The sequence below is a fragment of the Pseudorasbora parva genome, chromosome 3, assembly GCF_024679245.1.
Source record: "Pseudorasbora parva isolate DD20220531a chromosome 3, ASM2467924v1, whole genome shotgun sequence".
Lineage (NCBI taxonomy): Eukaryota > Metazoa > Chordata > Actinopteri > Cypriniformes > Gobionidae > Pseudorasbora > Pseudorasbora parva.
The window spans coordinates 18,272,947-18,417,125 of NC_090174.1; the positions used below are offsets into that span (position 1 = coordinate 18,272,947).

General features: G+C 40.4%; 3 protein-coding genes across 9 annotated transcripts in view; 2 read left to right on the plus strand and 1 right to left on the minus strand.

The window, feature by feature from the left end:
- The first annotated feature begins 10,716 nt into the window (after nucleotides 1-10,716).
- On the plus strand, nucleotides 10,717-114,070 carry aspa (aspartoacylase). 6 transcript variants are annotated; one of them, XR_010904305.1, is made up of 8 exons: nucleotides 10,717-11,387; nucleotides 34,698-34,893; nucleotides 49,691-49,784; nucleotides 50,591-50,698; nucleotides 83,973-84,082; nucleotides 93,434-93,509; nucleotides 102,919-103,080; nucleotides 113,632-113,742. XR_010904305.1 is itself a non-coding variant. In XM_067437966.1 (8 exons), the coding sequence occupies exons 1-8, from the start codon at nucleotides 11,146-11,148 to the stop codon at nucleotides 113,641-113,643; spliced, it is 903 nt and encodes a 300-aa protein (XP_067294067.1). In that variant the 5' UTR covers nucleotides 10,717-11,145; the 3' UTR covers nucleotides 113,644-113,885. The 6 variants fall into 6 exon arrangements, 5 of the variants coding, with proteins under 5 accessions (XP_067294067.1, XP_067294064.1, XP_067294065.1 ...); XM_067437966.1 differs by lacking the exon at nucleotides 102,919-103,080 and adding an exon at nucleotides 112,940-113,004 and having other exon boundaries at nucleotides 113,632-113,885; XM_067437963.1 differs by lacking the exon at nucleotides 102,919-103,080 and having other exon boundaries at nucleotides 113,632-114,070.
- On the minus strand, nucleotides 52,059-64,725 carry LOC137070651 (piggyBac transposable element-derived protein 4-like). The gene is made up of 2 exons (XM_067437962.1): nucleotides 62,457-64,725; nucleotides 52,059-61,773 (listed from the first exon to the last, which is right to left on the minus strand). Exons 1-2 carry the CDS (start codon nucleotides 63,113-63,115, stop codon nucleotides 60,648-60,650), a joined length of 1,785 nt encoding a protein of 594 aa, XP_067294063.1. The 5' UTR covers nucleotides 63,116-64,725; the 3' UTR covers nucleotides 52,059-60,647.
- A 5,507-nt stretch (nucleotides 114,071-119,577) lies between the features above and the next one.
- Nucleotides 119,578-144,179, plus strand: part of abr (ABR activator of RhoGEF and GTPase) — a 373,871-nt gene continuing 349,269 nt past the window's right edge. For both annotated transcript variants that reach the window (XM_067437974.1, XM_067437975.1), the window contains exon 1: nucleotides 119,578-120,355. In XM_067437974.1, coding sequence (XP_067294075.1) covers nucleotides 119,692-120,355 — 664 coding nt within the window. In that variant the 5' untranslated portion in view covers nucleotides 119,578-119,691. The remainder of the gene's footprint in view (nucleotides 120,356-144,179) is intronic.

Here is a 144,179-nt window from a genome sequence, read left to right on the forward strand (position 1 = left end):
AAAAAAAAATCTGACAGAAAAATACACAAAGATAAAAGCTATGTCGAATAGCATTGCATTATAAACATGATCTATTATGAAAACACCCAACATGGCACAAAGATCACAGACAAACCATATATTGTCTCGATTGTGTTTATTGTCTTCAAACGTGTCTCTCTGCATGTTATAACGATCTCTGGAACGTTTGTTTGTCAGGGAGTTCCTGGAATGTCACATGGTTTCTTCTTCTGCATGTTCCATATATGGACTGAATGTGCACTAGTACAGCTTGCCAGCGCCCCACAGCTGCCAGTATGAACTGAAAACACAGCACATCACAGTATAGAGGGAATGCATCGACGTCACTTTCCCGCCGGAAAATGCCTCCTCAGCCGGGCCTGAGTGGCAGAAGAGGAAAACGCGAGTATAGAAAACAATTGTAAGTTTAAACTAAAGGTTGGGCTCGATATAGTGGTCCTTACAACTATCACAGATTCAGTGATCCATGGATAATGACATGCAGCCAGGAATCGTGTTTTCCTGACATTTTTATGAGCCTGATTTCGACATGATTATTTATAACTGATCAGTCATCAAATTGTTCGAATGAATCCCGCTTGTATATGTGGATGGGTCAGTGTATTGAAGCATATATGGTAGCTTGTCACGAATGGAAAACAATTTTTTTCAAATTCTGAATATAAGACATATTAATAAAAAATAAATTATAATTACATTGCCCAGTCAGCATGCAAGTGCTCCCTTTATAATCACTAAAAGCTGTCACTCATTCAGTCGCAATCTCACAGATTTCCGCAGTGAAGCTGGTATACAATGAATCTCTTATTTTCCCAATGTCTGCACTTACTGCATGTTAACTGAACTCAGCACCCGGACAAACAAACACTCGAGCGATGAGTGGATTCCAAGTTCAACACCTGTGATTGGCCAACTGCGTTGTAGATAACAAACATGTCTGCGATTGGCTACATTACTCACCGAGGCGAAAACATGTTGGAAATATAATCATTTCACGAGTGCAAATACAGATACACACTGGATCATTTGCTAGCTCCTTTTCGCTAATAATATGCTTTTATTACGAATTCTTACGAAGGATTACATATCCTAGACAAGCAGTTATGGGCAGCGTTTCCCTCTTAAAGCAAAAGCAGAAGCAGCAGCAGGTTGGTGGTTGAGTGTGAAAATTGCACACTATTATCAAGTCCGTCTCAAGCTCGGAACAGCGATGTCCATTGGGTCCGCGGACAACCCTCCGCCTACCCCCCCTTCAGGCGCCGGGACTGGTTTTGTGTGTTTTTGTTGCATTCATGCTGTAAACCAATGCTGCCTCTCAGTCTTTCTGCCACTCAGCGGGGCGTAATCACAGTTGCTCCAGCTGACAGTGACGTCATCGATGTGTTCCTTACAACTTACCAAAGATTCAATGATCCATGGATAATGACATGTAGCCAGGAATCGTGTTTTCCTGACATTTTTATATACCTGATTTCGACATGATTATTTATAACTGATCAGTCATCATTTTTCAGGTGAATCCTGCATGTGGATGGGTTAATGTATGTTAATGTAATGTATGTTAAAGCGTATGTGGCTGCTTGTCACGAATGGAAAACAAAAGTTTTATTCAAATTCTGAATATATTATAGACCTATTAATAAAAAATTATCAATAATTATATTGCCCAGACAGTGCGCAAAGAGTGCTCCCTTTATAATTACTAAAAGCCACGGACCCAATGGACATAGCTGAGACGGACTTGATAATAGCGATGACATGCAATTTTCACACTCAAACCACTGCCACCTGTTGCTGCTTCTGCTTTTAGAGGGAAATGCTGCCCATAAATGCTTGTCTAAGATCTGTTATCCTCTGTAAGAATTTGTTATAATAGCATATTATTAACGAAAGGGAGCTAGCAAACGATCCAGTGTGTATCTGTATTTTTGCACTCGTCAAATAATTACATTTCCAATGTGTTTTTGCTTCGGTGAATAATGTAGCCAATCACAGACATGTTTGTAGATTTCTACAACGCAGTTGGCCAATCACAGGTATTGAATTTGGAATCCACTCACCGCTCGAGTGTTGAGTTCAGTTAACACGCGAGTTCAAAAAAAAAGTTCAGTTAAAAAAAAAAAATAGATTAATAAAATAAAAATCTTATTTCATTAGACTGAAAAAAAATAGATTAATAAAATAAAAATCTTATTTCATTAGACTGAAAAAAAAATAGATTAATAAAATAAAAATCTTATTTCATTAGACTGAGCAATAGTTTCTGTAGAACCCTGCAAAGATTGCCATTGCTGTATAGTCCGCCTATTATATGAAATAAAAAGCTGTCCCGTATCTTCCCAGTCTTTCACGTTGGAAAATAATAATAATAATAATATAATAGTAAAAAGAAAGATTAAACAAAAATTCTAGAATACATTCAACAACGGCCTAGCTGCAGAGTTCAGCACGTCCCTGTTCCACAGGGGTGCCAGGGCGAGAGGAAATTTGGGAGAGAATTTGTAACTGCAGGCATTGGGAAAATAAGATTAATTGTATACCAGCTTCACTTATTAATATAACTTTATTTGTACTTTCGGACTTTTCACAATTTTTCAATAAATTGTGCTTGCAGTCGTATCTGCCTGTTATCCTGTTTTTTATAATACACAAATGGGTAGGTTTAGGGAAGAGTTTGAGTTACGCGTTCAAAATGTGTCTGAATATGTGTGTGTGTGTGTGTGTGTGTGTGTGTGTGTGTGTGTGTGTGTGTGTGTGTGTGTCCACAAGGTAAATGGATTTATAAACATACTAAATTATGTTTTTTTGAAAATGTAAAAATGCATTTTCACATGCATTTTTGCCTGCAGTTACAGAGACTGTAAATGCCTGCAGCCACAGAATGCCTGCTACAGAGGCTACAGAATGCCTGCAGTTACAGAGACGCGCGTGTTAACTGAACTCAACACTTGAGCGGTAAGTGGAACCCCCCCGAGAAGCTATTGTTTAGGGCTAGTAGTTGGCGGGTTTCGTTGTAAAAACTTGGCAACCCTGTCTGCACGCACGCTGAAATCAGGCTGGAATACACGATCTTTGCCGGTGTTGCAAAAAAATAAAATAATTTAATGATACACACTATACACAAGAGTACTTACCCAAGATGATCATCATTTCTGAGAGAAATTGTGAAGGTGAATGCATATACAAACAAGATCTCCAGTTAGGATTTGAAAAAATATAATCCAAGTCCCTTTGATGACGTGCATGATTACGTTACTGTTGATCATCTGTCCATCATCGGCTAAAGCCCGCCCTGATGATTTCATTGGTCCGAACAGTTTCTGTTCGGGGATAATTACTCCTCTATGGACCTCTGCCCGACCTTAAAATGTTGTGGGCAGGGCTAAGTTCAGCTGGCATCCAGGCTACCTAGGGACAATTTATAGGGTTGTAACTTACCTGTAAAACTGTATCTGGACAATTTTTACCCTGAAATAAGCCCCATACCCTCTATATAGATATCAGAAAACAATTTAACATATTGTTTCAAATCATTCTAGGGCACCTTTAATGCAAATTCCCATTGTGAACTCATGTTTATATTTGAAATAGTTTGTGCATCTTGCCTGGGTATTTAAAGAAATGTTACAAAGAGCTCAGGGCTCGATTCTGTAGTCAGGTAAGCCTGCCATGCTGGATGTTTCAAGATAGCCAGCATTATGTAATTTTCAGAAGTCAGGTATACATTTCATTCTTTACTTCAGAGTATTTGATGTTATATGGATTAGGCTACCTTTGAATTGATTATGTAATTGGCATTATACATTTACCTGACTGTTAATAAATGGTTACACTTTGATTGATTCTGACTTGCTCTGGAATTATTCAGGTTACGAACGGGCACAATTTCAACAAAGGGTTAAACGGAATAATTAAATGTGTAGTTAAACTATTACATATAAATGACCAAATAACCAATTGGCATTCTAACCTAAATTCTAAATTATGATTAAATGGAGTCAGATAATAAAGAATTGGAATAAAATTCCTTTTCCCAGCTGAAAAGACAGAACGCGCAGCAACCGTCACCCACAAATCGTTAGCCTTCATTGGGACGATTTGGGCGGCCTTACACAGCTATTCAAAACCAACTTTAAATACTGATCAATCTAGCTTATATTGTTGTGTTACTTTTGACACCTGTGTGTTACGTTCGTCATTGTTGGCCCATTTAGAGGCGCTATATCTCAGGGGGCTTTATGGGTGCGTTCAAAATTGAACTGGGGCATTATACCCAGTGTGCTTGCCTGTCACCATGCAAAATTCCAGACATTTTTGCTGTAGCATTTTGAAGTTATGGATCCATGAATTTGACAAATATGACAATACAGTTAAAATGGCTATTGCATTGTTGGCCCATTTGGAGGCGCTATATCTCAGCTGCGTTTATTGGTGCGTTCACAGTTGCACTGGGAAATTATACCCAGTGCTTGACTGTCACCATGCAGAATTCCAGACATTTTTCCTGTAGCATTTTGAAGTTATGGATACATGAATTTGACATGTGACAATACAGTTACAATGGCTTTTGCATTGTTGGCCCATTTGGAGGCGCTATATCTGAGGGGGCTTTATGGGTGTGTTCACAGTTGTACTGGAGCATTATACCCAGCGATCTTGATTGTCACCATGCAAAATTCCAGACATTTTTACTGTAGCATTTTGAAGTTATGGATCCATGAATTTAACATATATGACAACACAGTTAAAATGGCTATTGCATTGTTGGCCCATTTGGAGGCGCTATATCTCAGGGGGCTTTATGGGTGCATTCAAAGTTGCACTGGGACATTATACCCAGAGTGGCTGACTGTCACCATGCAAAATTCCAGACATTTTTACTGTAGCATTTTGAAGTTATGGATCCATGAATTGGACATATGATAGTACAGTTAGAAGAGCTATTGGATTGTTGGCCCATTTGGAGGCGCTATATCTGGGATGCCTTTATGGGTGCGTTCAAAGTTCAACTGGGGCATTATACCCAGTGTGCTTGATTGTCACCATGCAAAATTCCAGACATTTTTACTGTAGCATTTTGAAGTTATGGATCCATGAATTTGACATATATGATAATACAGTTAGAATGGCTATTGCATTGTTGGCCCATTTGGAGGCGCTATATCTCAGGGGGCAAAAAATGTTTTGCATGGTGACAGGCAAGCACACTGGGTATAAAGTGCAACTGTGAACGCACCCATAAAGCCCCCTGAGATATAGCGACTCCAAATGGGCCAACAATGCAATAGCCATTCTAACTGTGTTGTCATATATGTCAAATTCATGGATCCATAACTTCAAAATGATACAGTAAAAATGTCTGGATTTTTGCATGGTGTCAGTCAAGCACACTGGGTATAATGCCTCAGTTCAACTGTGAACGCACCCATAAAGCCCCCTGAGATATAGCGCCTCCAAATGGGCCAACAATGCAATAGCCATTCTAACTGTTGTCATATATGTCAAATTCATGGATCCATAACTTCAAAAAACTACAGTAAAATGTCTGGAATTTTGCATGGTGACAGTCAAGCACACTGGGTATAATGCCCCAGTTCAACTTTGAACGCACCCATAAAGACCCCAGAGATATAGCGCCTCCAAATGGGCCAACAATGCAATAGCTATTCTTACTATATTGTCATATGTCTAATTCATGGATAAATAACTTCCAAATGCTACAGTAATAATGTCTGGAATTCTGCATGGTGACAGTCAGGCACACTGGGTATAATGCCCCAGTGCAACTTTGAATGCACCCATAAAGGCAGCCGAGATATAGCGCCTCCAAATGGGCCACGGGTGCTGTTGTTTCAGAAGGTTACAGTAAAAAACATTTGAAATTTTTAATGAAGATATTCAATCACGATGGGTATAAAGCACCAGTGAAATTTTTTACTTCCCCAAATGGGTCCACAATGATGGCTCTTCTAACTGCATTGTCAGATTAGGTTCAAAACATCAAAATGGTACAGTAACCATAATGCAATGGCTCTTTCAAGTCAATTTAATTAATCAATTAAATCAGAAAGTACAGTTGTAAGATTACAAATTATAGTATTAACATTTTACCATATATCCATTTAAGCAAATTTAGTTAGCATTTTAAAGCAATGATAACATGATTATACATTTTGTATTTCATCTATATTTGATGTTCTAGACTAGAGCTTGCAGGGGTTGGTGTCATCTGGTGTTGGTTCATCTGAAGTCTTCGGAGGCTGGATCCAAGCTGGAGCTGGCATTAATCTTTAGTTACCTTACCTATTATTGATTTATTAATGTATTCAAAGCATTCGAGTGCAATAACTGAAATGTAATTATTGTATGAACATTTATATTTTTTACAATCATTTTCACTGATATATCTGTGTTAATTACCTTTTTAAATGGTTTATTATTATTTTCTGAAAATAGACACAATAGTATCAAGGTCCCTAAAAGTAAATAAGAGAAAAACCACATGCATGATCCCTAAATTGAGCTAATGGCAAGTACAATAATAAAAGAATAGGCATACTCAAATTAGCTATATCCTCCTGGGACCCAGAAAAAAAAAGTTTTTTGAATTTTGTATTTTTTCATGTCATTAGATTGTTTAGAGCACAAGAAACAAAGTGACAGATTATTTTTTGGGAAAATTATATTTTATTCATATTTTATGATATGTCCTCTGTAGTTGACACCAGGACTCAGTTGTTAAAAAAATGTAATGAAATGAAATTGCATGTGTAGGCAAAAACAATGGGATTTATTTTTAATTCACGAATACATTTTTAAGTTTCAGGTTTTTTTTAAAACAAACTTTTTTAAAAGATGATTCTGAGCTATGTTATAAAATATATAACTGAATGCTTTGATATACCATCTTACTTTATGCAATATGTGGGTAAAATGGCCATAGTTGGATTTTCCCATTCAATACAATGTATCGGTATATTGCATCTAATTTGCATATTATTGTGTTCTTGGTGCAACATGTAATGAAAAAAAGAAGTGTAATAAGGGGAGTAATAATTGGCAACATTTTCATAATAATATGTAATATTTCATAGGAATATTGATATGTAATTTATTTTTCTATTTACTTGTTGTGTCTCCAAAATACCTGATAAACTTGATTTATGTCCCGATGTCCTCTACAGTGAACATTTAAGAAATCAATGCCCTGTTTTGTAACAAAGAGTCATATTTTGATTAGAAACCCCATAGCATTTTCCTGAGATGTTGATTTCTAACAAACAATAAGAAAATTAATCAGATTTAAATTATAATTCAAAAATATTATCATATTTCCATAAGGGTGCTAAACATTAATGTCAGCCATTTTTAAAGACCAAGAAGTTGTTGTTGTCCTGGTGAAACCTCCAAACATTTGGTATCTGTGCAAAGCCCTGAATGTGCTCTATAAAGGACATCCTGACTCTAAACTGTGACGTGTGTGATGTCACAGAAACTCACTAAAATATAATGTCCACTACAGTGGACAAAAGTCTATTACTGGGTCCCAGGAATATTGTATGTGTTGTAATATGTTTACAGTCAATCTTCGCTAATATATTATTCTTTTATTCTCATAATAGACACAAAAGCAACACAATCCCGTAAAAAGCGAGAAAAAGAGAAAAACCGCACGGTACCTAAAATGAGCGTGAATAAGAAACCAAAGACGCGGAAGCGTCGCGTCTTTTAAGGTGGACCGGATAGCGTCAATAAGAAGCTGCGAATAAGAAGCTGGATTCAGCCTCGTTCGTCACGACTGATGGGGTCAAAAAGTAACAATCTGCAACTTTTGTTCAAAGTGAAAATATACTGTAGTTGTTCTCAGGGCCGGCGCGTGCCTATAGGCGAACTAGGCAGCCGCCTAGGGCGGCGGCTCAGCCAGGGTGCCAAGAGAGAGAATTAAAAAAAATATGTATTTGTTAGTTTTACATTAGGTAGGTTACAATTATGGCACTTATATCAACAACATTTTTTCCCACTCCATTAGTATAAATTTAAAAATAAAAATTTCCGCCCGGCCGCGCCCCCACCTCACTTAGAGCGGCATCGATTAGTATATGCGTGCAAAATACGCTCGACTGTGCCATCCGTTCCGTGGAAGAGCGCTTTTCGCTGCTTCGAGACCATGGGCGCGTATTTGGGTTTTTATATGACATCACATCTCTCAAAGAAAAGGAGAATAGCCTACAATAGTTCTTCAGGATTGCTTAAGACTGGAAAAGGCCCTGACTCATGGAGACTCACGGGATGTTGATAGGCATAAATAGTTTGAAGAGCTGACTGCTTTGGGTAGACGCCTGGTTGCTGGATCTAAACCACTGGATGCGCTTAAATTCATCTGTGAAAAAGGGATGGAATACATTTTTCTGAGCCCGATCTCACGAAAATGCATAGCCTATAAATAGTTTGCAATCTCGTGGAATGTATACGCCAAAATGAGTTTTGGCATGCATATGGTAGGCTACGTGGTTTTTCGCGTGCATATGATACGCACTTTATGGCGTATTATATGAACCGTATTATTAGGGTTATGGCGTATTATACATACGCATAAAGTGCGTATCATATGCACGCAAAAAAGATTTTACACTCTTAGTATTTATACGCATGACCATAAGATTGTGTTGATTTTTCCCAATGTTTTTATAGCATTGAGAGTGCTTCTCACTCTCCCCGTCACTGTGAGCTCAGTTTCTCAAAGCTTAAACTGATTAAAAATTATCTCCGACGTACAATGACACAAGACAGACTCAATGGACTAGCAACAATTGCAATTGAGCACGAACTAGCTGAAAAAGTTAAACTCGAGGACGCAATCAAAGCCCTTTGCCGCTGCGAAAGCCCGACGAGCACGCTTCTGAAATGTAGGCTATTATGTGAATGTGTGTTTGTGTGTATCAGTCAAGAAAAAAATCGAAACCTCCAATGAGATAAATATATGTTTGCATATTGCATATGTTTAGAGATGTTCTGCTGGTGGAAACAACAGGAGACCATAATAGCTAACGCGACTGTCAAGATATGGCTCGCACAGTGTTCAGAGCATAAGTTCAGAGTCCGCGTCAGCAGCAGCAGCGCGCGTTTCTTGTAAGCGTGGCGTTTATGTTGCGTGTCATCCGTGGGGCGTCTGCTGATATTAATGTACAGGGAAGCCCTATACTTCATGTTAAATATAAATATATTGGCTATTGATACAGCAAAGACAACGACGGCAGTATAGCCGGCCCATACCATATCCATGGTATTGACTGCAAAAGGCTACAGAATATTTCGTTTTGTATTGGTTTAATATTTCAAAATCGATAATTATATTGTTTTTTATTATTACAATTCGGCCTATATCTGCATTTATGTACAGACTTTCAAACATGAAAATGTCATTTTTATTAATATGTATTCGTGTCAAAATGGCATATACACATCTTTTCCTATTATATTTCGCCTGGAAACGCTTCCAACACGCTCGCGTGTCGCGTGAAAATAGGCGTATCTTCTATTTGAAGCATGCACGCGTTTTCCGCGCGGCTCGGACCGACGTAGGCAGTATGCAAGCTCTAACCGTTTAACATGGGAGCCGAAATAAAAACGGACACGCCACGCAGCCGAGATGCTCACGACACGCTTGCAGTGTGTCCCCGGCGTTATGGCCTTTTCACAACTGGTTCCTTCATTCGTTATTTATAACAGGTATTTATCTGATTGCGAAATGACTAAATTATTGTGCGCTTAGGTCGCGCTCTCTCTTATGTGGTCTTTGAATTTGAAATGAGCTGCTGAATAAATGCATCTAATCTTATGCTTTCGTTGCTGTAAACTCCGTTAAATGAGCATATACAACGGGAATTGAAGATCGGATTTATATTCATTTTGCGTAGGTGTAAGGTAGGCTATAAGACAACCTGCATGTTCTTTTTTTATTTTTATTTGTTTAGCTCCGTTTGCGAGAGCCGCGAGCAGAATCAGCCTGCCTCAGCTCGTCAAAATGCCTTTTACTGTGGTGGTAATAGTAGGCGAAATTAACTAACATTGTGATGCTTGAAGTGTTTTATATCTATGGATTTTATTATAGGCAAGACAAGCCAAGAGTTGATTTGAGAGACTAAATCGATTAAATATGCGGTTAACTCACTGTCGGCCGCTGGCCGCTTGGTCACTTAAAAAAAATAAAACTTTAATTTAACAAACAAAAAAATGCTCTAAACATTTTTCTAAATTAACTTAATAAAGAAACGAAACGAAATATATCTACTTTGACATTAAATACAAAACAGAACTATTTTAATGGCTGCAACAATGTCAAAAAAAAAAAAAAAAAAAAAAAAAAACCCGGCCTCCAGTCTCGGGCCGAGAATTTTAATAAGCCTAGATTTGAGGCCCGTGCAGGGCTCTAGTTTTATTCTGTACACTGTCTATTATAAAACAGAAATGATATGCAGCTGTAGCACTGTGTACTTTTTTCACGTTGCAGAATGAAAAATAAAATCTGAAAACATGCCTGCACGTTTTTATTTTAGTGTCATTTCATAGATAAAGAACATATTAATTCGTATGTACATGCATCTTAAGGATACCTAATTGTGAGTGTGAGGTGGGGGGCGGCACGATCGTGCTCTGCCTAGAGCGGCATTTGAGCTAGCGCCGGCCCTGGTTGTTCTGCATTTTCACAAAATACCACCTGCTATTGATAGACCACACTTGTGAGTTATTGACCAGAGTAAATATATAGCCTATCGCTGTCTAAAACAATTTTCTTTAAAATTACGTTTTTCTTAAAAATGGGACTATGCCATCTGCAAGTGTTTATTATTTCTCCGCGTATAATCCCATGACAATGGCGAACATCATGATCGCTCCATAAACCAACCTGCGAATGTGTTGAAAAACCTAACATTTATTGTAGATGACACACATTAATGTAGATGACACACGGACGCACTTATGCTTGGGATTTAGGCTTACCCTTCAAATAACCATTATATAAACAGCAGTCACATCGCACCGGCGGTTAGAGGAAACAGCAGTTGGTGGAAACTTTGCTCTCGTCTTCTTTCGTGAACCGCACACGTCTGTGCAGCTCTCGCTATGAGTTCGCGTACAAATATTTCTTGTTTACAAGAAGCCAAACGAGTGGCTATTTTTGGAGGAACACATGGAAATGAGATGTCCGGAATTATGCTAGTAAATATGTGGATACAGAATACAGCCGAGATAGAAAGAAAAAGACTGGTGACGAAGCCGTTCATAAGCAACCCCAGAGCAGTGGAGAAATGTACCAGGTATATCGACACGGATTTGAACAGAGCATTTACGCCCGAGAACCTCAGGTAAATATAGTGTGATGCGTTCTTTTCTGTAGGCTACAAGTCCGGCGCATTATAGCATTTAATAAAACAGAGAACAGTCTTGTGTTATAAGAACAATGGTATATAAACTGTAGCACAACTTTGAAGCTTGTGTGTGTTTGAAGTAAATTATTACGATTGTGTGATTGTGTTGTTTACCATAGCCTACATGCGTCAGCTCGACGTCGTTAGCCGCTGTGTTGCACTCAATGATATAGATCAGTGGTTGCCCCTGTATTTTTTTCATCTCGCGCTGTTTTTAAGGAAAAAAACATTGCAGGAGCATTAAATTCTTTTCTATTGCGTTGAGGTCAGTCGAGCTATTTTCAAACGCGCTCTGTGTAAATGGCTCATTTACATGAAAACACCAGTCAGCTGACCCGAGCCGCTCATGTCCTGAATGTCGAGAAACGTGAGTGAAGCGTGATCTGGGTCATGAAGAGCCTTATTGCATCATAGACAACACGCAACATGCTGAAATCCATGACAGCGGAGTGCACTTATTTTATAATTGTTATTATTTTAATGGCCAAATTTCATATCCACAAATGTAAATAGCATTTAAAAATTAAGTGAAATATTATCTATATTACTCTCGAAGAAACAAAAAGCTATTAGAATTTTGCAAGCATGTACACTTTTTAATGTAGTCCTATAATTTAAAAAAAAAGAAAAAAAATCCATGACAGCGGAGTGACTTTTTGAGGAGCTTTGCAGAGCTTGAATGAACCTATTTTAAATATGTGTTTGTTGGATTTAATTTTAAAAAGCAAGTTGAGTAAGTTTACATCATTGTATATTACTATGGGTTAATGAAAAAACTGTTTGGGGTTAAAGCAGCATTAGGTAACTTTTGCCCTCATGGTCCCCCCTACCGGGGTCCCAGTAGTGCAGCCGTACTAAATGAATCCACAACACAACGAAATTGCCACAACACAACGGAAACAAGGCACAAACACAACAAAGTTGCCACAACATAAACGGAAAGAAGGCACAACACAATGAAATAGCCACAACACAACGGAATCAACACAACACAACGGAATCACCACAACACAACGGAAATGCTCCCGACCACGAGGGGCTCTCGGAGTGCAATAAAGTTAGTTTCCCTTGCCATTGCTCTATAGATTGGCCCATCTTACAAAGATTTAAACGCTATAATCATTTTTATGTGTGTAACTATTGTAAATCTCGCCTGGATGCCAGCCGAACTTATCCCCGCCCACAAAATTTTTAGGCCAGGCAGTTTGGTCTGGCCTCGCTCCATAGAGGAGTAATAAAAACTGTATTTTGGCAAGGTTGCCTGCTAAAATTCACACTCATGGGTCTATATATCACATAAATAGTTGCTTCAACCTGTGGATAGAGAAAACAATCTGCAGGGAAAAAACGCGGACTTGGCAACACAGTGCAGTTGAGCTCTGTTGACGTCGCTTCGTTGCTCTGATTGGTTGTAGGTCTATCCAATTGTGGTCTTTCCTGGTTCAGTTGAAACGCGCCCCATAATCACAGCCCAATGGAGCTGTTTCAGACTCATATTCTGACTAGAATTGAGTATGCCCACGGCAGGCTATTGTAAATCGACATATCAAATCAAAATCATCTACAGGCATTATAGCTGCATATTCGTACTCGAAAACGCTTTTACACGCTGCCATGGCGCTTGATACAAAAAAGGAACGTCTGCCAATTCCACCATGCAGTTGAAACATAATTTGTATGACTTAAAAGTACTTTTAACATTTAAAAACAGACATGTTAAATGTCATTTTAATTAATAAAATTATACGTTTCAATTGCATGGTGGAATTGGCAGACGTTCCCTTGGGCATTAGCGCCTCATGTTACTGTTACGTCTTCCCTTAATCTAGGGGAAAATAGGGAACGACGAAAAGAAAAAAAAAAAAAAGATGGAGAGACTCTCCAGACCCAGAGTAACAAATAATCAAACAACTTTTCAATTCTGAAATGTCGTTTCCGCCTTTTATTGTTACCAAGCAGTGATCACAAATTTAAATATAAATTTCCTTTGAAATAAAGCCCATTCATAAATAAATAGAAAAAATAAACAAAAAGAACAAACTTTACCTCAGGAGGAGGGCCTAAACAAAAGAAAACAAAAATACCTCTACCTAAAAGGAATTAAGTATTAAATTTCCTACATTAAAGAAAAACAAACAGAACAACATATACTTCCCTCACTTCCTAACTAACCATTAAACAGGAGAAAAGATATTAGGTATCCTTCACCCTACTTTACCCATAACATCTTAAAGGGGGGGTGAAACACTTAGTTTCAGTCAATCTCATGTCAATCTTGAGTACCTATAGAGTAGTATTGCATCCTTCATATCTCCGAAAAGTCTTTAGTTTTATCATATTTATAAAAGAAATATGGGCTGTACCGAGTCTTTCCGGAAAAAACCGAGCGCCTGGAGGCGTATCGTGTGGGCGGAGCTAAAGAATGACGAGCGCACAAAGCGGTGACGTCCTCAAGCGTGGAGAAACCCATCTATCTCAGCTAATACAGATAATGATCCACAATCAAATCTAAGGCTGAAATAAATTGAACAGGAGAAACGGCAACATCAGGATGTCCGTCTCTGTGGTATGTACTGTATTTAGGGGCCTTTGTGTGTCTTTACGCGCAGTTTATGAGGACATGATTCGGTTTATGGACTATTGTATGTGACTAGACCTTAGAGGTAGCAAGCAAAACGGTTTTGCACGTCAGAGTCAGACTAGTGTTATACAGAACAACAATGGAGTAACCGTTAGCGCATTTGAATGACGAAGCACGCGATCGTATCGTTTACTGATGTTTACTCATGCGACGGTAGCCAATAGCAGAGACATTTGAAGTTGATTTAACGTTACTCACCGGCTGCTTCCAAAGCAGGACCGAATCTTAATCGCTGGGACCGCTCTGTCAAAAACACACTTCTTTGGTATGATTTGTCCTGTGACAGCAGTGACCGTGGACATCCACTTTGCGACGCGACTGAAGCGATGCCTTGAAGCTTCCCGTCATTTCTGCATTCAAATCGGTTCAAATGCAGTGTTGCCTTCCCGGAATGCTGTGCTGAAGCGTTGAAGTCGCTCGATGTCACCCATAAGAATAAAGTGGAGCGCGGCGCGTCATAAGTGTTCACGGACGACTGGATCTGCACCTGAGAGACTGTTTACGGCGTGCATTTCCTCTCTCTCCCTCTAGTTACGCGCGCGCACCCTTCCGGGAGAAGAGCCCGTACAGCCCATACAAGGACCTTCCGATCTATTTAACGTCAAGTAGACCCATACTCAAAAAAAATGCGCCGAAACTTGTGAGAAACCGGAAGGAGTATTTTTAACACAGAAATACTCCATCAAACGTCCAACATTAGTTTTTGAAACTTTGTCTATGTTTAGGATGGGAATCCAAGTCTTTAAAGGTGTAAAAAGCTCAGTATGTGTGGGTTAGTTTATGTGTTAAAAATACTCCTTCCGGTTTCTCACAAGTTTCGGAGAGTTTTTTTCGAGTATGGGTCGACTTGACGTTAATAGACCGGAAGGTCCTTGTATGGGCCGTACGGGCTCTTCTCCCGGTAGGGTGCGCGCGCGTGACTTCATTGCTGTTCTATGTATAACGTTACACTAGTCTGACGTGCAAAACCGTTTTGCTTGCTACTAAGGTTTGGTCGCCATGTCCTCATAAACTGAGAGTAAAGACAAATGTTGACAGGCCACTAAATACAGTACATACCACAGAGACGGACGTCCTGCTGTTGCTGTTTCTATTTCAGCCTCCGAATTAGATTCTGGATCATATCTATTAGCTGAGATCGATAGCAAGGGTTTCTCCACGCTTGAGGACGTCACCGCTTTGTGCGCACTCGTCATTCTTTAGCTCCGCCCACACGATACGCCTCCAGGCGCTCGTTTTTTTCCGGAAAGCCTCGGTACAGCCCATATTTCTTTTACAAATATAATAAAACTAAACACTTTTCAGAGATATGAAGGATGCAATACTACTCTATAGGTACTCAAGATTGACCTGAGATTGACTGAAACTGAGTGTTTCACCCCCCCTTTAAAAGTACGATTAAAAACTATACAGACCCCATCAAGATATGGCAGACATGTCATTCAACCTATTGTAAGTCGATGTATCATCACAAGAGTCTTGAAAATATATTATGAAGGTTGAAAAGTTACCTAGTGCTGCTTTAAAACACAATGATTTCGTTGTGTTGTGGTGATGTCGTTGTGTTGTGATGATGTCGTTGGGTTGTGGTTTAATTTAGTGCGGATGCACTACTGGGCCACCGACACTTAATTAAGGAAGGGCTACCGAGTTTGTGCTTGTGGTTTAAAAATCATTTGAAACAGCCCTATTGGCAGCTCCAGTAGAAAGATGAAAAGATTGATCTTGAACTCTGTCATGGAAACTAGCATATATAAACCTTAAATAAATTAAACAATTAAGCTCTAGCCTACGTTCTTGTTGCCAACTTTGATAGCTGCTGTTGACTTATTGTACTGGATTTTTTGGAAAGTTATTACTGTCTGAAAGCAAAACGTTCACAATGTCAGATATATCTCAATGGAGTTATCTTGTTTAGAATGGTGACTAAGAAGCTGATGGTCATTGTCACAGGTTAACCTGTTGACCATATAAAGTTGGACTTGCAAACATTCACCCATTTCACTTGTACTATGCATTGCCGGCAATATTTACATCTGTGTACACATTAGGAAGGTGTTATGGAGTTTTTGTTTTGTTCAGTCTAAAATTTGTTTCTGCTGTGTTTTGTTCTAGTTTTCAATTTGTATAGTTTCTTAAGTTTTTCATTATGCATCTACATAACAAAATGCCAGAACACAATAACTCATGTTATAATTACCTTTTATTTACCCTACAATATTTTTACAAACCTTGTTGCAGTTAAACTTCCCGGCTCACCAATACACTCTGTACAATCAAACCTTTTGTTTAGGTCAAACTGTCTTTTAAAGCTGCAGCCACATCACTTCCTGTGGAAGCTACCATTTTGGTGTGATGTCAGAGGGGTAGGATTTGGGAATAGATGTTTTGCCCTTTAATTGGATGTTAAACTCCTTAATGGCTGCTGTATAAGGGTTAGTATTTAATTGTACTGTTACAAACATTTAAATTTGTTTCTATTACTTGGTATGCCCTGTAGGTGGGGCTTCAGCCTATAAATAGGCTTGCTGATTGAGAGGATTTCAGTTCTGATTATGGACTCAGTGGAAGCACATACTGAGCAATGGTGCAAACTTGGGCCTTTTGGTGTAGCCAGATTAGCACATTGTTGCTGTTTTGTTTTCTTTTTGTACAGTTTTTATTTATTCTTGTTTTCTCCTGCACTGTAAATATTTTTGCACCTTCCAATAAAACACCCTTTTTGAATTTCGCAACTTTTTGTACAGCAAGTAATTTCCTTTTCCACTCCAACTGGTTGGCCTCCCTACAGTCATGCTCCATGATCTCATATGGTGATGGGAGAAAGTAAACAATAATATAAATAATAATATATATTAAAAATAATACAAATTACAGTTTCTCTAAATTGCTAAACACTATTTTTGAAACCTTGCTCCATTTTCTGAAAACATTCAACACAAAAGCTCATCTTCAAGCACTATTTACAAAACCTCTGAATCCTCATGCAAAATTAAACTTTCACCTCAAAACGGTTTTACCACTGTCAAAATCAAACACTTATCTCAAATCATAAAGTGATCAAAATGATATACACTATTAAGCAGTCAGTAAACAATACACCAAAAAAATAGAAAACTGATTGTTCAAAACAGTTCTCAGAGAGAAGTGCATATTTCATCTAAAACAAATTTCATATTTTTCTGTCTTTTGATCAATAAAAACATGTTCTATCATAGTAGCTCAAAATGTCAGAAATAACTACTCTGCTTTGTGTTGCAATTTTTTGTTCTTCCTCCTCCTTGTACCTGTATTTTTACCAACTCGTTTTCATGAAATGCGTATGTATAGCACAAATTGTATTTAGCGTGCGATTTATACAGCAAAAGTAGTTTTTACGTGCATATGATATGCATCATCACCCCATTAATTGGTTTAGTGGTATGGAATGTGGATATGTTAATATAACACGCAAAAATTGTATTCATTGTGTGATTTATAAGCCACGTGCATATGATTTGCATTGTCACCCCATTTGGTAGATTTAGTTGTGTGGAGTGTGTGCACAAAACGTTATAAAGTGCGTATTATATGCACGTGAAACCTGCGTAACATATGCACATAACTTATTTTGGCATGTTGAAAATCTTTTTATGGAATCTTTTTTTTTCTTCTCAAAACTGCTTGTTCAAATTGCTTAATTAAAGGGGGGGGGGTGAAACACTTAGTTTCAGTCAATCTCATTTCAATCTTGAGTACCTATAGAATATTGCATCCTTCATATCTCCGAAAAGTCTTTAGTTTTATTATATTTATAAAAGAAATATAGGCTGTACCGAGTCTTTCCGTAAAAAAACGAGCGCCTGGAGAAACCCATGGCTATCCATCAGATTCAGCTAATACAAATATGATCCAGAATCAGATTCGGAGGCTGAAATAAATTGAACAGGAGAAGCAGAAACAGCAGGACGTCCGTCTCTATGGTATGTACTGTATTTAGTGGCCTGTCAACATTTGTGTGTGTTTACTTGCAGTTTATGAGGACATGATTCGGTTTATGGACTATTGAATGCGACTAAACCTTAACAGTAGCAAGCAAAACGGTTTTGCACGTCAGATTAGTGTAACGTTATACATAGAACAACAATGGAGTAACCGTTAGCGCATTTGAATGATGAAGCACGCGATCGTGTCGTTTACTGATGTTTACTCACGCGACGATAGCCAACAGCATAGACATTTGAAGCAGTTTTACTGCAGTTTCACTGCCTGCTTCCAAAGCAGGACCGAACCTTTATCGCTGGGACCGCTCCGTCAAAAACACACTTTGGTATGATTTGGTGAAGTCCTGTGACAGCAGTGACCGTCGAGATCCACTTTGCGACGCGACTGAAGCAATGTTGTGAAGCTTCCCGTCATTTGCATTCAAATTGGTTCAAATGCAGCGCTGCCTTCCCGGAATGCTGTGCTGAAGCGTTGAAGTCACTTGATGTCACCCATAGGAATAAAGTGGAGCACGGCGCGGACTTTAACGACATAAGTGTTCATGGACAAGTGGATCTGCAGCTGAGAGAGTGTTTATGGGCGTGCATTTCCTTTCTCGCTCTAGTCACGTGCGCGCACCCTACCGGGAGAAGAGCCCGTACGGCACATACATGGACCTTCCATTCTATTGACGTCAAGCCGACCCATACTCGAAAAAAAACTCTCAGAAACTTGTGAGAAACCAGAAGGAGTATTTTTTTACATAGAAATACTCCATCAAACGTCCAACATTAGTCTATAGCCCCGTTTTCACCAAAATTACCCGGAACAATTTGTACCAGGAACTTTTTTACAGGAACTTTTCTCCCCCCCCAAACCTGCAACTGTCTGCGTTTCCACTGCAGAAGATTAGGCAAATTAGTCCGGTGATGTAGGACTGCGCGCGACTGCTCCTCCAAGTCAGTGACGGACAGTAATCATTTTTTTTGTGTACCGATTGAAAGATTTAGTGGACTGTTTACATGAGACGTTATTTAAACCGATCTGGTGTTTACATGTGATGACTTTCAATCGCAATCTTTTGTCACATGCAGTTTGTCTGCCGCATCAAAAATGTCCACGCAGTTTTCTCCAGCAGCTGGAATGTGTTAACTGTATATAGCAACTCTTAACGGCCACCGGGACTAATACAGTATTATATAAGCAGTTTATTTATTGCAAAGTGTAATAATCATCTCAGAAGAAAAAAAATGTCTGTCAGGCGTTAAAGTAAAAACTGCCTGGGGCAATATACGTGTCATTATTCCAACATTATCTTCATAACTTAAGAGATAAAAAGTTTACCCCTCAGAAAAATGAACTTTCCTCTCTTGTCAACATGAGCGCGGCGCACGCTGTCACGTCATGTAAGGACGCACACTTAAATGTAATCGGTCAGTTCATTTATGGTGAAAAATGTAGACTGTAAAAAAATTAATAACGAGTATGGAAGAGATTCAAGCTGTGCTGCTTTTGCTGGTTATGTATAGATTTACTAAGAGGTAATTAACAACGACAGAAAAGAGCACTAATATGCAGATTCAGCGGCATGCAGCATATTCAGAAAGCTTGTAAAGCTAGATTTAAAATGAAAATGTATATATTTATCAGCTATTACTGACATTGCACATGAGATGGCTGAGCCGAACGCGCGCCATCAGACAGAGAGCAAGACTGATATTTACTGAACGTAGACCGAACCTCGCAAAAGACTTTTAAAAATGCTGGTTGAAATAAAATGCTAAACCAATCAGCATATTCAGCGCCCAAGTCCCGACCCTCGAAAGTTGAAAATGTACTACTCGCGAGCAGGGTCGTTTGGAGGGGGAAATATTTACCCGGAACTTCATTTAGACCCTGGTTCCTACGGTCTAAACACACCGAGTACCACCCAAAGTTCCTGGTTCCTGGGTAAAGTTCCTGTGGTGGAAACGGGGCTTATGTTTAGGATGGGAATCCAAGTCTTTAACAGTGTTGATTATTTACATTATTTACATTATTTACTTACAGTTAATTATTGTACAGGCACTTCCATAAACCTTAAAACAGATATTTCCGTAGATTTACCTGAGTTTTTCTTTACCATTTATGGACACTTCCATCAAACCTAAAATGTAATATTCCGTATTATTAAAGTACTCAATCCGTACCATTTACAGACACTTCAGTCATCCTAAAATGATTAATTTCGTACAGTTCTCTATACCGTTTATCATCAATATAGCACAAATGTAGAATCACAACAATCAGCTGCCAGTGCTTTAAAGTGATTGCACTTTTTGTGGTGAATGAATTGCAATATTTACATTACAACCATTAAAACATTCAGCCTTTAGCCAACTACTCACAGAGTACATTTTAACTCCCTAAGTGTTAAAATGTGCTCTTGTGAGTAATGTACATATTTCACACTTTAAAAAGTGTTATTTTAACTCCCAAACAGAGGGAGTCATATATACATTTTATGAGTGTTAAATTTGACTCGAATTGAGTATTATATTGATTATAATTGAGTAACAATCTGTTCATTGTAAAGTTGAAAAATTAAGGGAGGCAAAGAGTTGTTTTAACAAACTAGTTCTTTATTAACAAGCAAGACCCTTTACATCACTGAAGGTTAACTTTTAAAATAAATGAATAAGGCACAGTAGGCATTTCTGTCATCAGAATTATATTAAAGCTACTTATCAAGTGGTGTGTAATACTTCAAGTCCTGCATGTCAGTGAATATATTTCACTGGGGGGGGAGATCGAGGCGCAAGATCTTCAGTCTCTGAGAGGGATACTGCTTGCCTGGAACACTTCCAGTAAGGTCAATATACACACTCGATATACCAGCCAGAGCGTGGATACTGACCTTATCGGAAGTGAAGCGTGTATATATCCAGAGTATGGATATTGACCTTACCGGACATGAAGCTCGTTCCAGGCTGTTGGATATAGTGTTGTATATGAAGTTGAAAAATTATATAAATACGACTCTATTTTTCACACAAACTGATCGTTTTGTGTCTCAAGTTATCAATGTCGTCATGAGCCACAGGGCTCTTTGTACATGTTTTCTAAGCATGTTTTTTTTTTTGCTCTCATAGAATTGTTACTCATTCACATGATTATATGACCTACACACAGCAACGGTTGAGTTAAAAATCCCTTTAAAAGTGAAGGCATATCCAAACATTGACCAAAAGTTTGAATGATAAATACATTTTGCATAAATATTTAATATGAATTACTTACCCATTCTAAAAGTATTAGTCCTCCAAATAAGGAAATTGTGGAGTTGTTCTTCTGTTTTTCAGTCATATGGTAGGTGTGCTGGCAAACAAGAGTTAAAAATAGTTTGAGGATGAAGAAATACTTTAAGTAGTCTTAAAGAATACATTTTTCATTAGTTTTAAACAGACCCCATTCATAATGAATCAATTATATTAAAATTCTTACCCATGTACTTTAATTATTTCAACAACAACTAGGATAAAGGGATAGTTCACCCGCAAGTGAAAATTATCCTATGATTTACTCAGCCTAAAGTCATTCTTTCTCCCAAATTGTTGAACTCTGTCATCTTTTACTCACATTGACTTGCACAGTATTTTTTCTATTCTTTTATGATCATTTTCTAACTACCATCCTGTCCTGACTATAACCTGTCAATAAGTAATTTGAATTGGTATGCACAGAGGTCATAGTTGTGCTTTATTGTAAATAAGTATTATTGGTCAATATCTATCCTTCAATAATCTTCCAAGACAAGCACCACACGTTTTGTCTATACCATATACATACCTTTTTTAATGCAGAACAGAAAGAATGGTCATCAGTGGAGCCTTGGTTTCATTCTAGGGGATTGTCAAAAATCAGTGTTGATGCAGCTGTTGAACTTGATGCTTCTGAAGACAGAGACATCAGACAGGTCACATTTTCTGCGCAAAACAAATGAGGTCAACATTTTCAGAAAAAAAAAAAAAAACGTTCATTAACAATCCTGCCTAGAACTTGTCACTGATTTGTTAGTCATTTCATCTGCATCTTTGAATCTGGATTTATAATACAAATCAGACACAAAGATTAAGTAGTGCAATAAGATTAGAGTTTGATGAATGAACAATATTAACCTCTTAACCGTCACGAGGACGAGGACGCACTGAACTGCTTTTTTTTACACGAGTGCAATGTTAATTGGAATGAAAGTGAAAGCGTTAACGTTACTCCGTCTGATGCTAGTTTCTTCAGGGAGGCCACTGTGCATGGCTCGTCTTTATAAAACTCGTAAGCAGCCTTTCAAGCAGCATAGCTACTGAATGCGTTTTCCAAGACATAAATACATAATGATACATTAAAGATACAGATTAATAGAGGTGTTGGACACTTACTGTTTCGGTGTTTTCTCTGTTTCGGTATTTTCTCTGTTCTCTGTGATGCGGTGCACACGGAGTTTGCACCGCATCACAGAGAACAGAGAAAATACCGCCACAAGCCTCAGCCTAGTTTGAGAGAAAGGTTTAGGCGCGTTATTAAAGTGTCAAGTTATATATCGTTATAAAACAATATGTCCTAAAAAACGTGTTGCAAATTAGACTAAAACACTTACTTTCGGTGTTTCCTATGGGTGATTCCCTTATACAAGTAACCCTCCACGTCGTCTGCTCAGTAGCTATCGCGAGTCAAAATGCAGCATGTGAGAAAAGTTGTCTCGTTTAAGCACGCAGAGCATTCAGACATCGCTTTAAATCAATATGTTATAAAATACATATTGTAAATGAGGCAAACACTTACTTAAGGTGTTTCCCTGTTAAAAAGCAACCGCCTCAGGTCTGCTCCGAATCACACGTCAACAAAAATGCATCTATGAGAGCTGTTTAGCCAGCACAGCACATACATAGTTATAAAACACTATGATGTAATAAAATACATATGTAAATACGATGAAACCGCATAAAACACGCAATATCAGCATCATCCCTCCTTGTGTGGTCTACATCGCAAGTATAAAAAAAAATGGCGTCTGTGAAAAAAGTTTCAGCCAAATGTTTCAGCTTGTGTCGCCGAAATGCCCCGGTAATTTTATTCTTTCTTTCAGTGTTGAGATTTAACTCTACATATGTTCACCAGCCAGAGAGTGCGGTTTACACTGGAGCAGTTCAATAAATCTGGCTGGGGGAGAAAATTCTACCCATTTTGCCTTGCGCAACAGCAAACTTTCCGTATTTCGCAAAACGGAGCGAATCCGTAGCAAATCTACGGTAAAGGGACCCCTAAATTTACGGATTTTTTTAACAGTGTATGGCTAAATCAAGAGAGAGTCAATTTTGACCTCAATGAACTAATGTACATTGAAGAAAAACATATGGATTCCCATATAAGCTAAATTAATTTTTCTTATTTTTTACCCAAAAGTTTCATTCATACTGGAAGCCAGAGGGTGCCCTCGAGCAGAAACTCACATTTGCCTTAGCTTTGGCGAAATCCCTAGCCTGGATGGCAGCAGAATTTAGCCCCGCCCACAATATTTTTAGGTCAGGAAGTTCGGTCTTGACTCGATCCGTAGAGGAGTTATGCCCGAACAGAAACTGTTCAGACCAGTCACATTGTCAGGGCGATGATTGACAGATTATCACCAGAAACGTAATCAGCCACGTCATCAAAGGCACTTGAGTTGAATTAATTTACAACAATGATGGCTGTTGTTGAAGAACTGATGGAGAAAAATAAACCTTGGGAGAAACCACGCAAGAGATGGGTTCATTTTTTTACGATGGCGTGTCGATTATACAAGAATATGAATACTTGAAAGAGCGGAGTTATTGTGCCGGAGACGGGTTTATTGAGGGCGACGTGCCGTTGAGGCAAATTCAGCTTTATCTGAATTAAATTGCAGGAAATTACTATTCATCCAATTTTTTTCTATCAGCTATGCATTCCGTTAATCTTTTGAATTGGTAAGTCTGGTCAGGGCGTGAAGAAATATAGAGCTGAGTATTGTCAGCATAACAATGAAAACTAACGCCATGCTTCCTAATGATATCTCCCGGTGGTAGCATATACAGGGTGAAAAGCAACGGTCCTAACACTGCGGTACTCCATTCTGAACTTGTGATTGGTGTGACATCTCTTCATTTACTGCTACAAACTGATAACGGTTAGATAAGTACGATTTAAACCATGCCAATGCAATTCCACTAATGCCAACATAATTTTTTGATTCTATTCAGAAGAATATTGTGATCGATAGTATCGAATGCAGCGCTAAGATCGAGTAACACTAATAGAGAGATAAAACCACGATCAGATGATAAGAGTAAATCATTTGTAACTCTAATGAGAGCAGTCTTAGTAGTATGATACAGTCTAAATCCTGACTGGAAATCCTCACATATACCATTTCTTTCTAAAAAAGGAACATCACTGTGAAGACACAGCCTTTTGTAGTATTTTTGATAGAAACGGTAGATACGAGTACAAGTAAAGAAGTTCATAAAGTCATTACTGCTGTGTTGTTTACAAAAGTCAGAAGTTGAAGCTTTATTTTTTGTTAATTTAGACACTGTATCGAATAAATACCTAGGGTTGTGTTTGTTTTCTTCTAAAAGAGTTGAGAAATAAGCAGATTTAGCTGTTTATATGGCCTTTCTGTATGCACTCATGCTCTTTTTTCACAAATTGCGAAAAACGTCTCAGGTTACGTATGTAACCCTAGTTCCCTGAGGGAACGAGACGCTGCGTCGAAACGCTGTGAGAACGCCTCTGCGTTAATGCGTCGTGAAGCGCCTGTAGAACCATTCCATCGGAAAAAAGATCGATCGTCGGCGTGATGACGTCATAGACCGGAAGCTATAAAGCGTCCATGAAAACAAACAGGAACTAACTTCTGATAAAGCCTGAAGTAAGTGATCACGGACACGCCGGGAGTATGGCAGAGCGACGCAGCGTCTCGTTCCCTCAGGGAACTAGGGTTACATACGTAACCTGAGACGTTCCCTTTCGGGGAACTCGAGCTGCGTCGAAACGCTGTGAGAACGCTTATATCCACATCGCCATAGGACCAAGTGTCTCGTATGTGTGAAGCCGAAGCGCACACGGTTACGAGAGAACCTGCGCCCCAACAGTAGATGCCAGGTCTAGTTCATAGAACCTGACGAAGGTTAACGGAGACGACCATCCGGCCGCGTTACAAATATCGTGGAGGGAAGCCCCCGACAAGAGTGCTTTAGAAGCAGCCATACCCCTGGTTGAATGCGCCCAGACAGCCAGAGGAGACGGCTGTCCGGCAGCTTCATAAGCAAGTGAGATGGCCTCGACCACCCACTTGCTCATCCTCTGCTTGGATACTGGAGCCCCCTTCTTAGGGGGTCCGAAACAGACAAATAATTGGTCAGATTTTCTCCACAGGGCAGCTCTGTGGACGTATGTATCCAGTGCCCTCACAGGACACAGCAGATTTAACCTTTCCTGGTCTGACGTCTTAAACGGAGGAGGACAGAAGGCTTGTAGAGTGATGGGGCCCCGTGGGCTCGTAGGAACCTTGGGGACATAACCCGGCCTGGGATGCAGAAATGCTTTCACCATCCCCGGCGCAAACTCTAAACATGAGGGCCCTACCGACAGGGACTGAATATCTCCTATTCTTTTGAGAGACGATATGGCCAAAAGAAAGATGGTTTTTAGGGTGAGGAACTTGTCCGAAACCTCCTCCAGAGGTTCGAACGGTGGTCCGGACAAGCCCCTCAGAACAATGGCCAAGTCCCATGCTGGGACCCTCGAGTGCATAGCCGGCCTCAACCTTAAAGTGCCACGAAGGAAGCGTGTAATTAGAGGGTGTCTTCCCAAAGACACTCCACCGAAAGGGACGTGGAAGGCACCCAAGGCCGCCACGTACACCTTTATTGTGGAGGGGGTCAACCCTGCCGAGAACCTTGCCTGCAGGAACTCCAGCACTGTACCAACCGGGCAGTTAACTGGGTCCCACTGGCGTTCTCTGCACCATGCTGAGAAAAGTCTCCATTTCAAAGCGTACAGCTTCCTTGTGGACGGAGCTCTGGAGTGCAGGATGGTCTCTACGACCTCGGCCGAGAGACCTTCCTCTATGAGCCTAGCCCCCTCAGAGGCCAGGCCCACAGTTTCCACATCTCCGGGCGTGGGTGCAGGAATCTCCCGCCCGCCTGAGAGAGTAGATCCCTCCTGGTCGGAATCTCCATCGGAGAGCCTTCCAGGAGAGATATCAGGTCCGAAAACCATACTCGGGTCGGCCAGTACGGAGCCACTAGAAGTACCTGGGCCCCGTCCCGGCGTACCCTCTCCAGAACTCCTGGAAGCAAGACAATCGGGGGGAAGGCGTACAGAGGCAGCCTCGGCCACTCCTGTACCATGGCATCCAGCCCCAGCGGGGCCGGATGGGTCAGAGAAAACCACTGCGGGCAGTGGGAATTCTCCGCCGAAGCAAATAGGTCTATTTCCGCTTTCCCATAAACCTTCCACAGAAGCTCCACCACCTCTGGGTGGAGTCTCCATTCCCCGGGCCTCGGCCCCTGTCTCGACAGGCTGTCTGCTTCCTGATTCAGGGCCCCCGGGATATACACTGCCCTGATTGACAGCAATTTCCCTTGGGCCCACAGGAGGATCCGATGTGCCAATTTGTCCAACGGACGAGACCTCAGACCCCCCTGGTGATTTATATAGGCGACCACCGACGTGTTGTCTGTCCTGACTAGCACGTGGTGGCCCCTGAGGTCGGGCAGGAACTGTTTCAATGCAAGAAACACTGCGAGCATCTCTAGCCGATTTATGTGCCAGTGCCGCTGATGTTCCTGCCATAGACCCTGGGATGAGCGACCACTCATGGTCACCCCCCAGCCCGTGAGAGAGGCATCTGTTGTTAGCGTTACGCGACGAACATGAGCCCCCAACACGGGACCCTGAGATAAAAACCCCGGGTTTTTCCACATGACCAGAGCACGTAGGCATCGCCGCGTGACTTTGATCGTGCGGAGCGGATTTCCCCTCGGGGAGAACCCTTTTGTTTTGAGCCACCACTGCAGTGGCCTCATGTACAGTAGGCCAAAAGGTATCACGTTGGACGCTGCTGCCATGAGACCTAACAGTTTCTGGAACTGTTTCACAGTGACGGCCCGGCCTAGCTTCTGTTCTTTGACGGCTGCCAGGATCGATGCTATGCGTGTTGGCGATAATTGCGCCCGCATAATTACCGAATCCCAGTTCACACCTAGAAAAGTGGTTCTCTGAGCCGGAGAAAGCACACTCTTCTTGGCGTTCAGCCTCAACCCCAGCTTCGACATATGGGCGAGAACAGCATCTCGATGCTGAACCGCCATCTGCTCTGTATTCGCTAGAATCAGCCAGTCGTCGATATAGTTCAGAATGCGGATGCCCTGCAGACGCAGAGGCGCCAGAGCTGCATCCACACACTTGGTGAACGTGCGGGGTGACAGTGCTAGACCGAAGGGAAGTACCCGATATTGGTATGCCTCTCCCCCGAAGGCAAACCTCAGGAACTTCCTGTGATGTGGAAGGATGGAGACATGAAAATGCGCATCTTTGAGGTCTATGGTGACAAACCAATCCTCCGACTTGATCTGCGATACAATCTGTCTGAGTGTAAGCATCTTGAATTTGAGCTTGGCCACCGAGCGATTCAATAGCCGCAGATCTAATATCGGGCGTAAGCCCCCATCCTTCCTCGGCACGATGAAGTAACGGCTGTAAAAGCCAGACTCCCTGCTGGGAGGGGGAACCCTCTCTATAGCCCCTTTTTGCAGGAGTGTCTCTACTTCCTGTGCCATTACCAGAGCCTGCTCCGGGCCCACCTCTGTAGGTAGGACACCGCAGAAAGGAGGTGGCCGACTTCTGAATTGAATGGCGTACCCCTTTTCTATTATCTGCAGGACCCAATGAGATATATTTGATAGACGTTTCCACTCGTCTAGAAAATCTACTAAGGGAACCAGCCTCTCGAGGCTGGCCTCTGGTGTATTTTGAGCAACAAGCACAGTGCCCTGAAGCGGCGGACCGGCAGGGAACGACTGACTTGAATGCTCGGGGGCCCCCCGGAGGGGGTGCGGACCACCCTCGGGTGGCCCGCGGAGACCGACTGCGCCCCGGCATTGCGGCAGGGTTGGCAGCGCGGCCCCCCGAGGGTGCCGTAGCGAAACGGGTACCGTTGGTAGGGGTAAACACCGTTTCCCTACGGGGGGAACCACCCTCAGCGTCCTGACGCTTCTGGCGTCAGGAACGCTTCGACGAGGCCTTCTTAGCGATCAGGACTGTCCGCAGATCAGCCCTGCCCCTTGAAGGCCTCGTCTGAGAGCGCCGCCCCTCGTCCTCGCGCTGAGGGGGAGCTCGGGCAGCGACGCTCTGTTTTTGTTGAGCCCTATGTGAGGAGCTCGTACTCGGTTTGGGCTGCTTGATGGTATCAGCAGCAGCCCTCAGGGACCTGGACCCGGAGAGGGAGGAACTGCTTGAGCGCCGCAGCTTGCTTTTTCGACTCCTGGAACCTCTCGGTGACAGTGTGGACTGCGTCACCGAAGAGGCCTCCAGGAGAAAGCGGCGCATCAAGCATGAAAGCTTTCTCCCTCTCCTTGATGTCTGTGGGGTTCAACCATAGGTGTCTCTCCGTGGCCACCAATGCTGCCATGGAGTGGCCAACACATCCGGCCGTCTCCTTGGTGGCCCGGAGAGCTAAATCAGCTGATGTTCTTAATTCAGTGACAATATCTCCCCCCAAAACATCACTACCATCCAGATCCCTCAGCAGGTCAGCCTAATATGCCTGCACGATAGCCATCGTGTGCAGGCATGCAGCCGCCTGACCCGCTGCCGAGTACGCTTTACCCACCAGCGCCGACGTTGTCTTTAGAGGTCTGGTGGGTAAAGTCGGGGCCTTAAGGGACGATGCCGAGGAAGGCGAGAGATGGCTCGCAAGCGTCTCTTCAACCTTTGGCATCGCCCCATAACCATATTGTTTCAGCCCGGCGATGTTACTGTAGACCGAGGTCTGCGGGCTGAACACTCTATATGATGCCGGTCTCCTCCATGATCTTGCCACCTCAGTGTGCAAGTCATGGAAGAACGGCAGGCCCCGCCGCTGAGGCTCTGAAGCGCGAGACGGCAGGAATCGTTCGTCTAATTTGCTGTGACGCTTTCTTCCTGCCTCAGTTCTCTCAGTGGGCCAGTCGATGTTTAATCTGGCCACTGCTCGCGTCAGAACCTCAACTAGCTCCTCACTAGCAGGGGACTGAAGTGGCGAGTCTTCAGTCTCGATGCTTTCAACGTCCACCTCCTCAGAGCTGGACAGATGAAGCACCGGCGACTCTCTCGGGGGGGAAGAAACCGCCATGCGTGCTTCCATGCCCCGAGAAGAGCCGCTGGATGGAGCAGGTGAGGGCAGAGATAAGGCAGCGCCCGTCTCTAACCCCTCTGCAACATCCAATTGTGATCCCCACGACTGCAGCCTTCGCTCCGCCTCGGCGGCAGCGGGACCAGAGCCGCGGGGAACACGAGCCGAGGCACCCTCCTCGAAGAGTGCCCGGCGGGAGCGCAGCGTTCTTAGTGGTAATCGCTCACAATGCTCGCAAGCAGCCCCCTCGAGGGCTGCCTGGGCATGCTGCGCTCCCAAGCATGCAACACAGAGAAGGTGTGTGTCCCCGCCTGTGATGTAGCGTGGGCAGGGAGGAACACACTTCCTGAAATTACAGCTCTCACTCGCCATCTCTATCTATTTTATTTTCTCTTTATTTTTGTTAAACTACTGATATTTAACAAAAAGGGTGGAAAATCTCTGAATATAGACAGACAAAAACACCAAATAGACAGACAGGTTCACACAGATCGCTTGCTGAAGGCTCAGAAGCTAGTTCCTGTTTGTTTTCACGGACGCTTTTTAGCTTCCGGTCAATGACGTCATCACGCCGACGATCGATCTTTTTTCCGATGGAATGGTTCTACAGGCGCTTCACGACGCATTAACGCAGAGGCGTTCTCACAGCGTTTCGACGCAGCTCGAGTTCCCCGAAAGGGAACATCCAGTTATGTTTTCTTCCAGCTGCGCTCCATTTTTCTGGCTGCTGTTTTAAGGGCCCGAGTGTGCTCGTAATCTTCTTTAAGCGCCGGGGAGTAACTATGTCTAAAGTGCTAGTAAAGAAAGAGTCAATAGTTTCTGTTGCAACATCAAGATCCTCTTGGCTATCTGTAATGCTGAGGAGATGGAACTGATGAGGAAGGTTATGTACAATGCAATCTTTAGTCGCAACGGTTATAGTCCTGCCATATTTGAAGCGAGGGGATGGCTTTGCAGCCTTAGCTAAATTAGGTATACATGATATTAGGTAATGATCTGAGATGTCATCGCTCTGCTGCAGAATTTCAACAGTAACAACATTTATTCCATGTGACATTATTAGATCTAAAGTATGATTAAGGTAATGAGTGGGTCCTGATACGTGTTGTCTAGCTCCAATAGAGTTTAGAATGTCTCTAAATGCCAATCCCAATGCATCTTTTTCATTTTCAACATGGATATTAAAATCACCAACAATTAGTACTTTATCTGCAGCCAGTACTAACTCTGATAGAAAACCAGCAAATTCTTTGATAAAGTCTGTGCCCTGGTGGCCTGTATACAGTAGCCAACACAAATGTGAAACGGGATTTATCATTTACACTACACAGCATTACATAAAGCACCAAAACTTCAAAGGAATTATATATGAAACTAGACTTCTGAGTAATACTGAAGATATTATTATAAATTACAGCAACAAAATAAATTTACATTTTAGACGTGGCTCGTGTTTATAACAATAATCTCAGTCATTTAAAGTTATGTAGTCGTCAGGTTTTAGCCAGATTTCTGTCAAACACAGCACATCTAGGTTATGGTTATGATCTACTACGGCTACTCACAAATCAGGTAACCAATTAGACCTCGTCTACACATGCAACTGCTCCACAGACAACACTTTAGTTACTCCATTACACACCTCAGACCACTTTCTCATCATTCTTAACCTCATACTGACTCCTGATACAACACGCACCCCTACACAGATTAGCTTTCGGCGTAATCTACGCTCACTCTCTCCCTCTCGCCTATCCACAATGTTTTCCTCTTCACTCCCTCCACCTGCTCAGTTCTCAGCATTGGACACTAACAGTGCTACTGACACTCTTTGCTCCACTCTAACATCCTCCTTAGACAGTTTTTGCCCCCTTTCATCCAGACCAGCCCGCCCTACCCCATCTGCCCCCTGGCTGTCTGATGTTCTCCGTGAACATCGCTCTGGACTCAGGGCGGCAGAGAGGAAATGGCGGAAATCTAAAAACTATACTGACCTTACCTTGTATCAGTCTCTTCTCTCTTCTTTCTCTACAAATGTCACCACTGCTAAAACAACATACTACCACAACAAAATCAACAATTGCTCTGACTCTCGCACACTCTTTAAAACATTCTCCTCTCTCCATTGTCCTCCTCCTCCCCCTCCTTCATTAACTCTTACAGTTGATGAATTTGCATCATTTTTCACAAACAACACATCTCTCATCAGCAACCAGTTCTCCTCACCACAAACTGACACGCACATCTCAACAACTAACATGAACACGCTTCCACCCTTCTCTCCGCTCTCCAAGGCAGATATTTCTAAACTCATCCTTTCCAATCACCCTACTACCTGTCCACTTGATCCTATACCCACTCACCTCCTTCAGGCCATTTCTTCTTCAATCACTCCTGCACTCACTCACATTGTCAACACTTCTCTTCACACGGGAACCTTTACCACAGCATTTAAGTAGGCTCGGGTAACCCCACTGCTTATGAAACCCTCTCTGAATCCAGCACTTATAGAAAACTACAGACCAGTTTCCCTTCTGCCTTTCATTGCAAAGACACTTGAGCGAGTTGTGTTCAATCAACTCTCTGTGTTTCTTGAACAGAACAACCTCCTGGACAACAACCAATCCGGCTTCAAAAGCGGCCATTCGACTGAGACTGCCTTGCTAGCGGTAACTGAGGCACTGAGACTGGCAAAAGCAGCTTCCAAATCCTCAGTGCTCATCCTGCTGGATCTGTCTGCTGCTTTTGACACAGTTAACCACCAGATCCTCCTGTCAACACTTAAGATGACGGGGATCTCAGGAACTGCTCTGCAGTGGTTCAGGTCTTACCTCTCTGGTAGGTCCTACAGGGTGTCATGGAGAGGTGAAGTGTCTAAGTCACATCATCTAGCTACTGGGGTTCCCCAGGGCTCAGTGCTTGGACCACTTCTCTTCTCCATCTACATGTCATCATTAGGCTCTGTCATTCAGAAACACAGCTTCTCCTATCACTGCTATGCTGATGACACTCAACTCTACTTCTCATTTCAACCAGATGATCCTACAGTCAGTGTTCGTATCGCTGCCTGTCTGACAGACATTTCTGACTGGATGAAGGAACATCACCTTCAACTCAATCTTGCAGAATTACAGATTTACTTGTTTTCTCAACCAACCCAGCACTTCATCAAAATTTCTCCATTCAGCTTGGTTCATCAACCATAACTGCATCCAGGAAAGCCAGGAACCTTGGAGTTGTGATTGATGACCAGTTAAACTTCACTGACCACATTACTGCAACAGCCCGGTCCTGCAGATTTGCTCTATACAACATTAGAAAGATTAGACCCTTTCTATCAGTACAGGTTGCACAACTCCTGGTTCAAACTCTTGTTCTCTCCAGACTGGACTATTGTAATGCTCTTCTAGCTGGGCTTTCAGCATGCACTATCAAACCCTTGCAGCTGATCCAGAATGCAGCGGCGAGAGTGGTCTTTAATGAGCCGAAGAGAGCTCATGTTACGCCTCTCTTCATCAGACTGCACTGGTTGCCAATGGCTGCTCGCATCAAATTCAAGGCACTAGTTCTCGCCTAAAAAACAACCACTGGCTCTGCACCAATATACCTAAAACCGCTTGCTCAGACTTACACACCCTCCAGAAGCTTGCGTTCTGCGAGTGAGTGACGCCTCATGGTTCCATCCCAAAAAGGCATGAAATCACTCTCACAGACATTTTCCTGGACCGTTCCCACCTGGTGGAATGAACTCAATTCTCAATCGATCCGATCTCAATTCGTGCTGCCGAGTCTGTAGCCATTTTTAAAAAACATATTAAGACACATCTCTTCCAATTGCACCTGACCAATAAAGATTAGCACTTAACTATCCATAAATTTTTGTTTGTTTATCCCAAAAAAATAAAATAAATTGTGAACTGTGCTAATTAACTGAGACTTCTTACATCTCTTACAGGTTGTTGGCCTTGTTTGTTTAGTAGCTTCTATTGCTCTCCCCTTTTTTGTAAGTCGCTTTGGATAAAAGCGTCTGCTAAATGATTAAATGTAAATATAAATGTAATGATCTATAATCTTACAATTAACAATAAGCGCTTTTGGCAAAAGGGATAGAATATTCGGCAACCAGAGCTTTATCAATTGTTCATCTGTATTGTATCTTTTGTTTATTTGTTGGACATCAATTCAATTTTTACTGTTGAATGGTTTTGATGTTTTTTTTGTATTTACTAATTCAAGGAACAGACACAGTCTCTATGTGATACTATCTAGGTGAAAGAGTCTCTATGTGCTGGGATTTAGCTGACTCTGGTGACGTGAGACAGCTAGCAGACGGTTGGTTTAGCCAGTCTGCGAGTTAACTCGAGTCGAAATTGCAAATCTGCAAAGACGAATAAATCCGTCACGTGACATAAAGTGGACTTTTACTACTGAAATTATGAGAGTATTAAGCATGCTTGGAGCAACAAGAAAGGAATATTATACATCACAATCAGGTTCAAGGAAGTGAGACAACAGCCATCATATAGGTAGGCCATCGCAACTTGTTTATTGACTTTTTAAGATCAGTTTATTGTGGAATATGAGACAATCGGGTTCAGTTGGGTCCGTGTCTTCCCGCCGGGTTCTGTTCCAGCTTTCAAATAATATTTTGCATTTAGTTTACACTCATCTTCTACTAGTTCCAGGCAGCATGTGTGCAGTTGACTTCTGTTGACAGAGATACGTTGCTCAACATACATCACTTACTCTGTAGCTCTGATTGGTTGTAGGTCTATCCAATTGAGGTCTTTCCTGTGTCAGTTGAAATAAACCCCCATAATAAAAGCCCAGTGGAGCAGTATCAGACTCATATTCTGACTAGAATTGAGTATGACCACATCAGGCTAGGAAATCCCTAGTATTGAAGCTAGCGCTGTAGGAAGATAGAAACGCTTTGACTGATGAAACGAAAACAATAAACATGACTGCATCGAGATATGGTGTATTTGAGTTCTTCAAGCCTTCTCAGGTGTTTTCATAATAGTAGTGAATGCAGTGCTGATTGACATAGACTGCATCACTGTATAGAATAGAATACTATAAAATTATTTATCGTCTGCCTCATTCTGTGATGAAAAGCCACATCAGCTCACAAACACTCAACTGACCGTTTTAAGTGAATTAAAACGTGTTATTAAACATATTTTGTTCATAAATTGTGTTTTGTTCATTATTATTGTTTTAATTAATATTGATGACACTCCATCCACAGCGCTTCCGATGTTGAAGGGCTGCCATATGAAGTCCAGAGGGCAAAGGAAATCAATCAGATGTTCGGACCCAAAGGAAGCTCGAATGCATATGATGTCATCTTTGACCTTCACAACACAACCGCAAACATGGGCTCCACCCTTATTCTGGAAAGCTCAACAGACCTCTTCAACCTTCAGATGGTGCATTATATTAAAGTAAGCAACTAGATCCAATTATACTGTAAATATATATATATATATATATATATATATATATATATATATATATATATATATATATATATATATATATATATATATATATATATATATATATATATATATATATATATATATATATATATATATATATATAATGTGTGTGTGTGTGTTATACACTCTTATGTGTGTTATGTATGTACGTGTATGTGAATAAAAATGTGTGTGTGTGTGTGTATGTGTGTATGATACAAACATTTTAGTTTTTTGTTTTGTTTGTTTAAGAAAAATAAAAGAAGTTAAGAGTTTTATTTATCAAGGGCACATTAAGTTGACTGATCAAAAGCAGCCAAGTCATTTACAAACCCGATTCCCAAAAAGTTGGGACATTGTACAAATTGTGAATAAAAACAGATTGCAATGATGTGGAAGTTTCAAATTTCAATATTTTATTCAGAATACAACATAGATGACATATCAAATGTTTAAACTGAGAAAATGTATCGTTTTAAGGGGAATTGTATGGCATCAACACATCTCAAAAAAGTTGGGACAAGGCCATGTTTATTACCACTGTGTGGCATCCCCTCTTCTTTATATAAGTTTGCAAACGTCTGGGGACGGAGGAGACGAGTTGATCAAGCTTAGGAAAAGGAATGCTGTCCCATTCTTGTCTAATACAGGCTTCTAGTTGCTCAACTGTCTTAGGTCTTCTTTGTCGCATCTTCCTCTTTATGATGCACCAAATGTTTTCTATGGGTAAAAAGATCTGAACTGCAGGCTGGCCATTTCAGTACCTGGATCCTTCTACACAGACATGTTGTTGTAATTGATGCAGTATGTGGTCTGGCATTGTCATGTTGGAAAATGCAAGTTCTTCCCTGAAAGAGACAACGTCTGGATGGGAGCATATATTGTTCTAGAACTTGGATATACATTTCAGCATTCATGGTTCCTTTCCAGATGTGTAAGCTGCCCATGCTACAAGTACTCAAGCAACCCCATACCATCAGCGATGCAGGCTTCTGAACTGAGAGCTGATAACAGCTTGGGTTGTCCTTGTCCTATTTAGTCCGAATGACACGGTGTCCCAGTTTTTCAAAAAGAACTTAAAATTATGATTCGTCTGACCACAGAAACGTTTTCCACATTGCCACAGTCCATTTTAAATGAGCCTTGTCCCAGAGAAAACGCCTGTGTATGAAAGTGAATTAATGCCATAAAGAATTGCATGCGCAGGTTAAGATTTGTGATGACGTCATCGACCGGAAGCTATAAAGCGTCCGTGAAAACAAACAGGAACTAGCTCATGTGCCTTCAGCAAGCGATCTGTGTGAACCTGTCTGTCTATTTGGTGTTTTTGTCTGTCTATTTAGAAGAATTTTCCACCCTTTTGTTAAATATTCCCTATATTAACAAAAAAAGAGAAAATAAATAGATCGAAATGGCGAGTGATAGCAGCAGTCAGTTTAAGAGGTGTGTTCATCCCTGCCCTCGCTACATCACGGGTGGGAATACACACTCTCTTTGTGTTGCCTGCTTGGGAGCGCAGCATGCCCAGGCAGCCCTCGAGGGGGCTGCTTGCGAGCATTGTGAAAGACTACCGCTGAGAACGCTGCGCTCCCGCCGGGCACTCTTTGAGGAGGGTGCCTCAGCTCGTGTTCCCCGCGGCTCTGGTCCCGCTGCTGCCGAGGCAGAGCGGAGACTGCAGTCGTGGGGTTCACAATTGGATGTTGCAGCGGGATTAGAGACGGGCGCTGCCTTATCACTGCCCTCACCTGCACCGTCCAGCGGCTCTTCTCGGGGCTTGGAAGCACGCATGGTGGTTTCTTCCCCCCCGAGAGAGTCGCCGGTGCTCCAACTATCCAGCTCTGAGGAGGTGGACGTTGAGAGCATCGCGACTGAAGATTCGCCACTTCAGTCCCCTGCGAGTGAGGAGCTCGTTGAGGTTTTGACGCGAGCAGTGGCCAGTTTAAACATCGACTGCCCGACCGCCTCATAAGCAAGTGAGATGGCCTCGACCACCCACTTGCTCATTCTCTGCTTAGTTACTGGAGCCCCCTTTTTCTGGGCTCCGAAACAGACGAACAGTTGATCGGTCTTTCTCCACAGGGCAGCTCTGTGGACATATGTATCTAACGCCCTGACAGGGCACAGCAGATTTAATCTTTCCTGGTCCGACGTCAAAAAAGGAGGAGGACAGAAGGCTTGTAGAGTGATAGGGCCCCGTGGGCTCGTAGGAACCTTGGGGATGTAACCTGGTCTGGGATGCAGAAAAGCCTTTACCATACCAGGTGGAAACTCTAGGCATGAGGGCCCTACTGACAGGGACTGAATATCTCCTATTCTCTTTAGAGACCAAATGGCCAAAAGTAAGATGGTCTTTAGGGTGAGGAACTTCTCTGAAACCTCCTCTAAGGGTTCAAACGGAGGCTCAGATAAGCCCCGCAAAACAATGGCCAAGTCCCATGCCGGGACCCTCGAGTGCATAACCGGCCTCAACCTTAAGGTACCACGGAGGAAACGTGTAATTAGAGGGTGTCTTCCCAAAGACACTCCACCCAAAGGGACGTGGAAGGCAGCCAGGGCCGCCACGTACACCTTTATTGTGGAGGGGGTCAACCCTGCCGAGAACCTTGCCTGCAGAAACTCCAGCACTGTACCAACCGGGCAGTTAACTGGGTCCCACTGGCGTTCTCTGCACCATGCTGAGAAAAGTTTCCATTTCAAAGCGTACAGCTTCCTCGTGGACGGAGCTCTGGAGTGAAGGATAGTCTCTACGACCTCGGCCGAGAGACCCTCCTCTATGAGCCTGGCCCCCTCAGAGGCCAGGCCCACAGTTTCCACAACTCTGGGCGTGGGTGCAGGAATCTCCCGCCCGCCTGAGAGAGCAGATCCCTCCTGGTCGGAATCTCCATAGGAGAGCCTTCCAGGAGAGATATCAGGTCCGAAAACCATATTCTGGTCGGCCAGAACGGAGCCACTAGAAGTACCTGGGCCCCGTCCCGGCGTACCCTCTCCAGAACTCCTGGAAGCAGGACAATCGGGGGAAAGGCGTACAGAGGCAGCCTCGGCCACTCCTGTACCATGGCATCCAACCCCAGCGGGGCTGGATGTGACAGAGAGAACCACTGAGGACAGGGAGAATTCTCTGCCGAAGCAAACAGGCCTATCTCTGCTTTCCCATACTTTTGCCATAGGAGCTCCACCACCTCAGGGGGGAGTCTCCATTCCCCGGGCCTCGGCCCCTGCCTCGACAGGATGTCCGCTTCCTGATTTAGGACATCTGGGATATAGACTGCTCTGATGGACAGCAATTTCCCCAGGGCCCACTCCCTCGGGGAGAACCCTTTTGTTCTGAGCCTCCACTGTAGCCACCACTGTAGCGGCCTCATGTTCAATAGGCCAAAAGGTATCACATTGGACGCTGCTGCCATGAGACCTAACAGTTTCTGGAACTGCTTCACAGTGACGGCCCGGTCTAGCTTCGGTTCTTTGACTGCTGCCAGGATCGATGTTATGCGAGTTGGCAATAATTGCGCCCGCATAATTACCGAATCCCAGTTCACACCTAGAAAAGTGGTTCTCTGAGCTGGAGAAAGCACACTTTTCTTGGCGTTCAGCCTCAACCCCAATTTCGACATGTGTCACTTTTAAATAACCATAACTTGCTCAAATTTCAACCGATTTTCAAACTGTTTCGTTTGTTATAAACGTCAGAGATGTAGTTATGTCATATTCATACTTATGAATAATTATAACCATGGACTTCAATATGAAAGTAACATTAAACTGAACAGATAGGTGCAATGAATATGCACACACACAAGGTATTTATTTTAAATCAATATATAGGCTACTAAAACTGTGCAAATATATATATATATATATATATATATATATATATATATATATATATATATATATATATATATATATATATATATATATAATACATACACATACATACACACACACATATGCAGCTCTGATTTTTTTTTCAGAGCTAGCTATAATATATATATATATATATATATATATATATATATATATATATATATATATATATATATATATATATATATATATATATTACACTTTATAAGAATATCACTATTATAATAAAATAATTTGTATTTAAAACAAAAAACAAAAAAACAAACAAACATGTAAACTAAGTTTATTTTAACTTCAAAAACGCAATTTACTAAGATACCCCCCCCCCCCCCCATTTCACTGTGCCTACTTCAGAGATCACTTTTCCCACCTAATTTTGCCTACCATCAAATGCCTTACCTCTTTATCAATCAATCAACTTTATTTATATAGCGCTTTTACAATCACGATTGTTTCAAAGCAGCTTCACAGTGTCAAACAGGATAATATTGCAACAAAATTAGATTTGGCTGTACAGTCATTCTGGAGAAAACAGTGATGTTATCAGCTTATTTTAATTTATCATATAGCGACAATGTTGGCAGATCAGTATTATAGTTTATAGAATTAAATAAGACCTAATTCATACATTTTATTTGTACAATAATTTGAATAACTTTAATCATATTTTTAGTGTCCCCTTTAGAAAGCTGAGACCCTGTAGTTTCTTAGGAAACAAGTATTGGCACAGAGTTATAGCGGCTAGAATGTTGTTATTTTTTACACAAGCTGTTAAAGCATCCAGATTTGTATTGATTTGATTGAGTAGGACACTCCAAATGCAACCTTCAAATGCACCCTTCTTTCACAGGAATTCGGAGTTTGCATGAGGTGTGTCCTTCACAGCTGGAAATAACCCACAAATCTTTGCGTCGCCGTTAACAACCGTCATATTTTTTTATATTATATGAAAAAACAGCACCACCGCCAGATATACATGCAAGCGTAGGTGTGGTGTTTAAATTAAGTAGTTCAAGCTTTTTTATTTTTTTTAAGCTCTATTATCTCAAACAGATAGTTGTGGTAAACAGGATTACAACTGTTTAGTGCATTTTAAACGTTTAGAACAGTACATTGCTGTCAAGACAAGAAACATTTCATTCATTTTCAAGTTATAAATCATTTTCATTCATATAACTGGTGTGAAAGCGCAACGAAGCTGAACGTGTTGGCATAGCAACGTGATACTTCCTGCCTGTGTGTCCTACGAAGGACGTCTCGTTTAATTCTGATTGAGGACACTCCATATACTGCACAGGATGTGTCCTCCGGAGGACGCAGCCTTCGAAATTTAACGAAATCAGACACAGCCATGGAGAAGCTTTCTCAGAAGACTGTCTTGTGTTTTTACTATTGCTGCGTTCCACTCCACTATTAGACACGCACTTGCGAACTTTTGGGTTTGGTCAGACATTTAATGTGGGCGTGGTTAATGCGGAGAAATGCAGATGATCGGCACCTGCTTTTCTCGTGAAGTATGGAATGTACTGGCCAGAACAAACTTTGTTCTTGTTCTTGCAACCTCGAGAAAACAAACAAATTTCTTTGTTCTTGCAAAGCTTTGGTAGCCCAAGGTGTTACTATAAAAGACTGGCATTTTTGGTGGTTCATTTGCATAAGGACAATAATATGTGGTGTTTTCAAATATGACTCATTGAAACGTAGAAGTCTCTGTTCCCTTAATTGTTTATGTAGCAACCAAAGTGCTTTTAAAGACCTATGTTACATAAAATATGGCGCTTGAACAGGGACTTGAACCCTGGACCTTCAGATCTGATTTATCTGAAGTCTCTTGTCCCTATATTTTATGTAACATCGGTCTTTAAAAGCACTTTGGTTGCTAAATGAACAATAAGAGGCTCTTTTTATGCCCAATAATTTTGCCAATTGACCTAATAAGTTGCAAATTGGTCATCTAGCTGTTCCTTATATGTACATAAAAAGGTTGGGTAAGTATTATTTCAAAACCGTTTTAGAAAAAGGACTCGGGCTGATTGGAATAACAAACTTGTAGCCAATCTGCAGGTAAGGGGCGTGTCTATGGTGAGAAGAGAGGCTCAGTGCACAAAATTATTCAAAACACACAGGATGGACATTAGCCAAGAAAGAACTAATACATGCTGGCTTTTGCTTGAATATTCGCTTGTTTGTCCATTTGCTATCATACTGTCGCTCACTTCAGCAATGATAAAGACCCGTTCATTTCCACACCGTATGCAGCATCTAAATCCTCTCAGTGTTTCAAGGTTTCAAGCGTCAGCTCACAAAATGTGTCCGACAGGTAAGATACTATACTTCTAATATATGTTTGTTTCCTCTTTTCATCTATATAACCCATCATATTTGTAATATGTCGCTGGACTATCGATCTTATATAGGCCTACTAACGTTATCAAGTTGTTTATGAGAACTGTTTGTGTTTTGTGATTGCTAAAACTTGTCATAATTATAATATGTTGTTAGCTGGACTGTAGGCTCGTGTTATATCAAGTTGTTCATGAGAACGGTTTATGTTTTTGTGATGAAAGGGGTGACTTTTTCATTGAATATTCGACTTAGGATTAGTTACACACAGATTCTGCCATAATTGTTGCCTGGGTTACGTATTTGTGGGGCGGAGCTATCAAAATAGGGGCGAGACCCCTTTTGGGGGCAGGGGCTTGTTTGTTTTGGTGATTTGAAATATCAACCACGGTTACCAGATAGCACTTACCCCACCTTAACTTTTCTGGCCTCTAAATGCTACCTGTCCCAACTTTTTTGGAATGTGTAACTTTCATGAAATACAAAATGAGCAAATTTCTGGCATGACATTTCAAAATGTCCCCCTTTCAACATTTGGTAATCAAGTTATATCAATATTAAGTTTGAGATATTTAAATTATTGCATTCCTTTTTTATTCACAATTTATACAGTGTCCCAACTTTTTTGGAATCGGGTTTGTATATTCTTATAAAATAATATTATATTTAAATGCTGTCTTTTTGAAACTTTCTATTCATCAAATCTTCCTGAAAATTCAGTTTTTGCCATCATAGTGATACATTACATTTAAAAAATATATATTATAATGTAAATAAAAGTTATTTTAAATTGTATTATTTAGCAATATTTTAGATCCCTTTCAGTCGGTCACGTTCGACGTACGTCAGAACTGAACCGACGAATGGGATCTTACTTTAGAGATCAATCCTACTTCGAGTGTTTAAAAACGAGCCAATTAAATTTGGCATGCGATCCACGCATTCCACGCTCCGCCCCGCAGCGCGGGTATAAAACGGGAAGTGGAATGGTAGATCAGCGCTTTCTACTTCGGAGCCGAACAGATATTGCTGTTTCTATGAAGAGTGTTGACTATGAGTCTTCTAATAGTGATCTGAGAACTGCCAGTGCAGGTGATACGGCGCTTCAGCGAGAGACCGAGCAAAAGTGAAACTAAAAGAGCTTGTTGGTTCGGTGGGCGGTTTCCCATTCAAAAACCTGTTGGTTCGCTGGGTGTTTACACACACTGAGAGCTCACGCAGGCTTGCAGATCGTACTGAGTGGAGCCGCGGTCATCTCCCTGAGTGCTTCAGCACATTAAAAGAGCAGTTTCCATTCACAAAAGAGCAACACGGTTTGACCCTGCGTCTTTTTCAAGATGTCATTCAAACCATGTATTCCTTGTATGCAACTGTTTCCTGTCCTCCTTGACGGCCACGAGCGCATGTGAGATTGCGATCGTGGGTGACTCATGTTCTCGAAAAAAGAACATGGTCACGTCGGTGCGTTGTTCGTCTCCCCCTTCTCATAAAGGGCTTGAGTGTTCAGTGCACCGTGCCGTCGAGCGGCCGGCTGACAGCGGTGGTTGCCACTCTAGATGCGCGGTCGAGACTATGAAACCTCAGATGGGGTCGAGTCCCTTCGCCTATCCCCCGATATAGTTCATTTCTAGTGTTACTGGAAAAGGGCTACTTTGGCTGATAAGCGCTGGTGGCCTGAGGATTACAGTGGGGATTCCCCACCAGGTAAATCCCTTCGGGCCCCCACTCCTCTATCGCATCAAAAGCGTGCTGAGACTCTATTCGTAGGTGGTACGGATTCTCTAATGAGAACACGACAACGTCAGGGCATTGTTCGCCTTGCCTTCTTCATAGAGCCTTGATTGCTCAGTGCGCTGTGTGCCATTCTGACGGCCACATTCACTGTCTCGCATGCCTGCTGGTAGTTGAAGATGGAATCGCTGGTCCTAAAGAGAAAAGGTCTTAGCGTTTCATTTTTGGCTCTGGCAGAGGACAGATGTCTATTGCTGCATCGGAGAGAGGGGAATATGGAGCGCCATGAGGGCAATAAAAAAAAAAATTTTTTTTTTTGTTTTCCCCCTCTCACTGCCCTCTGTCCTGCACGCACGGGGGTAGTCCTAGCCCAGGGGTTGTGCAGGAACTGCGTGCGGTGTTGGACCTCGCCCTATGGGCGATGGAAATCACTGCACGCTCCCTGGGTCAGGCGATGTCCACACTAGTGGTCCAGGAACAGGGGGCTAACCTGGCAGATATGCACAAGAAAAGCCTGTCTGTCAGGCTGGCCTCCTCTGCGATGCCATCGAGAACTTTGCCCAGCAGTTCTTGGTGGCCCAGAAGCAGACGGAGGCGTTGCACCAGGGTGCCGACGACCAGCTGCTTGGTCGTCGGTCGCAGCGCCTCTGCCGGCGTGTCGCCGAGGGCATCCCCTCCTGCGTCCTCCACCCTGCTAGAGCCGAGCAGCAGCCTCCACTGGAGGAGCAGGGTGCCAGACGCGAGGGAGGCGCCCAACCCGTCCAGGGCCCGCTAACCGGCAGGCAAGCGCAAGGGGATTCGGCCCTGAGACGGGCCGGCTAGGGAGAACAGGAGCTGCTCGGGGGAGACGATGTTCGCATCCCTCCCCCACCCCCCCGGAGGAGGACCGGGGGGCCCTGACTGGTTACGGTTCTGCCACTGGCTCTCCGGAGTCCAGCGGTACCCACATTTTTAAGAGCAGTTTCCTCTCTCTCTGGGCCCCAAGAGGGCCAGGTTGGTAGTGTGCGACGCCCCTTGCTGCTTCTTTCCTCCCCTCCCCTCGCCAGGGGGCAGTAGTGTGGGAACTGAGACCGCCTCCGGGCCTTCTCACCCGCACTCTGCCCCAACCTGGAATACTCAGACAACACTCTGGGCCGCCTTTGGGCCTCCCAAGTCGGGTCTGAGTGCTCCACCTCCCTGCCTCTGGGCAGCAGGCAGCAGAATGGGCACCGAGGACGCCTCCGGGCCTTCTCACCCACACGCTGCCTCACACTGGAGTACTCAGTCAACACTCCGGGCCGCCCCCGGGCCTCCCGAGTCGGGGTTGAGTACTCCACCTCCCTGCCTTCGGGCAGTGGACAGCAGAGTAGGCTTCGAGGATGCCTCCAGGCCTTCTCACCTACCCTCTGTCCAAACCAGGAGTGTTCAGGCAACACTTGGGGCCGCCTCCGGGCCTCCCGAGTCGGGCCAGAGCACTCGGCTTTCGCTGCCCCACCCGGGCATGTCTGTGGTGCCATTGGTCGTGCTTGCACGGTCTCTGGGGGCCTGGCTAGGTCTTCCCAGGCCGTCTCGCTGGATCATCCGTACCATCAGACTCGGCTACGCGATTCAGTTCGCGCGCTGGTCGTCCAAGTACAGGTGCATCCTCTTCACCTCTGTGCGAAGCAGCGATGCGATCTAGCCGGTTCCTCCAGCCGATATGAAGACGGGGTTCTACAGCCCCTACTTCATTGTGCCCAAGAAAGGGGGTGGGTTACGACCGATCCTGGACCTGCATGTCCTGAACCGGGCCCTGCAAGAAAAAGCAGGCTCCCTGCTTTTTGCTAACGCAGAAACGCATTTTTCAATGCATCCGTCCCCAGGATTTGGTTGCAGCGATCGACCTGAAGGACGCGTACTTCCATGTGTCTTTCTCCCTCGACACAGACCGTTCCTACGTTTGGCGTTCGAGGGGAAAAAATATCAGTACAAGGTCCTGCCCTTCGGGCTGTCCCTGTCGCCCCGCGTCTTTACGAAGGTCGCGGAGGCAGCCATTGTTCCGCTCAGAGAACACGGCGTTCGGATTCTCAACTACCTCGGCGATTGGCTGATTCTAGCCCAGTCGAAGGACCAGTTGTGCGAACACAGGGACCTGGTGCTCAGTCACCTCAGCCAGTTGGGCCTTCGGGTCAACCGAGAGAAGAGCAAACTCTGTCCTACACAGAGGATCTCTTATCTCGGCATGGAGTTGGACTCGGTCAACCGGACTGCGCGCCTCACAGAGGAGCGAGTCCAGTCGGTGTTGAACTGCTTGAATATGTTTAAGAGCAGGACAGCGGTCCCACTGAAATTCTTTCAGAGGCTCCTGGGGCATATGGCATCTGCAGCCGCGGTCACGCCGCTCGGATTGCTTCATATGAGACCGCTTCAACGCTGGCTCAATGGCCGAGTCCCGAGGTGGGCGGGGCAGAGCGATCAGTACCGGGTCCCAGTGACTCCTTACTGCCGCCAAACCTTCAGCCCGTGGTCCAACACTTCGTTTCTCCGGGCCGGGGTGCCCCTAGAACAAGTGTCCAGGCATGCTGTGCTGTTCACGGATGCCTCCACCACCGGCTGGGGGGCCACGTACAACGGGCATGCAGTTGCTGGTCTGTGGACGGGGCCGCAATTGCATTGGCACATCAATTGCCTCAAGTTACTGGCAGTACATTTGGCACTCCGCCGCCTCAAGGGGCTGCTGCGTGGCAAGCATGTACTGGTCCGTACGGATAGCACCACGGCCGTTGCATACATCAACCGTCAGGGTGGTCTACGCTCCCGTCGTCTGCTCCAACTCGCCCGCCACCTCCTCCTGTGGAGTCAGAAGCAGCTGAGGTCGCTTCAGGCCATTCATGTCCCTGGTGCGCTGAACCAGACAGCCAACGAGCTCTCTCGTCAGCCGACACCTCTGGGAGAGTGGCGACTCCACCCCCAGGCAGTCCAGCTGATATGGGACCAGTTCGGAGCCGCACAGGTAGACCTGTTGCCTCTCCGGACTCGACCCATTGCCAGTGGTACTATTCCCTTACCGGGGGTACCCTCGGCACAGATGCACTGGCACACAGCTGGCCCCGGGACCTACGCAAGTATGCGTTCCCCCAGTGAGCCTTCTTGCACAGTCTCTGTGCAAAGTCAGGGAGGACGAGGAGCAGGTCATGTTAGTTGCGCCGTATTGGCCCAACCGGACCTGGTTCCCAGAACTTACACTCCTCGCGACAGCCCCTCCTTGGCCGATTCCCCTGAGGAAGGACCTTCTTTCTCAGGGACGGGGCACTCGATGGCACCCGCGTCCAGACCTCTGGAATCTTCATGTCTGGTCCCTGGACGGGACGCGGAGGTTCTAGATGGACTACCACAAGCTGTCGTAGATACCATCGCTTCAGCTAGAGCCCCCTCTACGAGGCGCCTCTATGCTCTGAAGCGGAACCTGTTCGTTGAGTGGTGCGCTTCCCACTGGGAAGACCCCCGAAGGTGTACGATTAGTGTCATGCTTTCCTTTCTGCAAGACGGGTTGGAGCAAAGGCTGTCTCCCTCCACCCTCAAGGTATTTGCCGCCGCAATAGCGGCATACCATGATGTAGTAGAAGGTAAGTCCGTGGGACTAAATCCTCCTCGTCCTACCTCGATACCCTCTTGGGACTTGGCTCTAGTGCTCAGAGCACTCCAGAGCCCCCCATTCGAGCCTTTGGGGTCTTGTGAGCTTAAAATTTTGTCAATGAAGACAGTGCTCCTGACGGCATTGGCCTCTATCAGGAGGGGAGGGGACCTGCATGCACTTTCGGTCAACGAATCGTGCCTAGAATTCGGGCCCAGTAACTCTCACGTTGTCCTGAGACCCCGGCCCGGATATGTGCCCAAGGTTCCTACCACTCCATTTCGAGGTCAGGTAGTGAACCTGCAAGCACTGCCTTCGGAGGAGGCAGACCCAGCCCTGGCTTTGTTGTGTCCGGTCCGCGCTCTACGCGCTTACGTTGACCGGACCCAAAGCCTTCGGACCTCAGAGCAACTCTTTGTCTGTTATGGAGGCCAGCAGAAGGGAAAGGCTGTCTCCAAGCAGAGGTTAGCCCACTGGATAGTGGATGCTATAGACTTGGCTTACCAGTCCCAAGACGTGCCTTGCCCGTTCGGTGTAAGAGCACACTCCACTAGGAGTGTTGCTTCTTCCTGGGCGCTGGCTCAAGGCGCCTCGCTGACAGACATATGTAGAGCTGCGGGCTGGGCGACACCTAACACGTTCGCTAGATTCTATAGCCTACGTGTAGAGCCGGTATCTTCCCGCATCCTCGTCCCCAGTGGCCAGGAGTGTTAAGTGCCCGTTCTAAGTGTCGGCTTGCAAACGTCACTCCCGCCCTCTGGGCCGGATACGTGCGTCTATTGTCTCCAGTTGAGTTCCCCGGGAAAACCAACTAACCCTGTTGAGCTCCTCCGTCACCCCTTCGGTGTCAGATGTTGCGGACCGTCTGACGCCAGGCCTGCACCCGTATGCTCGTGAAACGTGGCTGTAGGCTGGGTTCCATATGTAGCGGTTCCCTCACGGCAACCCCATATGTGTATTCTTCCACGGTATCAGCTACCCTCCAGGCTAGCCCTGTGTCTTTCCCTCGACAGAGCCCGCTCTGTCGTCTCTGGGCGTGTTCTTTCCCCCCTTCAATCAGGCTGGAACCACCCCAGAGACTGCCATATGTTGCACTACCCTGCCAGGTTAGTCCTTATGTGTATTCCGCCACCTCTCCTTCCCTGAAGGACGTGGCCCCGCAGCGTACCTTCTTCCGAGGTAGGCACGTTTCCCAGCGTTATCCAATAGTCATTCTGAGTGGGTCTTGCAGAAACAGCAGTGACTGTACTCCCTGCTTGGAGCCCTGACTTCCGTACCATACTAGACGGTGCAGTGTGCTCAAGCAGGACGCTGGAAGGGCCAGCATCCTGGCGTTTTCCATAGGGATCCCATTCGTTCAGTTCTGACGTACGTCGAACGTGATCCACTGAAAGGGAACGTCTCCCTGAAGGACCGGACTTCCGCTGGGAGTCCGGTCACCAGTCGGCTCCTCAGCAGGAAAAGCGCTGATCTACCATTCCACTTCCTGTTTTATACCCGCGCTGCGGGGCGGAGCGTGGAATGCGTGGATCGCATGCCAAATTTCATTGGCTCGTTTTTAAACACTCGAAGTAGGATAGGTCTCTAAAGTAAGATCCCATTCGTCGGTTCAGTTCTGACGTACGTCTCCGTTCCCTCCTTCAGGGAACGAGGGTTACATACATAACCGAGACGTTTTTTACTGTACGTTTGATCAAATCAATGCAACCTTGGTGAGAATAAGTAACTGTTTACCAAAACATTTAACTCTTACCGACCCTAAAATTGAGAAAAACATTGTTGCATGTATCATACTGAGCATTAAAGGGTTAGTTCACCCAAAAATGAAATTTATGTTATTAATGACTCACCCTAATGTCGTTCCACACCTGTAAGACCTTCGTTCATCTTCGGAATACAGTTTAAAATATTTTATATTTAGTCCGACAGCATATATATGTGTAGGCACACTATATTGTCCATGTCCAGAGAGGGAATAAAAACATCATCAAAGTAGTCAATATGTGACATCAGTTAGTTTAGAATCTCTTGAAGCATCGAAAATATATTTTGATCCGAAAATAACAAAAACAAGACTTTATAACAACGACAGCATTGTCTTCTCTTCCGCGTTTGTTTTCAAACCTCAAATAAAGATTCAAACGGTCATGAATCAGCATATTGATTCATAATTCGCATTGCCAATGTCACGTGATTTCAGCAGTTTGGCAGTTTGACACGCGATCCAAATCATAAATCAATACAGGGGGGATTCCCCTGAGGGGAAGTGCTTAGGGAAGTTCGCAAGTGCGTGTCTAATAGTGGAGTGGAACGCAGCAATAGTACAAACACAAGACAGTCTTCTGAGAAAGCTTCTCCATAGCTGTCTTATTTCGTTCACGTTTTAATTTTATTTGAGGTTTGAGAACAAATGCGGAAGAGAAGACAATGCTGAATTAAGTCATAGTTTTTGTTATTTTTGGACCAAAATGTATTTTCGATGCTTCAAGAGATTCTGATTAACTAACTGATGTCACACATGGACTACTTTGATTATGTTTTTATTCCCTTTCTGGACATGGACAGTATAGTGTGCCTACACTTAGATATGCTGTCGGACATATAAAATATCTTAAAATATATAAAATATCTTAAACTGTGTTCCGAAGATGAACAGAGGTCTTACTGGTGTGGAACGACATTAGTGTGGGTCATTAATGACAAAAATTTAATTTTTGGGTGAACTAACCCTTTAAAGGAAGTGTATGTAAGATTGTGGCCAAAACTGGTACTGCAATTACTATCCCCTCTCCACCTCCACCCTGACTCGAGGTTGCCAGGAACGTTTGCAGATCTGCAGCTGTGGTGACTAGAGCGGATTTGGCAACCTGGATGCCAAAACACTACTGACTCGTGATTGGTTGATAGGTGGAGGGTGGAGCTTCAGACACATGTCAACATCAACATCAGTTGAGGGCTGCAACAACAACTTTTAAATGACAATATCCTGGCCAATACTGTTGTCAGCGATTAAGTATTTGAAATAAACATGATTTCTTAATGCCTAGTTACATATCAGGGCCATTTGATGTATTTATTAATTGAAATACATTTCTTACATACAGTTCCTTTCAAATTCTTTGCCAAAACATGCCAATACAAAGATTTTACTAAATGTCATAAAATAAGGGCTTAAGAAAAAAAAGAAGAAGAAATCTTTACACAGACGCCTTTGCTCTACTCCCCTTACAGAAAGCTATGGCCCCCCACACCTGTTCATTACTGTTAAACGAACACCCACAGCTGAAGTATTCAACCACACGCTCTGTGGCCAAACACCCAGTTGGTGAGTACAAAGTCCTGGAACATTCAGCAGCCCTAACCTGTTTAAAATATGGATAGTTTAATATTACGTCTAATACAATAATTTGATATTACCTCTCAAAGTAAACCAGCCAGGGACAATTCTGGATATAATGAAAGCACTTAGAGCTCCACATATAATTCTGTAAATCGCTAGAGATTATCCGGTTTTGTTTTATGAGACACTTTTCCCCCTGAATTAACATCATACTCAAGAGGCCTTAAGTAGAAACCAAACATAGCAGGGTCAGAAATCAGTTTTTCCATTATATCTACCTTATTAAATGTATCTCTCTTTTGTTTTGTCAAACACAATACTTAACAATACTTTTGTCAAACACAATACTTACCACTTACCAATAATTTCAAACAGAAAACTGGAATTTTACTTAATTACCTAATGATTTATTAAAGCAGACAACTGGAAGTTAACATGCATGGCTTGGATTCATTGTAGTAATTAACATTAATTTACACTTAGTTAATACTTTATCTATTCATCAGATAAGACTCATTATTAGTTACTGATGCAGTAGTCATTAATGAGTGGTTTATTTCTTCATGAGCCATACATTAACTCATAATTATCTGTCTAGTAGTTAAGCATGAATTAATGCATATTAGTGCACCCATATTATAAAGTGTTGCCGCAACAGTTGCACCTTTTTTAACATGGTTGTACACTGCTGTCTGTGACCCTATTAGAATAAACCTGTGACCGTTTGTTGGATTATGACCCACCAGTTATGATATATGTATGACACTTATATAGATGTGTTTCTATTGCAGGTCTTGAGGTGGGCCCTCAACCACAGGGGGTTTTGAGGAGCAATGTATTTGAAGCCATGAGGACGATACTGAAGCATGCTCTGGACTTCATTGAGCTTTTCAATAGTGGTGAGGTCATTAGAAGTTAAGCAGAGATCAGAATACTTACTGCATTGAACCTGGAATGTGTTGCTATAAAGGGATTTCAAAGGCAACCCGGGGCAGCTATAGTAGGATTATTTTCCTATATTTCTTAGACAGTAGTCAGGGGTGCATATAAGTGGTGCACATGCACAACCAAAATAAAAAATGCGCTGGATGAATAAGTTCAGACCACTTGTGTGCATACCGACATGGTTGACAACTGTTAATGCACAATCATTGTTTTAGAGCAAAACACAAAGCAGTGACATTCGGCAGTGCTAAAACTGACAGTAAATATACTTATGCTGCTTTCCAGGCAGGTTTTTGAGCCAGCAAGTTACTACTTCAAACCACAACTCACGACTTTGTAGGTTTCCAGGAAAAGTCACACCAAACTGCCTGAGCGCAAGGAATTGTGGTAGCTGGATGTAAACAAAGCATGGCAGACCGTACGTGGCTTATGCTCATTTTCAATCATATCTTTTGCCAAAGGTTCTTACTCCTTGCTTATTTGAGGGAAATGGAGGAGAAAAAACGGAGGAGGAGAAAAAAAGTGCATATGGCAAGAAAAGCTGTTATACCTTTTATTTTACATTATTTGTATATTTGCAAATGTATTTTGTATTAATTAGGGGTTCAAGCCTATAAGGGCTGAAACCCTGTTGTTATTGTTAATAACAATATGGTTTCATGATGCATCATTGACAATCCCATGATGTATAATTCTCAATTATTTAATCTAAAACTGATTGGGCAGAACAAACCGTAATTCGTAGAGACTTTCAGGGCTGGTAGTACTCACACGACTGCAAACTTCATGATCGGCAGGGTGGTAACTTTCAGGAAACTTTCAGGGCTGGTAGTACTTACACCAACTACAAATGTCACCAACACTTCTTGTGTCAAATGTCACTCTCTTGAGAGAGAAGATCAATAATTATGAAACAAAAATCCCAATTTCGATTCATGGTCACTAAGGGGAACCAAAATGTCTGATGTGACCAGGGCCACTTTTACTAAAATGGCTATAACTTATGAATGTAACAAGATATTTTCGCTAAACCCAGTACACGTGTATAATCTCAATCTGAGGTCACAACGATTGGCCACTTTGTAAAAAACATTAAAATGTCTATAACCACACCCAACCATTAGTGCAATAGTTACAAGACTAACCTCCTTACACTTCTGAATCCTAGCCAAGTCCAACGTCACCAAACATGCCAGGTTTAGTCTTATGATTTGTTCAACAGTGAAATTTAACACTTAACATATGCTGGCAATTGTGAGTAGGTGTACCTTTGGACTCGGCAAGGATTCAGTGGTATGAGGAGGTTAATCTCGGGACTATTGAACTAATGGTTGCGTTTGGAAATAGATATTTTCCTGTTTTTTTTCCTGATTATAGCGGCAATGGGGACAGTCGTGGCCTAATGTCAAGTCAAGTCAACTTTATTTATAAAGCGCTTTTACAATGACGATTGTTTCAAAGCGGCTTCACAGTGTTAAACAGGACAATATTGTAACATAATTTGATTTGGCTTTCTGGAGAAAACCGTGATGTTATCTGCTCATTTCAGCGTTCATTTTAATTTATCATATAGTGATAATGTGGGCAGATCAGTAATATAGTTTATAAAATTAATTAAGACCTAATAAATACATTGCATCAACATTTTTGTGTCCCCAACTAAGCAAGCCTAGCCAAAGGCAACAGTGGCAAAACTCCATCAGGGCATGATGGAGAAAATTAAACCTTGGGAGAAACCAGGCTCAGTCGGGGTGTCAGTTCTCCTCTGGCCTAGTAACAATCAGTATATGATTATTATTCTGGCAACCCTACAGGTCAGAAATCATATTAGATCAGAATATTAACAAATTCTGGGTATCGCGCAAGAGACAGGTTTATTGAAAAGGAAGTGTTGATTACACAAAATTATGAATATTTTGAGGATCGGGGTCATCACGCTGGAGATGTGTTTATTGAGCATGAAGTGCCGGTCAGACAAATTCAGAGGAGACACCAATTGAAAAAGGCTCAACAGACACTCCAGGATGAGCTGGTCATGTCTGGGCGCATGTCCACCATCCTTTTCCATAACATTCAGAAAAGAGGTGTGTTTTGAGCATGGATTTGAATTCAGAGATAGTGTTAACAAAATGGAGTGATCGGGGTAGAGAGTTCCACATTTTGGGTGCAATAACACTGAATGATCTGCCCCCCATTGAAGCAAGGCGATGCCGAGGGACAACGAGAAAGTTGGAATCAGCAGATCGTAAAGAGCGAGCAGGGGTGAAGGGGAGAAGCAAGTTACAGAGGTAGGGGGGAGCAAGGCCGTGCAGAGACTTAAAAGTGAGAAGAAGAATTTTGAATTTAATACGGTAAGACACAGGAAGCCAGTGAAGATCATGCAGAATTGGGGAAAAATGAGCAGAACGTTTGGTGTGGGTGAGTAGTCTGGCAGCAGAGTTTTGAATATATTGTAATTTGGAAATGGAGCTAGCTGGTAGGCCAATGAAAAGTGCATTGCAGTAATCAAGACGTGATGTGACAAACGCATGGATGACAGTTTCAGCATCAGAGATACTGATAAAGGGACAGAGCTGAGCGATACGACGTAGATGAAAGAATGCTAATTTAGTGACAGAATTTATGTGAGAGTGGAAAGATAAAGAGGAATCAAAAATTACACCAAGATTTTTCACAGCAGTAGATGGTTTGATAAGAGAGCCAGCAGTCTGACAGGTGAAGTTGGTAGGAATTTTATTAATGAGTGACGAAGGTCCAGTGAAAATAATCTCAGTTTTGTCCATGTTAAGTTTTAGAAAATTTGCATGAAGCCAATCTTTTATTTCATGTACACTAGCAGAGATTTTGTCAGTTGTGAAAGATAAAGTTGGTGTACAGGTAGTATATAATTTAATGTCGTCAGCGTAAAAATGATAATTAAAATCATGATGGCATGATGAAGTGAGAGATAGGTGCAGAAATAACTGAATGGCAACGTTTCAGTAGAGTAGTAGGAGTAGGGTCAAGATGTCAAGATGAAGGATTGGATTTCAAGATTAACTCAGAGACAGAAGAGGGAGTAGACAGAGAAAAAAGAGGCAGGGATTGACCAGGTTGATTCGACAGATAACTAGTGTTAGTGGCATCATTAAAGAGGCACTGGTTTACGGCATCCTTCTTTTCAAGCATGTGAGCTAAGAATGAAGTGCAGAGTACATCAGAAGCTAGAGCGGCATGAGACAGAGGTTTGATAAGTTTATTTATTGAGTTGAATAATGCTTTTGGCCTGTTGATTGATTTATTAATTGTAGCAGATACAAAATTGGAATGAGCCAAATTCAGGGCCGATTTATAATTTTTAAGATATGACAGTTGTAGAACAATTTTTATGGATAGGCAGGCTGAAGCTAAAATCGAGAAACTTATGATCAGAAATACCAGTGTCAGTAGAGGTGATAGAAGCGATATTAGCCCTTGATGTACAAATCAAATCTAGAGTATGACCACGGGTATGAGTTGGAAAATTAACATGCTGAGTTAGATTAAAGCATTCAAGAATAGAAAGTAACTGGTTGGTTTTAGAGCAAACAGCATCAACATGAATATTAAAGTCACCAAGCAGTAGAATGGGAAATGACAATGAGCAGGCAATGGTCAACAGTTCACTGAGTTCAGAAAAGAAGTTAGACAAGACTTTAGGAGGTCGATAGAGCAAAATAATTATGAGAGAGTCAGCCTTCAAAACCATGTACTCAAATGTGTTGGTGTTGTGAAAGTCAAGTTGCTTGATACGAAGGTTGTCACGATGAATGATAGCGAGACCACCCCCTTTACCATGGGGTCTCGGTCGCGACAGATAATTATATACATCTGGCGTAAGTCGATTTAACTGCAAAAAAATCTCCAGGAACTTGCCAAGTTTCAGTCAGAAGAAAAATGTCAAGGTTATTGTCAGTGATCATTTAGTTGAGATAAGACGCTTTGTCCGAAATTGATCGACAGTTCAAAAAGGCAAAGTGATGATGTGATGGATTCAAAATAGGTGTATGTTGCTGATCGCTATCAGTGAGATAGATCAGAGAACGCTGAATGGAGGGACAGGCTGGCAGTTGTCTTGGCATGGAAGATAGCCTATTGTTGGTCCAGATGCAAGAAGGAGAGTCAGGCTTTGAACAATGGGAACTTAAGAGTGTGCGCCGCGAACGGTGTGTGTATCTTGGGCGACGGAGAATCCCTAGTCTCTGACAGTATTCGTACGTCACCGAATCAAGACGCGGGGAGCAGTTAAAGGCCCTCAGTTGAGATGTATAATATTCAATATCCATCACAGATGTAAGAACAACAAAAATAAGGCAGAGGAAAAAAGAAAAAGTGTTTTTGCACAAGGCATGCTGATACTGAGAAATGGAAAGCCCAACCACAAGCAAAACCACGTTAGCTAAACCTGAACGTCACTTCACCAAAACAGCAGACTAAATAGGAGGCAACGCACCCAGATAGTAAGCAGTAAACAAACGGCGCAACCGATAGAGAGAGCGGTAACTCACCCATCAGAAGAGCCGAGTGTGGTAGAGATGTAACATGGAAGAAAGCTCGCAGCAGCCCGATGGCAGACTTATCAACAGTTCAGTTCAGAGTTTAAACAGTGGGAAAAGCATTAATCCAACTAGGTGCAAACAGCTGCACAGTATTCACAGCGTTTTGCAGACAGTAGTGGTGGTCAGTGCAGTTACAACAGTCCAGGTCAGGTGCAGTGACAACAGTCCAGGTAAGGGAAACGGAGTAATCAACACAGAGTTCCGATGAAAAAAGAAAAGAAAAGAAAATAGATAAATAGAATATAAATAAATATATCCGAACCAGACAAACAGTACAAACAATCCAGGATACGAAGCGGCAGCACAAACACGCACAGCGTACTCAACCCGGAACCGGAAGTGTTAAAATTCTTCCGGTCGACCCGGAACCGGAAGTTAGAAATGTTCCATGTGTATGACATAGTAAAGAGATGTGTTTTTAGTCTAGATTTAAACCGACAGAGTGTGTCTGCTTCCCAACAATGCTGGAAGGCTGTTCAAGAGTTTAGGTGCTAAATAGGAAAAGGATCAACCGCCTGCAGTTGATTTTGATATTCTAGGTATTATCAACTCGCTAGAGTTTTGAGACCACAACAGACGTGATGGAGTATAATGTTTTAAGAGCTTGCTTAAGTACTGGGGAGCTAAATCATTTAGTGCTTTTTAAGTAAAAAGTATGATTTCAAAAGCCAGTGCATTGTTGATAGAACTGGGCTAATATGATCATTCTTCCTGGTTCTAGTAAGAACTTAAGCTGTTGTGTTTTGGACCAGCTGGAGTTTGTTTATTAAGTGAGCAGGGCAACCACCCAGTAGAGCATTACAATAATCTAGCCTTGAGCTCATGAACACTAACTGTTCAGCATTTTGCATTGAAAGCATGTGCCGTAATTTATATATATTTTTAAGATGGTAGAATGCAGTTTTACAGATTCTAGAAATGTGGCTTTCAAATGAAAGATTGGTGTCAAAGAGCACACCCAGGTTTCTTACTGGCGATGATAGAGCAGTCATCAAGTGAGTTGTACTCTAGGTTACTACTTGTGGAGTTTTTTTTTGTCCAATAATTAAAAATTCAGTTTTTTCTAAATTAAGTTCCAGGAAATGACTATTCATCCAATTTTTTTTCTATCAACTATGCATTCCATTAATCTTGTGAATTAATAAGTTTCATCAGGGTGGGAAGAAATATAGAGCGGAGTATTATCAGGCATAACAATGAAAACGTCTCATTTACGTATTTAACCCTCGTTCCCTGAAGGAGGGAACGGAGATGTACGTCAGAACTGACCGACAAATTGGGATCCAACTTCAGAGACAGATAGCCCACCTAGAAACCTCAGCGTCCCGTCCAAGGACCAGACATGGAGATTCCAGTGGTCTGGACACGGGTGCCATAGAGTGCCCCGTCCCTGAGAAAGATGGTCCTTCCTCCGGGGAATGGGCCAAGGTGGGTCTGTCGTGAGGAGAGTTAGTTCTGGGAACCAGGTCTGGTTGGGCCAATAGGGCGCAACTAACAAGACCTGCTCCTCCCTGACTTTGCACAGGGCCTGTGCAAGAAGGCTCACTGGGGGAAACGCATACTTGCGTAGGTCCAGGGGCCAGCTGTGCGCCAGTGCATCTGTGCCGAGGGTACCCCCGGTCAGAAAATAGTACCACTGGTAATGGGTCGAGTCCGGAGAGGCAAACAGGTCTACCTGTGTGGTTCCGAAGAGGTACCATATCAGCTGGACTGCCTGGGGATGGAGTCGCCACACTCCCGAGGTGTCAGCTGCCGTGAGAGCTCGTCGGCTGTCTGGTTGAGCGCACCTGGGAAGTGAATGGCCCACAGCGACCTCAGCTGCTTCTGACTCCAAAGGAGGAGGTGGCGGGCGAGTTGGAACATGCAACAGGAGCGTAGACCCCCCTGACGGTTGATGTACACAATGGCCGCAGTTCTGTCCGTACGGACCAGTACATGCTTGCCACGTAGCGACCCCTTGAGGCAGCACAGTGCCATGTGTACTGCCAGCAACTCGAGGCAATTGATATGCAAATGCAATTGAGGTCCCGTGCACAGACCTGAAACTGCATGCCCGTTATACGTGGCCCCCCAGCCCGTGGCAGAGGCATCCGTGAAAAGCACAGCATGCCTGGACACTTGTTCTAAGAGCACACAAAGAAACAAAGCGTTGGACCACAAGCTGAAAGTTTGGCTGCAGTAAGGAGTCACTGGGACCCAGTACTGACCGCTCTGCCACGCCCACCTCGGGACTCGGCCATGGAGCCAGTGTTGAAGCAATCTCATATGAAGCAATCTGAGCGGCGTTACCATGGCTGCAGATGCCATATGCCCAAGGAGCCTCTGAAAAACTTTCAGTGGGACCGCTGTCCTGCCTTTGAATGAATTTATGCAGTTCAACACAGACTGGACTCGCTCCTCTGTGAGGCACGCAGTCCGACTGACCGAATCCAACTCCATAGCGAGGTAAGAGATCCTGTGTGTGGGACAGAGTTTGCTCTTCTCTCGGTTGACCTGAAGGCCCAACAGGCTGAGGTGTGACTCTGCGACTTTCATAACAGGCACAGGCCGAAGGGCAGGACTTTGTACTGATATGCCGGAGGATATATATGAAGGATAGAGACATTAAAGTACGCGTCTTTCAGGTCGATCGCTGCGAACCAATCTTGGGGACGGAAGCATTCGAAAATGCGTTTCTGCGTTAACATCTAGAACAGGAGCTTGTGCAAGGCCCGATTCAGGACGCACAGTTCCAAGATTGGTCATAACCCACCCCCCTTTTTGGGTACAATGAAGTAGGGGCTGTAGAACCCTGACTTCATATCGGCTGAAGGAACCAACTCGACCGCGTCCTTCGCCAGTAGGACCTCGATTTTTGATCGCAAGACCTGAGCCTCGCAGCTTCGCACGGAGGTGAAGAGGATGCCCTTGTACTTGGGCGGCCGGCAGGCAAACTGAATCGCATAGCCGAGTCTGATGGTACAGATGAGCCAGTGAGACAGTCTGGGGAGCTGTAACCAGGCTCCCAGAGACCGAACAAGCAGGATCAACGGCACCACAGCTGTACCCTAGGTGGGGCAGCAAGTTCGGGAGACTCGGGAGGCGGCCCAAAGTGTTGCGCGAGCACTCCTGGTTTGGGCAGAGTGTGGGTGAGAAGGCCCGGAGGCGTCCTCGAAGCCCACTCTGCTGCCCGGAGGCAGGGAGGTGGAGCACTCAGACCCAACTCGGGAGGCCCGAAGGCGGCCTGGAGTGTTGTCTGAGTATTCCAGTTTGGGGCAGAGTGCGGATGACAAGGCCGGGAGGCGTCCTCGGTGCCCACTCTGCTGCCTGCTGCCTGGAGTTAGAAAGGTGGAGCACTCAGACCCGACTCGGGAGGCCCGAAGGCGGCCCGGAGTATTGTCTGAGTATTCCAGGTTGGGGCAGAGTGCGGATGACAAGGCCGGGAGGCGTCCTCGGTGCCCACTCTGCTACCTGCTGCCCGGAGGTAGGAAGGTGGAGCACTCAGACCCGACTCGGGAGGCCCGAAGGCGGCCCGGAGTGTTGTCTGAGTATTCCAGTTTGGGGCAGAGTGCGGGTGAGAAGGCCCAGAGGCAGTCTCGGTGCCCACAATGCTGCCCCCTGGCGAGGGGAGGAAAGAAGTGGCAAGGCCCTGGGGCATCGCACACTTACAACCTTGCCCTCTTGTGGCCCAGAGAGAGAGGAAACTGCTCTTTTATTGAAAATGTTGGTACCGCTGGACTCCGGAAAGCCAGTAGCAGAAAGGTTAAACCATTGACATCTGTCCTCCGCCAGAGCCTAAAACAGAACGCTATGTCCCCTTTGTTTTTTTTTGTTTTTTTAGGAACAGCAATTCCATCTTTAACGTGGCCGTCAGAGTGCTCAACCTCTATGAAAAAAGGCAAGGCAAACATGATAGAACCTGAACCACCCAACGAACAAAGTCTCAGCATGCTTTTGATGTGATAGAGGAATGGGGGCCTGAGGCAATGTACCCGGCAGGGAAGTCCCGCTTAACAGCCAAAGTAGCCTTTTTCCGTTATCACCAGAAAATGAACTAGATCGGGGGATAAACGAAGGGACTCAACCCCATTTGAGGTTTCATAGTCTCGGTCGCGCATCTAGAGCTGACTGACGCGTGCTGGTTGCCGTGACAACCACCGCTGTCAGTCGGCTGCTCAACGGCGTGCTGAGCGTTCAAGCCTTTACGAGAAGGGTGAGACAGACAACGTGCCGATTTGACCACATTCTCCTGAGAGAACATGAATCCCCCACGATTGTAATCTCACATGTCTACATGCGAGAGCGATTATGGCCGTCAACGAGGACAGGAAACAATTGCATCCAGGAATACACGGTTTGAATGACATCTTGAAAAAGACGCATGGTCAAACCATGTTGCTCTTTTAGAATGGAAAACTGCTCTTTTAGCATGCTGAAGCACTCAGAGAGATGACCGCGGCTTCACACAGTCCGATGGTGCAAGCCTGTATGAGCTATCATTAAGGGAAACACCCAGCGAACCAAAAAGTTATTTTATGAATGAAAGAAGCGATCACTCGCTGACGCACCATAAAAAGTTTACACATCTCTTAATAACTGACAGACCTCTTATATCTTATATCTGACGTGCCGTTAAAAGTTTACACATCTCTTAATAACTGACAAACCTCTATCTATATATATATATAGATCTATCTATATTTTCTAACTTTTAATTTTTTCCTCTACCTGGTCAATTCATAGTTTATCACAGTGGTTGCACCACTTCATTTTAACCCATTTACTCCTAAAACGCCTGCTAAAAACGCCTATAAAAACCTATGTTATTCTAGGATAAATATCCTTATCTCCTGAGGGTTTTCTGAAAAAATACTAGGAATTGTCAACGTCTACCAAAACCTTAATATCTCAGCCTCTGTAGCACTTAGAAACATGAAATAAAATACATTTTAAAGGTAAGAATCACAGGTTTTATTAAAACATGCTCCCTTAGCACTAACATAACAACACATTTTTTCTAAAAATTCCCAAAATCATATGGGGAAGAAAAAATATATAATTCAAATATATAAAATATAATACATAAAATGTTAAACATGCCAACACTGAATAAGGCATCTTGTTATGAGAGAGAGGTGGGGAAAGTCCTGAGGTGGAACTGGGAACAGTCTCAGTCTCTGAGCTCCATGGCTCAGATCTCTCCTCTTTGAATTTTGAACAGCATTATCCTCTCACACACACACACACACACACACACACACACACACACACACACACACACACACACACACACATACATACACACACACAGACAGAAAGACAGACAAACACACGCACACAGATCAAATCATTTGTGGCGAACGACGTGGTACATGAAGCACTCGCGGTGCAGAGGAAGGTTACACTGCCTGCACCCCATCAGAGTTGACCCAGGACGCACGTCGGTGCCGCAATGCTTCAGAGAACACTCCCTGCAGGTCTTCCTCTTGTTGTTGATCTGGACCAGGTCATGCTCAGCAGAAGCTCCAGTTGGGCTGGTGGGGAGCACATTAGGAGCACTTCTTGCAGTAACGGGGACGATCAGCTCCTGGGTCAGATCCTCCAGCCAGTCCTTGTAGCCGCCCCTCCTGTACTTCCACTTGGCTCCTCCTGCAGACTTGGCAGCCACAAAGGCATTGTTGCACGCCACCGTAACAAAATAAAAGAACAGCCTTCTCCACCACTTCGTAGACCGATGATGGATCTGGTAGTAGCCCACCATCTGGTCCAGAAGATCGACTTCTTTCATATGTTGCTGATAATCAGCAAGGCATGCTGGCACCCGAACCTCCGTCTGGCGTTGACCATTGGCCTTCCTCCTCACTAACCCATGAGCTGTCGGGTCATGATAGTTGGAGAGGACCATCACAGCCTTGGTGTCTTGCCAGACACAAAAGGTCAACTCATCCCGCTGGGCCACATTGAACTCGTGCTTGTTCAACCCAGCCTTCTTTGTGAGCTGCTTATTCTTGGGGAGGTCCTTTCGGTTGGCACGCACCGTTCCACAAGCTTGCACCCCTCTGACCTTGAGGTCCACCATCAACTTCACACTGGTGTAAAAGTTGTCCATGTATACAGACAGGTTGGACCCGTAATAAGGGGTCACCAGGTCTGACACTATCCGGTGAGCCAGGTCTTTCTCTGTCTTACCCTGAATGGCACCCGTGTACACCTGAAAATTGGTGACGTAGCCTGTTTTGCTCTCCGCCATGACCCACACCTTTATTCCCCACTTCACCGGCTTCATGGGGAGGTACTGCCGGAAGCCCAGGCGGCCCTTGTACTTCACCATGGACTCATCCACGGTCACAAAGCCATTGACCTCATAGAGCGCCTTGAAACTATCCAGGAGGAGGTCCATCCACTGCCGGATCTTCCAGAGCTTGTCTGACTTGTCCACGGCAGTGTCCATGTTATCTTGGAGATGGAGATATCTGAAAATGCATACGATAAGATTAATTTATAACATAACATTTATTGCCATCATTGTATTTATTTATATATGTATTATGTTATTTGTGTGTATATTTATTTGTATTGTTATTTATTCATTATGCCATAATTATGACTATTTATTCATTATGCCATTATTGTATTCAGATTTATTTAGCCATTTATTCATTATGCTGGTATTGTATTTATATATTAACATTATTGTATTTGTTATTATCATTATCAACCATAATCACCATAATTATATCATTTATAATGCTATTTATTCATTATGCCATTATTGTATTACTATTTATTCATTATGCCAGTATTGTATTTATATTTTAACATTATTGTATTTATTAATATCATTAGCAACCATCATCAAAATTTTATTATGCTATTTATTCATTATGCCAGTATTGTATTTATATATTAACAGTATTGTATTTATTATCATTATCAACCATCATCACAATTTTATTATTTATTATGCTATTTATTCATTATGTCAGTATTGTATTCATATATTATTGTATTTATTATTATCATTAACAACCATCACCACATAATTATATTATTATTTATCATGCTATTTATTCATTATGCCATTATTGTATTACTATTTATTATGCTAGTTATTAATAGTAAATAACTAAAAAGAGAACAAAACACAAATCATTACCTCCAGATCATGTCGAAGCGGTCCCTTGCCATGGCCTTGGGGACGTTGGTCTGGTACAACCATTTTGTCTGCCTCCAGAAATCCCTGCGTGCTGGCAGCTTCAAAATACCGAAGGCGAGACACAGACCGACAAATGTCTTCATCTCCGTTTTGGAGACAGTGTTCCACTTCGAGTTGGTGGGAGTCTGACCACGCGTCTGTTCGGCGTACCGATTAGTTTCCGTCACCAACATGTCCCAAAGCTCATCGGTAAAAATACGCGAAAAGACATTCAGGGGGCTAGCATCCACGGGGATCGGCTGTTTCACCCCCGGTTTGCGGGTGAACTCTTTCGCCTTGCGCGGCTGGTAACCCTCAGTTCTCCAGTCTACCTGGAATCCGTAAAAGCCATCCTCCTCCTCCTCCTCTCCTTCTGTGTCCCACAAATTCCACTCCTGTGCTCTATCCAAAGGATCATCCGGCATATTTTCATCATAATCCTCCTCTACCACCTCTTCCCTCTCAAACTCCTCACTATCTTCCAACTCAATGTCACTCCCCTCGCTGTCAAAATCCTCCTCTGTCGTTGCCATTTTCAAGCTCGCGTCTCCGAAAAATCCAAAACAAATGCACGTGTATGTCTGATTGATTGACATGATTTTCAGCGAACCACAGTACATTTGGGTGGTCACATGGTCTTTAGAAAATCAACAAGACCCACCTCATGTTTATTTGAACCAATGACAGTGCATTCTATGCTGCACGCGCCAAGAAATGAATGACGATTTCAAAATGCTGCGCCACGCAGCAGCCGGCAGGAGGTTCAGAGTTGTGCAACGCAGTAACCGTCGGTAGATGTAATGTTTCGGCGCGCAGCATCCGACGCAAATGGGTTAAACAGATAAATACGCAGAATGACTATTAGAATTAAAGGGCTGATCGAGCAGCATAGGTAGAGGGTGAGATGACACCAGGCTAAAGAATCCTTAGCAAAACTCTGTCTCGAAACAAAGGAAAACTCGTGTGAGGACTCGAGTGCAGATAAAGGAAGATTTATTTATAAAAATAAACAAATACAAAACAAAAACCCATGAGGAAAAAAAAACACAACAACAACAACAACAATCAGAATATTAAAATACAAACCAGAGATCACGGGTGTAAGAATATGTATATTCCAGCAGCGAGTCAACACAACAAAGCATTCCAGAGACCCCTTTTCCGAACCCTGAACCGGTCGTAAAACTAATCAAGGATGCCCAAACATTTCTGAGACAACATTTCTCCCCCTTTACCTGCGTTATCTCAACCAGCACAAGGACAAGATGAGTCACGTGACGTGTTTCCTCTTTGTTCTACAAGCGTAACAGCAGGTATAACCTCATAAAGAAGGGACTCATTTATAACCAACAAACATAAATTTAAAACATTATCGGACACAGAGTCGCTAAAAGCTTTTCGAGGGCCCAAAATCAACCCAGACATTAGACTGACACCACTTTTTCCAGCTCCTTCCTAGACCCGGACATTCCAAAGGCTCTTTGAACATCACTCAAAGAGCTCATATAGTGAGGAAAATAAGTATTTTAACACCCTGCTATTTTGCAAGTTGTGTGATTTTTTTCATGTGATTTCATAGGCTGACACGTCAGACCCACATCAAGATGTTTGGTCTGGAAACTCACCAGTCAGCAAAACTCTGAACACAGCTTCCCTTTTTAAGAATGACTTCAGTGCCGTTCTTTGTTCTTTTTTCAGAGAAAAGCTTAACTCCAAGTCCTCCAGAGTCGCGGTCAAAGCTGATTCGAAAGACTGCCGTTCGACAGTTTCTGTGTTTACTAGAAGCACACAAACGCAACTCGGCCGTCGTCATTATGGCCCCGCCCACCGACTCTATACACAATGTGATTGTCCCGACAAGAGTTAGGCGAATACAGCTCAGAAGGGTATTGAGAGTTGCTAGATGACACTCGCGGGCAGATTAAATTTGCTGCCGCTAGGGTGCGTCTAGATTTCTATGTGAAACCAATGTGAATACATCAAGATTTAAATTCAGAGACAAAAAATAATCTATGCATGACCTGTCATTTCATTTGCATCTAAATATAAGGAGGGCGCTCTCATAGAAAGTCCAAAAGCGGATTCGTAGAAGTAATACCCTGTCACGCTGGAGCTACAGCTGAAGGAAAACAATCATTATGAGATGAAAAGTGATGACGACAATCAGACGATTGTGACAATATATTATTTATGTGTGTTTTTCAAGCCATCTCAATGTAGCCTATTTATTGACAATAAAGTATCATATGAATAATGCAGCTTTTTTAATGTTTAGTATTCTGCTCACCATGGCTGCATTTATTTAATCAAAAATAGTTCAACAGTAGTATTGTGAAATATTATTACAAATTAAAACAGCTTTTTTTTTTTTTGTGAATATATAGTAATTTATTCCTGTGATCAAAGCTGAATTTATCATCATTACTCCAGTCTTCAATGATCCTTCACTGATCATTCTCATATGATGATTTTATAATCAAGAAACATTTATGATTATTATCTGTGTTGAAAACAGTTGTGCTGCTTAAAAATGTTGAAGAAACCACGATACATTTTATTTTTCAGGATTCTTTGATGAATAGAAAGTTCAATTGACAGCTTTTATTTGCATTTATTAAATAAATTATTATCTTTTATAATATTAAAAATATCATTTGTGATCAATTGAATGCATAGCTGATCAATAAAAGTATTAATTTCTCTCTTTTTTTAATTGTACCACAAATGTTTAGATGGTTTCCACAAATATTAAGCAGCCCCATGAGCAGCACAACTGATAATAATCATAAATGTGTGTTGATCATCAAATCCTCATATGAGAATGATTAGTGAAGGATCATGTGACACTGAAGACTGGAGTAATGATGATAAATTCAGCTTTAATCACAGAAATAAATCACACTTTACTATATATTCACATATAGAGAACAGCTGGTTTACATCAGAATATTATTTTATTTTTTTACTTTGCATAAAATCTATGGAGATTTTATGCAAAGTACACTTTAATGTACAAGTGTTTGTAATAAACCAATCATAAAATTGGCATAAAATATAGGAGAAAAATATTATAGATATTAGAGGTTATTGTTCAGCAGTGTATTTGATGTCTTACCAAATTAAAAGCAAGAGATGTGATAAATTATATCGGTCGGGAAAAAAAAATTGGTATTACGGCATTTCTGGCCCCCTCACTCCTGAAAAGATGGCTACGCCCCTGATGTTTACATTATGACTGCTAACAGGTGTAGCGATTAGCTCCATATAAAATGATAAATATAACTTGTTTTAACATCATCATATGAATGAAATCCCAAATATATTGTGACAGGAAACTAATACAAACACTCGATGGTGGTCTTGAGTGACATAAAGAATGAAGTCTAATTTTAATATTTTAAATTGTGTTATGTAGCTTAATTCTAACTCAAGCTGTGATTGGGCTGTTCTCCTTTGCCAGACATTAGACAAAAGAATGCAGACGTGTCTTCAGGCCAACAAACTTATTTGATAAAAGCATTTATAAAAAAAATCCAGACATGGTCTTAGAAAATGTTCTAGAAAATGGTCTTAGAAAAAGTAATACAATTCATAGTTTTGGACATAACAGCCTCAGATTGTAAATAAACCATGATCACAATTGTGCCACACAAATAATTGTAGATATAAGTCATTATACTACATTCACATAATATTTTTATGCATAAAGGAAAAATGTTTAAATATTTACATTTTTTATTTTTATGTTTTAGCCTATATATCTCTATATTAAGAACTGGCTGAGTAATTCTGAGTAATTAGCTGTAAACTCTCAACTGTTGGCTTTCTAAATATATATTGGTTATGTGTATATTCAGAATAACGTATGAGCAGCTGTCTTTTTACTATGAGTATGTCCAAATGCTCCTGTCTTTTTACTATGAGTATGTCTAAATGCTCCATTTGCCAAATCGGGGGGTGACAGGCAAGTGGTTAAGGTCGTTAGCTGCATAAAGACACCTGAAAGACACCCCATACAATCAATAAGAATCCAACTACTAACATGGCCAAGACCAAAGAGCTGTCCAAAGACACTAGAGACAAAATTGTACAGCTCCACAAGGCTGGAAAGGGCTATGGGGAAATTACCAAGCAGTTTGGTGAAAAAAGGTCCATTGTTGGAGCAATTATTAGAAAATGGAAGAAGCTAAACATGACTGTCAATCTCGCTCGGACTGGGATTGCATTCAAGATCCCTCCTTGTGGGGTCTCAATGATCCTAAGAAAGGTGACAAATCAGCCCAGAACTACATGAGAGGAGCTGGTCAATGACCTGAAAAGAGCTGGGACCACTGTTTCAAAGGTTACTGTTGGTAATACACTAAGACGTCATGGTTTGAAATCATGCATGGCACGAAAGGTTCCCCTGCTTAAACCAGCACATGTCCAGGCCCGTCTTAAGTTTGCCAATGACTATTTGGATGATCCAGAGGAGTCATGGGAGAAAGTCATGTGGTCAGATGAGACCAAAAAATAACTTTTTGGTCATAATTGTATTAAGGAGAGGATGAGCGGGGCCATGTATTGCGAGATTTTGGGGCCAACCTCCTTCCCTTAGTCAGAGCATTGCAGATGGGTTGAGACTGGGTATTCCAACATAAGAATGACCTGAAGCACACAGCCAGGATAACCAAGGAGTTCTGGTGTGGCCTAGCCAGCAAATAGAGAATAGCCCAATAGAGAATCTTTGGAGGGAGCTTAAACTCAGTGGTTCTCAGTGACAGGCCAGAAACCTGACTGATCTAGAGAAGATCTGTGTGGAGGAGTGGGCCAAAATCCCCCCTGCAGTGTGTGCAAACCTGGTGAAAAAGTATAGGAAACGTTTGACCTCTGCAATTGCAAACAAAGGCTACTGTACCAAATATTAACATTGATTTTCTCAGGTGTTCACATACTTATTTGCAGCTGTATCATACAAATAAATAGCACAAAAAATCATACATTGTGATCCCCCCCCCCCCCCCCCCCTTAAAATAATCCAGAAATCACAATGTTTGATTTTAACAGACTTGGTATGATTTTAACAATGTATGATTTTAACAGACTCTTTAACAGACTTGGATTCCCATCCTAAACATAGACAAAGTTTCAAAAACTAAGTTGGACGTTTGAAGGAGTATTTCTGTGTCAAAAATACTCCTTCCGGTTTCTCACAAGTTTTGTATAGTTTTTTTCGAGTATGGGTCCGCTTGACATCGATAGAGCGGAATATCCTTGTATGGGCCATACGGGCTCTTCTCCCGGAAGGGTGCGCGTGCGCGTGACTAGAGGCACGCCGCCCATAAACACTGCTCTCAGGTGCAGCAGATCCACTCGTCCGTGCAACACGTCTGTCGCGCCGCGCTCCACTTATCCACGTAAATTTGCTGCTTAAAAAATCTATGTTGTTTTCTAGGGCTGGGCGATATGACGAAATATATCGTCTGGACGATAGAAAATGTCTATCGTTTTATATAAGGCTCTATCGCTTACGCCACGATAAGGCGTTTACGGCAGAATTTTACGTCAAGATGCACCTCACGCCACGGCATGCCCATGCACGCTGCAATACATAAGCAAACATGGAGGAAGACGGTAGTAGACGCGGTTCAGACCATGATATGATTCTCAGAGTAATTATGCCAGAGTGGTGGCATAAGCGCTCAAAACAAACTTCAGACACAGATGCTGCAACGGGCTTTTACACATGGCACACCTTATAGCCATATATTGAAATATTTTAATGGCAGGTGTAGGGATGGTGAAAACTAAACATTTTCTTGACCGACCGCCGAGCCTCATTAGCCGGTTGAAACCGGTTAACCGATTAGTTTAAAATATGCTGCGCTATTTGAAATAACAGCCGCACTCCCGCTCTCTCTCTCACACACACGCACACACACACTGTCCTAGCGCTGCCGCCTCCCTTCCACTCACGTCACTTTTTTAAAATCCCCCACAGTGCGAAACACGAGTCCCACAAACGTACCGCCGAGGAGCTTGTTTGTAATCTGAGGACAATGGCTCCTTAGTTTCGAAATGGTTTGGGTACAAGGTGATCGCGTTGAAAATAAAGGTGTTTGTCTAGCATTAGAAGCTCATTTGAAACATTGCTGCGGCTCATTTAAGAAAATGACAGCTCCGAAGAGACGCCGCTTTAGTTCGAGGTACGTTAGTGCTAACAATAATAAAGAAAGACGATCAACACCTTATGTGTTACCACTGAAATGTAGATGTAATATATTTACAAATGTATATTTCCAAAACCTCGAGTGTTTTAGCTTGTTTAAACAGGCTAAAACACTCGAGGTTAGAGTCAGGGCAGACGACAGTATGAAGCGTGCATTTCGCTTAAGATGGGCTTACATTTGGAAATATATTTCCAAATATAAACCTTGTGAGCGCGCAATCCCAAACGCTGTGACCTCGCACCAAATGTTTTTATTGGTTTATTAAGTACAAACAGGCGAGTTATTAAAAATTGAGTGCGAGGGATATGTTCACTTCACACAAAAAGATTTTGGAATGAGATGGCCAATTGTAGTAGCGTTTAGTCCACTGTATAATAGCCTAATTTAGAGATCTTATTTATTTTTTTTAACCGACAACTTTGATCTGTTAATATCGCCCAGCCCTATTGTTGGCTATCGTCGCGTAAGTAAACATCAGTAAACAACACGATCGTGTATAACGTTAGTTAATTTATCAATGGAGCATGCGATCTATGGTGTGTGTTTAAATACATTTGTTTAGCTGACCAATATAGGTGTCAGTTTGTTTTTTATAAAACCACACATACATAAACCTAGCGTTCTCACAAAGCGTGCTTCTTCATTCAAATAAGCTAACGGTTACTCCATTGTTGTTCTATGTATAACGTTACACTAGTCTGACGTGCAAACCTGTTTTGCTTGCTACTGCTAAGGTTTAGTCGCATACAATAGTCCATAAACCGAATCATGACCCCATAAACTGCGAGTAAACACACACAAATGTTGACAGGTCACTAAATACAGTACATACCACAAAACGGACGTCCTGCTGTTGTTGCCTCTCCTGTTCAATTTATTTCAGCCTTTGGATCTGATTCTGGATCATATATGTATTAGTTGAGCCATGGTTTATTTAGGGTAGCGTTTTCTTCTCCACGCTTGAGGACGTCACCTCTTTGTGTGTGCTCGTCATTCTTTAGCTCCGCGCCAGAGGTGGACAGTAACTAAGTACATTTACTTGAGTACTGTACTTATGTACACTTTTTGAGTATCTGTACTTTACTGGAGTATTATTTTTTCTGGAAACTTATGACTTTTACTTCACTACATTTGAAAGACAAATATCATACTTTTTACTTCTCTACATTTCTATCTAGGTTGAAAGTCGTTTTCTGTAGCAGCTCTGAAAGTCCGAGGATGATTTTTCCATCTTTAAAAGGTTTTTGGTGTTGTTGTTGTTTCAGACAGTCTATCAGGAATCACTCTTATAGGGTTCAGTTCATAGCAAAATGGAAGAAGATGGTTCTTAGGCACAAGTGTGTGCACCCATAGCCATACTTTGAAATTATTTTTCAGTTTAAAAAAAATCAAGATTAGTTTAGTTGGCATACACTTGGTGCATGTCTTATAAAATATTAAAAATATAAATGTCTGTGAGAAAGAGAAGAGTAAAGTTGGGAGAATATCATATGTGTATTAGTGTATTGGATCCGTGCATTCGGCCTTAGTGACAGCAGCTTTGTAAAGTGCTTTGTAATTTTTATACAAGTATTTAAATTAGTTTAAGTTATTTGTATGCTAGTACGTCAGATGGAGCATCACTGAATGACTTAAACCATGATGACAGTGTTTATACAACAATAATAAAATAATGCATTGGCATAAAAAAGGAAATTTACTTTGATACTTAAGTTCTTTTGAAAACAAATACTTCTGTACTTTTACTTGAGTAAAAATCTATTTTTACAGCTTTTACTTGTAACGGAGTAATATTTGACCAGTAGTACTTTTACTTTTACTCAAGTAATAGAGTTGTGTACTTTGTCCACCTCTGCTCCGCACACACGATACGCCTCCAGGCGCACATTTTTTTTTCAGAAAGACTCGGTACAGCCCATATTTCTTTTATAAATATAATAAAACTAAAGACTTTTCGGAGATATGAAGAATGCAATACTACTCTATAGGGACTCAAGATTGACATGAGATTGACTGAAACTGAGTGTTTCCCCCCCCCCCCCCCCCCCCTAAGGACAAACACCACCCAGCTTATGCCTTGTTTAAATGGGTGGACACAGGCTATAATCTGAGACATCGTAGGCCTGTGAGTATTAGCACCCTCAAGGCCCGTTTTTTTCAAGGCCCAGCCACTGTCAGGCTAGTGGCACAAGACAATAAGGAGGGAAAAATGTATCCTACTCCTTGTTTTTAATTACTGTAATGATCAGTGCAATAGTAATTTATTTTATTTAGAGTTTTAATTTTGTATGCACAATATTATTATTATTTATTATAATGTCTATTTTTCTAAAGTAGGAAGGTTATCTATCTATTCTACACCGGTTCTGTATCTTTTTTCTTATTCCTTTTAAAACTGTCTCATTATGCATGTGTGTATGTGTGTAGGTATATGTATCTGTACATATGTATATATATATTTATATATATATATATATATATATATATATATATATATATATATATATATATATATATATGTTGGTTCGTATATGTATATATGTGGGTTGTGGGTGGGTGTATGCATGTATATACATTTTATATTTAGAACTTGACTTGGAGACGCATACGAATTCCAATGTACCTGTACTGAAACGTACCTGTGCAAATGGCAATAAACTTTGAACTTGAACTTGAACAACGCTAATACATGGGCAACGAAACCACAGATCATTTACAACACTATAATCGTGTTCTTATTATTCTTATTATTCATATTCTATGTAGCCTACATGACAGATTGGTGCTGCTCATTATTTAATTTTTCACGATCAAAGTGAGCAGCATCACTGCACGTTTTTTCGAATCCATGAGAAACAACTTTAAAACAGATCTACTGTTAAAAAATGAGTAACACTGCTGCATTATTATCATCAACAATGATTTTGAAAAAGAAATAGCCTATCTAAAAAATAGTATGACTGTCTCAAATAACCCAGTCGATAATGTCGGGCTGTTCGCATTTGAGCTGAAGCTGAAAAGAATGAACACCAGCCGAAATAACGACAGCGCTTTGCTAGCTAGTTATTAAACTCAACCAAACGCACTCCTACATGAGATAAATCAGATATAGACAACATATAATCAAGTATTAAACAAGTAATCTTACAACTTGCATCTGTGGAAAAGGACGCGCACATGCACTTGACTGCGCTCTGACTCTCATTGTGGATTTCCTTTAACAGTGCGCTGATACACAGGAAACTAAAGCACGGAGAATACAACATTATACACGTTCGTGTTCTCGTTGTAATGCTGTGTATGTGTCAGATTGGCGGCGCACATCTTGCACTGTATTTCATGATCTTTCACAGTGTTTCAGGCATCACTGCGCGCTTCAGTTTCACTTTATTTCGCGGTGTGGAAGGCGTGCTGTCTAATGCTAACCAATCAGACCTCAGTTACCGTCCAAAATGGCTCAATAACCAATTAGAGAAATATACAAATATATTTTTTAAAGTCAGGGCGATCATCGTTTTCATGATCGATCGTCGCTGTCACGTTTGAGTACTTGAGTGGGCTACTCGACCACTGTTGCCCATCCTTACCAGATAGAGGTCCATTTACAACCCTATAAATTGTCCCTAGGATGTAATGCTCTGTTTTGGCCTCATTTGGAAGAGTCATGAATATTAATGTTGAGCTCTGTCCTGACTGTCTTATTTCAGCAGCTCACAGCACACAGCAGTTCAGTTGTTCAGCGAAGCGGATCGTGAGTCCTGACAGAACACAGACCGACTGAATGAAACTTTAAGCAGAACATCTCAAATGGAGATTGCTAAAAATGCAATAACTTGTTTATTGGTGGCGCGCGTGTGAGAGAGAGAGGGAGAGAGAGAGAGAGAGAGAGAGAGAGAGAGAGAGAGAGAGAGAGAGAGAGAGAGCTTGCGTGCATATGGTTGCCAGGTTGTACATTTAGGTAAAACACTGGATAGTATACGTGTTCTTTTCACAAAAAAAGCTCTGATTGGGGGATTTAAATTACTGAAATCTGGCAACCGCATTTTAGGCATTTTAGGCTTATCTTTTTTCGTCAATGATATTGCATGTTTATATAACGTTAGTCACAGTGTAGTGTAGGAATTGATTCGGATCAAATAACTCAAAAGGAGTATTGAATTACAGTGAAAGGAACCGACCTTACATAAACAATAATTCAAAATTAACATTTACCGCTCTGTCAACTATTCGTCCGCCGATATGTTGAAATTACAGTATTTTATCAATGTCGACTCATGATACTACCCGTGGCCAACGGCAATGATATCATTAATTTTTATGTTCACTGTTTGTGAGCTTAGGTAACAAGGGTCATACAGTTTGAGGCAGTAACTTACGAACACGAAGCACAAGAGACCTGTATAGATGAAAACTGAAAACAAGGTTTATTTATCTATTCTAATACACACAACACTAAACTACTGACACACACAAGAATATACATTCATACAGAAAAAGAGATGTGGTATGTTATACACTTTCCCAGCCGTCACCTGCGAGAATCAACATTCTAGCAACTTAATTGTAGCTTGTCTGCTAGACAGAGTTTCACCAGCTCAACAACAATTAAGTATTGTACTTGCGTTTGCTTGTTCCTGGGGTGCGTTCTTCCTCTAGATAAGGTTGCTGCGGTGTTGATTGGTTGACCGGCCGATGATGTTGTTTGCGAGGGAAGGAATTTGAGTTCGTTCAGTGGATGAGTGACTTTACCTGATGAAGCCACACGTGCCGTTTCCTGGTCACTGGAACGAGCGTCAGCATTGCTATGCGACAGGCTTTCTCTGCGTCCCAGGGAGCAACGGCTGGGTGCGTTTCCGGGAGGAAGTTTCGCCAGCGAGGTTTACTACGGATTGGAATGAAGTTTCTGGAAGAGCTCTTGGTAGCTCTGAGTGCGGCGGCCCATGTCAGATAGGTGACAAGACCAGCACGGTTTAGAGCATCCTGGGTTGCTGCAAGTCACGCAGTGAACTTGTTGAACAACAAGTTGAAGACGAGAAGCAAAGCATTCATGATTGATCCTTGGTTTTAAACATGGGAGTTATGGGGCCATTCGGACATTGTTGTGGGCGTTTCTCCCGCCCCTGTCTCCCGCACATATCATTAGTGTGACGTCATCTCAAACACGTGTTGATATTCTTCATGAGTTCGTTTAAGTGTTTTAAGGATATAACTTCCATAGCATAACTCTAGTACATTTTACACATATTTACCTTGCATCATGAGGATGGAAATCTTTTATCCGTTACACCCATATCAAATAGCATATATTTCTCATGGCTGGGGTTGGAGATACTAAATATTCATATGTGGTAAACGTTGGTCATTTAGCCAAACAACACAGGTTATAGGAGAATACACATCATATTTTGGTTTACATTTGTGGCCTAATATGGTCGTTCCTTGTTACGACCAGGACGAAGACAAACATGCCCGAATAGGTAGACAACACAGTAGTATAAAACACATAGGCACATTATGTACACATACATAATACACACAGTGTATGATGAATTTCGATTGGGAATTACTTCATGTTATTGAATCTCAGGGTTGTCCTTTGTGTCTGATTGGTATGAGATCTTTGTGTGAGTTTCACAAAAGGGTCTCTGGAATGTGCTGTTAGAGAAAGGAGGGAAAGGAGCAGTGGCGATTTCTTTAAGACTGCAAGGGAAGCTCGGCTTCCCTTATAATGTCACAAAATTAATGGTCAAAATATGTACTATTGTATTAACATTTTATTGACTGAAAATGCGTTAGAAAACGTTCATCTCAAAGACGAGTTCGTTCAGAATCAGTTACATATAGCAGGTCGGCTGACTCGATTTCCTTCTCATACATTCCCGCAGCGTCATAGTGCATTTCCCTATTGAAGCCCAGCGTCCATTGACTTCAATGGGGCTGCTTTGAACGTTTTTTTTTCAGCACTTCGAAACTAGACGGTCATTGGATAAACGCTGCAATTATGTCCCGCCCACGGACGCTCAGCGTCTCTGGGGGTGAATGGGGAGTGGGCTGGCCTGGACTCCAAGCTTCTGCGTGATGATTGGAGGGTCTGTCGAAAAACTGCATCTCCTTTTGACTGACAGCGATTCTGTACTATAAGGAACCACTGAAGCTATTCGCGCTCAGTCCCATCGCGGATTTCTCAAGTTCAGTCGAAATAAAAACTGCTGCAACCTATTTCTATGATATTTGCTTGGCGAAATTGCTTGATTTTCATCATACATTTCACACAATTATACACCACATTCCTTGTTTCAGTTTTACAGAGTTTAATATTTTAAAGCTCTGCTGGCCATTGAGAGGACACTGGTCAAGTCACTTCAAAAGAGTTCCTAGTTGGTACGACAGGGTCACAGACCATTTTTTTGAAAAGGAATGTAGGGCAGAATTTACTTTTAAATAAATAGACAATTTTATGATGTAGGGCAGGCCGAAAATGAGATTCCCCTCTCTGACAGACCAGTAGCCGCCACTGGAAAGGAGGGATGTCTGTAATGTCTAGAGTGAGTTTGGGTCTCAGAAAAGCTTTTAGCAGGTCTCTGTGGTGACAAGACCCTGAATTTATGTCTGAGGTTTCAGGGGGGGTGTCCGTCCTTCCCGGAGTTCTACTAGATGATAATCCGTGGACCAAAGGGGAAAAATAAGTCACATGATCACTGTCCTTGCATTGGTTTGAGATAAAGCAAATTGGTGGTAATAAAAGATGTTGTTTCCCTCCAAATGCAAATTATTAATTTTTATGGTTTGCTAATGGTGGAGGAGGATGAGCCCTCGGAGGTCTGGAATGTGATGCCTGGTTTTGGAACAAGGCCTGTTTCATAGGTAGGCTACAGTAGGCTACAGTAGGCTAGCAGTGACTGTGATGTACTCTGAAATACAAGCATGCAAAAACATCATACTTCAGTTCTCAAAAATATAAATATAACGTGTATTTATTTTAACAAACTGAATAGCCTTGTCATATGACTATCGTTTTAACTTATATGGTGGAAAAGGTGACGTTTGCTAGAAGGATCTGTAAGCAACATATGTATCTACGGTTGTATTTTGTATTAAAAGATAATATAATAACCTTTGTCATTAGACACACTATTTAGTTTTGTATGGTGCTTGGAGTTTCCTATTGCTACTGTACTAGCATCTTGCGTAATCTAGACAATGCTGTCTCTCTAAGAAATTTTCAATTTAATCAGAAATTGTTTAAACAGTCAATAAGTGGATAAATCGCTACTTACTGCTTGCAGGAATACAGTTGTAATTGCCACTTTCTTCAGTTTAAGACCCTGAGCAAAGCTTGCTTGAAATGGGCCGAACAAACGAACAATCTTGAATTAAATTGTTGTGGTATCGGATTATAAACATCAACCATGACTGTTGACATTTTTTATCAGTGGGAAGGGTAGAAAAGTCTCCTGCACAGCCTGGAACATGAAGTGTGTCCATGCGAGCAGGGACTTTGATGATTTGCTCCCATTTCTGCCTGACAATGCACATGTTTGGAAAGATGCAAATGTTGGGGGCGTGCATATAAATGATCCCCAATACTTGCGTCAATGTTGGGTTTATGTTGAGAAGCACTTTTTTTTTCCCATTGTGTTATGGATTCACGAGATTTACATAAGAAGTAGGAGGCAATGGTGTTTGAGACTCACAGTATGTTATGTCCATGTACTGAACTATTATTATTTCACCATGGCAAGGTTAATTAAATTTTTAATTCTAGGGCACCTTTAAGGAGTCCAAAGCTCTTTGTACCAACTTGGAAAGTGATATTTTTTTAATGACCACATGTTTCTGCACATGCCTACTCAAAAACCTGACAGCTTTACAATGCTGAATGTTTTTTTGTGTGAGTGTCAGAACATATTATTGATATATTTAATGAAAACAGTGTCATTACAAGATGGAAAAATGCGCTACTCAAGTGGACAGAGCAAAGCTGGCAAATAGGTCAGCTTATTTATGGAAATGTTTTGTTTTTATAACATTTTTAGACCAGCTGGATCCTACTCCCAGCTGAAAAAATACAACATGACCTAAGCATAATACACATGTTTTTAGCTTGAATTACATTTAATACATCTCTACATAAGCCACTGATTAATATTTAATGGGATAGTTCACAAAAAATGTAACCTCTTGAGTGTCCTTTTTACAGTATAGCTATGCATTTAAGTACTGAGTAATAGAAAAATAAAGCCAACAGGCATTTCCCATAAATAAAGGCTCATTGGTAAGATTGGGCTCCGGAATGGCATCTGGTGGCTAACCTGTGCTGATGGTGACTGCATTAGAAAGTTTTGTGTGGGTTGAATGAAGGAGAATGGTCAACAGCTACTTCAGCTACTTCAGCAAGACCACACAGAAAGATGGCCTGGTGTCACCCAAGATCTAAAGCATGTCACCAGCTTGACTTTGTCATTGTCAAGCAGAATTACAGAAAAAAAAAGTCATGAACCAAGCACTGTTATACTGATCACAATCTAGTTTGCAGAAAAGTTGCAAAACCTGACATTGACTTGGGAAGCCATAAAAAAATTACATCTATTAAGCTGCTCTACATACTTTCAATGTACTCGACAATATTTTGGCTCATATCATGCCAAATGTGATAATTACAGTGCTGCTGAGTGTTACAGGGAAAGTCCCAAAGTGGATTTTGTGCCCAACTGACAGGATATTTCCTGTGAGAAAATTACAAGAGAAATCAAGAGAATAGAATCAGCTGCTCTATCTTGCCGTTGTACAACCTGAATTACGAAATTTTTGGAATGTTTTTTAAATTTGAATAAAATAACAAAAAGACTTTCAAATAACATGAGCCAATATTTTAAGCAAAATAGAACATAGATAGCAAATATTTAAATAGAGAAATGTTGCACTGATGTACTAAATGAGCTCATTTCAAACTTAATGCCTGCTACAGTTTTCAAAATCGTTGGGACGGGGGCATGTCTACCATGGTGTAGCATCTCCTCATATTTTCAAAACAGTTTGAAGACATCGGGGCATCGTTATTTTGATTTTCTGGACTTTTGGTGTTGGAATTTTGTCCCATCCTTGCCTGATATAGGTTTTCAGGTGCTGAAGAGTTGGTGGTTGTCTTAGACATTTTTCGTTTAATTTTGCGCCAAATGTTCTCTATAGTTGAAAGATCTGGGCTGCAGGCAGGCCAATTCAGCAACTCTCTTCTATGACGAAGTGATGTTGTTGTAATTGTTGCAGTATGTGGTTTGTTTGTATTGTCCTTCTGAATTACACAAGACCTTCCCTGAAATAGACGTTGTCTGGAGAGGAGCATATGTTTCTCTAAAATCTTTATATACATTTCAGCATTCATAGGGCCTTCCAAAACTTATGCATTCTATACCATCAGTATGGAGGCTTTTTTTCTGCAGAAAGGCAGAAACTGAACACTGTTGAAGGTCTCCATTCTCTTTAGCCCGGAGGACACACCATCTGTGATTTCCTACAAGAATGTCAAATTTTGACTCTTCTGACCATAGAATACTTTTGCACTTTGAAACAATCCAGCATGAGCATTGGCCCACAGGACACAACAGTGCTTCCGGACCATGTTCACAAATGTTTCCTTTTTGAATGATAGAGCTTTAGTTGGCATCTGCAGATGGCATGGCGGATTGTGTTTACAGGAAATATTCCTGGGCCCATTTAGTAGCTAATGTCATTGACACAATCATGCCGATGATTGACTGTCATCTGAGGGACCGAAGACCACAGGCTTCCAATGAAGGTCTTCGACATTATCCCTTACGCACAAATTTATCCTGTTTCTCTGAATCTTTTGACAATGTCATGCGCTGTAGATGATGAGATGACATCCCTTTCATAGCTAATCATGCTACAGACCTGATATCAATTAACTTAATTAGCTGCTATATGTTCTCCCAGCAAAATCTTTTCAAAATGTCTTGCTTTTTCAGCCATTTGTTGCCCCTGTGCCAACTGTTTTGAGACATGTAACAGACACCAAGTTTGAAATGAGCTAATTTAGTGAATACCAATTTCTTAATTAAACATTATATATTATCTATGTTCGATTGCTAATAAAATAATTGCTCATGTGATTTGAACGTTGTTTAGTTTTCATTTTATTTAAAATAAAAATTAAAAACATCCCAACATTTTCAGAATTTTATATCTGTAGATATTTTGACTCAATGGAGTCGACAAAGAAGCTCTTTTTATGATCCTGCAAAAGTCTGGCTGCCCTCCTATCACTCATCAAATTCTTTCATAGCTGAGTTCAATTTAATTGGGACCTACCAGACAAATTGAAGTATTAAACAAGGTTGTTTGTCCTTGCTCCAAACCTCTTTGGAATTTATTTCACCGATGTATATTATTATTTCTGCCTTTGAGAAATTGAATAATCACACCGGAGTTACTCTTTTGGCCACATATGATGGAAACTTCTTCAGTTTATCCTGTTTTAGAGCAATAAATAAAACACATGCAAATCAATGTCTTCTGAAGCGAAATGCAGTAAATATTAGAAAAAAATAAATTATATATACAGTACAGGCCAAAAGTTTGGACACATTTGTAACGCTTTTGTAAAGTTTCTTCTGCTCATCAAGCCTACATATATTTGATCAAAAATACAGATTTTTTATTTTTTTATATTGTGATATATTATTACAATTTAAAATATTTGGTTTTCAATTTATTATACTTTAAATTATAATTTATTTCTGTGATGCAAAGCTGAAGTTTCAGGATCATTACTCCAGTCTTCAGTGTCACATGTGACATCCAGTCTATCACACGATCCTTCAGAAATCATTCACAGTTCTGCTGCCTAATAATGAATAAAAGGTTCAAAAGAACTGCATTTATTCAAAATAATAATAATATAAATCTCCTTTACTATCAGTTTTTATTTAACACACCCTTGCTGAATAAAATTATTAATTTATTTAAAAAACAAAAACAAAAGAAAGACTGACCCCAAATTACTGACCAGTAGTGTATATTGTTGTTACAAAAGATTTCTATTTTTTAAAACATTTGCTTTTTATTCATCAAAGTATTTTTAAAAAAAGTATCACAGGCATTGAAAAAATATTAAGCAGCAGAACTGTTTCCAACTTTGAAAATGAATCATCATATTAGAATGATTTCTGAAGAATCATATGACACTGAAGACTGGAGGAATGATACTGAAAATTCAGCTTTGCATCACAGAAATAAATGATCATTTTAAAGTATAATACATTGAAAAACAATTATTTTAAATTGTAATATATCACAATATTATTATTTTTTCTGTATTTTTGATCAAATAAATGCAGGCTTGATGAGCAGAAGAATATATCTCATAATATATATCTATAATATATCTATAATATATATCAACCCGATCACATGTAAATGCGTGTATATATATATATATATATATATATATATATATATATATATATATATATATATATATATATATATATATATATATATATATATATATATATATATATATATATATATGCATGTATGTATGTATAAAAATCATTGCTACTGTCATATGGGAAATGACAAAAAAAGAGGGGAACATTGTGATGCAACATAAGTGCGTCTGCAAAAAGTAACGTGGAAACACAGAGGACCACTACCGCTTGTGCAAACTTTATAACACACATAGCTACATCACTCATTACGATGTCCCCCTCACGATTGCTCGTTTTTTTAACTAAAAAAGTTCAAATTATTAGTATTTTTCTGAAACAGCTGGAGTCATATAGATTACTGACTTGATCGGTGTGTGTGGCTTTTCAATCAGCAACCAAACAGCAGCATTTAATGGGACTCACAGAGATGGATTATTTTACTAAAAATCCTTTTTTTATATTTATCTGATGAAAGATAGTTATTTACACTGCTGGCATGAGTAAATTATGAGAGAATTTTCATTTTTTTGAAGTATCTCTTTAAAGGACTGTTCATTGAAAGGGATAGTTCACTACAAACATTTTTACTCACCCTCATGATATTAAAGGTCCCGTTCTATGCGTGTTTTGTCCCGTTCTAAGCTTTGATTATGTTTACAGTGTGCAATATAACATGAGTTCATGTTTCGCGTGTAAAAAAAAAACAGTATTTTTCACACAATTTACTTATCTGCACTGTTTCCTCTGTCCTAAAAACGGCCTGATGATTTCCTTGTTCTATGAAGTCCCTCCTTCAGTAATACGTAACAAGTTATGATTGGGCCAGCGCTTCCCGTGTTGTGATTGGACAGCAGCTTAGCGCACTTTGCCCGTAAAGGTCCCACCTCTTACCATAACGGGGAGATGCAAGCGCTGAATGCGCACTATACTATCACAAGCCATTTTAGCATTTAAACCTTTGTCTGACTATCTATAAATATATTTAAAGATAGTAACAATTGTTTTTTGACTAGTGATAATTATAATTCGACTAGTCAGAATGACAATTAGAGATATCTGCAATTATAATTGCACTAGGAAGAAATCTGATTCGAGAAATACATTATGACTAGTCAAAACTCTATTTAGGATATCTGTAATGACCTCAGAGATATCTTCAATAGACGCGTCACACATACGCAAAAGTAATTAGAGATATCTCTAATTCAGTTTCGACTAGTCACAATTCTATTTTAAGATATCTGAATTGTACCTGCTTCTATAGTCAAATCTGCTGTTGTGTAGGGTTGTGACGTGAGGAAATTTTCCACAAATAATCGACGAGTGACAACATTTGGATGCATATGATTAAATGTCTCCAGCAGACCCAGTCAAAAAAAATTGAGAAGATTAAAAAAAGATTACAGGTTAATACATTTTTAAATAACATTGACATGATGTAGCTACTGATTACATTGATTAGTACATTGCGTTGTGTTTACTCATGTCATAGAGGTAATCATCCACAAGGTGGGAGTGGTGTATTGTATTATACATAGACTGTAAAAAAATATGGACGTAGTGTCCGTGACGTCACCCATAGGATTCCGATAAGCCGTTCTGAAGCTAAAAGTATGGCCGAGCTGGGCGTTGCCATCTTGTGAGCGAGTCATCGCGTGTCACTCCCGGATAACAGAAAATGGGCAAAAAGGCGGGATGTGCGTGAAGCTGAGGTGACGCAATGACTATAGACGGCGGATAAATGGCTATCCACTTGTAACAACGCCCTTAATTATGCAGAACCTTAAGACTTTATATAACGTAAACGAATGAGTTATAAAAAAATTCACCCCCCTCAGAGTTGTCATGAAGATCAAAATTAGCCTTATAAGCCAAAACCACAATTTGTACCAGGCTGTAAACATGTTTTTTTCTGCTTTAAAGTTGAGAATTTAAACATGGGGCTCAATGATATTCTGCTCCCTTCTGGAGCCTGTCCCTAGTGGCCAGTTGAGGAATTGCAGTTTACATTACTTCCGTATTGGCTTCAAGAGAGATCGCGGGAGGTTGCCGCTTGGTATTATAGCAAAAGATCTGCGATGTGATATTCTGCTGTGTTGAGTGATGAGCGCCAGTGTGTTGAAAAGTTATTTTAAAATTATAACATATGTAATGTTGCACCAGAAATAAGGCCAAATGCTTAGCTTTAAATGTGTTCGTTTGGGAATAAAAACTAACACAATTTAATCCACAGCATGCACATCTCAACATTATTTATTACTTTAATATATAGCCTAGAATAAGACAACAAACTTCTTGATTTTCTCAGCATATTATATGTCACTTTTACACATGTCCCAGCAGGTACATTTTTATTTTCATACGTTTGATTTGCTTCTCTATAAAGGAGCTTAAAATGACCAAAGACGCAGGACTTTTATTATACAATTCTTAAACAAAATAGCAGATGACAACGGTTTCCGCGGTAGGATTGGTTAATAAAATGTTTAAGGTGTGGCTTAGCTAAGGCATATTTGCATGCATGTTTAAGATATCTATAAATGAGTTTTGACTAGTCAGAATGTTAATTCCAGATATCTACATTTATATTCTTCCTAGTCACAAAGCTAATTGCAGATATCTCCAAAGAAAGATCTGTCTAGTCAAAAATCAGACAAAGATATCTATAATTAAATTACAGATATCTTTAAATGAGTTTTGACTAGGAAGAATTCCAATTCAAGATATCTTGTATTAAGTTTTGCCTAGACAAAAATCCAATTCAAGATATCTTCAATTATAATTTGACTAGTAATACATTATTTGCAGATATCTACATATGTATTTTAGATATCTTTAAAATTGATGAATTACAGATATCTTAAATGTGATTATGACTAGTCAAAAACCAGAGATATCTCTAATTATAATTTTTACTAGTAATAATTCAGTTAGAGATATCTCTAATTTAATTATGACTAGTACAATTGTAATTTGAGATATCTCTAATTAGAATTATGCCTAGTATAAAAGCAATTATAGATATCTTTAATTGCAATTTCTACTAGTCAAAACTCATTTGAAGATATCTGGAAATATTTTCCAATGGAAGTCAATGGAAGAATATGACTAGTAAAAATAGCATTATAGATATCTTGAATGTATATTATGACTAGTCAAATTAACATTGTAGATATCTTCAATCCATATTATGACTAGTCACAATCACATTGTAGATATCTTAATTGCAATAACAACTAGTCAAAATTGCAGAGGAGATATCTTGAACTGGAATTATGACTAGTCAAAACTGATTTATGACTAGTATGCGAAGGTGTATTTAATGCAAAAACCGCTTGCCATAGCTCTTCTCCACGTGGGAGAGCAACAAGACCACGCCCCCTTTTTTGCTTGTTCTTGTGGGCGGAGGGTTAGTCAACAAACTGTTCTAGTGACCTTATTAAATCCCTGCACTTCATGCTGTAGTACAAACAGGCTGTTTGCTGTAGGCTTTGAAAGGGTGTTTCTGTTAAATAAAATATCTCACTTGGCATTAAACTTTGAGCTTTATAATTTTACAGGTATTATTTATGCTCTAACAGCAACATTACACACTAACTAAAGTTTGAAAGATGGAATCGTGAAGAACGGGACCTTTAAGATATTTTAAAGAATGTTGGTAATCAGTTTTGGTCTTTTATTAAAAATGAATACATTTAGACTTTAGAATCAATTTTAAAACCGTGACATTTTTTAAATTTTAAAACAGGATGATGTCTCTTTTTCCTTTTTCTTAGAAGAATCACTTCACTTTCTATGATTTTTTTAACCTGTCATAGGTGTAGAGTTTCCTCCATGTACAGTGGAAGTTTTCAGAGTCCAGGAGAGAATGGACTACCCCAGAGACAACAACAGCAACATCACAGCTATGGTGCATCCTCATTTACAGGTATTCTATTCCTATCCAAATGGTAAAGGGAAATGAGGTAATCGCATAAAGGGGATTTTTGAAATGGAAAAGGAGGGGAGTTTTTTTGTTTTAGAGCGGTGGTTGAGATTGTGCCTCAATTCATGTGCGCTGACATGCAGACAAGAACTTCACGTTAAATTGGAGAACTGTTTCGGTGGTGTTCGCTTCACGAAAACATAAAGAAATGTGAAGGTGAGCATTTCCACTTACCTGAGCGACGGCAGGTGACGTTATCCTTCAGCGGACTGAATGCTAGGCCATTGCTGGAGAGGACGGAGAGGACGCAGGAGGATATAACACTCCCAAAGTCAAGAAGTCTCCTGCGCTGAGCGTTTTCAACCAGCTGGATTGACGATCGTCTGTTGCAGTTGCCGACAAAAAAGTCTTGCCATTGCTGAAGGTCGCGGCTTCTCGGCATACACACCAGCTTATCTTTCCCCGCATCCACCCACATAATTCACCTCAGCACTTTTCACACTTTCCCTTAAATGTTACTTTCAAAGTAATATGTGAGTAGTGTTTCTCTATTTTCATTTTATTTTTCACTTGCTTTAATTGATTTATTTGTTTGTTTGTTTGTTTGTTTTTTGTGACTTTAGTTTGTTTCGCCATTACTTTTCTTTGCCCAATTTTTACTTTATCTTAAGTTGATTTATGTAACGTGTGGCACTTGAACTATCTGGGTTATTTGCATTACAAAATACTGACAGGATTGCCTGTCTGGCGCCCCAACTAACTGACCTAAATCTAAATTAACTAAATTGTTTTTGTTTTTTTCTGTGAATTTATTTATTGGGCCGTCACGGTTACAGAAGTGGCGCCCAAACAGGGACCTGAAATTTAAACAATTGTCATCTGAAAGTGTGAATATTATATTGTCACTTTTGAACTGATTTGTTTTTCTTATGGTTGTTTGAATCCCTGATGGTTGAAGATGTGATTATAACAAACTAGAATTTGAACTCTTTTTGTGATTCAACTGAACTTTGAACTGAACTGAACTGAACTGAACTGAACTTTGAACTGAACTGATTCCTCTAATTCTGATTGAACGCTGTGTCAAGTACGTCAGCTAAAGGAAAGCATATGAACCAGCACACCACACACTATATATATATATATATATATATATATATATATATATATATTTTTTTACATTTCACCATTGCCCATTCCATTTCCATACACACAGCAACCATGGCCAATACCCCTCCACCACCATCGACTTTTGTGGAAATTGATCCTCCTGACATTGCGACACCCAACTGGGTCCCAGTGCAACAAACCCCATAACCACCCAGACCACCACCTCCTGTACCTTTTACTCTACACCCAAATTGTTTCGTAGTCCTCCCAGAACCCATGTGCGTTTTGCTACTCCACGGACTGGGGAAAATGCTCCCTCACTGACGGATCTCATGCAGTTGTGCACCTCCACAGAAATATTGCCTTCTTCACCTCCTTCAGGAACACAGTAAGACATGCCTGGATTTCTCCCAACTCCTGGCAGAGGAATTCATGAGTTGTCAGAGCAAGTAAAAGGGAACTGGGATGTCCTGTTTAACTGGCTCAGACAGCAGGACCAAGCTTTGAAGGTACTCACCCAGGATTTTGCAACTACAACTTCCCTACATAAAGCCCAGTTTGAAACCTTGACTGCTATCATTAACTCCAACCACCAGCAGCTTCATACCACGATTACTGCTCAGAAACAACGTGAAGGAGAGGATTCTGATCAACTGACAAAGGCCATGAATGTAAAGGTAACAGGAGAACTGCAGAAAAGTGAACACACCATAGTCACGGAAGTCCGATTCATGGAGGAACAATTGCAGCTAGAGGTGCAGAAAGACCTGCAGAGCATGCGGCAAAGTACTCGGCAGGACCGTGGCCAACTTTCCCGGGAGATCAGTCAATGTAGTGTCCAACTGAATACCTTAAGTGACTCCCTGAAAGAGCTGAAAGTAGAGACAAGTAACTGTTACAGAAGGCGAAACATCCCACCACACCACCCCGTCTATGCTTCCACTTCATCCCCAGCCAAGACCCCTCTGTGGTCAAGAGTGACCATTTGAAACAAACTTTTCTTTCCTTTGGCAGACCTTCAGATGATGGTGACCCCTTGTTATACTTGACCAGATGTCTTTGATGACTTTGATGACTTTTATGACCAGATGTCTTTGATGTGTCACGGTTCATGGATTCCCTGTCTCACTCTTGGGTGCGTGTTGTATGTAGGTTGGGGCGAAGCCTGGGATTGGCTCATCACGCACCTGCGGCTGGTCGCCTGTGCCAGCTGCAACTCATCACCTTCACCCTATTTAGTCTCTCTGTTTCTCTCTTGTCTTTGTCAGAGCGTTGTTGGATGTTTCCCCTTGTGTCTCCGTGTCGGTTGTCGTTTCCCCTCTCCGAGAAACGCTGGATCCCTTCCTGGATTGCCTTCACCGATCTCCCGAGTCACTGCTGCTCACAGCCTACCCGTGCTGCCAACGGAACCTCTCTCACGGCTCTGTCTTATCCGGACTTCGTCAATGTTCTGAGTTTTGTCTTTCTGTGACAATACTGTCAATAAAGACTGAGTTACTTGCTATTGAATCCTGCCTCTGTGAATTCGTTACAGAACGCTCTGACCAAACATGGATTCAGCGAGTATCAACGCCCTACTGACCAGCAGCAATGAGAGACTGCACCAGCAGGAGGCGAACTTAACTGCCACAGAACAGGCAGTGCACACCTTGGTGGCACGGGTGGCCGAGCTGACCCAACAGATGCAACAACTCGTCAGTCCCGCTGTGCCCAACCCACCGCCGATTACCCCCCCACCATCCACACCGCGGCAACCAGAACCACGTCTACTCACACCTGAAAGCTATGCCGGTGAGAGCAATTACCAAGTGTTCCTTATTTTTCGCTCTTCAACCGCAGACTTTCAAGACTGAGAGATCCAAGGTGGCATTCGTCCTCACCCTACTCTCCGGACGAGCCGCACTTTGGGGAACAGCGGTGTGGGAAAATCAACATCCTTGCTGCTCCTCGTTCCAGATGCTAGCGGCGGAGATGAGAAGGGTGTTTGACCGAGCGGTGACAGGAAGAGAAGCGGCACGTCAACTCGCAGAACTCCATCAAGGTAACCGCTTGGTCTCGGACTATTCCATCGAGTTCCGCACCCTGGCCGCCGAGTGCAAGTGGAACGAGGAGGCACAGTGGGACATGTTCCTGCATGGGCTGGCTGACCGCATCCAGAAGGAGATTTTCACGATCGACCTACCTGAGAAGATTGACGGTCTGATCGAACTCGCGCTGAGGGTGGACGCTCGTCTGAGTCGGCTGAGATCCAGGATGGAATTACAGCACGGGAATGTCGAATGCCCTCAAGCCAGCACTGCGGATGTGGTCAGCTACACCTTCGACCCGGAGCCCATGCAGGTGGGTCGAGCTCGGCTCTCCCGAGAGGAGAGAACGAGACGGAGATCCCGTGGTCTTTGCCTTTACTGCGGCGGGGCCGGACACCTGCAAGACTCCTGCCCGGGAAAAAGACCACGCCCGGCAGTAAAGAAAAGGCTACTGTCGGGCGAGATCTCCGTGGAAAAGACCTCATCCTCCACTCTCCTTCCAGTGAGACTGCTGTGGGCAGCCCAGGAATTTTCCACCCCAGCACTCCTCGACTCGGGAGCGGAGGGTAACTTTCTTGACTCTGCCATTGCACGCAAATTCCACATACCCACCATTGCACTCAAGAACACCATTTCTGTCAATGCACTTAACGGACAAGTACTCCCTGACATTTCATTCACCACTCACACTGATCACTTCAGGCAACCACACCGAACTCATTTCCTTCCTCATCCTGGACTCCCCTATGGCTCCCGTTGTCCTCGGTCACCCTTGGCTGGAGTTACATAACCCAAGGGTTGACTGGGGACACAACTCTGTTTCTGTGTGGAGTAATAAGTGTTATGAGTCTTGTCTGGTGTCTGCTTGTTCGTCTGTGTCTCGTTCTGTTTTTCAGAGTGAGGCAGTGAATCTGTCTAATGTGCCTCCGGAGTACCTCGACCCGAAGGAAGTGTTCAGTAAGTCCCGAGCTGCTTCTCTTCCTCCGCATCGTCCCTATGACTGTGCTATAGATTTACTCCCAGGTAAGTCTCCGCCTAAAGGCAAGCTTTACTCTCTTTCTATTCCCGAGAGGGAGGCCATGGAGAAATATATTTCTGATTCTCTAGCCGCCAAATTCATCCAACCTTCCTCTTCTCCAGCGGGGGCAGGGTTCTTCTTTGTGGGGAAGAAGGATGGTTCTCTGTGACCTTGTATAGATTACAGAGGGCTGAATAACATCACGGTAAAGAATACCTATCCTTTGCCGTTGATGTCTTCAGCTTTCGAGAGGTTGCAGGGAGCATCCGTCTTCACGAAGTTGGACTTACGTAACGCTTATCATTTGGTTCGCATCAGGGAGGGGGATGAATGGAAAACCCCATTTAACACCCCCAGGGGGCATTTTGAATATTTGGTGATGCCATTCGGGCTGTCCAACTCCCCAACGGTTTTCCAGGCACTCGTCAATGATGTGTTGAGAGACATGGTCGACCAATTCATATATGTCTACCTGGATGACATTTTGATTTTTTCTTCGTCTCTCCAGGAACATGTTCAACATGTCAGACGAGTGTCTCAGAGGTTGCTAGAGAATGGGCTTTTTGTCAAGGCGGAGAAATGCGCTTTTCATGAACAGTCTGTTCCTTTTTTAGGGTACATCGTGTCCTCGGAGGGAATGGGCATGGATCCTGACAAGGTTAAGGCTGTGATGGATTGGCCAAGTCCAGATTCCCGTAAGGCCCTACAGAGGTTTCTGGGGTTTGCCAATTTCTATCAGCGATTTATTCGCAATTTCAGCCAACTAGCCGCACCTCTGACTGCCTTGACCCTTCCCAGAACGACGTTCAGGTGGTCCGATACAGCTGAGGCTGTATTCGCCAAACTGAAAAGCCGCTTTGTTTCGGCTCCCATCTTAGTCGCCCCTGATTCCACACGTCAGTTCGTGGTAGAGGTCGATGTGTCAGAGGTGGGGGTAGGAGCAGTTCTTTCACAGCGTGCTCCCTCAGATGGTGGAGGTCACCCGTGCGCGTTTTTCTCCCATCGTCTTTCTCCTGCCGAACGCAATTATGACATTGGTAACAGAGAGTTGTTGGCCGTCAAATTAGCGTTGGAGGAGTGGCGTCATTGGCTTGAGGGGTCGGGGGTACCTTTTGTCGTATGGACGGATCATAAGAACCTTGAATATATTAGATCTGCTAAAAGACTCAACTCCAGGCAGGCTCGGTGGGCACTTTTTTCTGGACGTTTTGACTTTGTTCTCTCGTACCGCCCCGGGTCTAAAAAATTCAAACCCGACTCTTTATCTCGTATTTTTTAAAGCTTCCGAACGCCCGGTTACTCCCGAGTGTATTTTGCCAGGGAAGATGTTATCTCTACAATCACATGGGAGATCGAATCGAAGGTCAAAGTGGCCTTAGAAGAGGTAACGCCTCCACCCGGCGGCCCACCGAGTCGTTTGTTCGTTCCGGAGGAGTTAAGATCCGAGGTCCTAAAATTGGGTCACTGCTCCAACATTGCATGTCATCCAGGAGTAAACCGCACTAGCAGTTTAATAAAGCAACGATTCTGGTGGCCACTTATGGCTCGTGACATTCACAGTTTTGTTTTGGCTTGCTCGGTCTGTGCGGTTGGTAAGACATCTAACCAACCTCCTCATGGGTTACTTCAACCGTTGTCTGTTCCTTCGAGACCCTGGTCCCACATCCCTCTAGATTTTGTTACCGCCCTCCCGTCCTCCCAGGGCAAGACGGTCGTTTTGACCGTCGTGGACCGATTCTCGAAGGCAGCACATTTCATTCCCTTGCCCAAATTACCTTCAGCCAAGGAGACAGCTTTATCTGTTGTAGATCACGTCTTTCGGTTACATGGCCTCCCGATGAACGTGGTCTCAGACAGAGGTTCCCAATTCGTGTCCAAATTCTGGCAGGAGTTTTGTAAATTACTAGGAGCCACGGTTAGTCTGTCTTCGGGTTATCATCCCCAAAGCAACGGTCAGACCGAGAGAGCCAATCAGGATCTGGAAAGAGTGTTGCGATGTTTGGTCCCCAAGAATCCTTCATCCTGGAGCCAAAAACTTTCTATGGTTGAGTACGCTCATAACTCGTTACCAGTGTCATCTACGGGCCTTTCGCCATTTGAGTGTAGTTTAGGTTACCAGCCACCTATTTTTCCTAGTCTGGATTCCGAGGTCGCCTCTGTTTACGCTTTTATCCAGAGGTGTCATCGCACATGGACCAGAGCCCGTGAGACTCTGCTGCAGGTGGGAGCGCGCACCAAGGCTAAAGCCGATCGCCACCGGTCTAAGCCTCCTGTTTACGTTGTGGGTCAAAAAGTGTGGCTTTCTACTAAGAACATTCCGCTCCGCTCCGCTCCATATTTAATAAACTTGCTCCCAAATTCATCGGCCCGTTCACTGTCACCAAGATCATTAGTCCTCTGACAGTCCGCCTCAAACTTCCTCCGGCTTACACAAGGATTCATCCCGCCTTCCATGTATCCAAAATTAAGCCTGTTTTTCACTCCCACCTTAATCCGCCAGTCCCAGTTCCCCCACCGCCGCGACTCGTAGATGGGGAACCAACATATTCGGTTAATCGCATTCTGGATTCTAGACGGAGGGGACGCGGTTTCCAGTACTTGGTGGACTGGGAAGGTTACGGTCCGGAGGAGAGAAGTTGGGTTCCTGCTAGGGACATTCTGGATCACTCCCTTATTGATGATTACAATCAACAGGTGAGGTCGGCTGGGAGCATCAAGGGACACTCCTAGGGGGAGGGGTACTGTCACAGTTCATGGATTCCCTGTCTCACTCTTGGGTGCGTGTTGTATGGAGGTTGGGGCGGAGCCTGGGATTGGCTCATCACGCACCTGTGGCTGGTCGCCTGTTTCAGCTGCAACTCATCACCTTCACCCTATTTAGTCTCTCTGTTTCTCTCTTGTCTTTGTCAGAGCGTTGTTGGATGTTTCCCCTTGTGTCTCCGTGTCGGTTGTCGTTTCCCCTCTCCGAGAAACGCTGGATCCCTTCCCGGATTGCCTTCACCGATCTCCCATGTCATAGCTGCTCACAGCCTACCCGTGCTGCCAACGGAACCTCTCTCACGGCTCCGTCTTATCCGGACTTCGTCAATGTTCTGAGTTTTGTCTTTCTGTGACAATACTGTCAATAAAGACTGAGTTACTTGCTATTGAATCCTGCCTCTGTGAATCCGTTACATGATGACTTTCTGAGATTACACCCCCTGGATGATGCAGACATTCTAGCAACCTTTCGGACTATATCGCACATGGTATACTGTTTTACATGAAAGTTTATGGACTGAACTGGCATTCTCTGAAGCTCTCAGCCTGTGGTCCCTCTGTACCCTCTACTTGGCTAATGGTGAAACTGCACTCCCTGTAGGATGGACAAACACAGAAATAACCCTCCACAACCAAGTGTTTCCCATACCTCTAGCCATCCTTTCCACCAAAGCTCTAGCATACTCTGTATTCTTGGGATTGGATTGTATTTTCATCAGTGGGCTACAGATCAATATTGCAGATGGAACATATTCTTTCAAGTCCACTCCCAATAGGGAATATCCTTTCCAACCTGGACAGGCTAGCATTCCTGCTAGAAGAATCCCACCTCTGAAAAAGAAAGCAAACAATAAGAAGACAGACCATAATCTCTCATTGTTCAGCTCTGTTTCTCCACCTCAAAGTGCAAGGGAATCCAACCACCAGATAGTCTTGATGACACGACTTTAATAAGGAATCTAGTAGACACAGCACACTTACCACCTGAGGGAAAGTACCAACTGCTTAACCTCCTGGAAACCAATCCTCAAGTTTGCACCCTCCAGCTCGGAAGAACAACGGTACTTTAGCATTGTCTTATACTGTCCATCCTGTACCCATTAAACAACGTCCATACAGATCAACCCCAGAGAAACAAAATGTGGTACAAGAACACATTACCGAAATGTTGAAAAATGGTCTCATAGAGCCGTCTCACTCTGCTTGGGCTTCACCCATTGTCCTGGTCCCAAAGAAAGATGGCAGCTTGAGATTCTGTGTGGACTACAGGAGGGTCAATGCTATCACTGAGAGAGATGCCTATCCTCTACCTAATATTACATAGATTTGGGAGTCTCTCAGTGGTGCAGTTATTTTTTCCAGCGTCGACCTCAACAGTGGGTACGGCAGGTGACTATGGCACCCGAGAGCAAGCCCAAGACTGCCTTCATCGCTCCATCTGGTTTATAACAATTCAACGTCATGCCTTTCGGGCTGAAGAATGCTCCAGCAACATTTCAGCGCTTAATGGAGACTGTCCTGGGTGAACTACGTGAAAGAATATGTTTTGTATACATTGACGACCTTATCATTTACTCACCCTCTGTCACACAACACTTCCATGATCTTCAGACTGTCTTCACCCGATTGCACACAGCAGGTTTAACGATCAACCTGAAAAAAAGTCAATTTTGTCTTAAGTAATTGACCTTTCTGGGACATGTGGTTAACACAAAGGGCATATCGGCTGATCCTAGCAAAGTAGAGGCCATCCGCTCTTACCCTGTCCCCAAGAACCTTAAGGAAGTTCAACGATTTCTCGGGCTGGCAGGATGGTACCATCGGTTTGTGCCCAATTTCTCTCGCATAGCTGAGACTATAAACGCCTTGAAGAAAAAGGGACATACTTTCCAGTGGTCACCACAGTGTCAACAATCCTTTGAGAAGGATTTCGGTTTCGTCATTTTTTTTCTTTGCCCAATTTTTAGTTTTTAGAGTTTCTTATGGTGTTCGTGAAATCAGGAATCTGGGACTTTTGAAATAGAAATGAATTTGAATTCAGTTTGGTACTATGTTTGATGTGTTTATCAGTGAGAATTGAGAATTTTTTGAAATACATATCTTCTAAACCACACCATATGTCCTTTCTGGTGTTTATCCTGAGCTTTATCTTTATCTTTAACTTTATCTTTAATTGATTTATGTAACGTGTGGCACTTGAAATATCTGGGTTATTTGCATTACAAAATACTGACAGGATTGCCAGTCTGGCGCCCAAACTAACTGACCTAAATCTAAATTAACTAAATTTAGAATTTATTCTGTGAATTTATTTATCGGTATTCATGCAAGAAAATGTGTCCTATGACTCAGATGTTTTCTGGGCTTGTTTTGACTCACATGCTTCACTTGTTTTGCACAGTAATGGTCTTGTTCCTTTTTCTTTCTCTTACTGTGTAGGACTGTGACTGGGAGCCTTTGAACCGGGGTGACCCTATGTTCCTAACTTTCGATGGGAGAACAATCCTTTATGAAGGTGCCAGCACAGTATACCCCACGTTTATTAATGAGGCTGCCTATTATGAGAAACAGCAGGCGTTTGTGACCACTTGTAGGGAAATATTGACTGCCAATGCAATCAGAAAAGCTTTCAAGTAGTTTCCTTTTTAGAAAATCATTGATGCTTAGTTAACATAATGTGTGTGTCATGCACTGTACCTAATGTAAAAGTACTCAAAACAACATTTATTACTCTTGAATAATTATAATAGTCTTATAAAATGTTACTTGTTACACTATATAACTATTTAATTGAACAGTAAAAAAAAAGGCAAAAGTTAAAATAATTTTGTTAAAGAGGCTGTGACTAGTGTTGTGTATATACACCGATGAGGCATAACATTATGACCTAAAATTGTGTTGGTCCTGCTTTTGCTGCCAAAATAGCCATGACCCGCCAAAGCATTGACTCCATTAGACCCCTAAAGGTGTTCTGTGGTATCTGGCACCAAGATGTAAGCAGCAGATTCTAATGAGCCTTTGATCTAAAGCAAACATCAAAATCAACACAAATGGGTCACTGAGCACAACAATTATGATAATAATAAAATTATGATAAAATTATTATTAAAAAGAATCTCTCCAGAGGCTTCAAATTCTGAGGTCCATGTTAGTGCACTCATTTATCATGTTCAGTCACCTTTACCTGAACCCGATATAAATGAGTAAGGGTGAACTGAAGATGAGAGCGCACCAACATGGGCCTCGTAATTTGAAGTATCTGGAGAGATTCTGCAATAATAATTTTATCATTTTCATAATTTTTGTACTCAGTGACCATTTTTTTGTTGATTTTGATGTTTGCTTGGTCTCTGATCTGCTGCCAGGTGTTCTTGAACCTCATTGGAACCTCATAAGGAAAATCAGAGGTTTTAAGTTGGCAAATGGAGGTTACAAAAGGTGTTGAATAAAAAGGGCAATAAGTGTGGCCAACATTTATTAGAGAAAAACATTTATTTCATGAGATATAAATGTGTATTTACACACACACACACACACACACACACACACACACACACACACACACACACACACACACACACACACACACACACACTTTAAATCTCTATATTATATATACTTTACATCTGGCCACTTACACATTTATAAATGTCAAAGCTAATTTTAGTTATTTACTAAGTTTGAAGATTTATTTTTGTTTTTAAATTGTGTATTTTTCTAACTTTTTTAATGACTTAAAAATATTGTGTTTGTACTGAAATTGTTTGATGAAATCCACAGAATGTAGTGATGAATTTATATTTCTAGATTTTTAAAATACTATATTGGTCTACCTCTAGTATACATGTCTGCACAATTAAAATCCTGACGATGTAGTGTATGTGAAATGCACAAGCTCAGGAACAGTCTTCACTGCCCTCTAGCTTCTGGTCCAACAATACCGTTGACTCAAATACTGACCTGAAACAGCCTTAAAACAGCCACAAAATAACCTCTCAGCACTGTGCTTTAGCATCTGGGGAATTAATCATGCATCGAGAAACTGTATGTTTTGTGCTATTGTGATGCAAAAGTCTGTTGTACTTTAAGTTTTGGAGTTCCTTTCTTCATCCTTATTTCAGTGGTGCAACCCAAGTATTGCCTTAATTGAACTGAGTCTGATAGAAAGAGTTACAGTAACATACAGTAGAAATTGGAGTTTTATATTACTGTATATATCTATATATAGACTGGATTGTTTTATATTTTATAAAATGCTCAGCAGGCACTGGAAGGCTTTGTTTAGAAAAAGTATTATTTTAGAGAAATATATGCTTTTCCCACTGTGATTTTGTTTTGTGATGTATAAGACTTGTTGAAATTGTTGAAAGGCTCATTGCTGTGCATTATATATTGAAATGCAATGTTTTAAAATATAATATCTATCTATGCAAGAAATAATATATTCACTTAATGTGAACAGATTTTCTTAATTTATTCCAAACTGAAGAAGAATCTTGATTATTTTTTAAATACATTTACTAATTATTTCATCACAACATACTGTGTTCTGTGGTGTCATTAAAATCCAGGTGGTATCAATATCGCTTGATAGAGTTCATTGTTGTCAAAATATGGAATATAATGTGTTTTATTGTAAGTAGTCACAATTGTATTTGTATTAAGTCTTGTCCGTTTAAATGAGATGGATTGATATGGAGTAAATCATTTCAATATACAACCAGAGATTTCTATTTTGTCTAACACAGATCTTTCCCAAAAGAATAATACAGAGAAAAAAAGTAAAAGGTTTTTATTAAATCTACATGAATGACATGAATGTAATGAGTCAATGAGTCAAAAGTATTGGCAGTGTATACATTTTGTTGTGTTAGTATGATTAGATGCATTTTAAATACTTGCAAAAATCTTCATTGGCAATTAAAAAAAGAGAACTTAATTATGGGCAAAAGATAAAAAGAAATCACTTTTTTTGGCACTAGCACAAAATGACTAGCTAATTAGCCAGATACTAATAATATCAACTGAACATGGGAGAGTATGAACAAGTTATTGAAAAACTCTAATTACTTAAATTGCTTTAATTACCTGATTAAAACTGAATATTATTTACAAGACCTTTGTCTCAAAATATTGTCAATAATTTTAATCTACAACATTTTTAACTCTTTCCCCACAAGCATTTTTGTTTTATAAAGTTACCTCATCCTGGGTTGACATTTTATTCTGTAACATTAGGCAGTTCTGATTTATTTGCGGTTTAATATTGATTATTGGGTAACACTTTATAATAACTACACACTTTGAAGCATTAGTTAAGCATTAGTAAATAGTTAATTCATCCTTTATGAACAGGGTGTCCGCGGGGTTTTAAAAAGTATTAAAAAGTGATAAATCAAAATTGTCAAATTTAAGGCCATTAAAAGTGTTAAATGTGGTCTCAGAGGTATTATTTTTTTCCAAATTAGGTATTATTTTTTCATTATTTTTTATTTATTATCAGGTGTCCTATTCTGATTGAAATTCTGTCTGCTTTCGCGTTAGTTCGTTTAAATATGGGCTCTAGCATATCTGGGCACATAATCAAAGATCTTTCGTCTCCGTCTCAACGTATGTTTGATGCTGACGTCATATACAGTGGTCGTTCGGCATCAGTTCATTGGTTCATCATCTCAGAACACTCAACGCGCGCTCAACAGAAGTGGCTGGCTTACGTTTTATTTTAGACTTGCTTCAAGGCATATCTTCAGTGACTATCCTCATAAGAGCAATCTTAAATTATTTATATAAAGTCTAAAATGAACAAAAAGAGTTGTGAGAGGATGAGGCGAGATCCATAGACCGTATATAAACAGTGAGAACCGCGTGTCTGTCGGCTCTTAAAGAGACAGCAGCCAATAAAGCTTCCTGTCAGGGATCAGAGAAAATGACTCGCTTTTTAAAGCAAGCTTTTTTTTTTTTTTTTTAAAGCATCAAATAACTAACTAAAACTATTAGTTATACATTTTTATACATTTTTAAATATACATTTTTAAAGCATCAAATAACTAACTAAAACTAAACCTATTTTAAAAACGAACACTTGAAATAAAATCATCGTGATGATAACTGCCTTCAATGACATAAACTAACTTTGGGGAAAAAATATTTGAAGTGTAATTTTATTATTTAGTTTGCCTCGCGTCCATTAGAAAACACAGAGGGGCGACTATACTGGAACCGGTCACCGGGGGGCGATCGAGGCGCGAAAGCTTCAGTAAATGAGAGGGAGACTGCAGGCTTGGTTTATGTTAGCATTGTTTTAAGTTTACTTAAATTAATAACTGTTATATTTTTGAAGCCTAATAATAAATCTAACAATTAGTAGCTGTAATAATATCAGTAATACTGGCCTTCATTCATAAAAAGATGCCATTTAAACAACTATTTAAAATATACTGTCTTTATGTTGTTTCTGCATTAATTTGATTAACTGTGAAATTATTATATTAAAAACATTTTAAAAAAAACATTTCTTTTTTATTGCGATTAATCACAGAAAAAATGTGATTAATCAAGTTAAAGTTTTTAATCGATTGACAGCACTAGTTTTTAGTATTTTGTTAAATTCAACAACTTATCACAGTTATAGAAATGTAATATTTGGCTCAGGTTTTGTTGTTGGAAAAAAAATAATAATAATTGAATTGCTGAATTACCAATTATTCATTGAAATCAAATGTGTAATGCTTCTCCTTAACCAACCTTTGTGAATGTTGAGATCTATTTCAATGCGTCTGAATGATAACTTATGACAGATTTCCTCCTGGTGTCGATTCTAAATCTATTCTTTTTTATATGTTATATATGTCAAAATCGATGTAAATAATAGAAAGGTCGCTGATTAACACTTCAATTCAGTGTCGTGATGGTTTTAAAAATATTCTGAGGGTAGTAAAAAAGATATTAAAAAGTAGTACATTTAACTTAAGGATTGCTGTATATACCCTAAAGCATTAACAGACATTAATAGGCAGTTTATAAATACGGTTATAAATGCTTTGTTCTTGATTTATAAGCATAATGTGTTTAATAATTGTATTTTCCTACTTTATAAATTATCAATTTATCATTACTAAATTAAGTATTACATTATTTACAGAGCAGTTATTTAGTTGTCGTCAGTCTTTCATATGATGATTTAGAAAGTGTAAGTAAAGGGTTAATAAACTATTTAAATGTACATTTATACATCATATTATTTAGACATATAGTAATAGTTACTCGGTGTGTTAATACATGCTTTATTAACATGTAGTTCATGATTAATTCAGGTAGTTATAAAACATTAAGTAGTTGTCAGTTAACTATTTCTGTGAGCTCATCTAAACTGAGGACTATTTATGCCTCGTAAGGCTTTTACAAAGACTCAGTTCTCTTCTGAACAGAAAAGGGAAACGAACACAACTCAGAAGAATATAGCACATCAAAATATTTATTTCAAAATGCAAAAATGGAGAATGTACAACTAGTAACTTAATATCAAATTTAAATTAAACCACTTCAATGTCATGGGAAATATTATTCCTGTACCACCAGAAACCATAACTGCAGTCAAATAAAACTAAGCCTCTGCAATCTGATATAAAAATAAATTTATATAAAGTGTAACTATTGCTGAATAAAAATTCTAATTTGAATTGAAAAAAGCTCATTTGAAACGTTGCCGCGGCTCATTTAAGAAAATGACAGCTCCGAAGAGACACCACTTTAGTTCGAGGTAGTGCTAACAATAATTAAAAAAAAGATGATGATGATCAACACCTTATGTGTTACCACTGAAATGTAGATATAATATATTTTCAAATGTAAGCACATCTTTCGGGTGTCGAGTTTTCAGGTGATACATCATAGATGATGTGCTACTACCGTCACATGCCTGTCCTGTCTTGTGTGCACATGTGGGTTTTGTTGAGCATGTGCTCGTGTCATTGTCAGATCCCTCCCCCTTGTTATCTGATTAGTGTTATTGACCCCTGTGTTCCCTGATTCCCCTCTTGATTTCTTCCCTTTATAGCTCCGTGTGTTTTTGTCAGTCTGTGGTTGGATCCTTGTATGTCTACGTCTCCCGTTTCCCTGCTGGTATATTTTTTGAGTTTATTTGTGTGCTTTGATTTTGTGTTTTGCCCCATTGTGGGTTTTGTTTTGTGTTTATGATTCTTTTTGTTACAATAAATACACTCCTTTGCACTTGAGTCCTCGAACCTTTTTTCTCGTGTGTGTTACGTGACAACTACTGTATTTAAGCACTGTTTCACACAAGTTGCAACTTACATCTGTGTCGTTCTTTTTGGTGAACTGGTCCCACACACTACTTTCCTTTGCACGCTTCATACTGTCATCTGCATTGGCTCTAGCCTCGAGTGTTTTAGCCTGTCTAGTTTTTGAAAACCTTGTGAGCGCGCAAATCCAAACGCTGTGACCTCGCGGCAAATGTTTTTATTGGTTTATTAAGTACAAACAGGCGAGTTATGAAAAATTGAGTGTGAGGGATTTGTTCACACAAACAGATTTTGTAATGAGATGGCTAACTGCGTTTAGTCCACTGTCTATAATAGCCTAATTTAGAGATCACTTTTTTTTTCTTTTTTTTTTACTGACAACCGACAACTTTGGTCAACCATCGGTCAAACGGTCATCGGTTAACATCCCTAGTAGGAATACATGTTAATAAAGCATTTATTAACACATTGAGTAACTATTACTATACGTCTAAATAATATGATGTATAAATGTACATTTAAATAGTTTTTAACCCTTTACTTACACTTTCTAAATGATCATATGAACCACTGACTGCTAAATAACGGGTTTGTAAATAATGTAATACTTAATTTAGAAATGATAAATTGATCATTTATAAAGTATGAAAATACAATTATTAAACACATTATATATATATATATATATATATATATATATATATATATATATATATATATATATATATATATATATATATATATATAAAATATAATAAAGCATTTAATCTGTATTTATAAACTGCCAATTAATGTCTATTAATGCTCTATAAATGATGAATTAACTATTTATGAATGCTTTATTAATGCTTTATAGTGTGAGTTATTATAAAGTGTTACCAGAAAATAATATTTAGACAAAAAGTATAGGAATTAATTGTACTAGGTGTGGGGACCTAGATCCTATCATTTTCCTAGTCGTCCAAGGTAGAGCAAGAGAAACCACTTACCCCTCCATTGTAGTGAAATTTTCCGCTACACATATTTTAATTGAAAATAAGCCTATGTCATAATAGCAAAACTGTAAATGTTAATTTAATTTCCAACCTATAGGTTTTAATGGAAGCAAAGATGTCTGAAATGTGCATCTAATTCATGGTAATGTTGAATAATAACCCCTAGATGACCGCCTAGTTCACCTATGTCTAGACCATTTTTGACAACAGCCTGGTATTAAGTGGGGCAGCAATGAAGCCAATTCTTTTCAAGAAATACATCAAGGACAAACTGATATTATATAGTAAGTATAAGGATTGAACAACAGAAGACTAGTGTAAAGTTATTTTCTCTGATGAAGTACTCTTCTAAAATGTTTGGGACATCTGGAAAATCAATTGTCTTGAGAGGAAAAGGTGAATACTACCATAAATCCTGTGTTGTGCAAAAAGTGAAGCATCTTGAGAACCTTCATGTATGGGGTTGCTTTTTATCCAAGGGAGTGGGCCCTATCACAGTTCTGCCCATAAACACAGTTGTAAAAAAAGAGAATGGTCTCAAAGTGTCCTGTAAAAGCAACTTCTCCCAACGGCTCAGTTTAGTGATAATCCATGCATTTTTCCAGAATGATGGAGCACCATGTAACAGGCAAGAGTGATGGAGATCATTACATTGAAATGTAGGATCAATGGCCATGCAACTCCCCAGATCTTAATCACATAGAGTTTCTGGTCAATCCTCAAAAGGCGAGTGGACAAGCAGAAGTCTAAAAATTGTGAGAATACAAGGCAAGAATGGATTGGCATCAATCAGGTCTTGGACCAGAAGATGATATCCAGCATGCCAGAGTGATTTGCAGAGGTTATGAAGAAGGGTCAACACTGTAGATATTGAGATATTTATTGTGGATTTTTTATTTATTTTTTCCAAATACTAAAGCAGCAAAATTTGCAAAACAAAATGTATGTCTCTGCCAACGAGACATGGCTGTACATGTTCTGGTTGTGTTAGAGTGATCACTAGAGGGCAGCAGGGTATTATCAAACCTGAAAAACTAACTACATTATTTTGTTTATTTTTTTACTTTTGCCCTCATACTAACCTATACGATCTGTGGGATGGGCAAATATACGCTGTAAAAACAAAAAAAAATAATGTATCCAATTGAACATTTTCTAGTAACTGATCACATTTAAATGTTTCAGTTGGCCAGATTGAATTTCTGGGAATTGATGCAACTTAATTCACAGAAATTCAATTTGGCCAACTGAAAAATTTAGATGTGATCAGTCACTAGAAAATTTTCAATTGGTGCCTGAATTTTTCTTACAGTGTACGTACTAACATAAAATGGCCATCTAAATATTTGTTAAATTAAGAAACCGATTCTAACTCACACAGATAATGCGGTGCATCATGCATGTCACTGTGCCCCTTCTTTTTCACAGATAACTTTCATCAGTTTGCTAGAAAGTGTAGAGTGATTTTAATGTTTAAATCACAATGGTAACTGAACCAAGTTATGTATCATGCACTTACAAGTCACTGCTGATCAGAAAAAGTTTAATATGCTTTTAGTAGGCTAAAGATGCCCTTGCAATTCTGGGATGGAGTCCAAAACTGAACTAGAATAAAGAAACAAAGCCTTATAAAGGTTTCTCTCTTCACCAAATGTAATCTATTGTGCTGACCTACCATCACATAATGGTAAGAGCTATTAAAACAAGCTTGAATTTACAGGAATAATATCTATATTTGTCTGCTATTCAAGCAGGAGTTAAATGCATTAATGCATATCAAATAAAAGATGACCTAATCGAGTCTTCAGTTTCTGACACTGTTCGTTGTGATGCAATTTTTTAATAGCTGTAGCTTGACGACTTTGGTGTAACTACAATTTGATTAGTTGTTAGGATTGCTAACAATTATAACAGATCAAGTTAGATGTTTACACCCTACAGATGGTTCACACTGAATGAACCTTTTGCAGCTGAAGATGTGATGAGATGGGCCCTCAGCTTTTCAGAGTTATGAATGAATTAGCTTCACTGAATGCTTGTGATTTATGTAACAGACCATTTTTCCTCTTTCCTCCACCAACTGCGTCATAATTACCATCTCACAGTTTTTTCACCCCACACAAAAAACAAGTAATTTTACTTTTCCCTAAATATTATTAGTTTTATATAATGCAGTTTTTCTTTTTCATTCTTTCTTTTTTATTTCATGTTTTCCCTTAAAAACATGAAATAACAATGTTTGCAAACAAACATTGTTCAACCAAAAATATTGACTTTATTTACTCATCTCATGTCATTTTAAACGTGCATGACATTCTTTCTTCTGCAATCTATAGCATTTTCATTTTTGGGCTTGACTATCCAATTAAATTCCTTTTGGTTGTTAACCTGTTAAAATTAATAATTATATAGTGTAATAATAATAATTATTGTCAGGACTCCTGGGTGATCAGTGTGTGTGTATATGTATTTCTTACCTGTTGGTGGTGGTTCTCTTCGGGTTCTCTAACTCCTCCCACTCATTTCGGTAATGGTTTACCTGTCGCGTCTCATCAGCTGTTCTCTTTGAATAGCACTGTTCTGTCTCTCATTGCGCGCTCATTACCTTGGTTGGTTTCTGTCATTCTGTCCAGTCCAGTCGGAAGCTCTTTACTCTGTCTCTCTTCAGTCTTCCTCAGATCCTGTCGCAGGCCTCTAGATGCTTGTTAACGCCAGTATTCGCATGCCTGTGGATGTACTTGAACTTGCCCTCGAGTGAACTCTGTCCTGTTTTCCCGAGGTGACTGGTGCGCTTTGTTTTTAGACGAGATCCAGTCTTTTCCAGGTTCTGGTGAGCTTCTCTTCCTGTCGGGCTTTGTCCTGCCTTCTGTTTTGTGCATGAATGGTATCGTCAGTCATCTGTCGTGTGAGGATTTCTCTCCGGTCACCGACCAGAGAGGATTACAGCTTCTCTTCTCTTCTGTGGACTGTGACTTTAGTACTCTATCTAACTCTATCGCTATATCTTCTAAATAAATTATATAAAATACATTTTTACAAGGCATGAAGTTGATAGTCATAATAATAATAATAATAATAATAATAATAATAATAATAATAATAATAATAATAATAATCAGAAAGTTTGTTAATAGGCCAGAGGAAAACTGACACCATGACTGAGCCTGGTTTCTCCCAAGGCTTATTTTTCTAATGGAGTTTTGGTTTCATGGAGCATGTCATACTGAAGGAGGGAGCGCTGCTGACTTAAAGTGAAGAAAGCAGTTTCAAACCTAATTGGTGCAAGTTAAATCTTAATTAATCTTAATCTAAATTACGGCAGAATTTAGTTCAGTTGAAGCGCTTTACTGGCATTGAGAGAATAACATTTTGCAAGACTAACACAATACAAACATTTTGATTCAATTAGTTGCAAAGAAGTTACACTGAAATATTACAATTGTGTTTAATCTACAAATGTATACTGTGTTCATGTAAAATATTCAAAGCAGTCCAGTTAACATGATTAGATTAGATGCATAATGTGTGCTATGATTAAATCACGTTCATTCAACAATTATTATTATTATTTTTTTTTTTTATTTTTTTTTTTTTTTTTTTGAGTGTGCCACTGTCGCCTTTGGCTTGGCTTGCTCAGTTGGTGACACTAAAATTTTGATCAAAGTTTTTCAACTAAATATTCAAATAAAGTTGATTATTTACTAGGTCTTAATTAATTGTATAAACTATAATACTGATCTGCCAACATATGGTGTATGATCATGATCTGTCGCTATATGATAAATTAAAATAAGCTGATAACATCACTGATTTCTCCAGTATGACTGTACAGCCGAATCAAATTTTGTTACAATAATGTCCTGTTTAACACTGTGGAGCTGCTTTGAAACAATCCTCATTGTAAAAGCGCTATATAAATAAAGTTGACTTGACTTGATAGTCAAGGATGCAATATCTCATTAATTATTCAAATGGATTCTTGCATAGTATAGCTGAAATTGCATTTGAATGTCTGAGGCTTAATGCATGAGCACAATTATTGTACACAAATTCATTGTGTGCAAATGTTGCAGATGTTAAATTGTTATATTTTTAAAAAGGAAAAAAAAAAGCATCTCATGCTCCTCAAACACAATCTAAAGTGGATTGATCCATGCAGTAGAGCCCCGTGCCTCTACTCATCTCCAATGTGACGTGAGGCTATCAGTAAACACATCTCTCATCTTCAGTTTCTTTTAGAACTGCTGGAACCCGGCCATTACGGTTCTACAGTGACACTGTGATACCCCATATCAAATTTGCCCTGCACCACATCTCTGCTAATGGTATTGACATCGGGGTGAGAAGCAAAATCTGAATGAAGAATAGGCTCTCAACAGAAAATGCACCATGAATTAGACTCTGGGACATAAATGTCTGACCTCAATCTGCAAACTATTTTGCAGGAAGCGCATGCAGAGCAGAATTATAATAATATACATTAATTATCAAGATACAATTAATCTAGTCACAGGAGGTTACACGCCAGTGTACCTTTTGTGCTGGTCCAACTTCGGATAAATAGAGAGGGTTGTGTCAGGAAGGGCATCCAACGTCATTTTTTTGCCAAATTCATTATGCGAATCATGAATATGACTTCCATACCGGATCGGGTCCCGGGTTAACAACAACCGCCATCGGTTCCGTTGACCTACACACTGTTAAAAATTACCAGAAAATGAAGTCCATTAGAAGCACTCACTTCCTGATGGCTAAGCAAACTGCACAGGCTCAGACTAAGCATGATGACGTAGATCTGTTAATCTTCTAGGAGTTGTGGAAAATGAAATCTGAATCACGTTGTTTAAATGTTTTGTCCCGTTGCTTTTCGCTCACTATAGGCTTCTCCCCATTCTTCTCCATTGACTTTATCAGACTTTATGTCTCCACGTTCCCATCTCATAGACAGTAAAAGATTGCCTGCGATACGATAATTTATCTACTGTGCGACAGAGTCGCATTGGTTATGACACAATCGTTAGCCTATTTTTACAAAAACAACTTCTACGGGGCGATAGTGTAAGATAAAAGGTAATGGAGCCTTTTATACATTGTCATGTTTATTTCTATATAAACAATGGACAAATGGAGTCTTTAAACGCCTCAGATAAAGTTATTCACTTTCAAAGTGAGGCAAAAATGAATCGCATGACACAGTTCACATTTTGTCACCAAGTACCAGAATTGATGAACGTTCTCTCACATCATCTGCTAATAGTTAACGTTAGTAATGTTAGTAATGACGAAAGTTTCGCTAACGTTCTAATTTTTCATGTCACTATCACCGTTTAGACAAATCTGGTGTTTGTAAAGTTTATAAAACCAATGATGGGACAAACATTACTATTTATGCGTGCACATTTCTGTAATTAGTCAAAGTTATCATAGATTTACAGGGTTAACTGTTAGCTCTTTAACTTTAATAACTTGATTCAAAGGTCCATGAAAAACATTTTTCCAGCGGATATCCTAGTTACAACATGACTGAGATCTGTTGAGTAATGTTGTGTTTGACAACAGCAGGGGTGTATTGTGAAAGTAATGAACAAGTTGACAATAATTTAGTGTGAATTTACAGTGTATACTGTGGAAGTCATGCTAAAGTTGCCCAATAATGTAATAGTGCAGATGAAGCTTCCATTTACTGTGAATTTACAATCATTGTACAATTAACCCCCTCCCCCAACAAACAACGCTGAGGTAAAGTCAACGTTAGCCCAATGGCATATTTATTAACAAATAAATATTTTTCAATGTACAGCAGATGCCAAGAACTTCCTGTCGTAAAGGGGTCAGGTGCTCCTCTCAGTCTCAAACATTATGAGTCCACACGCAACAGAATTGTGTAAAAATCTTGTAGTGCAAAGTTGTCTTGAAAAATTACAAAAAGATCAAGACTACTCAAAACTGAGCCTGACAACTACTGCCGAAAAAATAAAATAAAACTAAAACTATGATGCCCACTCTAAGTCAGTTTCCTCAAAAGGGTGCTCACATGAGGGTTCATTGTTGTCCGCTTCTTGGTCTTTGAGCCTCTTTCAGGATTGATGCCCAGGAAGCACCTGTTAATAAGCAAAGATAGTTTCATTTTTAAATATACTTACAGTATGTATTGCAGACAGTAGGCTATTTATCAAGGTGTGCTTTTTGCTGTGCTTTTTCCCCACATCAAACCCTAATAGATTTATAATCCAAACTTGTTAGATCTTACTGCACCTGAAAGTAGTCCCTTGCATTCTACGGGGACTATTTTCACATGCTGCGTGATATCACTGCGGCCATAGTAAGTTAGCAATGTTCCTTGATTATTATGCCAGAATGGGAGAATAGTTCCATGTAAAATCAGCCCAGAAAATAGGCACTTTTCAATTTCCATTAGTTTTCTTGCACGGTCTAACTTGAGAAGAGGGTGTAAACAACTTTTAAATAGGACAAATTCTGGAAATCGTAGTTTGGAAGCTTTAGATACTGCTTTGGATGCGACTAGCTTAGTGAACACTCATTGTTTGGTTCCGGCTGAGCCCGCGCAGCAGGGCCGGGTGACAATGAGAAAGCATAGTCGCGGATCAAAAAAAAACCTCTTCCGTTCTGATTAGAACATCAAACAGGTTCTCCCCACTCAGTGACGCACCCACTGAGGATCCTGTTGAAAGTGCCCTTGTTATTGGCGATTCTATTACACGGAACGTGAAAAAAGAGACACCAGCCACCATAGTCACATGTTTACCGGGAGCCAGAGTGCCTGACATCAAAAAAGCTAATAGTAAATTCTCTAAGATTATTATTCACATTGGCACTAATGATGTTCTACTTCGCCAGTCGGAAATCACCAAAATTAACATTAAAGAGGTGTGTAAACTCGCAAGTACGATGTCAAAGGCAATATTTTTCTCTGGTCCCCTCCCTGCTAAAAGGAGTGATGAAAAAATTAGCAGATTATCATCACTCAATGGCTGGTTGTCTAAGTGGTGTCTGCAAAATAACATAGAGTTCATAGACAATTGGAAAAGTTTTTGGGGCAGACCTAACCTGTTGAAGATAGACAGTATTCATCCCTCCTGGGCTGGTGCTGCTCTTCTCTCTAGTAATTTGGCACATAGTCTTAGAGCTAAACCTTGACTCACTGGGGCCCAGGTCAGGAAGCAGACAAACTGGCTAAACCAACCGTCTGCTAGATGTCTCATGTCACCAAAGTCAGCTAAATCCCAGCACATGTAGGGCCCTATCTTGCACTCAGCGCAATTGACTTTGTACACCAACGCATGTGTCATTCCTATTTTGCACCCGCGCAAAGCGCGCTTTTCCCTCCACAGAAGCATGTCGCTAAACTAGTGAATGAACTTGCACTCCCTGGGCGGTTCAGCGCAAAAAAGGAGGCGTATTCCGGCGCAAACAATCCCTGGTGCTATTTTGCTGTTCCATTAAACAATTGTGCCACTGACCAGAAAAAAACCTAGTCTAAAGTCAGTGGCGCGTTGCGCATTCTTCATTATGCTATTTTAAGGGCGCATGCTTGACCATAATGTATAGCATGCACAACGCGCATACACTTTGCTCATGTAATCTACACAGATGCAACAGTTATTTTTGCAAATCATAAATTGTTACACTAAAAAAAATATTAACACGAGATGACGGAAATCATTTTGGTGTGCCACGAAGATGTGAAAAAATAGGCATAAATCTAGCTTACAAATTATTCAGGCTAATTGTAGTAATTAAGGATCAGATCTGTTTGCCCAATAGTGGCAAGACATATATGTATATAAGCAGTAGCGTACCGTGGGGTTTCAGTCAGGGCCTTCACTAACGATCAACACGCCCCACGCCATAACAACACACACACACACACACACACACGCACACACACACACACACACACACACACACGATCAACAAGCCCCACGCCGTCGCCATAACAACACACACACACACACACACACACCCACACGCACACGTTTGTTTTTGTGACATATGGGGACATTCCAAAGGCGTAATGGTTTTTATACTGTACAAACCATATTTTCTATCCCCCTACACTGCCCCTAAACCTACCCATCACAGGAAACATTCTGCATTTTTACTTTCTAAAAAAACCCCTCATCCTGTATGATTTATAAGCATTTTGAAAAGTGACATGGCCAATGTCCTCATATTTCAACCTCTCCTGTGTGTCATAATACACACACACACACACACACGCAAAATACAATAATGCACTGTACGCAATACTACTACGAACTTTGCTTTCATAGTGTTCGTTGGGAAGGGGGCAAGCAAAAAGTACACGCGAGACAAAAAGGCAATTTGACTATTTATTGATGATACTGCACTCACGTGTCACCGTTTAGGCAAATGGTGAAAAGAATCAAAATCAGCTGGCACAAATACTCTTAAACAAACAAAAATACGGACCAACAGAACATCCAAAGAAACAGAAAAAACACTGCCTGTTAGCTAACATTACCGGCTTGACATCAGGATTAATCATTCGCACGCAGCCTGTCATCCGCGGCAGCCATAGTTTATTTCACACAGAATTCTCACAACCCGCGAAAAGTTCAGACGGCTGATGACATCAGCAGGGGGTAGCACACCGACACATCGCTGGGCCTCTGGGCCGTTCTATCACTACACATCAAATTTTGATTGGCTAATGACCCACGTCAGTCAAAGCTATGGTCCAATGGAAAATAGCAGCTTCAATGGAAGGCAAGCTATTCTACTAGTGCTGGTCCTCGGGGCTGTGATGCGTTTAGATGATGACATATGGAAAATACACCAAAAATAAATACATTCTTTCTGGAAATATAATCGTAACTAATATAATATAATATTATATATATATATATATATCATAGACCGTAAAAAAATATATATAATGATTTTGACAGGGCCAGCAGAGAAGGCCCTGCTGGCCCTGACAGCCCACCACTGTATATAAGGACATCTGACAAATTGGTTTGTCTGTCAAGAACCAGGAAAAAAAATTGACTGAAAAACTGAAAAAAACTGTTTAACCGACGCCTGTTTAACCGACACTATTTTGGGTGGGTTTCTCCCATCCCCATACAACACAACTTCTCTGTCTTTCACTGCTCTTACAATAACATCAGTCTCCTCGACTGTGAACCGCTCCTGGTGTGCGCCTGGTAAATACACCATAATAATAGCAATCCATAATGGAACTTGCGCACCTGCTTTTAAAGGGAATGTTGGATGACGCTCTGATTGGTTTATTCACGTTACGCCCAAACCACGCCTATGAATAATGAAGCTACTTCAGACCAACCCATTTTAGATTTGCGCCGGGCGCAAGAGCCATTTATCCCGCCGGGAAAATAGCAACAGCGCCGAGACCCGCCCACAAAGCTACTTGCGCTTCGGGCTTTGACACTTGCGTTTCAGATCGTTAAAATAGGGCCCAGAGACTCTTTCACCTAGATATTATCACATAGAGACTGTGTCTGTTCCCCGAATTAGTAAATACAAAAAAACATCAAAACTCTTCAACAGTAAAAATTTAATTGATGTCCAACAAATAAACAACAGATATAATACGGATGAACAATTGATAAAGCTTGGGTTGCTGAATATTCGATCCCTTTCTCCAAAAACGCTTATTGTTAATGATATGATTATAGATCATAACTTAGATGTGCTGTGTTTGACAGAAACCTGGCTAAAACCTGACGATTACATTATTTTAAATGAGTGCACCCCCCGAGATTATTGTTATAAACATGAGCCACGTCTGAAAGGTAAAGGGGGAGGTGTTGCTGTAATTTATAATAATATTTTCAGTATTACTCAGAAGTCTAGTTTAAAAATATAATTCCTTTGAAGTTTGGTGCTTTATGTAACATTGTGTAGTGTAATTGATAAATCCCGTTTGACATTTGTGTTGGCTACTGTATACAGGCCACCAGGGCACAATACAGACTTTATCAAAGAATTTGTTGGTTTTCTATCAGAGTTAGTAGTGGTTAGTAGTAGTGGTAGATAAAGTACTAATTGTTGGTGATTTTAATATCCATGTAGACACTGAAAAAGACGCATTGGGATTGGCATTTAGAGACATTCTAAACTATATTGGAGTTTGGAGACAACACATATCGGGACCCACTCATCGCCTTAATCATACTTTAGATCTAATAATGTCACATGGAATAAATGTTGATACTGTTAAAATTCTGCAGCAGAGCGATGACATCTCAGATCATTGCCTAATATCATGTATACTTAATTTACCTAAGGCTGCAAAGCCATCCTCTCGCTTCAAATATGGCAGAACAATTACCGCTGCGATTAAAGATTGCTTTGTACATAATCTTCCTCATCAGTTCCATCTCCTCAGCATTACAGATAGCCAAGAGGAACTTGATGCTGCAACAGAAACTATTGACTCTCTCTTTACTAGCACTTTAGACATAGTTGCTCCCAGGCACTTAAAATAATCCAATGCCGTGGTACAACGAGCACACTCGGGCCCTTAAAACAGCAGCCAGAAAAATGGAGCGCAGCTGGAAGAAAACAAAACTGGAGGTTTTTCACAATTTGTGGAAATAGAGCATGATTGCATATAGAAAGGCCATAAAAACTGCTAGATCTTCTTATTTCTCAACTCTTTTAGAAGAAACAAACAGAACCCTAGGTATTTATTCGATACAGTGGCTAAATTAACAAAAAATAAAGCTTCAACTTCTGACGTTTTTAAACAACACAGCAGTAATGACTTTATGAACTTCTTTACTAGTAAGATTGATAATATTAGGAATAAAATTATAACCATGCAGCCGTCTACTACAGTATCACTTCAGACAGAGCATTGTAGTTTCACTGAGGAAAAATTACACTCATTCACTGCTATAGGAGGAGAAGAATTGGCTCAACTTGTTAAATCATCAAAATCAACGACATGTATGCTTGACCCTATACCGACTAGGCTACTAAAAGAGATGCTTCCAGAGGTCATAGATCCTCTGCTTATTATTATTAATTCATCCTTGACATTAGGATATGTACTGAAAACTTTTAAGTTGGTATAATTAAACCACTTATTAAAACAAATGCAACTTGATCCTAAAGAATTAGTCAATTACAGGCCAATCTCGAATCTACCGTTTTATCAAAAATACTAGAAAGGGCAGTGTCTTCACAATTATGTTCTTAACAAATTATTTCTTTTTAGACAGAAATGGTATATGTGAAGATTTCCAGTGAGGATTTAAACCGTATCATAGTACATAGACTGCTCTAATTAGAGTTACAAATGATTTACTCTTATCATCTGATCGTGGTTGTATCTCTCTATTACTCGATAGATGTTACTCGATCTTAGCGCTGCATTTGATACTATCGATCACAATATACTCGATCTTAGCGCTGCATTCGATACTATCGATCACAATATTCTTCTGAATAGAATCAAAAATTATGTTGGCATTAGTGGAACTGCATTGGCATGGTTTAAATCGTACTTATCTGACCGTTATCAGTTTGTAGCAGTAAATGAAGAGATGTCACACCGATCACAAGTTTAGTATGGGGTACCGCAAGGCTCAGTGTTAGAACCGTTGCTTTTCACCCTGTATATGCTACCACTGGGAGATATCATTAGGAAGCATGGTGTTAGTTTTCATTGTTATGCTGACGATACTCAGCTCTATATTTCCTCACGCCCTGACGAAACCTACCAATTCACAAGATTAATGGAATGCATAGCTGATATAAAAAATTGGATGAATAGTAATTTCCTGCAACTTAATTCAGATTAAACAGATTTTTTAATTATTGGACAGAAAAGCTCCACAAGTAGTAACCTAGAATACTGTCTAACGCTTGATGACTGCTCTGTCAAGCCCTCGTCGTCAGTGAGGAACCTGGGTGTGCTCTTTGAAACCAATCTTTCATTTGAAACCCACGTTTCTAGCATCTGTAAAACCACATTCTACCATCTTAAAAATATATCTAAATTACGGCACATGCTTTCAATGCAAAACGCTGAACAGTTAGTACATGCGTTCATTAGCTCAAGGTTAGATTATTGTAATGCTCTACTGGGTGGTTGCCCTGCTCGCTTAATAAACAACTCCAGCTAGTCCAAAATGCAGCAGCTCGAGTTCTAACTAGAACCAGGAAGTATGATCATATTAGTTCAGTTCTGTCAACACTGCACTGGCTCCCTATTAAACATTGCATACATTTTAAAATCTTGCTTATTACTTACAAAGCACTAAATAGTTTAGCTCTCCAGTACTTAAGTGAGTTCTTAACACATTATACTCCATCATGTCTATTGCGGTCTCAAAACTCTGGCCAGTTGATAATACCTAGAATATCTAAATCAACTGCAGGCGGTTGATCCTTTTCCTATTTAGCACCTAAACTCTTGAACAGCCTTCCTAGCATTGTTGGAAAGCAGACACACTCTGTCGGTTTAAATCTAGACTAAAAACACATCTCTTTACTATGTCATACACATGGAACATTTTTAACTTTCATTATTTAAATCAACTGACTGATTGTTAGGCTGCATAAACTAGGTCAGCCCGGAACCAGGAACATTTCCCATAACACCTGATGTACTTGTTATACAGCATAAAATGAGTGAAATCTACGCTAATGTTAGTTTCTCTGTTTATCCCGAGGTTTATCCGGGATCCGGCCCGTGTCCGGATTGGATGGTGGACCTGCGCCTGGACTAACGCATCCTGTAATTCCGATCTTTCATGTATTTATACTCCTGTGTAATCAACGCACCATCCTAAATAAACCTGTCTCTTCCGTGATACCCTAAAATTTTGAATATTCCGATCTAATATGATTTCTGACCTGTAAGGTTGCCAGAATAATAATCATACATGGTGTGTTAATAGGCCAGAGGAGAACTGGCACCCCGACTGAGTCTGGATTCTCCCAAGGTTTATTTTTCACCATCATGCCCTGATGGAGTTTTGGTTCCTTGCCACTGTCACCTTTGGCTTGGCTTGCTCAGTTGGGGACACTAAAATTATGATCAAAATTATTCAACTAATTATACAAATAAAATTTATGAATTAGGTTTTAATTAATTCTATAAACTATAATACTGATCTGCCAACATTGTCGCTATATAATTGTCACGGTTGGTAAATCTGCTGTCTCATTCTAGTCTTGTGTGTGTGTGTGTGTGTGTGTGTGTGTGTGTGTGTGTGTATGTGGTGCAGGTGTATGTTGTGTGGGTGTGTCTCGTTATGTTGTTTGTTCTGAGGGGCGTGGTCACTGGTTAGCCTGATCAGCGGCAGCTGTTCATGATCATCACAGCCTACTTAATGCCTTCTCTCCCTCTCCATGTTGTCAGATCGTTGTTTGAGTTCCCCGTGTCGCGTGCCTGTTCCATGTTCCTCGTGTTCCCTGTGTACCGGACTCTGGACTCTTCACTCATCGATCTCACCAACTCACCACGGACTTACCCTCACTATTGCACGCAGTCATCAGGATCCCATCTCAGTCCCTGTGTCAAGCTCTACCGCTTCATCACAGAAGTATCTGTGCAACGATCTTCCATTACCATTCTGAGTATCTGTTCAATAAACATTATCTTTTGCATTGCAATTGCTTCCGTCCTGTTTATCATTACAATAATAAATTAAAATAAGCTGATAACATCACTGTTTTCTCCAGAACGACTGCACAGCCAAATCTATTTTTGTTGCAATATTATCCTGTTTGACACTGTGAAGCTGCTTTGACACATTCGTGATTGTAAAAGCGCTATATAAATAAAGTTGATTAATTGATTGATTGATTGATTGATTTGAAAGCGAGATGCTAATGGTCTAATCCGATCTAATGATCTATGCTAGGCTGGAGCTATACGTGGTATCGCCAAACTCAGGAAACGACTGGATGAATAGGAGAAAGGTAAAAATCAATTGTTTTACTCAAGGGTAGTTGCAGACCTGCAAACTTGTCGCTTTTTGACGACAATCGCAATTTTCTTAGTCAATTGGGTCATTAACGTGAATCGCATAGAACCGAAGAGGTTTTTTTTTTTGGGGGGGGGGGGGGGTCTACAGTTCTATATTGGATAATTCTTATAACTGACATTTCTCTGGGCCAATCAGAATCTTAGTACTTGCATCAGAATCTTGAAGCACACAGTGTCAACTGAGCTCGCCATTTAATAAGACGCCTGGCTACCACGCGAGTCTGACAGATGGAAGGAAGCAAGCTTAGTGTTCAATTCAAGCATGAGGCGGGGGACGGGGGACTTCTGGCACTTTAAAAAAAGTGAATTTTCATCCCCCGCACTTTTACTGGGTCTCACCGATCCAAGTCGACCCGCTCCGAGCGGGATTCAAACCCGCGTTACCTGCGCGATGGCGGGCAAGTTAACAGGGATGCTAAATACAGCTTTCTCTACCTCGGTTGATTGTGCGCTTTTTGAGGTCACGGACAAGTGTATTAATACATAGAAACCAATGTGAATACATCAAGATTTAAATTCAGAGACAAAAAAATAATCATATGCATATGCATGACCTGTCATTTTATTCGTATCTAAATATGAGGAGGACGCTCTCACAGAAAGTCCAAAAGCGGATTCATGGAAACGTACTGTCACGCTGGAGCTGCAGCTGAAGGAAAACCACCGTTATGAGAGATCAAACGTGACAACGACAATCAGACGATTGTGACAATATATGCTTTATGTGTGTTTTTCAAGCCATCTCAATGTAGGGTATTTATTGACAATAAAATAGGCCTATATCATATGAATAATGCAGTGCTAACTGACAGCTTTTTAAATGTTTATCTTCTGCTCACCAAAGCTGCATTTATTTAATCAAAAATACAGTTATATTGTGAAATACTATTACAAATGAAAACAGACTTTTTCTATGTGAATATAGTAAAGTGTAATTTATTCCTGTGATCAAAGCTGAATTTATCATCATTACTCCAGTCTCAGTGTCATATGATCCTTCACTAATCATTCTCATATGAGGATTTCATAGTCAAGAAACATTTATGATTATTATCTGTGTTGAAAACAGTTGTGCTGCTTAAAAATGTTGTGGAAACCATGATACATTTTATTTTATTTTACATAAATGAAGCAGCACCATGAGCAGCAAAACTGTTTTCAACACTGATAATAATCATAAATGTTTGTTGAGCATCAAATCCTAATATGAGAATGATTAGTGACACTGAAGACTGGAGTAATGATGATAAATTCAGATTTAATCACAGAAGTAAATGACACTACTATATATTCACGTAGCGAACAGATGATTTACATCAGAATAATATTTCACAGTCTTTTTTATTTGTGTTATGAGAAATGTATGACATATGAAATGTGTAATTTCTCTTTAAGTCACGCTCAGAAATGCCCCATCAAATCAATACAAACGCGGAAAAGAAGACAATGCTGAATAAAGTCGTAGTTTTTGCTATTTTTGGGCCAAAATGTATTTTCAATGCTTAAAGAAATTCTAATTAACCCACTGATGTCACATTTATATGCACGCCCCCAACATTTGTATCTGTCCAAACATGTTAATTGTCAGGCGGAAGCCGAATCATCAGGTAAACAAGCTGCTCTCATGGACACACTTCATGTTCCAGGCTGTTCAGGAGACGAGAGGACTTTTCTACCCTTCCCACAGATAAAAAATGTCAACAATCATGGTTGATGTTTATAATCTGATACCACAACAATATAATTCAAGATCTTTCGTTTGTTCGACCCATTTCAAGGAAGCTTTACTCAGCACCAATAAAAACACCAATAAACAAGTAAGCTGCATTTTATCAATCTCCATTTGAGATGTTTTGCTTAAAGTGTCATTTAGTCGGTCTGTGTTCTGTCAGGACGGTCAGGACTCACGAGCTGAACAGTTGAATTCCTGTGAGCTGCTGAAATAAGCCAATCAGAGCAGAGCTTAACATTAATATTTATGACCCTTCCAAATAAGGCAAAAAGCATTACATCCTAGGGACAATTTATAGGGTTGTAAATGGACCTGTAAAACTATATCTGGTAAATGTTTGCCCTTAAATAAGCCACATACCCTCTATGTAGATATCAGAGAACAATTTAACATATTGTTTCAAATTATTCTAGGGCGCCTTTAAACTGTGTTCCGAAGATGAACGGAGGTCTTACGGGTGTGAAACGACATAGGGTGAGTCATTAATGACATTAATTTCATTTTTGGGTAAACTAACTATTAAACATCGCAACATGATTGCTTTGAAATGGGTCCATGTCAAAGTATCAATAAAGTAGTCAAGAGAAAAGTATGTTTTATCCTGTTTCATGGTTATTCCTGGTCATATACAATGCTTTTGTACAAATATTGACAGACTTTATGTATATAATCTATAAAAAAATCTGACTGAGCTTAAACGTTCAATTCTCTCATATCAACTAATCTATCTTCATAACTTTTACTTGCATTGACGTATACTATTTTTTCTTTTAGTTGTCCTCTTTCATAAATAGCTATTTTCTTCTTGCTGTGTAAATTTGTTTAAATTCTTAATATATTTCAATCATGTAATATTCTGCAGAAGAGCGAAATGAATCTTGCTGCTTCTCTCATGAGAAGTGAATCTCGGTGATCCACAGCTTGTGATTGGCTGTTCACTGCTGATGTCACCTGAACTCAGGATTAAAGCCTGAGTTGACACAGAAAGCTGATGATCAGCATCATGGGACCAACAAAGCCTGAATAGATTGGTTTGGTTTTGTCAACTCAAAACTAATCCTGTAACTCTGAGTTTGTTAATCTACCATCATGGTACAGGCCCCATGTCTTTCAGCACGTCATTGGCAAGTGCTTGGAAGACCACGGGGGCATTGGACAGCCCGAAGGGCATAACTAGATATTCAAAGTGCCCCCTGGGGGTATTAAACGCAGTCTTCCATTCATCCCCCTCCCTGATGCAGACAAAATGATAAGTGTTGCGGAGATCTAACTTCGTAAAAAAGGAAGCTCCCTGCAGCCGCTCGAAGGCTGACGACATCAGTGGCAAAGGATAGGTATTCTTTGCCGTGATGTTATTCAGCCCCCCGAGAGTCGATACAAGGCCGCAGAGAACCATCCTTCTTACCCACAAAGAAGAATCCGCAGGAGAAGAGGAAGGGCGGATGATCTTGGCTGCTATATCAGAAATATATTTCTCCATGACCTTCCTTTCCGGAGCAGAAAGCGAGTATAATCTGCCCTTAGGCGGTGACGTACCTGGCAATAACTCTATAGCAGTCATAGGGACGATGTGGAGGAAGAGAAGCATTCAGAGACTTACTGAACACCTCCTTCAGGTCCAGGTACTCCTCGGGCACGTTTGACAGGTCCATGGACTCCTCCTGAAACACAGAACACAACACGGGGTTCTGCCCACCTGCATGGGTTCAGGATCTTGGAGATGAAGTGCAAACGGTCCTTGATAGCACAGGGACTACAATGGGCAGATCTTGAACGAAGATTCAGACAAGAACTCCATTATATAAACATCCACTTCAGCAGAAACACACACACACACACACACACACACACACACACACACACACACACACACACACACACACACACACACACACACACACACACACACACACACACACACAAAACAGCTTCCACAGACCTGCAAAATGTGACAATCTCCAACTTGATTTATATTTATGCATGTGTGTGTTATGATGATGCCAATATTATTTATGTTTTTTTATGGTGATTAATATTGTTAATTTAATTTTGAATTGAACTGTATATTCATTATTTGAGCACTTTATTTGTACTATTACTTGTTTACTTAATTTGCTCTAGTCTAGGCCTATTGTTATTTTTCATTATTTTTTAAATGTATTTTATGTTATATTGCTTATCTTGTAGGCATCTAAAACTTTTTTTTAATTCATTTATATTTTTTAACTTAACTTAGTTTTTCAATAAACGGATGCTTATTTCCTCAACAGGTGGAGCTTAAATGTTGTGTAAAAAACAACCACGCTTAATTTTTATAAAGAAGGTCCAACAGTATATCTAAACTATTTCATCATCTAAGAATCGTAATGCTCTTAAAGGGTTAGTTCACCCAAAAATTAAATTTATGTCATGATGACTCACCCTAATGTTGTTCCAAACCCGTAAGACCTCCGTTCATCTTCGGAACACAGTTTAAGATATTTTATATTCAGTCCGACAGCGTATCTAAGTGTAGGCACACTATACTGTGTCCATGTCCAGAAAGGGAATAAAAACATAACCAAAGTAGTCCATGTGTGACAGCAGTTATTTAATTAGAATCTATTGAAGTCTTCTCTTCCACGTTTGTTTTCAAACCTCAAATAAGGATTCAAATGGTCATAAATCAGTGTATTGATTCATGATTCGGATCACCAATGTCACGTGATTTCAGCAGTTTGACACGCGATCCAAATCATGAATCAATCCGCTGATTCATGACTATTTGAATCTTTATTTGAGGTTTGAAAACAAACGCGGAACAATTATAACACTATAAAAAGACAATGCTGAATAATTTTTGTTTTTTTTGGACCAAAATGTATTTTCGATGCTTCAAGAGATTCTAACTAACTAACTGATGTCACACATGGACAACTTTGATGATGTTTTTATTCCCTTTCTGGACATGGACAGTATAGTGTGCCCACACATATACGCTGTCGGACTAAATATAAAATATCTTAAACTGTGTTGTGAAGATGAACAGAGGTCTTACGGGTGTGGAACACCATTAGGGTGAGTCATTAATGACATAAATACATTTTTTTTTGGTGGACTAACCCTTTAAGAAAACAAATTTGTTTCAGCTTTTTAATTTATTCTGTTAAAGTTTATTTTTTTCTTTCTATTTTATAGGCCTATGTTTCTATGCATGGCGTTTTACTTTTATTATTATTTAATTGTATGTAACCTTTGCAGTTTTTTATGTACTTGTATTTTTGATACCTTGGCATTTAGTTAAACACACACACACACACACACACACACACACACACACACACACACACACACACACACACACACACACACACACACACACACACACAGGATGCCAACTGCTGTAAAGGAGAAGAAGAAGAAGAAGAAGAAGAAGAAGAAGAAGAAGAAGAAGAAGAAGAAGAAGAAGAAGAAGAAGAAGAAGAAGAAGAAGAAGAATCATGTAAACGGCATATGGATCTGATTGGCTTCGTGTCTAGCTGACGTCACGACTTTCCAATGTAGCGGAAGCTGAAAGTTTTTTTCAGTTGTAAACTGATCTGAGGTGTGTGAGTGGATATGCGCGAAAGAGAAAATGAGAAGTCGCTACTTCACAACGGGCGTTTGAGGCAGTGGATCCAAGCTGTTTTAGCAGGAACAATACACATTCTGGTTTGACAATGTGGGAACAGGCGGAGTTTGAGAAGCACTGGAAGAATGAGTTTCCTGACGGTGAAGTGCCCTTGATGAATCTTCACTCGGTGGAGGACATAGAGGCAGAGCTGGAGAAATGCAAAGCCAATCTGAAGGTGTTACAACAGGCTGTATCAGAGGAGAAATTCAAGGTAATTTACCTTCAGACCACCATCGCGCAGAAGACGAAAAGTTATGACATTGAGAGATGGTGGAACAAGGCAGATTTAAAGAAGGATAATCCTTGCGGGACAGACAGCAAAGGTGTAGAAGAGCCTTTCGCTCGAGACATACTCCGGGGCAGCAAGACAGGTAAGCTCACCCTCGACCCCCCTCGGAAAAAGCCCGATGTTCAGCAAGAACACTCATCTGCTCGTGATTTCTCTCTGTGCGTTGCCGATCAACGGAACAGCGACCACGAGTTCGAGGACGTGGAGCTCAACGAAAAGTTCCTGCGAAAAAACATACTCAACCCAAAGATTAACGTCCGGGAGAATCACCGGCTGAACCCCCGGGTTCGCATAAGTCGAGATCTGGACTCAGATGACGACAGATTGTCTCCTTCATTCGCGCTCCGCGGCTCTCACGGGTCTGGACGCAGCACACCTGACGTATACCTGAGCTCCGACCATGAAGATGACTCCTCTGCAGGTAGGACAAGTTTAACAACAACAACAAAACCTACCATACCTATCACCTGCAAAGGTCCCTTCGATAGGAATGTGAGCTGCCAATGTTTATCACTACCCGTAGGCCTAGTTAGTAGCATATATATATATATATATATATATATATATATATATATATATATATATATATATATATATATATATATATATATATATATATATATATATATATATATATATATATATATATAGCCTATATATATATATAGCCTATATATATATATAGCCTATATATATATATAGCCTATATATTAGCCTATTAATACAACATACACGTTGGAGCCAGAAAAGCAAATAATACACATACATGAAAGAAAAACAATGCACAAGAAAAAACTAACAAAAATAAAATACTGATTTACAGAGATACTCGACTTTTTAAAGACACTAGGCCTTCACAGAGATGAACAGTCTTAATAGCTTTTCCGTTAGTACTAGTATAAATAGTAGAGAACTAATTTTCAAATTCTTTAAGGGCTACTGTCTGAGATAAGGGGCTTTTTTATTAGAAAACTTACACTTATGAATGTGAAATTTGACTAATACAATTAATAGATTAATTACAAAAGCTTCCTTATTTACTCTATCATACTTTAGATATCCAACAATTACATTTTCAAAATGAGAACCTCTGCTTGGTTTGCTTGGTAAACTTGGACACATCATACCATACATTTTCTGCATGACTACAATGCCAGAAAATGTGGAGCTTATGAGGTAATAACCAAATAATTTCCCATTCCAGGTAATTTGGTCTATAATTTATTGGAGAAATTTAGTCCAATATAGCCTGACAAGCCAGACCCACATCAACATGTTTGGTCAGGAAACTCACCATTGACAGGGCTCAATCCGAGGGGCGGGATAAACGGTTGTCTTACAAACTCCCTCTGAACGGCGTGCACGCAATTGGATAGTGCTACAACCAACCAGAGCAATGAAGGTTAAGCAGAGCTAGTTGAAAGATTAAACTTTCGCCGTATCCGGTCGGCAAAACGACAAAACAAAAATGGAGAATGGGAAAAAAAACTATAAAAAAACTAATTTTACCACAAGCTGTATTAATTGGGTTAATTATGGGTATTATTGGGTTAATTTTATCAACTGATGACAACACGTCTACATAAGGAAGTGATACCAGAATTGAAGAGAGAATTTCCTGAAAATTAAAGTCAGAAACTCATTATACATCGTAATGAATCTCTGAGTGTAAAACAAAGACAAACTAAAACAATACCCTTATCAAACCAGCTATTTTAAAAATAGATACCTATGTTTAAATACAAAATAGAATGGTTATTCCAAATAAAATTACGTTGTTGAGAGAAGTTGCACTTTTATATCAGTTTTCAAGCCAAACGATAGTGCATGAAAGGGAGACGGTTTATCTGGCAATTTGTCAATCTTGTAATAAAACATTAGTAAAAAAGAAAGGTGCCCAAGTTGGTAAAAAAAAAAAAAAAAATTAGGAGTTAAATTACACAAAGAAGGTTTTTTCCAAACAAAATGTATTTTAAGTGTATTATTTAAAGAAGAGAAATCTAGAAAAAAATCAAAAACAACCGACTTACGAAAGTAGCTATCTTAAATAACTTATGTCAGGCCTGGTTCATACTAAGCAGAGCATAAACAACACAGTTTTCCATTGTCCATGTTAACAGGTTAGGGATCATTTGAGATAAGCAAAATCTGCGCAGAACTGATTATCAGTGATCACTTCTAAATGCATGCTGGGAAGAAACGTGCCCTGTTATAAGGCTCTTTTGAGATACGTCTCGCCTGAAATTTAGATGATAATAGGTGACTGCATTGAGGAGAGGAGTGAAAAAAGTGCAGGCAAGAGGGACAGTTCTCTTTTCTCATTGAGGATCAGACACCTGCAAATTGGGATTCACACGCACTTTGTTGCTGATAAACTGGATGTAATTTAAGTTCGGTTGGTTTTAAAAGAAATATGATGAACAAGTAACTTAAATCTGCACTAGGTAACTTTTGCTCTTGGGGTCCCCCTACAGTTGGGAAAAAATATTGTCCTCTACTACTGTCGTAAACTCTGTCATCCTACATCAGGGGATGTGCGCGTGCATTTGTTGACATGACAACCATGATAGCCCTGAACTAGTGATGAGCAGGTCGTCTCAACCCGCAGACCCTGTATGTCTATTTAATGGTCGCGGGGCGGGTTGTAAAAATATATACAGTGGTGCGGGGCGGGCCAAATCATTTCATAAAAGCAGGACCCGCAGGTTGAAAATAAAGCCAACCCGTGCATCACTGACAGTTTTACCCTAAACACTGCAGGAGGAGTTTACATGGAGTTGTTCTGCTTGTCGCGTGTGAAATGTCTTCATCCCAGGTACAGTGGCATATGTTTCAGCATGTCATATTGAATATAACTTCATGGGTTTTATTTTTTTCAAACGCCAAATGAGCGCGATGCTCACGTTTAAAAGCCAGCGTCATTATAGTAGCCTAGTCTATTGGTTACTGTTTTACAGAATCTATATGATACTTCAATTCAATGTTTGAGTGGTAGGTAATAACCATAGCAAGCATGACAGCCAAGTCAGCATCGGTCGGGCACGCCTCCTCCTCGTACAGCTCACACCAACGAGCAAGCGCTGGCCCAATGTTGATACTCATCCTGCCTTTAATCCGATAACTTTTTTGTTTCCTCTTATTGCTTTCCTCCAACAAAACCTTTGCTTTATTATTTTTTTGCATATTTTGTATTTCAGATTAGGCTACATCACAGTCACTGCGTAACGTTAGCCTACATTGTGACTAACGTTATATAAACATGCAATATCATTAACGAAAAAAGACAAGTCTAAAATGTAGGCTGAATGACACACTTTAAGCAGAACATCTCAAATGGAGATAAAATGCAGCTTACTTGTTTATTGGTGTTTTCAGTTCACTTATTTCATTTATTTCATTTTTTTCACACAGTTCATTTATTTTCTTTTGAAATAGAAGTTTATCAAGCGTTTTACTTTAATTACATGCATGTTTTTTTTTTTTTAATAAATATGACAACAGTCACATAGAGAGAGAGATAGTCAGAGAGATACACATAAAAACATGATATCAGAGTTTTAAAATCAAACATTTAAAAAGAGAACAATACATCATGATTGTTTAAAGGTGCCCTAGAATGAGTTGAACAGTTTTACAGGTCCATTTACAACCCTATAAATTGTCCCTAGGATGTAATGTTCTGTTTTTGCCTTATTTGGAAGAGTCATGAATATTAATTTTGAACTCTGCTCTGATTGGCTTATTTCAGACACTCAGAGCACAGCAGTTAAGCTGTTCAGCGAAGCAGCTCGTGCGTCCTGACAGAACACAGACTGACTGAATGACACTTTAAGCAGAACATCTCAAATGGAGATGGCTAAAATGCAGCCTACTTGTTTTTTCAGATCATCCGCGAGCGAGAAAGAGCTTGCGTGCTTTCAGTTGCCAGATTTCAGTAATTGAAATCACGCAAACAGAGCTTTTCTGTGAAAAGAACACGTATACTCTCCAGTGTTTTACCTAAACATGTCCAATCTTGCAATGTGCACGCGAGGTCTCTCGTGCGCGGATGATCTGAAAACACCAATAAACAAGTAAGCTGCATTTTATCAATCTCCATTTGAGATGTTCTGCTTAAAGTGTCATTCAGTCTACATTTTAGGCTTGTCTTTTTTCGTCAGCGATATTGCATGTTTTTATAATGTTAGTCACAATGTAGTAGGGATGGGACGATACACTTAAACTCACGATACGATGCACCTCGATATGCCAGGGTTACGATACGATACGCCACGGTACGATATCAAAAAAGCAAAAAAATAAGAAAAGATTACTGTATCCACAACTTTCCTGCAAGTGTTAGTGGGCTTCGCCATGACACTCAATACTTCCGGTTGACGGTATCTCAGTTCCGGTTTAGCCCACATAACAGTTATGCTGCGTTCACACCAGACGCGAGTGACGCAAATAAATAGTGCTATTCGCGCGAACTTGCAGCGTAAACATTTTGAATCCATTCGCTTCATTCACTACACAACAGATGCGAATTTGCGTCATGGGAGAGGTTTCTGCCAGGCAGCGGAAGTCGTCAGAAGGCTGGGTCTCTCACCTCGGAAACCTACTTTCTTCCATAAACCATGCAACATAAACGGACACGTTTGACCTGTTGCCTAGCACCCTATGCACTCCATTCAATGCCCAACGAGCTTCAAATAAACTCAAGAATTGTAATGCAGACGTAATATTTATATTTGATTATTTGTAATTGTTGAAATCATGTCAGACATTGTCAGTAGACTTTTTTTTAATCAACATGAAAGTAGATGCATGAACTTCAATTAATTTAAGTGCATTGTAATAAAAATGTATATTTCATTGCCAAATTTAATTATTGAGTTTGTATAATATATTAGTTTAAACTATTTAAAATACTGCAGTAGGCCTACAACTGTATAATTTTTTGCAAGGGGTAGGCTATGTTTATTGTTTTCAATAATTTACAGATTTGATCTGTAGCAAGACCGCTCTAACAACCTAACGTTACCTTCCAAATAGAGACTTGCACCCCCGCGGGACCCAGCACAACCGAGTGCGGCGCGGGATCATATTTGATGGGCGAATGCGGATGCGGGCGGCAAGATATTATTGTGTGCGTGTCGCGGGAAAATAAAATTATTTAAGGGGAAATATCTAACAAAGGGGATATATCTAATATAAGGGGACATATCTAACAAAATAAATAACTAGAAACAAATAAACCTTTATTTATAATAAAATAAAATCAATTTACAGGTGCATGGACGGAAGGTAACTCTTGCGTGGTTCATAGGAACAGCCTAGCACACAGTGGCAAAATGTCTGTGCCGCATAACTCTGATGAATCGCTTAGTGCTACAGATATTAGAAAGTTCTTGCAAGATAGTCCGATCCATGCGACCATCTGGGACATGTGATCATTTTGCCTGTAGCGTTGTTGTAAGTCTACTCCTGAATCCTGATAATACAGCCAAGCGTTTAGCTGATAACAGTACAGACTAACGTAAACCGGAAGTTCATTACCGGCGTGTTCTACGTTGCCATAGCGATCATGGGAGAGGTCAGAGTTCGGGAAAGTTGTGGATAACAACAACTTATTTATTTTTGTTTCAGCAACAACTCTTTCTCACTTCATTTGGTTTCATTGTAAATTTCTGGGATTACCTTCTCTGAAAAAATGTCCTCGACATGGCATCTTGAACTTGGGCTCCAGCACATTTAACATTTGGATGAATTTTCTGTTCTCTACCATGTTGGCAGTTTAATTCAGAACAGGGCAAAGTTCGTATGAAAAATTGGTAATGTGTACCAGTGAGCGAACCAGCATCACACCATACCTGGAGGAGGTCCATATTACATGAGTAGGAATATAGTTTGGCCCCTTTAAGAGATCCGCATTCCCTATTGAACTGCTGGTATTTTGCGTGTGCGCGCCGAACTGGGCCGCGATTCACATGGACAGTGTGAAGAACACGGACGACTTGGGAGTGCGCTTGTTCAGGAATGTAAAGCCTAGTTCAGACTGCACGATTTTCAAATTCGTCGGGTCACTGCTCTTTTCACACTGCATGACTATCTGGGGTATCATTCAGTCACTGCTGTGTTCACACTGACTGATGGTTTGACGACAGAGGAGTTCACACTGCATGACTGAACAAGAGGAAGAATCGCCGACAACTCTCTCTTTCCGGTGCGCAAACTACGTTTCCCAAACACACGTGCGATGTGACAAGTAAACAACGCGAGATCACACGTGCGTCAGACCGGAGTTCTCGCACGAGACTTGGAATTGTTATTAAAAATGATAAACTGCATTAAGTTTACTTCAAATTTTATGTGCGCTGATTTGTGGAGAAAAAGAAAAAAGATTATGGAGGAAGAAATTGTTGGAGAGACAGAGGGAGCCAGGATTGTGTTCTGCAAAGACAGTTTGAGGTAAATAAATAATTTTGTAATGTGCTGCTGCTGTGGCTGGATGTGCAAATGTTTGGCCTTTGTTTCTGTTTGATAGAATTGTAAATATATCTATTAAAATACTGAAATTCTGCTCTATAACTCCTCCCTGAACCTCCCGCTGCCCTGTATATCACTCTCTCATTGGCTGTCGGTGTAATTTTCAGTCAGAACGCAGTTCACACAGCAGGAGTTTGAATCGCCGACAGCTCCAGATATTTAGCATGCCAAATATCTCACCGGCGTCGGCGACTCGTCGGCGATTCTCTCTGATCGCGTCTTTGATCATTCACACTGCGTGATTGTCACTCGCGTGCACGAGCACCGTTTTGTCTGTGATCTCGGGCATTTGTTGGCGATTTCACAAAACCTGTCGGCGACTCAAAATCGGGGCAAAAATCGGGCAGTGTGAACTAGGCTTATTTAACTTGTGCATTCGTTTTAGCCGATTGTAATGTATTTAGTTCAATAAAACAGGTGTACTGTAAGCGGTGATGGTGTTAATGATTTAACTCAGACATGAGCGAGAGTGAGCTGCAGTGCATCGTGCTCAGACTGCAGAGAATGTGCTCAGTGAAAAAACACACTTTTTCTTTCTGGAGTTTAATAAAAGTTAAACAGAAAATATGGTAGTTTATGTAGGCAATAACTGCATTTTTGGTTTAGAATTTTAATGTTAATGTCAACCATTTTCTTTCCCTATTAATGTTTGCTGCTACATCCTTTGCGTCTGACTGCTCTCACTTTTTCCAACTACGGGCTATGCCACGGATCAAACAGAAAATGCGTGCTGCGTTAACGCGCGTTAATAAATTTAGTGCCGTTAAAATGAATTTGCGTTAACTTTGACAGCCCTAGATGGATGTGGTGTACGGAATGACAGCATGGCATAGCTTAACGTACACACAGTCTTAATCTTGTCAGTTAAGTTACTCTATTGCTGTCTTTTTTTAATGAGAAAGCCAAAATAGCCAGACATATAACTTGTATCCAGGAGGAGCGTCCTCAATGTCGACCTCATTTGACTCCATGGTCGGCTGTTTGGGGCAAGGCAATTGGTGCTAATGCTAATATTTGTTAGCTCGCTGCAGTGTTGTTGTTGCAACATGCCCTGTCTTGACGTGACGACGTACCGCACCGTTCCCCGGATATAATTTCATTTTTTTACCCTGCTTGATCAGCAGATGGTGCTGCCAGCCTGCCACCATTGACTGTATGTATGCCCCATATAAACACACACACACACGTATAATACACTAAATTATTTATATACTACGCTAATCATGCAGCAGTGCCATCTATCTTTATTTCGCGATCCATTTTTTTCGACCTCGATGCATTTCGTCACGTTTTGTATCGCGATATTTTGTCAAACGATATTTCGTCCCATCCCTACAATGTAGGCTACGCAGTGACTGTGATGTACTCTGAAATACAAGCATTCAAAAACATCATAGGCCTACTTTAGTTCTCAAAAATATAAATATATAACTTCTATTTTTACAAAATGAATAGCCTTGTCAAATGACTGTCGTTTTAACTTATATGGTGGAAAAGGTGACGTTTGCTAGAAGGATCTAGGAATGATGTTCATCCGTTATAGGACAACTTAGTTTGAATAAACGAGCAGACACTGATTAGCTACTTGATATAAGTTTATTTATATACGGAGATTCAATCACAAATGCATAACAGTCTGACAGTCATAAACAGGACTCTGGCCACAGCCTGTATGGAAAAATAAATTGTTAACTTAACCCTTGTGCATTTATTGAAAAAAGTTACACATAGGTTCATAGAGGACAAAAATGTCCATGTCGAAAAACTCTCATAAAAACATTAATCTTGGGTCTCATTTTAAAGAAGACCCTTGGCAGATTATTAATTTTGAAGTCAAAAAAGTTTAAAAAGTGAAACCATAAAAAAGTTATAGAAGCTTAAGTTTATGAAAATGATTTATATTGAATAATATTTTATAAAACTATATATATATAATATATTTAAAAACATGTTGAGTTTCAAAACTAGAAAATCAAAGCCATACATCTGAAAAAGATGTGTTTCAAATTTGAGGTTGATATCTCAAAAAATGAGCTCTCAGCATGATTTTGTTTGGGCGCAGTGCCAACTTTTCCCCATTAGATGCCAGCAAAACTCCACTGGTGCAAAGCGGTTGGATTTGTGATTTGCAGTTGAGTTTTTCTCTCTCATATATTACAAGTACACACATGCACACCTACACACATTTTTTTTATTACATACATACACACCACACTCTGACATCCATACCAACACACCCACACAGTTATAGCTGCATAATTGATCAAATTTGCTTTATAATATGCATAAACAAAAATCAGAATAAAGTAAGTATTTGCTTTATACGCCAAACCTGAAAAAATGGCACCATCTAGTAAAAAATTTTAAAAATAATTTTTTTGAAGCCTTGCCAACAGAATAAAAGCCTATTAACAAAGATTTCATCTATTTATAGTTAAATGGCAACAAGATTAAAAATAGCAGTTTTAATGGGTTTCAATGTGGACATTTTTGTTCTAAATGTACGTTCACACCAAACGTGAATTGAGCGTCTTGCGCGCTATGCACGAGTGGTGCTTTTTGTGCATTCACGCGTTTGAAGCGAATTTGCGTCTACGCCCGAGTTGAAAAATTTGAACTTTGGCGTCAATTCGCGCCGCGTTAACCAATGAGGAGCCTGCTTAATGCTGTCACGTGGTAAAGTGACATGAAGAGAAACCCTGCATATAATTAAAAAATACTGATATTTTGTTACTAAATGTAGTTTTAATGCTTTTCAGTTGATAATGTAGTTGTTTAAAGCTAAAGTATGTGGTTTACTTATAAAGACAGTGCCTATTTAAAAAGAATACTCTTGCGTTTTTGGAGTTGTGAGATCCAGGCGATCTCTGGGCGCTCAGCGCTCGTTAACCCCAGCGAGAGCAGCCTTTCCTCGGCCAGTCCTTCGGATGTCTCTGTAGAGGTTAAACATGGCATATATATTTTATTTAAATATACATGCAGTGAAGATAATCCAGGTAGTGCATTGGCTGAATCACATGTGTGGCTGTTAATGCTTAATATATATATATATTTTTGAAAATGAAAAGAGGCAGAGTGGTGTTTGAGGACATATTTATCCTGGAGCACCTTTAACGCGCGTCTATTTCGCTTCAAATGTTCGATTTCTACGCGCGACCAATTAGCTGTGGACGCGCGAATGGATTCAAAATGTTCATGCGTCCAACTAGACGCATTAGACATGATTTTGACGCTCAATTTGCGCTTGGTGTGAACGCAGCGTAAAGGCCCTGAGTGTGAGTATTTTGTGCACCTAGTGCAAAATTAATTTTTTAAAGGACACTGGGGTGAAATAGTAAAATTTAAATAAAAATACACACCTGTGGAAATTTTTATGCAGTTAGCATTACCACAGGCAAAGTTATCAAAAGGACGCACAAGGGTTAATGTTTGAAACAGCAGGTTATCAACTTAATCAATATGAAGTGCCACTATGCAATCATCACAGCTTTCAGTTTGTCTACTGCATCAGATGTCAAAGCCGTCCTCTCCAGCAGCTGGAATTTATTTACGGATGCCATAGCCACTCTCAACGGCCACCAGGACTTATACGGTTTTATAAAATCTATTTATTTGTTGTAAAGTGTAATAATCATCTTAGAAAAAAAATATTTCTAATGTCAGGCGCAGTTGAAGTAGTTGATTGTTTGCTTACATGGGTAGGTTTTGGGACAGTGTCATTATGCCAAAATTATCTTCATAACTTCTTACAAAATAGTTTATCCCTCAGAAAAATTTACTTTCCTCTCTTGTCAACATTATAGCTTTTGTGCATGTGAGTGCGGCGCATGCTCTTCAGTGGTGAAGGAGCGCGGTGTAAATCATATAAGGACGCACGCTCAAAAGTAATCCGGTCAGGTCGTGTACATGGTGATGCATGTTGGTGTATTTACGTGCCAATTTTGCTAAGAGTGGATAACGCGTTTCATTGTCTTTCCACCATGCTATTGGATTAGCCGTCAATTGGTTGTTCTTGGAGATAGCGGGTTAACACACTCTGATTGGTAAAGGGGCTGAGATTTCAGACCTCTGTTTATTAAGGAGATCTCCAAGATTTCTCTTCTTGGTAGGGGGTGGTGCACAGACCTCTCCCGAATTATCTCCAGTAGTAGCAGCCTCCGAAACACCACTAACTCCGCCTCAGTTTCCCTCATCAGCTGATACAATTTCCCCCTGTAGTGCATCTTTTTTTTTTTAATGTTTTTAACCTAACCTAACAATTAATGAGTTCATGTACTGAACTGTGGACTTATTGTATAGTGTATTGTTGCATCTTTATTTTGTACTATTAAGTTAAACATAAAGTATTACAATACCAAATGATTTATGTAAAATCTTATAATAAAAAAAAAAATTGCATTAATTTGAAGAAATTAAACAACAACATTTCAATGTTTTCTTTTTTATTTTAGACAAAAAACAGGTTACACTTCAATGTCACTTCATATGCAAAACTTTTTGCTTTGTAACAATTGTAAATTGTTTAGAAGAGGAACATGAAAACACAGTATTCAAAAATATTCTATATGCTTGTGAATGAGTAGACATGTATTTAAACAGGGGAATAATTTAAGATGGAGACACCATGGCTTTTGATGCTAGCTTCTTACAATTTCTTAAATTCATTTTTTTAATGTTCATAACCTGTGTTTAATTTCACTGTGGCCCAACGTTAGAAGTTCTTGTTGGATGAATTGGAATATAATCTCGATTAATTTGGGGTAGTTGAGATGCAGTGCATATGAAAGTCTAAGCTCATCCCCCCAAAACAATAGGGGAACACTGGCATTTAAATGTATGGAACCTAAAATATACATTGTGGTTGAAGACATTAAATAGTTGTGATATGTGGTACTCTGTGATACTGTGCAAAAGCAGTGCAAAAGCACATTTGAATTTAAGGGTCATGGAAATCTCCGTTTTGATTTGATCTGCTTATATACCGGTTATTAGGAATGGCTCGATAGCACAATTTTGGCTTCCGTACGGTACCACAATCTAATACTAAACAGTGTTGTGCAAGTTACTTCCAAACTGTAATATATTATAGATTACTTACTACTGCTATTTAAAAGTAATTCATTACATTACAATATTACTGTCTCGGAATTGTAATGCGTTACATTACTCCTGTATTACTTTTGAGTTACTTTCACCAAAATAACTACAGAAGTAGCTCTTAACATTCTAAGATGTAGACAGAGAGCATTTTACATCCAGTAGAAGGCGATATGATGAAGAATAATGACATGGGCCACCCAGGCGAACAATAGAGAATTGGCAAAAAAGTGAATGCTCAAGACAATGCAAGAAATCATGACGATCCAACCAGGGCTGGACTGGGGCTAAAATTCGGCTCTGGCATACCCAGCACATCCGGCCCATGAGGTCCCCGTGAATATTTTTGCTGGGGTTGGGGCCTTAAATTGGCGTATATAAATAAAACTAGGACAAGGACAAATAATGATAGATATTATCGAATTTGCTGCAAATGCAGATAAACTTAATATTGCTTTTTTTTTTTCACACAGAAATGCCCTTGACAGTAAAGCACTGATGATTTTGAGCTAGGATGCAGTGAAGTAAATTTACTGCTTTTAAATGCTGTCATCATTTACTCTGTCGTGTCGTTCCAAACCTGTATGACTTCTGTGAAATACAAAATAAGATGTTTTGAAGAATGTTGGCAACCAAGCCATTTTGGTTAGGCTACCATTTGTATATTTTATGAACAAAAAAACAGACTCAAATTATTTTATTTTATGCTACACAGAAATAAATTCATTTAGGTTTGGAATGACATTAGGGTGAGTAAATGATCACATTTCTGGGTTGAACAATCATATTTTTCAAGAGTTAACACATCATTTCAGTAAGACACTGATATCTAACTTTCATGAGGGTATTACATTTAATTAAATCTATTAAAAAAAGTTAATAAAACTTTTAAAGAGGAAAAGCTTTGTCCTTAATTCATGGGATCTAGACTTAAAGCTGTTTTATAGACTGTATAGTTTAACTGTAGGCCAGTTTCATTTAAATGTAAGATCATGGCAGTCACAGGGTAAAAAACAGACTGTACAAACCGTGCTCCTCATTATATGGCTATATGGTTTCCAAAACTATATAAAACATATATAATAAACTATTATATTTGTAAGTAAAAAAAAATGTAAACACCTGTAGAAAATACGAAAATAGCCTCTATAAAAGTGCTTTATATTCTGCAATATTAATTTATGTAATATAGCAACATTTTTAATAAATGTTTCTTCCAAAACACCATATTTCTTCGCTGTTAATAGCTGAAGAGTAAGTTGTGGTTCTGCTAAAGTGAAACGTTTGTGTGTGTGTTGCCATTTTCCACTTTACCTCGTCATGAATAGGCCTACATGCTCGCGGCTGTTTTCAGCTGATTCACCACAGAACTGTAATGTTTCCATATCACACGATTGTATAAAACAAAATAGTCAAAGTGCCATTCATAGAGCAGTATTTAAACGCAGCGGCTGCGCTGTGCGGATATTCGCCTTTTGCAGTTCCATGTGCTCAAATACTACATAAATAAATAGTAAAATGCGCCTAATATGGAGGGGAGGTCTCTCGCGCTTCGGCTTGTCAATTCAGAAGACAAACCAATGGGCCGCTGTCGCTGCATGTTGCCAGTGGTTTTTTTTTTTTTTAAACACTATACCGGCCCCAAAGTGCATCGGCCCACCGGGCAAATGCCCGGTATGCCAGATTACCAGTCCAGCCCTGGATCCAACTCTCTTATAAGTATTATTTTAGAGGTAAAGTGATTATCTGGCAATATCTGGGAATAGCTTCTGTTCATAGACACAACAGAACTGTGTAAACTCTAAGTTATGACAATATGCGCATTTGTTCTTTTCTTATTGTTGCGACATAGTTGCGAGATAGTTATTTCGGTTTTAGAAAAAGGTTGTATTTGACTGCATTTGCATTTGACTAGCCTACGTTCTTGTCCTCATCTCTGATAAACTAAGCAATACGCATCCATCTCGCGAATGTACAGTAGGGATGAGACGGTGGGGACATTTTCCCACCGGTTAATCAAAGTGTGATGACATCACCGGTATCTGGGCTTTTAAATCACTAGTCTGTCTAACCGAAAGGAACATGTGCACTGCCGCTTGGTCATTAATAACGGGAGCGGATGCAAAGCGAGTGCTTTCAATGAATTCCTATAAAAGTTAAGCTTCCATATGAACTGAAAACGCGCCAGTGCGCGCACACCGTGAATGACAGCTCGTTAGTAAACGCGCGCTCTGTGTGCGGCCAAGCAGATTTTTAGTTTCGGTTTAAAATTAGCCTATTATTCTTAATGAAATACACAACACAATGACAAACCCCCTTTATAGGCGCTTTTACATTTTACTTTGAAACCAAATCTTCCGCGATCATCTGTCAGCTCAAGATCACATTTTCGGTTCATGCTTCCGTTTTTATTTGAACGGCCTGTTCTCTAACTGAACTAAATGACTGTATTACTATAAAAAATCTAAACGACGGTGTCACGGTGTGCAGTAGTCTTATTCTGTCATCTTCACCCAAGTGTTGTTTAAAGGCATTAGGCCTATAGTTTGGCTCTGCAGCGCGCGCCTTGTCTCTCGTCCGTCCTTCGACGCGCTTGCCGTTGTGCTATTCTTTGAAACGACAGAGCCTTTAAACCTTCTTTAGCCACTTTTCCACTGGCCAGCGCGAGCACAGAGGCTGAGATCATGCCTGCGGCACTTCTGTAAAATCCGCAATAAACACGTACGCCTTCACTGGACTATGTCACACCATATCCAAAAGTACACCAGCAAGAGGGAGATGAATTGAAGTACTGAATTGAAGGAAAATGAAGTAAATCGCTATACAAAAATATATCAGAAGCTGTCAGTTAGTATTTAATTACTAACCTGGACACCACACGCGGCTATTGAATGACCACGAACAGGTAATAACTTGCATTTTTCATGCGTTAATGTATCACGCCTTTTTTTCCTTTTTCGTTTTATTGTATTTCTTTTTTTTTTTGGGGGGGGGGGGGGGTAACGCACGCGTTACTGGAAATGTACCGAGTAAAATATTACTGAAAATTGATTAGTAATGCCTTACACTACTGCGTTACAGCAAAAAGTAATAAGTTACTGTAATGTATTACTTTTGTAATGCGTTACTCCCAACACTGATACTAAAGTACCAATATTAAATTGATACCACTAGGTCTGATGTTGGCGCGGGTATATTGCGCGAGAATGAGTACATATATGCATAAGTTTTGAGTTTATAAAGTGGGAAATTAACATAAATGTTTATTAGTAAATTAATCAATAAAGATTATCACATCAAATCAGTCATTTGAAAACTTTCTTGTGTGAAATAATTTCAGCAAAAATCTCTCAAAATTAGCAAATTTCTTTTGACTTCAAAAGACATTGCACACTAAAGCAATCTGCATGCTCCAATTCAACCCTTTCACATTCGTTTCGGGATGGCTAACGGAAATCAAATTTGAATATGCAAACGATTTTATAGCATTTCCTAATAATTGTTAAGTTACATAGGATAGGAGCTAGTGCTGCTACGACACGTCGACGTCATCGATTACGTTGACTACAAAAATATGTTTACGTGCGTGAAATGCGTCGACGCGTCACACTGTTTGTTTACATCTCGCGTAATGGCATACAGGGAATAGAGAAAGTTGCATTCTATCACAAAAACAGACCACTGTTATCAAAAGTATGGGAATACTTTAAGCAGAGGACAAATAAAATGGCCCCTTGTTCCCTTTGCAAAACCGATATGGTGTACCACGGCAGCACAACTGCGATGCGCGAGCACCTCAGAGGAAAACATCTCGGCGCTCTCCGGTGTTACGGTTTAACTGGTTTCCGTGTGATCTGGTGACTAACTTCCTGGTTCAGGTCGGATATTCTTGTGCTTGCGGCATTCTGAAAAGTTGAGATGAACTCGATGCGGTGCCTGGAAAAAAACGAGCGCGTCGCTTTCATTATGAGAGCTCTTATCGCGCGCCTACATTGGAAATAATGATCTTATGCGCGCGAAAGACGTGATATGTGAACGGCCCCTTAAAAGACAGCGCGCCGCGAGACAACAGTCACAAACCACCGAGCTACCCCGAATCAGCTCCAGATCTCTGGAAACCATGTTAAACCATAGCAGAACCCTGACTACATTTTATGGTTTGTGATGCTAAAGATCATTTCATGACGTCTCAGACAACTGTAAATGTATGGCTACTGTGGTTTAATTATAAACACTATCCTGCCTCTTTCTTATTTTATACTGTAAAAACTTCAACCACATTGATTGAAAATGAATAAAGGTTGAAATATTATATTAGAACTTATATTTTTTGTAAAGTTAAGTTTTTGTAAAGTTGTACTTATATTATTTGTAAAGTTATCCAAAGGATTCATGAGCTAATTACAAAAAGAACATTAGATAAATTATTTATTTTAATAAAAATAATCGTTAGATTAGTCGACTAATCGGAAAAATAATCGTTAGATTAGTCGACAGAAAAAATAATTGTTAGTTGCAGCTCTAGGAGCTCATACCAATGACACACACAAGCCTGTAACTTAGAGCTCGCACAATACAAATGAAGTTTCCTCAAACAGTCAAATACACAAAATTATGTAAAAATGTTAGTGAGTTGATTTGAGAGGCTGAATTAATTAAACATGTGGTTAACTCACTGTTGGCAGCTGGTCGCTTGGTCATCACTTAAATAAATTAAACTTTAATTTAACAAGTAAAAAAATGCTCTAAACATTTTTCTAAATTAACTTTTCAAAGCTTTGATTATGTTTACAGTGTGCAATATAACATATGTTCATGTTTCGTGTGAAAAAAAAACAGTATTTTTCACACAATTTACTTATCTGTACACCGCTGTTCTCTCTGTTCTAAAAACGGCCTGATGATTTCCTTGTTCTATGAAGTCCCTCCTTCAGAAACACGTAACGAGTTCTGATAGGGCCAGCGCTTCCCATGTTGTGATTGGACAGCAGCTTAGCGCACTTTGCCCGGAAAGGTACCGCCTCTTACCATAACGGGGAGATGCAAGCGCTGAATGCGCGCTCTTCTCCACGTGGGAGAGCAACAAGACCACGCCCCCTATTTTGCGTGTACTTGTGGGCGGAGGTAGGGGTGGGCGATATCTCGATATTTAAAATATATCGAGATATTTTTTCAGCTCGATATGGATTTGGACATATCGTATATATCGATATATATTGTTTATATTTAATTCTGATTCCGCCACTTTGCTTGTTTGCCTTCTCTGTGTTGTGCTCGCGGAGCCTCGCGCGCCTCCCGCCTCTTGCTTTGTTCCCCCTCCCCTCGCGTGTTGTCTCATTGAACACGGCTGCTTCCACAACCAGGTGAGGATTAGTTATCATGTTGACAAGCGCGCACGCTGTTCAGGACTCAGTTTAGAGACCATGTTTTCCTTCTAACACAACTGCTTGCTAAAATTCATAAAGAAATATTAATGTTCATCATAGTTCAAATCGCACGTTTCACCCACAGTCAGGTGTTTGACACTACTGGTGCGAGACGCGGTCGCAATCATGCCAGTTTATGATCTGTGTCTAACTGATCGCATAGTTTTCGGTTAAAATGTCAAAATGGTCGCATATCATTTGAAAACATTTAAAAAGTATTGCAATATCATTACTATTATTATTTTGTCAGCTTTATCACGGGATTATGATGAATAGGTCTATTCACGTTTTAACCAAGAGGGAAATACGAGACATCACGGGTGTCCTGAGACACGGGGTGTTCTTCTGTAAGTTGTACTGTATCATATTATCATATAGCCTACCTTCTGACATTCATATTTCGTTCTGTAACTGGAAAAGAAGTGAAATTCAGCTCATGTGTAGCCTACATGATCTGCATGATGAGTTTGAATTTTGTCAAACTCATGACAAACATCACTGTTTGAATTTTGATACAAATTTAACAGGAAGTGGTGTTATGACAAAATCAGTTTATTTATATCTCAGTCATGCCCCCATCTTTCTGCAAAATGCTTACTGTTTACTTTAACTGTAAAAAAGGGAGTCTTTGATTCATCTTTTGAAAGCATGAAATAAATGAAAAGAAGGCAATATTATTTATTTTCTTTTACAGTTAAATTATTATTATTTATGTAATCAGGGAGTTTTTTTTTTTTTTTTAAATGTCGCAAAAGCACTTGACTACCTCTTTGTACTTCAATTTAAAAAAAAAAAGTTTTTGTGGTATTTGGCATATTTGTTTTTGCTGTAGTTTTTAGGGGGTTATTTTTCCTGTAAAGATATCGAGATATATATCGTATATCGAGATATAGCAAAATATATCGAGATATATTTTTTGGTCCATATCGCCCAGCCCTAGGCGGAGGGTTAGTCAACAAACGGTTCTAGTGACGTCATTCATGAAGGAAGTGCAGGGGTGTAGTCCAAACGGGCCGTTCGCTGTAGGCTTTGAAAGGGAACTTCTTTTAAATAAAATATCTTGGCTTGGCATTGAACTTTGAGCTTTATAATTTTACAGGTATTATTTATACATTATTTTATTAACAGCAACATTTCACACTAACTAAAGTTTGAAAGATGGAATCGCGAAGAACAGGACCTTTAACAAATAAACAAACTAAATATAACTAGTTTGACATTAAAAACAAAACTGAACTATTTTAAAGGCTGTAACAATGTAATAAGCCAATGTAAGCCAAAAAAATTAAATAAAAAAAAACATTTGGCCAATATTTTTTATAAGCTGTCGGACAAAACCAAACTACGAAAAGCATTAGCCCTTGATCGGCCCTCAAGTAGGGTGACGTTTAAGTCCCTTGGGGTCAGATAGACCCCAAACTTTCACAGAGCAATTGCATAAGGAAATATAAAAAATTGATATGGCAAACTATATATCATTTTTTTTATTTACTTCTCATCTATTCATTTATGCTGTGTTTTTGTGGATATTTTGTAGTTTTTTACCTATTTACTGCACAATTCCTTAACTATTACATAAATTGGCTCATGGAAGGCTATTTTAATGAAAAAATCACTTAAATGATGATTTTAATTAAATCTAAATTGTTTTTGGACATTGCTCTATGTGTTAGGGATAGAATACTGCCATCTGCAGGTTTGTCGAAAAATGTTAGTCTTTATAATTTAAGATATAAAGTGCAATGACCACATTATAGAGGTCCATATAGGGACTCATTTCACTTTCACTTCATTTTTCTTGATACTTCAACATTTTATGATATACAGTTTGTGAATCTATATTTAAAAATTCCAAAATACATTCCAAATCTGTATTTTTGTATTTATTTTTGTTGTTGTATGATATATTTTGAATTATTTGCTTTTGCTAATTATTATACATATTTTTGCAGAAATGTTACAAGTTGCCACTAAAAGACTGTAATCACATATTTATTTCAGAAAATTATTTATCACAAATTATTAATTTTTTAGAAAAAGAAATTAATTTTAGAAAAGTAAATAAAACGAACACAATAGAAAACAAAACAAAATAACAGCACCGATAAACAGTAATAAACAGGAGTGAAGAAGTGTGTTTGTGTGTGTGTGTGTGTGTGTGTACGTACGTGTGTGTGTGTGTGTATGGGATAGAAAGTTTGTTCCACTTTGTGTTTATGCTCTAGGACCAGACCTTGATATAAATGTAGAATTTTTCAGATTTATACTTGATTTAGTTGGGTTTTTTTTACAAACAAAATGGGGAAAAAAGCATTTTTTACAGTTTCCCATTCATTGCTAAAACCTAAAAAAATCCCCATAAATGTGTGTTCGTGTGTGCGTGTGTGTGAGTGAACATGCTTGCTCCATATAGCATTTGTGCTGTAGTATTAGTCCTTCATTTATGTATGAAAATTGTTCAGATTTATGTTATTTTTGCTTTTTATTTGCCATTTTCAATACAAATACTTTCTGTTGCAGTCACATGCATGTGTGTGTACGTACGTGTGTGTGTATGGGATAGAAAGTTTGTTCCACTTTGTGTTTATGCTCTAGGACCAGACCTTGATATAAATGTAGAAATTTTCAGATTTATACTGGATTTAGTTTATTTTGTTTCGACAAATAAAGTGAAAAAAATACTTTTTTACATTTTCCCATTCATTTTCAATGTGGGGTCAATCTGCCCCCGAGGGACTTAAACGGTAAAAAAAATTTTACACACCTTTAGAACCACCAAATCAAGCCCAAATTTTTTTTGCATGGTCTCATAGCCCTGAGATGAAGGGAACACTTTTTAAAAATGGAGGAAAAGTCCATCGGGGTCAGCTGGACCCCGAGGGCCGATCAAGGGAGGCTTCAGATGGCACTGCCTGGTGCCCGGGGAATACAGAGATGCCTCGCTAGAAGGGCCAGCCTTGGGAAGTGATTTTCATTTGCTTTCCTCCACCAGTCAGAAGCTTGTACTACTGATGTATTGTAATACTGCGTAGTTTATTTTGCATGTAACTTCTTCACCCTTTCTGTCGAAATAGTCCCACACATATGCTTCTTCTTTCCCATTGCTTAATTTTGCAAAATTTGTCTGTGTCAGCACGTGTGGTTCGTTGCATGTGTCGACGCACCCAGTGAGTAAAAAAACAATCAAACAAGCAAACAAAAAAACCTTTAAACCGTTTAACTGATAGTGTTAATCTGTCAAAATTCAGTTGTTACAAAAGATTTCTATGTTTAAAACATTTGCTCTTTTTTTTTCTTTTTTTTTTTTACTTTTAATTAATCAAAGTATTATAAAAAAGTATCACAGGTAATGAATCTTGAGTATTTTCATAAGAATAAAGAATGATGCAATTCCATTTGACAGAGATTTAATTATAGAATACTTCAAAATAATATACTATCTGCCTCATTCTGTGATAATCCAATTCAGATCCCAAATGGAAATTATTTCAAGCACTTATGATGCTATGAAGTGAGCGCATCTGAGTGCTTTTACTGCACATTGTTTACTCCATGAAACATTATGTTTAGCACAATATAAACATCTACATTTGAGCAGATATTCATGAACCCAGTATTACACAGTAAAAACTGTCTAAACATTCTAACATGTTACAATTTATGTAACAATAATATGTTAATGTTAACTAAATGAGAATAAATTACTTGCCTCTGCTGGATATTAATCACATTTGTCTTATTTTGCGGTAAATCCAAGGTAAACTTACAGTGCATCTTCCAAACTCGATGGAAAAGATTGAGACAGTAGAAAGTGCACCCTGTTTGTTTTCTTTATTTTAAAAAAGCACAAAGTTTTGTCGTTATTGTGAGCATACTCATATAATAGTAGACTGTAACGAATCTTAGATGGGAAGGAAGGAGGCGGGAACCGGTGAACGTTCAACAAACTTTATTTCAAAATCAATAAACAAAACGAAAGTAAAACCGCGGACGGCCCCTCACGGACGACTGCCCACATAAACATAATAAAACATAAACAAAACATAACGTAAAATCCAGGCCTGGTCCTCTCTCGTCTTCTGCAGCCCTTGCTCCTCCTTTTATGCTAGAAGGGAAGATGTGTTCTGAGTTTTGCCGACCGAATATGCAAAAGTTTAATCTGTCAACGAGCTCTGCTTCACCTACGTTGCTCTGATTGGTTGTAGTGCTATCCAATTGCGTACCATTTATCCCACCCCTCGGATTGAGCCCTGTCAATGGTGATTTTCCAGACCAAACATCTTGATGTGAGTCTGGCTTGTCTGGCTATATATACAAGCCTTTAAAGGTAAATAGTATTTTATAGAGCCACCATTGATCCGTTGAAAATCAAGACTTCAATCAAGTGAGTTTGATTTACCTTGGAAACTGCTGTTGTGTACATGATGATTATTATTAGCCTCACCAGCATTATCACAATTGGTTATATACTTTTCTAAAGCCCTGAAGGCTTTAACGGGATAGTTCTCCCAAAAATTAGCCCATAATTAACTCCGTCAAGCAGGTGTTATGAGATTCTTTTTTCAGACGGATGCAAGAGTTATATGTAAAACCACTAGGAAAACTGTTGTAACAAGGTTTTTTATTAATTTATTTTTTATTAAATGTAACTCCAATTGTATTAATCTGAAAGAAGAATGTCATATATGATGGCTGGAGGGTGAGTAAATCTTAGGGTAATTTTCATTTTTGGTAACGTTTTGAATGAGATCAGATAATTCTGTGAAGTTTTTTTTATGTTATAAAGTAGCCAAGAATTTTACAACACTGTCTGGTTATTGACATAAGCTCAGTCAACTTAGTTTAAAATTTCTTTGCACTGCTGCCTGGGCAGGATGCAGCTGGATCAAAAAAGAAAATTTTAGTATTTGCATAGTCCCACCACCTTGACACTGTCTGATAGATTTCCTGATAGAAGTCTGAAAGAGACAGCTGCCTGCCTCACAAGTCTAATATAGATGTTATATCATGCAGCTCAGCATATTGCTCTTTTGATGTACATTTGCATTGGCTCATATGTGGTTGCAATACACGTGACCCGAGTTTGATTCCCAACTTGAGGTCCTTTCCTGTTACTGTTCCTTACTCTGTATCTACCTAAATCAGTCCCTTTTAGGTAGTCCCAGTTAGGGGTGGGCGATATCTCGATATTTAAAATATATCGAGATATTTTTTCAGCTCGATATGGATTTGGACATATCGTATATATCGATATATTGTTTATATTTAATTCTGATTCCGCCACTTTGCTTGTTTGGCTTCTCTGTGTTGTGCTCGCGGAGCCTCGTGCGCCTCCCGCCTCTTGCTTTGTTCCCCCTCCCCTCGCGTGTTGTCTCATTGAACACGGCTGCTTCCACAACCAGGTGAGGATTAGTTATCATGTTGACAAGCGCGCACGTTGTTCAGGACTCAGTTTAGAGACCATGTTTTCCTTCTAACACAACTGCTTGCTAAAATTCATAAAGAAATATTAATGTTCATCATAGTTCAAATCGCACATTTCACCCACAGTCAGGTGTTTGACACTACTGGTGCGAGACGCGGTCGCAATCATGCCAGTTTATGATCTGTGTCTAACTCTAACTGATCGCATAGTTTTCGGTTAAAATGTCAAAATGGTCGCATATCATTTGAAAACATTTAAAAAGTATTGCAATATCATTACTATTATTATTTTGTCAGCTTTATCACGGGATTATGATGAATAGGTCTATTCACGTTTTAACCAAGAGGGAAAAACGCGACATCCCGGGTGTCCTGAGACACGCGGTGCTCTTCTGTAAGTTGTACTGTATCATATTATCATATAGCCTACCTTCTGACATTCATTTAACAGGAAATGGTGTTATGACAAAATCAGTTTATTTACAGCTCAGTCATGCCCCCATCTTTCTGCAAAATGCTTACTGTTTACTTTAACTGTAAAAAAGGGAGTCTTTGATTCATCTTTTGAAAGCATGAAATAAATGAAAAGAAGGCAATATTATTCTTTTTCTTTTACAGTTATATTATTATTATTTATGTAATCAGGGAGTTTTTTTTTTAAATGTCGCAAAAGCACTTGACTACCTCTTTGCACTTCAATTTAAAAAAAAAAGTTTTTGTGGTATTTGGCATATTTGTTTTTGCTGTAGTTTTTAGGGGGTTATTTTTCCTGTAAAGATATCGAGATATATATCGTATATCGAGATATAGCAAAATATATCGAGATATATTTTTTGCTCCATATCGCCCAGCCCTAGTCCCAGTCCAGTTTTTCGCGATTCCGCGATCGCTGAATACAATGTAAAATCAGCAAAGTGTCGCATTTTTTTGCGATCCTGCATAATTTGCCATTTCACCGCAAAATAATCACCAAAAATTATTTTCAATAACAAAAAAATAAATTAATATCGACGTTGTGGTGCTTGCACGGTCTTTGTAAACGCGAAAGTGAATCTTTCTCGCCTGCTGTCTCGCGTTTCACATAGGCCTAAGTGCCAAGGACCAGGTGAATTGATTACTCTAGATGGATGAGTGACCAAATAAAAGTAATATCAGTGAGATCACAATTAAAATAAGAGTTAATAAAAGCGCTGTATACCACAAACTCAATTCGCTCCGTCCTGACACACGGACCGATGTTAGACTGGCTGAGGATTCTGTGCGCCGCCTGTCAGCACTCGCGAATATACAGATCTGTTCTATAGGCTTAATGCCCTTGAACAATCATAATCAAATACACCCATGATTATGCCTAAATGTCCGTCTTGGACGTGTCTTGAGTGAATAGGTTTGGGACGTGTGACTATTAGGTTCATGTATTACTGTAGGCAGTAATATTTAAAGTTAAAGCAACCTATAGGTTATATATATATGGCAGATTATAGGCTAATTCTTAAACAGGGGCGGCTGATCTATTATGGGCGCTGGGGCGCCGCCCCTCCTACCAAGTAAAGAATAAAAATAAAAATAAAAAATTACATTTGAAAAAAATGTAACGTTACGTTGGGGGGGGATTTGTCTGCCAGCTTCATCATGTGCCACATAACATCAAAAATGTATAGTTTTATGCTCGGGGCGCCGAGAAAGGGCGCCCACACTATCTAACCAATGGAGCGCTGATATGCTATAAAACGTCACTAAATATGATCAATTCAACCAATCAGAGACGCG

What these genes read in the sequence shown, in the direction of transcription:
- LOC137070651 (XM_067437962.1), bottom strand. Translation starts at nt 63,115, where the DNA reads ATGTACTGTGGTTCGCTGAAAATCATGTCAATCAATCAGACATACACG. An exon ending in CGCTTCGACATGATCTGGAG is followed by an intron (nt 61,774 to 62,456) that starts GTAATGATTTGT and finishes ATGCATTTTCAG; the next exon opens with ATATCTCCATCTCCAAGATA.
- aspa (XM_067437963.1), top strand. Translation starts at nt 11,146, where the DNA reads ATGAGTTCGCGTACAAATATTTCTTGTTTACAAGAAGCCAAACGAGTG. An exon ending in TTTACGCCCGAGAACCTCAG is followed by an intron (nt 11,388 to 34,697) that starts GTAAATATAGTG and finishes CTCCATCCACAG; the next exon opens with CGCTTCCGATGTTGAAGGGC. An exon ending in TGTGGCCAAACACCCAGTTG is followed by an intron (nt 49,785 to 50,590) that starts GTGAGTACAAAG and finishes TTTCTATTGCAG; the next exon opens with GTCTTGAGGTGGGCCCTCAA.